Genomic DNA, 137,584 nt, shown 5'->3' with positions numbered 1-137,584 from the left:
CCAGAGGGTCGGCCAGGGAGCTGGGGCCACACTGGGGCCGAAGCTAGGTCAGCCGAGGTCTGCCAGGGTCCGAGCACCCAGGGAGCCTCCAGTGTCCTCTTTCTGCCCTCACCACCCCATCCCGAGACTCTGGCCTTGGGGGCCTTCACCCCTTAGGGAAATATTTGCATGCCCACCTCAATAGCAACACAACAGCCTTGGGAGTCACCAAGGCCTTTGGTAAATATGACTTGAGTGACTCTTCCAACACTCAAGTGAGTGAAGGATGTCCCCCATCTGGCCGACGAGGAGGCTGAAGTTTGCAGAGGACCCTAGACGTGCCAGGGCCGATTGCTGGTGGGCTGGGGCGTCCAATACCTCATTCTTCCAGAGGTTCCGGCTGCCCTGCCCGCACCTGGCATGCTGCGGGGCAGTCGGGCTGGACACAGGCCCTCTGGGAAGGAGGCCTGAAGCCCAGGCCCTGAGCTCCAGGGAAGGGGACAAAGCAGAATACGGTGCTGGAGTAGTGGCTAGCTCTGATGCCTTCTCCCAAGCCTGGAAGGCCCTGATGGTGGCCCTTGAGCTCAGCCTTGAGGGCTGATGGTGTGTCCTTAGGCAGGAAAGATGGTGTAACAATGGGCTCCACAAATCCACACTCAGTGCCTTATTTGGAGGTGGCCCGGCTTCTCCCAGCATCCCAGGAGGAAGGTGCTGTCTGCCGAGGCTGCAGGGTGTGCCCAGAGCAGGGACGGCGGCAACAGCCACCCACTGTGGAGGAGAAGCCGTGGTCTGAGTGTGCCTGGCCTTCCCTCTCCTGCCCCTGAGCCACCGGCTCTATGGATCCCAATGAAGCCCCAGCACCTGCCCGCCCACCCCCCTGTGTCTGTGCCTGATAATGACACCTGCATGGCTTCCTGCAGCTGCCTTGACAAATGACCACAGACTCACGGGCTTCAAACAGCCGACACATATTCTCTCCGAGTTCTAGAGGCAGAAGTTCAAAATCCAGCTGTTGGCAGGGCTGCTTCCCTCTGGAGCCTTCAGGGGAGAATCTGTTCCAGGCCTCTTCCAGCTCCTCGTGGTGACTGGCACCTCTTGGCATTGGCTGGCTTGTGACCCCATCACTCCAGTCGTTGTCTCCATCTTCACGTGGCCTTCTTGCCCGAGGTGTGTCTCCCTTCTCTTCTCTTCCAAGGACACTTGTCATTGGATTTAGGGCCCATCCTAATCCAGGATGATCTCATCTTAAGATCCTTCATTTAACTAACATCTGCAAAGACCCTTCTCCCATATAAGGTCACATCCACAGGTTCTAGGTAGGCATATCTTTTCTGGGGAGTGAGGGGTGACCATTCCACCCACTACACAGTGACAGGCTCGCCTGTAACCACCCTGGTGACCATACTTTGTATTAGGTGCCATGCAGATAAGCACTTTCCCACATCAGTTTTCACATTTCTGGGATATAGGTGTTATGATCCTAATTTTTTTTTTTTTTTGAGGAAGATTAGCCCTGAGCTAACATCTGCCTCCAATCCTCCTCTTTTTGCTGAGGAAGACTGGCCCTGAGCTAACATCCCTGCCCATCTTCCTCTACTTTATATGTGGGACGCCTGCCACAGCATGGCATGCCAAAGGGTTCCATGTCTGCACCCGGGATCCAAGCCGGTGAACCCTGGGCCACCAAACTGGAACATGTGAACTTAACTGCTGCACCACCGGGCCAGCCCCAATGATCCTACTTTATAGATGAGGAAAAGGAGACTCAGAGATGTTAGGCAGCCGCCCTGAGGTGGCACAGCTGGAAATAGTGCAGCTGATTCCAACAAGGCCTGAGCTCTTCCTACAGGACTCAACGTTGTGCCCTTTTATAGAATAAAGCCGGAAAAGTGACCATAGAGGCCTCTTTAAGAGCAGACGTTGAATAACAGGCATGAGAACACCCTGCGGGGAGGGGCAACGTTGCAGAGTGCCTCCACGAGCCTGCGTCTCATGTTTGCACCCGGACATAATTATTCCTCACACAGATTCCGTGTAGACTTGGTGGCCCAGAGAGAGGGCAGTGTGTCCCCAACACCACTCGGCTGGCGGTGGCAGAATTAGGCTCCGGCTCGCCTGCACGGCAGCAGCCCGGAGGCCGAGGTCAGCCCTGGACAGGTTTCCCGTGGCGTCGGCGGGACGAGAGAGAAGACATCAGGATAGAGGACAGGACGACACAGCCCCGAAACCAGGCAGAGAGGGTGGAGACAGCAACGCCCTCAGCCTGCAGCGACTCCTGCAACGGGTTCAGGAGGCTGTGGACGCGAGACCCGCAGGTGATCCCCAAACCTCATTTGTGCTGACATCTCACCCCCTCCCCCGTCCGTCCTTGAAAGAGAAGCAAAGTGGATGGAGTTGCTTTTCATCTCCCATGAAGCCGGGCCTGCCAGGCAGGGGAGCAGCCAAGGACGTGCACTGGGGACCCTGACCCTCAGGGGGGCGGGGCGGGGAGGCGAGTCCCCAGGGGGCCCTATGTACTTCTCCCTGCACCTCTTCCTTTTTTTAAATCATTTTTTTAAATTGTGGTAAAATACATATGACATAAAATTAGCTCTTTTAACCATATTTGAGCGCACAATTCAGTGGCTTTAAGTACATTCACAGTGTTGTGCAACTGTCACCACCATCGATTTTCAAAATTTTCACCATCCCGAGCAGACACTCTCGTCCTCATTAAGTCATAAGTCCCCATGCCTCTCCCCCAGCCCCTGGGAAGCTCCTATCTACCTTTTTTCTCTGTGAATTTGCCTGGTCTGGATATTTAATAAACATGGAATCAGACAATATTCGTCCTTTTAGTGTCTGGCTTCTTGCACTCAGCATAACGTCTTCAAGTTCATCCATGCTGTCGTGTGTGTCAGTGCCTCACTCCTTTTTTTAAGGCTGCATAAAACTCCATTGCATCCACGGGCCCCGTTTTGTTTATCCATCACCCGTGGATGGACACTGGGGCTGACCCCAGCTCTTGGCAATTGGCAACAATGATGCTGAAGACACGGTGCACAGGTTTCTGTTCAGGTCCCTGGTTCAGGCCTTTAGGTGTACGCACACCCAGAAGTGGAACTGCTGGGCCACGTGGTAATTCTGTGTTCAACTTTTTGAGGAACCACCGGACCTCCTCCCTTTATCAATCCAGATTTTCACCTTTAAAAAGGAAGAGATTTTGTTTCCATTCCCTCTCCTGGGCCAGAGGGGACTCTGTGAAGGTGAGAAATGCTGGAGAAGCTGCTGCAGGTGGCTGAGGTGGCCTCGAAGGCTGCAGGCCCAGGCCCCAGGCCAGCAAGGGCACCCCAAGCAGCCGGGGCCCTGCAGGCAGCCATGCTGGGGAGCTCTGACCTGCTCGGCTGGCTGGAGACTGGGCCAGGCCGCATCTGAGTCTCAGCTCTGACCCCCACTGATTGCGGGATCTGAGCTGGTGTCTCCATCACTCTGCGCCTCGGTTTCCTTGTCTGTCAAAGGCAGATTGAACAGCCCCTACCTCTCAGGAGGCTTAGTGTGGAAGGCCGGCCTGGAGCCCAGTGTTGGTGTGCCCTGGGCGCTCAGTGATGTCAGCCCTCGCTGCCCACAGCCTGGCTCTGGGGAGATGGGCCCAGATGGGCCAGTCCCAGCCCACCCTCACCAGCCTGGGTGTTTCAAGGACTCTGTCACCACTTTGTCTGGCTCATTTTCTCCCTCTAAACTGCTCCCAAGGCCCCCAGGGCGGAGCTGGGCAGGGCGGGCCCAGGGGACTGAGCTCACAGCCCCATGGGAAGAGGACCTGGTAGCCACCCAGAGGAGGGGCCCTGGGAGAAAGGAGGGAGCACAGAGTGCAGACGGCCCCATCCAGTCCCATGGCTGGGCCTGGAGCCTCAGCTCACTCACCTGCCCAGCAGAGGACGGGTTGCCGGCTTAGAGGGCTGGGGGGCCCGTCATGCGGCTCTCTCCAGCAGGGGGCACCCTCGCATTTCTCCCTCACCTTTGCTTTTCCCGAGGGGCTGCAGGGACCCTTCCTGGGTGGGTCCAGGGATGGACAGCTGGCTGCCTGGGCTGGGCTGGGGGCGCACGGGGCTCAGTACAGGCTGCTCACTGGCCATGCTGGGCTCTCCTTACTATGGAGTTCTCAGGGACTGAGGCCACTGGGGTCCACTGCCTCCCCTGCACGGGGCGGAGGAGGAGCTTGGAATGGGTGGGGGGGCTTGGAGATGAGGGGTGCAGCCGAGATGGGGTGAGTCCAGGGGAGGTGGGAGCAGGTGTGCTCGGGGTGCCCCCGGCCTTGTATCCTGTTCCCAGGGTGGCGGGGACCCCAGGCTGCCTGGAGAGGCTGCTTCTGGGGGTACGGGCCTGTGGAAGGTGGGGCAGGGGCTCCAGACTGGACTCCAGGCTGGGGCCTCCCTGCTCTGGGGCTGCGCCTCCACAGAGCCTCTTCCCAGCTGATCCCAGCGTCAGCCGGACCCCCTCTGCGCTCCGCCTTTCCAAGGGAGGGGCTGGCCTTCCCCCAGGCCAGGTGTGCCTGACATGAGCCACAGATGGCCTCGACAAACTTCTTAAAACGCATGATTTCTTTTAGCATGTATTAGAAGAAACAAAACCAACGCATCGAGCCTGCAATTTCACAGATATTAAGGCTTGGGACAAGATCAGGTACGAAAGAAGCCCTTGAGATCACAGAACCAGGTCGTAACCAGGTGTTACGGGGCCTGGGGATAGTGAAGCCTAGACTGACTCAGGTCTGGGAGGCCCCCTCTACTCACCACTCAGGGCCCTGGACCACTGACCCCGCTGGAGGAGGGAGGAAGTTGCTGGGCTAGGTGGGAGCTGCCCCCTGGGCCGCGAGGGAGTATGCCCCCAGGCCCAGAGAGGATGCTGCCAGCCTGGCCCCTTCCCGCTGGTTTTTCCCGTCTGTCAGGAGCCTGGCAGAGAGGCCGGCAGGCTGGGCGGTGACTCAGGGCTGGCTGGGGCCCATTTGCTCTGCCCCCTACCCCCGGGTGAAGTGAGAAACCTGACCGGGCTCCAGCACAGATGGGAAACCCCACCCCAGGGCCCGCGGCGGGACAGGTGTGGCTGGGCTGCGGGCTCCGTCCCACACCCACACAGGCCTCGGGCCAGGGCGTCTGAGCCCAGCTTGGCAACGTCCCGCACTGACACAGCAGCTGCCTCTCCCCAGGCCTGGAACCCAGGATCCAGGCCATCCTCCGGCTCTGTTGGGGGGGTTCTGCCCTCGGTGGGGAACACCTGCTTTGACGGCAGGGCTGAAGAATGGGGGTGCCCGCCCTGCTCGGCCTCTGCTCAGCTGTGGGGCCTCGAGCAAGTTGCTTTGGTTCTCTGGGCCTCAGTGTCTGTCTCTGGAAGGGTCATCTGCTCAACAAGCATTCTCAGGTGACCTCTCAGGCTCCTGAGACGTGCCCCCTTCTGTCCCCCACGCCCTGCTCTCACCTGGAACAGAGGGGCAGCGTTCCAGACCCTGGGGACAGGGATCAGGGTCAGTCACAGCTCTCCCGCATCCTTCCTGGTGGAAGGGGCCAGGGCCGCTCGGTAGTGGGGTGGCCTCCCTCCCAGGGGAGCCCTCCTGTGGGGGCTGCCTTGAAAGCCCAGCAGCAGTGCCCAGTCGTGGTGGCCACTGCGATTTCTCCCTGGTTCCTTTCTTTCTCCCTTCGTCCCAGGCACCACGCTGGCTCTGGAGACTCCCGGGGAGGAGTGGGGGGCAGTGTCCCAGCAGCAGCCAGGGAGGCCCGCCCCGGCAGTACAAGGACACCCAGTGCCTCTGGAGCTGGCCGAGGCCTCACAAAGGAGATGCTGTTGGAGGACAAGGAACGAATTCCTGGCAGAGCAAAGAGCAAAGGCTCTCGGGCAGGACTGCAGATTCGGGGGGCAACTTGGAAATAGGATGTGAGGGTTGTTGTGGGGGATGGGATGGGGTATGGATAGGCTGTGTCCAGTGCCAACCCGCCCTCCCCGGCTGGCGGCCCCCACTCCTATTCTTTGGGCTGCAGTGACACAGAGTTAGCCGTCCTGATGGGGGGAGGCAAGACACAGACGGTGGCAGTGGGCTTCGAGTCTCCCACTGCCGCAGCCTGGGTGCCGCTGACAGCCGGACTGAGAGGTTCCTACTGGCAGGAGCAGGTGGGGATCTGAATTTATAGCAAGTGTGCCGGGTTCCAGGGAAAGGGAACCCACATTTCATCAGAGAAATACAGGTTCTCGTCTCGAGCCTGCTGACCACTGTCGAGGGACACACAGACACAGGGGTGCCCACTGGGTTGAGGGGATTGAGCGGAGCCTGGTGCTGTGGGTGAGGCGTGTGCAGGAGAGGACACGAAGGGAGGGAGGAGAGGAGAGCCGTCCCGGCCAGGAAGAGGCCCAAGGAGGGGAGGCCAGTGCGGTCAGCCACAGCCACGTCCTCGGTTGTGCCTGGTGGAATCGAGGCCTGGGCAGCCACCGGCCTGGAGCTGGCCAGGGGCTGTGATGTGAGCTCTAGGGGGCAGGACTCCTGCTGTCACCTGCCCGTCCCGACCCTTTGCCCAGAGAAGGATGCTGGGAAGGCTTTCTGAGCTGTCCCCACACCCTTGCCTGGAGCTCCTGGACTGTGGGCAAAGCTGAGGCTGTGGACAGTGAATGAGCAAGGCCTGGAGGCAGGACCCATAGCCCCTCTCCTGTCCCTCCACCCCACCCTGACCCTCCCACAAACCCCCACGAGGTCTTTCTGCCATGCTGAGGTCTCATTCAAATTAAAGGAGAGGAAAATGCAAACCCCAGCCCACGTGAGCTGTGCCTCCTGGCCTCCGAGAGCCCTGGGGGGAGGCGGAGGGCGGCTCTGCAGGCTGATGGGGATCTTGGGGAGCAGGAGGGGCCCCCAGGCGTGACCACCGCAACAGCTCTCACAGGCAAGGGTGGCCGAGGCTCTGCCGTGCCCTCTGCCCTGTGAAAGAGGAGGCTCGGGAGGCGCCCACTTGGCAGCCGCCTGACGGTGCCCTCCTCACAGGAATGGGGACCCTTGTCCTCGGTGTCACATGGCCGCCTGTGACAGAGGAGCCTGCCCAAAGCCACAGAGCCCTGTGTGTGTGTGTGCAGTTCCAGGGGGATCTGCGTCAGCTGGACAAGCTGCTCTCTGCGGGCTCCTCATCTGGGTCTGCACTCTGCCAGCATGAGAGGCGGTCGTGGCGGTAAGGCACGGAGCCCGGCGTGGGGCCCAGCGTAAGCCCTCCACCACCGGCAGGAGCACCATCCAGCTCCCTGTCAGTGTGTGTGACCTTGTGGGTGGCATCGGGGTCTGAAGGGGCTGGCAAGTGGGAATGTGCTTGGGGTCGGGAGCGGGGGGAGCAGGCGGCTGGGGGCTGCCACCGGTGGGGCCTGGGCCAGCTCCCCACTCCTCAGCTGGGGCCCTTGAGCTCAGTGTTTAAACCCCTTACACCTCAACGTTCTCATCTGTGAAATGGGATCGTTCTAACACAGCTGTTCTCACGGTGCGTTGTGAGGGCCCGAAGGGGTGACGTGGGCGCAGTGTGCTCCAGGGCCCTGCGCCCAGTCAAGGTTGAGTCAGCTCGAGCCGCTGTGTCCCCGCCTCCTGCTGAGCTCCAGTCTATCACAGCCTCAGTTTCCTCATTTAAAAATGCTAACAACAGCAAACTGTCGGTGGCGTGGCGGGGGCGGGGATCAGGGAGTCAGTGTCTGAGACAGGGCTTCGTAACTGTGGTTTCCTCCTCAAGCACCTTCTGGGGAGCAGCAGGGACCTTTCAGTCTCTCGGGGTGGGGATGGGGCCCAAGGTGCTGGGAGCGCCCTTCAGGGGCAGTTGAGCAACAAGCCCGCCCACCCACTTCGTGAACATTGCACGGCCGGCCGTTTCTGCAGCGGGAACAAGAGCCGGCGCCTGGTTCACCTTTGTCTTCCGGGCATCTCCCGAGCGCCACGGGTGAGGTGGCTGTGGGACAGGATCACAAGGAAGCCGGGGTCTGGCCCCTCCAGGCCTCGGAGGACATCCTTTTTTGAAGTACATACAAATAAAATACCTTTGCATCTGCCGACTTTGTACCGAGCAGCTCTTTCTAAAAGCGTGCAGTCATGGGGCCCTCCTCTCCTTCATACAAAGTCACTGAACAATCTGGAGGCAGCTGCAGATACCGCGACACTTCACCCCTAAGGACTCGGCATTTGGCGTCCAAGGAGGGCCTTCTTACCTCATCACGCCCAGGGAACGTGGCTGGCACCGCCCGTCAGGTCCCGCATGCCCCTGTGCAAACTCCTCAGTTCCTCCGCAATCTCTCAGAGCCGACCCCACCCCAGCCCTGAGGGGTCCAGGGTCCTACTTACGGTCTTCCACTGTACCTAGTTGTCACCGCTCTCCAGCCTCCTTCCCTCTAGAACAGACATCCCATCCTTTTGTCTTTTTTAACAGGGGTCTCCTTGGAGCGTCCAGAGCGGCTGCTCTGCAGAGCCTCCTCCGAGTGGACTTCCTCTGTTCGTCCCTGTGGCTCGATTCAGGGTAAGCATTCTGGACAGGAGCACTGCACAGGTGACACTGTGAGCCCTGGGGGAAACTGAGGCTCGGGAGGTGGAGTGATGCAGTCGCCATGGCTGGCCTGGCTGAGGCTGACCTCAGGGTGCCTCTGGCCCCACCTGCTGCTGCGGGGGCTCTGATGGGGGCTGCCTGCTGCCCCCAGGCCTGGACCGCACGGCTCCCACTTGGAGCAGCAGCTGTCTGCTCACGGATCTGTCCCTTTCGTGGACTCGGTGTTCTCTGAGGTGGCACCTGCCTTTTGTCTCACCTCTGAGCCGGCCTAGGGGCCAGCAGGGAGCAGACAGGACCTTGGAGGGCTGGAAGAGAGGGCGGAGTGCCCAAGGAGCTCCTCAACAGATGCCCCAGGGCACCTGCTCCGCAGACCAAGGGGGTCGAGCTCAGGCCAGAGCTGTTTGGAGGGCTGGGTGCCAAGCAGCACCAGGGAACGTCCAGACAGGAATTGCCACATCCTTTACCTAAGAAGAGTCTCAAGGAAGATCCAGAGGGTCAGGGCCGAGGGCCCTGGGGCACAGGGTGGGCCTGCATCCAGCTGGGTCCAGGAAGAAGGTGGAACCGGCCTGCATTCCTCTCTCTGGGCTGCCAGTGCCCAGAAAGGAGGTGGGGGGATAGCGGAGGGAAGGTGTCAACCATTCCCCAAGATCTTCTCGTACAACCAGGGCGGAATCCAAAGGTGCTCTGGCTGGAAGAGGAGGCAGGCCTGCCAGCTGGGTGCGGGGGCTTGAAAGGCCTTTCTGTCGCTGTCTCTGGAGCAGTTTGAGGGTGTGTGGCTCACCGCTTCCAAGTAGGCTGCCGCCGTCGGGTCAGTGTGTGGTTTAGATCCGTCAGGGCCCGGCAGGCCCACCCAAAGGGGGACTCAGGGAGCGCTTGCCAGAGGCCCAAGGGCAGAGTGGTGGGCAGGGCGGTGAGGAGGGAAGGTGCTGCTGGAACCAGCAGGAGGGGGTGCAGAACGCACTGTGGCCCAGAGCCAGGGTGCTCGCCTCTCCACCCCACCCTCCTCCCTTGGCTCTCTGGCTTGTGCCTCCCCGGCTCCACGTGCTAGAAGCCTAGGAGCAAGAAGGCCACCTGTGATGTGCAGGCCACAGGAAGCAGCCCCCAGGGTCAGAGCAGGGCAGTGGGGGCCCAGCACTCCAGCCGGTCCAGCGTCAGCAAGCCACTCCCATCCGGCCCCTTAACTCAAATCGATAAACAAGCATAGAACAAATTCCATTTCGATGAAAGCATCACCAAACAGCAGATTCCCAAGCTCCAGGATAGGCGTCTGAGAGCAGAGGGCCCCGGCTGGGAGGCTCCCGCACCTGTTAGGATCCGCCCTGAGGGGAAGGGAAAGAGACACCTGCCTTCCACCAGCACCGCCCTTCTGAAAGTCCCACGGGGCTGCAGGGTGGGAACAGCCGTCCTGGGCTGGGATGCTGCAGGTAAGGCCAGGAAGGACTGAGGACTTGGGCCAGGAGCTTGGGAACGGTTTGTGTGGTGTCGAGGTTCTCTGGCTGCGTGTGGATCTAGGATGGACGAGGACTAACGGGGAGAAAGCCTGGGTCAGGAAGGCTGGGGGGGGGCAGTGACCTAGTGACATATAAGGGACCAGGCTGAGAAGGTGACCTTGCACTAGAGAACAGATAGCAAGATTCAGGATGGGCAGGACTCAGTGAAACCAGAGGTTAGGGTGGGCAGAGGGAGGCCCCCCAACTCCGGAGAGAGCCCGCACCCCTCTCTTCCATGCCTTTGCCCCCACCCCCATGGTGCTGGGTGTGCCCTCAGACCCCGGGGGCCACACCAGGATCGTTGCATTTGCAGAACACCCCTAAGTCCATGGACATTCTCCTAAGCTTTCCTGAGGCCAGGACACCATTGCCTGCAGTGACCGAATCAGGGGCCCAGCCCAGGTGCACTGAGGCCTCCAGTTGTAGGGGGTGAGAGAAGAGGGGACCAAAGCACGGACCGCCTCAGATCAGAGCCAAATGGCCCAGGCCAAAGTGTTGCTGCAAAACTTAGAAAGCAAACAACAGGTCTGATGTGACCTCGACCAGAAGCTGTAAGGCCAGTGTTAGAGTGTCTGTGTCCCCCGAGGGAATGAGGGAAAGGAAGCATTGAACCAGTGTGTCCTATGCCAACCTTGCCAGAGCACCCAGGCGGCTCCACAGGACGGAGAGCGGTCAGCGTGAAGAGTGCGAGGCGCTCCTGGAGGGGAGGCACCCCTTTCCTAGTGACGTCCTTGAGGAGGACCCCCCTGCCCCATGCCCCTGGCCCACTCCAGGCCCCGGAGCCGTGTGGTGAGGCTTGGGCCCCTCGCCCTCAGAAGCTGCCCGCCCCAGCCTGCCGAGCCCAAGCCCTGGAAGCCGGTCAGCTGTCTGGCTCCGGGCTGTGGGCAGGGTCCCAGGTGGGGGGAGGGACACATCAGGCGTCCTGCTGGCATGACAACTTTAATTAATCTGCAATGTGCTGTGTTTTGGACAAAGGCAGGCTTCTCAGTCAGACAGACCCGCTTCACATCCTGCTGTGTGGCCTAGGGCAAGCTACTGAATCTCTCTGTGTTTCTTGTCTTCATCTTTAATGTTATTTCCACAGCAGGGCCCCTGTGGGGACCCAGGGAGCTAATGCTGTAAATGTACCAAGTCCAGGCACCCGCTGAAGCCAGCTCCTTCCTCTTCCTCCTGCCCTCCCTTCCTACCCCGCGTTCCTGTGGCCTCGGGACAAAGCAGTCTGGCAGTCCCCATAGGGTGCCCAGGGCTGGCAGTATGGGCTAGCACAAGCCCACCCAGCCCAAGGAGGTATCACCCCTGCTCAGGGTGGACAGAGGATAGCCAAGCTGGACACAGGTGATCTCTGCACCTGCCAGGTAGGCAGAAAGGCCCAGTGCCGCTGTGGCTGTCAGCCGGGAGTCTATGCCATCAGGATGAGTGAAGCTTGCTCCCCTCACCGCCCCCAATCTCCCCCGTCCCCAGCTCCTCCAGCTTCATTTTGGTCACATTTCACCAGCATGGAGATGCTGAGGTGGCTGCCTCTTGGTCACTGCAGGGAAGAGGCCAGGAAGCCCTCTCACCCTTCCTGACCCCTATCTGTCTTTTCAAGTTTGCTCTGATGTCTGGTTCTGCAAGGAAAATTTCCAGGTGGAGACAATGAGGTCAGCTCTGCCACAAACAGGACCATAAAAGGGCCAAGGAAGCCATCTTTGTGCCTTGCAAAACCTCATCATCCATCCATCCATCATTCATTCAACATACACTTCCTGCATGAAGAGCTCCCCCTCCCCCAAATCCCAGTGCTGACCCTGTAGCCCATCCACGTCTTCTGGGTGGTGGTTGGACTGCCTGGGCAGAACCATCCGAGGTATTTGCTGATCACACCTCCCAGGCCACTCTCCAGGGTGGGGCCTGGGCGTCTGGGTTTTGGCCAGGGACCCTGAGAACCCCCCCACGGCTGCTCCTTTGGGGAAGGCACTGAGGGCGCTGAAGGCCCAGCCTAGGAGCCGGCAGAGCAGCAGACTGTGGAGAACCTCTGTTGGGGACCCGGCCATCAGGCGCTGTGCCCTCCTTGCTCCCGGGATGCAGAGACCAGAGCAGTGGGCTGCTTTGCCTGAGCGCTAATTCTCCACTCAACTCCAAAGGGACAAGGCCTGCCAGGCCCAGAGCTCTAGAATGACAGGATGGGGGCTGTGCCTCTTCATAGGACAGGGGAGTCCCGGGGGCAATGTCACCAAGAGCCAGGCACCCTCCGCCTCGGGTGGACCAGTGAGACCGTGGTCACTTGTCTCCAAAAGGAGAGCTCTAAAGGAAGGCAGGGGCCCCTGACCACCCCCCGGCCCTCCCTAGCCCCCACGGCCATCCCCTCCCTCCTCTCCTTTAGGGCTCCCAAGGACCCCTTTCCACCACAGCACAGAGGTCTCCGGACATTCAGCCAGGGCTTCCCCCTCCCCTTGCCTCTTGTGAGGGGCTTTCCTGGTGTAGGATACCCCGGCTGGAAGCACCTCAGAGGACCCCATTGGGCCCAGGTCACCCAGTGAGACATCCGTGGTCGGGGGTGTAGGGGTGGCTTGAACCCTTACAAACTGCCTTCAGCCCTGCGGTGGCTGCACCCAGGCCCTGGGGCTGCAGAGCTGCTAAATTGCATGAGGGACCCCAGCCCCCGGAAATTCCTGTTCATGCTAATGGCTTTTCAGGGGTCCTCGTGCACCCGGGCCTCGTCCTCCCAGCTGGCATGATTAGCAGTGAATGCAATGCCTGGAAAATTATTAATTTCCATCCGTCAAGTTTACTTCTGGGAAAGTTTGCCAATTAACTCTGCAAGATGAGGCACCCAGAATAAAAGGGTGAGGGAGCCAGAGGCCCGGGACAGTCCTGGTGGGGGGTGGGGGACAACAGGTGTAGACGTCATGATCCTCAGGAGCCTGGAGGGCAGCGGACAGAGGAATTAGGAGGCTGCTCCCAGCCCCCACCCAGCAAGGCAGCCAGCAAGTGGCAGGAGGGGGCAAGACCGCCTCAGTCCTGTCCTCCCCAGTCATGGCTGTATCTTGCTAAAACGTGTGTGTGTGTGTGTGTGTGTGTGTGTGCATTGTGGGGGGTGACAGGCCAGGCTAGGAACCCTGGCTCTGATAGTGTCCAAGTGTGGACAATGAAGCTGACAGTCTAACACTGGGTCTGAATGGCAGGAGCTGGTGGCCCGGGATCCTGTGACCACCACCGTGGAGTGTTTCAGGTTTCAGATGTCCTGCCTGACAGGCCCCAGTCCTGGTCCTTTACAGATTCTTTCCCTCACTTGCGCAAAGCCAAGTGCCTCCCCTTCAGTGCTGGGTTCTGAACTCTCCATAGGTCTCTCATCTCTTCTATGGCCCCACCTCTCCTGTAGCTGGGGTTGGACTGTTGCTGTTGTGACCCTCGCTTCTCTTCACGCGCCTTGGCCTGTGTGCGGGCTGGGGAGGGGGCAGAGGGGTGCAGAAGGAAACCCAGGAGACACATCCGCAGAGGCTGTCTGGCCCTCAGGCCTTGGCACTGCATATGGTGCCCTGCTTAGGCAGAGAGCGCCGGGAGGGGACAGCTGGACCCTCCAGAGGCTGCAGAAATGGGCTTCCGATCCACATGCAAGGCCAGTGCAGAGCTCCTGACACTGGGGGGGTCCCCACAGGTACCAGGCAGGCTGCTTTGGACTTGAGGAACCTGCCCGGCTGCCTGTGGGATGGGGTGGGGGGAGCCACTGTGCCCAAGGTCCCAGAGTGCTGGGGGACAATCCTGCCCAGCAGGCTTCCCCAGGCCCACCGCGCAGGAGCCAGGGACAGAAGGGCAAGGCCTCAGAGTGACTTCACTGCTGTTTAAAAGGCAGCCCGGAATATTCCACCCCTGCCAGCCTAAGCCCTCTGCCACTCCTTCAGCTCCCTCTGCGTTTCCTGCTACTCCAGGTCCCATTTCTTCTGGGTCATTCCCTGTCCCTCCAAATGGAGGGGCTGCGGCCCAACCCCCTCCAGCGACGCCCAAGCTGGCCCCCATCAAACCCCAGAAGTACTTAGAAACGTAAATTAAAATAAATTACATTTTTAAATCGCAAATAGGGACCATTTTATCGTTTTTATTGCATAACAACCATTAATGAAGTATAGTCCCTACCGCCTTGATGGCCTGGAGACTAAAGTTCATTCCGTCCTCCTCGCAGGCCGTGTGTCAAAGCCGTGCACCTGGTGAGACGAAGGTAAATCAACTCACGGCAGGACCAGGGCTTCTGGGGAAGGTCCTGGAGGCTACGTGGTGGATGGGTCAGGGGGTCCGGGGGAGAGAAGCCTCGGTGGGTGGGGCTGGGACCTGCCCCTCTCCCCTTCTTGACCAAGGAGGGCCCAGCAGAGAGGGCTGTGTAAGGGCCCCTGGCAGCCCCTCCACGTACACTCCCCCCACCCCCAGTGACAGAGAAGCTGAATGGGACTGACCCGGCGAGGCCGATACCAGGAGGCCCAGGCCAGCCTGCACACCGCAAGACCAGCCAGCCAGTCTGGCTTTCCCTGGCCCTTCCTCAGCAAGGCCACTTTTCTAGGCTTGCTGCAGCACTGGGGGAGGGGGCCAGGACGGCCAAAGTCCCCTCCTCTTTCCGCACTATGCACTGGGAGTCTGCAGGGGGCAAGCCGGAAGCCAGGTCACGTCTGGAACCAGAGCTCCCCAATTTCCTCCCTGGCGGGACAGGTGAGCAGCAACTGCTGCCTAGGTGAACCCACTATTCAGCCCTATGGATGGAGGGGGGAGTATCTGTGAGTGCAGAGGCCAGCCCGGGCCTGGCCGCAGGGGAGGGACCACAGACACCACCTGTGCCAGACTCCGTCCCCAGGCCCCCTCCTCCCATCCTCCAGGGCCCAGGCCCATTAATCTTTAACTACCTCGAGGCTAGCGCTGACCCCAAAAGCAAACACGGCTAGGTTTCCTGGAGAAGGGACACCCCAGCGAGGCGTAGCACCGAATGGGCTGGGGGTGGGGGCGGGGCCGGAAGGCTCCAGTCGTCCCCCAACCATGCTGGAGGAGACCACTAACTTCTCCCCGGTTCAGAAAGCTGTGACCTCTCCCAGAAGTGAGGGGGGCAGGAGCAGGACCCCAAGGCATTTGGGAGCCAGGTCTGAAGGGCCAGGAGGGGGCTGGGGCTGGAACAGTGGAGGAGGTCCCAGGAGCAGCCCGAGGGCAGAGGGGTCCCTGGAGAAAGGAGAGGAGGGGGCGCTTCCTCCAGAAAGGAGCTGGGCTATTGTTACACTTTCCGAGGCCAGGGAATTTCTCCAGGAGGTTGTGACAACCAAAAAATAATAATAATAACGCCCCTCCCCCAGCAGCAGGAATTCTGGAAAAAACAGCTGCTGCTGCTATCGGGCGGAGGAAAAAACAAGGTCAGGCGCTGCGAAGATTTAATTCAAGGCGCGCACCCGCAGCCCGCCGGATGCGCAGCGCGGGATTCGGGGTTCGTGGCCCGGCGAGAGCCAAGTGGAGCGCCCGGCGGTCCCTCCAGCCTCGGCCCCACGTCGCGGCCGGGGTCTCGGGCCGAAGCCCTGCCCGGCGTGGCGGTCGCAGTGGCTCTGGCTTCCGCGTGCCAGCCGGCCCGGAGACCGACCGGGGAGGGGTGGCCCGCGCTCGCTCGGGGCTGCCTTCTGCCCCGGATGCTCGGGGAGGGGAATGCTAAATCCATCTTCAACAAACCACCCAATAAATGGGGGCGGGGGGCAGAAAGGAAGAGGAGGACGCCGCTATCGGGAGAATGGAGCCCGACCTTAATCATAAGTGACAGGGGAATGGGCCGCGGGCGCTGGCGGGCCAGGCTCGGGCAGGGTCATCAAGACCCCATCCCCACCTCGGTCCTCCACTTGCCCAGCGGGCTGCGCCTTTCTCCGCTGGGGGAGGGAGCGTCAACCCGCCGGGCGGAGAGGGCGGGCTCTGGGGTCGGTCCGCTTAGAGGCGGGGGTTTGGCTGGGCCTGGAAAGTTCTGGGCGCTGACGCCCACTCCCCAGGGCCTCACTCGCCGTCTGGGCCCCCGAGGGGCTGCAGGTGGAGAACGCAGTGGGTCCGGGACGCGGTGGGTCTTGCTGGCACCCTGGGCGAGGCCTCGTCGTCGGCGCGGGCGCGGAGCAGGCCCTGCGGGAGCGCAGTCATTTTGCAGCGAGTAGCGCAGACGAGCCTGCTCCATTCCTGGTGTCCCGCCGAGGCCCGCGGCTCGGCCTGCGCAGGGCCCTGCCTGGGGAACGCGCGAGGGCTTTTAGAGGGGCGCCCTTCGGCATCCCACGCGCGCTTCCAGGGGCGGCTGTACCTGCGCCGCGGGGCGAGCAGACGCTTCGGCCCCCATGGGTGTTCCGAGGGCCCCGAGACTCCGGAGCCTGTGCCGGGGGTTTCGACGTTTCGAAGGAGCCCGAGAAGCGGGCCCCACGCCTTCGGGGGGAAACGGCACCGCGTGCGCGCCGCCGGCGAGGCCTGCGCGGCGTGGGAAGGGCGAGCGGCGGGGCCCAGGGGGAGGCCGCGGGAGAGGCGAGGCCCGCTGCCCCCGGCGCCCAGCCCCCGCCCGAGCGGCGCTTCCCGCCCGGCCCCTCCCGGGTGTGAGTTCCTGTCTCTGGCGGAAATCAACAAACAAATAATTCTCTGCATTCCCCAAACTGGGGAACCGGGGGTGAGGAGGACCAGGGGTGGAGAGGAGGGGACAGGGTCGAACCCGCTGGGTTTCTTTACTTTAAAAATTATATATTTTATGTCACAATCGCTTTTCGTTAAGACCACAAACATCCAATTTGGCTTGGCGTAATAAAATCAGCCGGAGCTCCCTTAAACGGAGCCATTCCGGTGAATTAAGTTGTGAAATCTAATCTATTATATCCATAAAGGAGAATGCTTTCATTGTAAATTCAGGTTATAAAGAAACTATACCTGGGCCGCCAGCCTCCCTTTCGGATTTGCTACTCGAAAGCTTATCAAATTACTTCAAAATGTTGGGCTACCCTCTGCATATCTCATGGCAACAAAAATTAAATGTGGCAACATTTCTCTTAATAGTAGGAAAAGGTCAGAAACAACCGCCACAACAAGGGGGTATAATTAAAAAAAGACTTCCCCTCTCAACCTCTTCTTTGCGTTGGGGAGCACAGTTACTATTTTCCCAATTAATTCGAGTTTTTAAAACAATCTAAACGGCCCAAGACTTCCTTCACGTTCTCTCCCGCTCCATGGCTGGTGGCGTCAGGGGCGCAGCTCCCGGGGCATCGCACGTGGGCCCCGAAGACCGCGTGGCTCAGCCGAACCTGCCGCCGAGGCCCCGCCCGCAGCCTGCACACCTGGGCTGGAGAAGGGGCCTTCGGACGGCCGGCGCGCTCCTCGGGCACTGGTGCCCAGTCCTCAGGCCGAGGGCGCCGCTCTGTCGTCTCAGCAGTGGCCGGGCCAGACAAAGGAGTCGCCACCGAGGGGTTAATCTGTCGCGCATCCTTCTCCGCAGCTTGGAGTAGGAAAATGCAGCCCCCTAAAAACATTTCTTTGGTTCGCAAATGGGGTAGGGTATTGGCTGCCCTTCCTTGGACAGGGTTCTTGGGCCCCAGTCACTCGCTAACCAGACCACCCCCTCCCGCTGCGACACCTTCATCCATTTCTGAGAATTAACTGACTCCAGGTTTGGGCCGGGGGCGCTGTGTTCTGGCCAGAAGTTGGGGGCCCTAAGGACTCTCCGCCGTTGCTCCCGAAGAGGGGTGTTCGGTGGACGGCCGGGAGGAGATCGATAAGTTCCGAAATCCCCAGGTAAGCGGAGGACACGGCTTTGTCAGGCCCCTGAAGATTTATGGGGCTCCGGCGGAGTGTTGGCCAGGCCTGGCCGAGGCTGCCAGCGCACCCCGTCTAATCTCTGATTTCCATCTAATTATTTTTTTCCTGCCACTTTCAACTGAGTGTCCGGAGAGACGAACAAAGAGAGGAGAATGGGGGATGGGGCCGCCAGGCAGCCGCGAGGGGTCGGCTGGGGGTCCCCCCGCAGGACCGTGGGGGCCCCACAACGCCCCAGCCCCCTGCCCTGCGCGGGCCCCCAGGAGGGCGAGGGATGAAGGATGACTAGAGTGGGACCACGGCGGGGCTCGCTCTCCGGCTTGGCTCTCCCGCAGCCGCTGGGCCAGGGTGGAGGCCGCGACCCCGAATGAGGCTCAGAACCCAGCGCTGTCGGCACCGCACCCAGCCCACCACCCGACAGGGGTTCTTGGGAGGAATCCCTGTGAACGCCCTTGGGTGCCGGGAGAAAGAAAAAACCTTTCCTTTAAATTGCAATGAAGGAGGTCGTGGAGGAAGGTCGACAGGCCGGGTGAGCCCAACCAGAGGCGGCCGAGAAGGCAGAGGGAGGCCCGATTTTTCTTCCCGCACGGAAGAAGGTCCGCCCAAGCGGGTAAGAAAGGAGCGGAGCTTGCATTTTTCACGTCTTAAAAAAAAAAAATTCCAAAGTGAAAAATGATTTTACTGGTCACCACCCATAAGTCAACTAAAAACAGGGATAATTAGAGTGTAGGGAATTCGGGGGACCATAAATCCTCGGCGCCTTTTCCACTGGAGTCGCGAGCCTTTATGGCTTGTTGAGTTTTATTTCGAGAGAAGTGAGGTCCGGGGCTTTGGTGGATGCGGGTCTGCGCCGGGAGCGCCACGCCGGGGCGAGACGCGCAGCGAGGGCGCCCAGAACCCCTCGCCTCGCCACCGGAGGGTGGAAACCGACAGTGCGCGCTCTGCCCCAGGGAAGGGCCTTTGCCGCCCCCGGGGCTCCTCTCTGCCCAGCCCAGAAACCGAGACTTGGGACGAGCGGGGTTCTCCGGGGCTGGGAATTGGTACAGAACCCAAGCGGGCGGGGGACTCCTTTTCTTTCCAGCCCAAATTCCAATGAGAATACTCGGGTGTGCGCGGGGACTGGGAAGTGAGGCGTTTTTTACTGCCTGCCCCATTCAGCCTCCCACCCCATTCGGCCCTTTGTTCTAACTTATGGGGGTGGGGGGGAGGACACAAAATCGCACCCTTCCCTTTAACCATCAAATCCCTCATTTTCAGTCTCCCGAACGGCAAGGAGTACGTTTCACTCCATGGGGGATTTTTCCCCACCGGGTGGAGACCAAATTTCCAATTTCTCACGTATTTAGGACTCTTCCTTTTCTGACACAGTCTTCAAACAAAACCACGCCAAATCCAAACGTGATCTAAAGTCCCATTAATCAGGTACGAAAGTGGAGAAAAAGTGAAGGTTCCTTCTCTCTTACAGTATCCCCAAATAAAAGCGCGCCCTTTCCGGCACTCTCTCTGGCCCACGCCTTTGTTATCAAGACCCACTCCCGTCCTAAGAACAGGCGGGGGGAACTACAGGTTCACACTCAGAAGAGTTCTCCCCCCAAAACGACTCTTCTCTGAGGATTTCTTTTGTTTGAAGTGGGCATGGGGGAGGGGAAAGATCAGGCCCCGGCCTGCCTACCGGACCTCTCCTAACCCCCCCAAGATAACAAAGCCCACGGGCCTCCCCTAACCGGCAAGTCCGGAGCTCCTGGGGCTAGGACGGGCTCACTACAGGACAAGGGGAGCTGCACGCCCAGCACGGGGCCAAGGTCGGGTTTCCCCATCCCCAGCTTCCTCCGACCTCCCCTCGAAGCTGAGCGTCCCCGCTCGACAAAGAATCCGGGTTTTGCATGGGATAGGGCTGGAGAGACAGCAGGGAACGAAGCCCCGTTGCCCCGGCTCCGGGCGGAGGCAAGGCGCATGGTCTCTGAAGCGAATTAAACGGAACCTAGAGAAAAACGACCAGCTTTGCCAAAGGGGCACTCGCTCCGAACACCGAGGTGGACGGAGGACGAGACTATCCCCGGCCGGCGTCCACCCGCGCTTGACCCACCCTCCCTGAGCCCCGCAGAAAGACACGTTTGCAGCGAAAGGCTCTTACACACCAACCGGGTTTTTATTCGTCCCTTACCCGGCGTGCGCTCTGGGAGCGCGGGAAACAAGGAAAACGCACATACCTGGCGGCGCTCCGAGGGCGGCCTCGCGGGCCCGCCGCTGGCGAGGGGGCCCCCAGAAGCCACTCCCCGCCCGGCTGGTCGCCCCACGGCCCGTCCCTCCCTCCCCGGCGACGCACCCCGCGGAGCCAACTCTCCAGGAAGCGCGAGGAGCTTCCTGTCTGGGCGCTGCGTCCATCTTCCAGCGCCAGGGCCCGCACCTCCTCCCCGTGCGCGGGCGCGCAGAGTCCCCGCGGCCGGTAGACCCAGAAGGGGACTCTGAAGCCGCGGAGCCGAGCGTCCCGCTGCTGGACTGCGGCTCCAGCTGCAGGTCCGGGCCCGGGGCGTCTTTCTCCGCCTGGGCTCCCGCCTTCCCACGTTTCCAGCCAAACTGCGGAGACGGACGCTGAGCCCTCGGGGAAGACCAGGCGGCGGCGGCGGCGGGAGCGGTAGGGGCAGGAGCCCCGGGGCGGGAGGGGTGCCGGGCCGAGGGGCGGGCGGAGGGGCGGGCAGGCGCCCCGCTCCCCGCGCTCCACGGCCGCCGTCCTCGAGGGGCGCCCGGGCTCCGCCCACGCGGAGGCGCCCCGCCCGCCGCCCCGCCCCCGGCCCGCGCCGGAGTTCTCCCGCTGCACACCCCCGCGCTCCCCCAACCTCGCGCCCCGCTGTCCTCCCCGCCGTCCCTCACCCGTCCCCTCCCTACACCCGCCCTCTCCCCTCGTTTCCTCTCCCCCCGCCCCCCTCCGCTGTCCCTCGCCCGCCTCGCTCCTCCCCGCTCCTCCTCCCTGCACCCTGCCCAATCGCCGCGCGCCGCCGCCGCTCCCTTTGTCTGGGCCGCGAGCGCGGGCCAATGGGATTGCGCGGAGAGGCGGGCGGCGCGCGTCTGGGCCAATGGGCGGGCCGGGCGGGCCTCGTGGGTAGGCGCCGCGGCCCGGGTGTCCGTGCGTGGCCGGGCGGCGTCGGGCAGGCCCGCACCCGCGGGCAGGACTGAGGCTCGGGAGGCGGGAGACTCACCGTCCCCAGTCCCCCGCGTTTTCTCCCCGCTCTGACTCTGTCCTCCGCTGTCCGGAAACGCGCCCCGGAAGGCGGGGTTGGGGAAGACCCCCGCGTGGCGGCTGCGCAGCAGGACGGCAGCAGGACCCCGGAGGCCCAGGAGGGGTTGGTTAAGAACAGCTCTGATCCGCGCCCCGCGCCTTGCGCATTTCCCCGAGGACTTGCAGAGAAGCGAAGCACTCCCGGGAGGGAAGGAGGGTGCCCTGAGAGCGAGGACGGGACAGCGCCCCGGAGTCCCGGAGGGAGGTGCTGCTTAGAAGCGTCTCTGCCCGCAACGAGGTCCCCTGGGGTGGGCCGGGGGGATGGCCGTGGGAGAGGGGCCCAGGAGCCTGTCCGGGTCTTACGCGCTGCCTGGCGTTGTCTCAGGGTCACCCCGAATGAGGAGCAGACTCCTGTTCCCCGGAGCTGGGTCATACTGAGGGAGAAATGTCAGGACCCCAAGAGCCAGGGCCCTGGGGCTCTCAGATCTGGAGTCTCCACGGCCAGGGCTGCATGCCTGCTGCTCTTTGAGCCCTCCTGGGAGGTGGGCCTCTGCCCAGCTCATCTGGAAGACAGGTCAAGGGAAGGGCCTGCCGCTGCCCTCAGCCCTGTGGGACGGCAGGAGGGGAGAAGTATTCTGTTGCTTCCCCACTGGGGGTGGGTGATGAGACCTGTTTGGGATGCTCATTTGCTAGTTCCAGGTCTTCTTTTCCCTAAGGAAACACAAAGCAGATTGGCTTGCTTCTAGATGACGACTTCTGTGGACTCTAGTCCTACACTTTTCTTCAAAGTAGCAGACACAATCTTAATTCCATGAGGAGGAGGAGCCACAACAGGGGCATGGGCTTTGGTGGTCCCCAGTGTCAGGAAGGGTGGCTTCCAATTTTCCTTGGTTTCCAAACCTCGCCTCAAAATGAAATCACAAATAAACCAAAATAAAACTCAAGTAAAGCATCTGTGGATGGTTCGGTTTGAAAGCAGTGGACAGAGAGATCAGGAAGGGCCCACCTGTAGGATCCAGTTCGTCCATCTAGGGTTGAGTTGAACCCAGGAGGTAAGTAAGGTGCTGCATGGCAGAGGGACCTGCCAGGTTTGGCCTAAGGAGGGTCAGGCCCCCACGTCACTGGAGCTGCTGTCGCCAAATTCACCGTCCAACACCTCATTACTAAAGCCACTAGACAATGACCTCTGAGGCTCCACCTCGGGGTTCCTCACTCCTGGGATCAGGGGAGTCCTGAGCGAGCCATGCAGCAGCCAGGGACAAGCAGCCCCTCCCAGTAGCCTGCCCTGGTCCGGGCCAGGTTGCAGCCCACAGACCCCATCAACGTGGCCTTGGAAATGCTGCTCCTGGGGATTAAGCATTCAAGGCTTGAGAACTCCTGCCCTCAGTGCCTGGAAATGACAGAAAAAAATTAAAATTCGTTAGAACCAGGAGAACAAGAAGGGCACCCTTAAACCGGAAATCCTGAGGAATCCTGGGGAGATGTGGAGGCCATTGCTCTGGCTGGAGGGAAGAAACCACAGCCAAAGGCACTGAGGCAGAAACCGCGGGCAGGTGACGGGGGCTCAGAGGCAGCAGCTGAGGGGGCCTGGGGCAACTTTCAGGGTGATGCACAGGGTGTCTGTGGAGCTCGGCCCCACCCCTCGCTATCCTAAGCAGCAGGCAGTGGACAAAGAAGTTCCCATTGGTGAACAACACCTGGAAGGAGCAGAGAGTCTCATGTCCCTGGACTTGCTGGGCCCTCCACACGGTCGCTTGAGGCCACTGACCGCTTGCTGATGGACAAACGGGGAACTTCACATACAAAGAGGAGCACAGATGCCGGCCCCACGGGAAGCACCAAACACCGCAAATGGACCGACTCATGAGCTGGCTGAGGCTGTAGCGGGCCATCTGGGTCAGGCTCTCCTTCCTCCGTGCATGGGCTAGACTCCATTTCCCCAATTCCCTAACAAGGAGGTGTGGCCATGTGACCAGCCCCTCTGCAGTGGAGTTGAGCAGACATGACAGGTGCCACTCCTGTGCCTGGCAGCACCTCCCTCCACACTCCTCCCCCTTCCCGTGGGCCCGAATGGCTATGACACCAGTGAGTCAGGAAGCTTCACTACCAGGATTTCAAATCCCCGTCAGCCGGGGGCCCTGAACCACTGCAGGAGTCGAGGCCACTGTTGACTTGGAAGCCTTGCCACAGGTTCTCAAGAGAGAGTAAGCTTGTCTTTTGTTTGGGCTGTTGGACAAGGGTCTGTACGTTGGAGCAGTTTAACTTCCTGCGCCAGGTGAAATAGCTAATCCCAGCTCTTTGGTCCCCTCTAGTGGGATTTCGTTTCCACCTCCATGCTGTGGCCCCTGGGGGGGTGGGATGCCTCACCCCAACTTGGGACTTGGCAGTGTGCCTTGCCTTGGCCAATGGCAGCTTGTTGGCAGATGTGGAGTGAGCAGAGGCTGAGTGACGATCAGCCTTGTCCACAGGAAGCCTGTGCCCCTGGAAGAGTGGCTCATGGGAAGCCACTGGTCCAAGGAGGATGAGGGAACCCTGGAGCAGACCTGAACCCGCCCTGCTTGGCCCTGAGAGCCCTGAGTGTGAGCATCAGTGACTGTTGTTTTAGCCCCGGGACTTGAGTGTGGTTTGTTATACAGCATTGCTGTGGCAACAGCTGACTAATACACCCACCCAAACTAATACAGAAATGGGTACCCGGGGAGCTGGGGTGACAAATCGCTGAAATATGTGGTGTTGCCTTAGTGGTTGGCTTGTGGATGGCAGGGAAACGGATGTGGTGAGCTGGAAATAATAACGCACTCTGCTTGTTATACCATGGCAAGACATTGAGGAAACTGGGGAGGTGACGGGAAAGAGCAGGGTGTGCGTGTGTGTTGGCCGATCCTGGCTGCTCGACCGTGGCCTTGCCGGAGGGTGAGTGCTGTCACACAGTAGACAGAGGCCAGGCATCCGGGACTCAGGTTGGAAGAGCCGAGTATTTATACCCCAAACAGTGGGAGAAAAGGTTGCCTCCATGAAGTTAGCTCAGTCAAAAGGAGGGCCGTACGGTGGCTGCAGCGAAGGTCAGATTAAGGATCGGATTGTGGGGAGGGGGCCAGACAGCGGATGACCTGCCTGACAGTGAGGACACGCGTCCGGACCCAGTGAGAGGCTGGGAGATTTGGGCTTTGGGCCAGGGTGTCTTCCTTGAGTCGGGCGGGATCTTTTTCCATGTGAGAAGAAGGCTGGGTGCTCGTGGATATCTGGCGCCAGAGGGCAGACTGCAGATGTCCAGCTGTCCCCCAAAAGCTGTTTCCCCTCGCCCCTGGACCCTTGGCTGCACCGCATTTACCAGGTTCCCTTGCAATAGGTGTGGCCACGTAACTTGTTCTGTCCAACATAGTGTGGCAGAAGCAACATTGGCCAATTTTAGGCTGGTGCGTAGACCTCCCGTGAGCCCTTTTCTGTGGTTCCTTTCCCGTGGCCGGAGAGGAGACAGTCAGAGCAACATGGAAGCCACATGTTGCAGGTGCGACTACAGCCCGGGGCTGGTTGGAGCACTTGCTTGCCCTGCGTAGGTACCAGACAAATAATCCAATTTGTGTGAACGGCTCTGTTTGGGTCTCCTTGTTACATCAGTGTGGCCCACACTAACACACGAGGAAGCCAGAGTTTTCAGAACACATGGAATGTTTAACAACTTTTTTTTTTCCTGAGGAAGATTTGCCCTGAGCTAACATCCGTGCCAATCTTCCTCTATTTCTTAGTATGTAGGCTGCCAGCACAGCATGGCTGCTAACAGAGTGGTGTATGTCCACGCCCAGAACTGAACCCAGGCCACTGAAGTGGAGCATGCTAAAAACAGCATCTTTTCAGAGAAGAAATAAAAGAGATTTTCATCCTTTAAAAACAGCATCTGGAGAGTTGAACTCTGAGTGACTTTTGTTTTCTTCTTTATAATCTTATGTTTCATATAAGTTTTTATAAGAATACAGTATATTATTTATATCTTCAGGAAAAAAACCAAAATCATGTTTGTTGTGACAAAATAAAAATAAGTTTAAAAATGTACTTTCCAAAAGTCAACTAGATATCTTGGGACTTAAAAAATTTGGACGTTGAAATGAAAAATACTCAATTGGTGGGCCAAGGATTGGAACAGACCCAGCAGGGCCGTGAACTAGCGAGCTGGAAGCTCAAACTCAAGAATTCTCTACAACACTCACTAGGAAGGAAAAGCTTAAGAAACATGGAAAATAAGCCCACAGTTTTCTCATCCAGTTATTGAGGAGGAATACCAAAGGATAGAGCCTTTGGGGAACAATACACCACCCTGGCTGAGGAAGATGCATGAAGATATTTTAGGACATGAAGGAGGGGCTGGCCCGGTGGCGCAGCGGTTAAGTGCTCATGTTCCGATTCTCAGTGGCCTAGAGTTCACCCATTCGGATCCCGGGTGTGGACATGGCGCTGCTTGGCAAAAGCCATGCTGTGGTAGGCGTCCCACGTATAAAGTAGAGGAAGATGGGCAGGGATGTTAGCTCAGGGCCAGTCTTCCTCAGCAAAAAGAGGAGGATTGGCCGCAGATTAGCTCAGCACTAATCTTCCTCAAAAAAAAAAAAGGAAAAGGACACGAAGGAGAAGATCAAAAGGGAACGCCCAGGGGAAGAAACATTACCGCCAAAAAGAGAAAGCAGAGGATGAGCTGACATCAGACCTCGGCAGCCTTGGATTCCAGACGATTGAGGGGCACCTTCAGTTTGGAGGGAAGATTATTGGGGCCTGTAATTCTCTGCCAGGCCTAACAGCCATTCGGTTGGGAGGAAAAACAAACACTTTTTTGGGTCATGCCAAGTGTTTAGAGAGTTTATTTCCAACAAATACTATCTGAAATAATTGCTAGATTATATACTCTAGCAAAACGAAACAATCCAAGAGGAAGGCATGGGCTACAGGAGCCAGTGAATCTATTTTTATCGGGGGACGCAGCCTGGAAAATACTCTCAACTGTCTGGAAGGGAACTCCGGATGATCTCATCCCAGGCAGGAGAGGCGAGAGGAGGAGGGAGATGAAGCCAAGAAGTGCCATGTCTTATTCGTGGGGACAGTCTGGGTACTTATTAGTTTCAGGTGGGTCGGGAAAGGTGAGTTCACACGTGCGTGTCAACTTTAAGTAACCACCAGGTGAACAGAAATTCGAGTAAACCTTCCAAACCTTTAGAAGAAAAATTGGAACAAAGACAGTTTGCCTTGCTTAACAAAAGCAGGAAGTGGATTGGGAGGATCCCCCCATAGGAACAGCTGGAAACGTGCGAATGAGAACCCACAATAGGTCACAGAAATAGGGTTAAGTGTATTGGTAACTCGCAATAAATGTCAGCAAGGCAAAGTCATGCATTAAAAGACAGAGACACTTGAGTTAGATAAAAATTCAACATCCGGACAGTGCTGTCAGTGAGGCTGACCCCAACTGGTGGCTGGTCAGGGCCAGGGGTCCCTGTCACGGGCTGATGGAAAGACCCCAGTTGGGAAGGTCACGGACAGAGTCAGGGAGTCCACGAGCCTGGAAGGGACAACGTTGTTAAACCTTTCTTTTCACTGATCTCTTACCACAATGTCTCATTTCCTTCAGATATGAATCTGTGACTTAACTGAAATGACGGTTATTTTCAAATCATGCTGCAGTTGTTACAGATATCTTGAAATCCTCTTTCTGTCCATCAGTACTTAAAAGTTTGGGGAGTTACTTATGTGCTAGTGAAGAAGCACAAATATCACATATCACACATCACAATTTTTGCGATATATTAATGTATATATGTGTGTACAAAATACATCTAAAAATCCTATCAAGACTGTGATGATTGCATTTCAATATAATTGGTTTCCTGTATAATCGTATCTGTTCCATGTATTTAAAAACCTTATTCTGAGAACGAATCCACAGACTTCACCAGGTGCCAAGAGGGGCCCAGGCCAATCATGGTGACTCCGCTGCTGAGGCCAGAGCCTGGTGGGTGGGTGTGGGGGCAGGTCTGCACCAGGCATGCAAGGCGATGCCTGCTGCGGGACTATGGGACACGCTGCTTATTCTTGCGAACGCTCCAGGAGGAGGAGCTCGGACCTTGCCCTGGATTCCATTGGATTGGATCTGGGTGGGAAAGCTGCAACTACCATCCACCTCGCCCAGCCTGAGGGTAGAAGGGACCCCTCCCACCTCCCTGAGTCTCGTGAAAGAGCTGGGGTCTGGGAGACGCTGTCGGACCTCTGAGGCGCTAACTCTGGTGCTTGCCCAGCTCTGTCCCGTGAATGTTAAACTTCATTATTGTTGAGGCCAGTTTAAGGCAGAATTTCTGACACCCGCACGCCCACCCAGAAGAAAACACCGCAGAAGCACAGGAAATAAAGGCAGGGGAAAAAGAGGCACCAGACAAAAGTTCCGTGTCTTCATCTGGGTGTTGGTTGCATGGTGCGCTCATTATGTGAGAATTCAAGGCCTGCACATTTAAGATAGGTACATTTTTATCTTTAGTACAAAGTTCTAAGATGCCGGATCAGTGGTGCCAGGTGCACAACATTGTGAATGTTCTTAGTGTCATTCAATTGTACACTTAAAAATGGTTAAATGGTAAATTTTGTTATGTATATTTTACTACGATAAAAACAAAACAAAATTCATAGGATGACAAAAAACATGCTATAACAGACAAATGATAGCAAAAAAGAGCATGTATAATCATATTAATAAAAGACAAAAAGAATTCAAGGCAAAAAGCATTTAAAGGACCCCCCCCCCAAAAAAAACCCCTATATTTCCATTACAGCCACCACAGTGATGTGCCAGTTGGATCAGATGTTTCTGTAACTGATCAGTGGCAAATAGCAGGAAGCTTAGCAGAGAGTGGGCTATACAAACACGGGGTTGGTTTGTTTCATGCAGAAGAAGGGCAGAAGTTGAAAGTCCAAGATTGATACAACTACCCGAGGAAATCACCAGAGGTACAGATTCTGTCTTTTGGTGGCTTCTGGCTTTTGTCCTCATGGCTGCAAGAAGGCTGCTGCACCTCCACCTCTATCGTGTCTCCAAAAATGAAGGGAGAAGGGCCACAAGACTTCTTTATTTTTAGAAGGAGAAGTTCTACATCTCCTTGGCCAGAACTAGGTCCCATGGACACCTCCGTCTCCAAGGGAGACCAGGAATCTAGGCATTTCCTTTTGATAGTGGAGAGGAACGCAAAAGAGAAGTGTTTGGAGTAGGTCATGAACCTCTTTCCACAGAGTCTGCCACACCAGTTGTGAACTGCTATGGACCAACCAACCTGTCTTTAGAATGCATGGAGCAAAAAATTCTAGAGTACGTGTAGTAACCAATCCACAGTTAGTAGATCTTAACACATCAGCCTCAGAAATTGAGAGACCAAGTGGACAAAAACTTAAGGATTTAGTAAGTTTGAAAAACACAGCTAACAGACTTGATCCAACAGATGTTTATAATAGAACTTTGTGAGAAATGAATAGAGACTCTACTATTTTCACACATACGGACCGGTCACAAAAAATTGACCATTGATTGGGCCACAAAAGAAATCTTGTAGATTAACAAAGCAGAAATCATACAGTTCACATTCCTTGACTACAATGAAATCATTTAGAAATTACAAGGAAGAAGATAACATAAACGTCAGTCACGTGGCCCTTTGCGGCCTCCCTTCTAAATAACTCTTGGCTAAAGGAGGAAATCAAAACAGAAATTGCAAACTATTTATAAATGAAGAAACAATGAGAACACTCTATCTCAAAACCCACGGGATATCCCAAAGGAAAAAATGGAAAGTGTATACCCTTAAGTACATTTTTTGGAAAACAGGAAAGATTGAAAAGGAACAAATTGAGCTCTCAGTTGGAGAAGTTTATAAAAACAACAAAGAAATCCCAACATTTTAGTCATTTTTTTGCATCTGTGTTCATAAAAGAAGTTAAAACATAGGTTTCTCTTGGTTTTTCCACTTTGCATTTGTGGAAGAGTCTAGATGAGTCCTAGCGTTTTCTGTACTTTGGCGGAGTTGACATAAATGGTAATTATCTGTTCCCTGAAGACTTGGTAGAACTTGCCTAAGACCATCTGGGCCTGGTGACACTTTTATGGATAAATTCTTGACCACCTTGCCAACTTCCAGAGGTTATTTCTACTTCTTGAGTCAATTTCAGCATTTTTTTCCTAGAAAATAATCTAATCTAGATTTCTTTTTATTTTGTGGGTGCAGAGATGTACCTAGCATTCTCGTAATTAAAACAAACTCTGCAATTGTACTTTTGGTCCCGTTTCTTATTCCGTGTGTGTGAATCTTCTCTCTTGATTCTTGCTGCTGCTCACTTGCGAGGTGGCCTCCCTCCGTCAGTTGTCTTCTCTGCTGTATCCTGTCATCTCTTTCTTTCTCCACTGGCTCTTCTTCTTGGCATGTAAACCTTCTCAGGTTTCCCTCATCCTAATGGCAGACGTCATCCTCATCATCAATTACAACCAACCGACCAAAAATACCCCCTTCGGCACTGACCGCCCTTCAGCTCGCGCTGTTCCCTCCCCCCTCAGTCTACGCCAGTGCTTCTGTTTTGTTTTGGTTTTGCCCGAATCCATTGCAGACTAATACTTTCGAAAAACGTAGTGAAATGAATTACTAGAAAAGTGAAATAGAAGTCCCAAAGACATCCAAAGTGTAGACCCCAAGTTGGTGTTACTGGATTCAACAGACATAAGTTACTCCGTCCAGCTGCTGTAAAAGTTGCTAAAGGCTCACTCTCGATTTCTGGACTTACCTTGATGTGGATGAGTGACAAGCAGCGCACCGCGGTGTGCCGCCACACGTGGAGGGTGCCGCCCTGTACGCTGCTCCCACTTTGGGGCCACCTACACGCCCTCCGGTCCCCCACCATCTGGCGTCTGCTGCCACCCCGCCTTGCTCCAGCAAAAGTCTCCAAAGACCTCCTGCCACTTTTCAGCCCGCGTCTCACTGGGCGACTCCCGAGACCCTTTCTGCTCCTTTCTTCGCTAATATTGCCCTCTCGTGGCCCCTCCCACCTCTCCTTTTCTTTCTGATCTCTTTTATAGATTTCTCTTTCTCCCCCCATCCTTTGAAATGTGGTGTCCTGGACCCATTTCTCCTCTCTCTGCGTACTTTCTCTGGATAATTGCATTGTGAGCTGGATTTTCAGTACAGCCAAATTTGTACTCCAAACACTTTCACTGCCTCCCTGTCCTTTGGTCACCTCTGCTTGGATGTCCACAGCACCTCATGGTCAGCATAACTGCAACAGGCAGGATTCTTGGGGCTAACGTGGAAGGACAGAAGTTGATTCACGGATTGGAGGGGAGAGCTGCACATCCAGGCGTCCAACGGGACAGAGGTGGGGGTGGTCCTGAAATGGAGGTGGCAGGAACCCTTGGGCATTCTGCTTGGGTTTCGCCACAGATGCATCTGCTGTGTTCCAGTTACTAATGCTACATAACAAACAGACCCAAAACCCAGTGGCTAAAACCACATGCGCACACATTCTGTGGGTCAGGGATCTGGACCAGGCACAGAAGGGATGCCTTGTCTTTGCTCCATGATGTCTGAGTAAAGACATTGTGGTTGGAAAGACAGCTGGGGGTGACTTGAATGGCCTGGGGCCTGGAATCATCTGGAAACACCTTCACTTGCACATCTGATGGTTGATACTAGCTGTTGACTGGGACCTCAGCTGGGCTGTCCTTGCACCTACCCATCCTCTCTCCTGTGGCTTGGGCTTCCTCACAATATGGTGGCCTTCGGGGTCTCAGACTTCTTACACGGTAGCTCAGGGCTCCAAAGGCTAGTATCCCATGAGAACCAGATAGAAGCAGCAGGGCTTTCTGAACGAGCCAAGCTGGTCACCCAAATCAGCCCTGATTTGAGGGGGTGGGGGAAACGTAGAACCGCCCCTTAAAGGAAGGAGGATTGAAGAATTGTGAACCTTTTTTTTTCCAACTACCACATGAAGAAAATGTCCAAATTTCTGTCACTCTGCTCAAGGGTTAAAATTCTAGGGAGCCAGAATCTGACTGCTCAAATTCCTGTCCATGCGCAGAAGAATCCCCAGGAGAGTTTGTTTTAAAGTCAGATTCCTGGCCAGGAAATTTGGCTTCTTTTTTTTTTGAGGAAGATAAGCCCTGAGCTGACATCCGCTGCCAATCCTCCTCTTTTTGCTGAGGAAGACTGACCCTGAGCTAACATCCATGTCCATCCTCCTCTACTTTATATGTGGGACGCCTACCACAGCGTGGCTTGCCAAGCGGTGCCATGTCCACACCCGGGATCCGAACCGGCAAACCCCGGGCCACCAAAGAGGAAGGTGCACATTTAACCGCTGCGCCACCGGGTGGGCCCCATGGCCACTTAATTTGGGAAGGGGCCCGAGAAGCTCCCATAATGGGCTCCCTTAGTGATTCTGAGGCAAGTTCCTGGGGCATCTCGCTTTGAGAGACAGCAGAGTAATTCTCTCCTGGTTTTTCCAACCCGCAGGTGTTCAGGATGGCCACCCCCACCCTCAGCCAGTGCTGGGCAGATGAGTGATTGAGGGGTGGACTCTGGGGCCTGGCTGGACAGGGGCTGATGAGCTGAGTGTGAACAGGGGTCCATGCGGGTAAAGGGCAGCCCCAGGGGTCCGTGAGAGGTGGGAGATGTGAGAGAGGGGAGCTAGGGCAGGAGGGGCTGGTCCCTGGCTACTGGCCTTGCTTCCTGACTGTCTTTGAGCATTAATGTCCACTAAGTCCCCTCCTGGTCTGTGAGCTGTATGTGGACAGGGTCCCCTCTTTGGTTTCTGTACCCCAGCACTGGCCCGGTGCCTGCTTACAGGACATCCTCAAATGTGAGTGGACTGGAAGGTGGGCTTGTGGCCTGGCGGAGGCTGAGGGCTTGAGGAGACCTTTCTCTTCTCTGCTGACCCTGGAAAGCTCGTGGTTCTCACCCTAAGCGGCCATCAGAATCCACTCGGGAACCTGCAGACACGTGGTCCTGACCATCAGCCAATCCGATTTAGAGGGTCTGGAGGAGACCCAGGAAGTGGCATTTTTTTCTAAGCACTTACAATTTTTCTTAAGTGTATGCAAATATCTGAAATAAACAGAGCAATATATATTTGGCAATTATATACAATCACATATATATGCACAAATAAGCTTTTTATTTTGGAATAATTATGGATTCTCATGCAGTTGTCAGAAAGAACACAGGAGAGCCCAGTTTCCTCCCATGGTGACATCCTGCAAAATTACACTACATCACAACCGGGATATTGGCATCAATACAGTCAAGATACAGAACATTCCGTCACCACAAGGATCTCTCTTGTTGCCTTTTTATAGCCACGCCCACTCTGCCCACCCCTACCTCAGCCCCTGACAACCAACATCCTCTTCTCCATTTCTATAATTTTGTCATTTCACAACTGTTATATAAATGCAGTATGTGACCTTTGGGACTGGCTTTTTTCACTCGGCATAATTCCCTGGAGACTCATCCAGGGTGTTGCTGTGTCAGGAGCTGTTCCTCTTTCCTGCTGAGTAGTATTCCACACGTAGAGTGGATAGACCACAGCTTGTTTAACCATCCACTCATTGAAGGTATTGGGGTTGTTTCTCGTTTTTGGCCATTACGAGCAAAGCTGCTATGTACGTCCATGTTCAGGATTTTGTGTGAACGTAAGCATTCATTTCTCTGAGATAAATGCCCAGGAATGCAATTGCAAGGTTTAAGGTGGTTGCATGTTTAGTTTTTAAAGAAACTGCCAAACCGTTTTCCAGCGAGGCTGCTGCACTTTACGTTCCCACCAACAATGCATGTGTGATGCAGCTTCTCTGCAGCCTCACCAGCATTTGCTTTTGTGACTGTTTTTATTTTTGCCATTCAGACAGGTGTGTTCTGATCTCTCACTGTGGCTTTGTTTTGTGTGTCCCTGTCGGGGGACAATGTTGAGCATCTTCTCTTGGACGCATTCACTGTCCTCATAGACTCTTCAGTGAGGTGGCTTTTATGTCTTTTGCTCATTTTCTAATTCACTTGTTCACTTTTTTCACTGCTAAGCTTTAAGAATTCTTTGTGGGGCAGGCCCCGTGGCCGAGTGGTTAAGTTCTCACCTTCTGCTTCGGCGGCGCAGAGTTCTCCGGTTCGGATCCCGGATGCAGACCGACACACCACTCATCAAGACATGCCCAGGCAGCATCCCACATAGGAGAGCTAGAAATGACCTACAACTAGGATATACAACTGTGTACTGAGCTTTGGGGAGAAAAAAAAAAAAAGAGGAAGATTGGCAACAGATTTTAGCTCAGGGCCGATCTTCCTCACCACGAACTCCGCATGTTTTCGACACTAGTCCTGGGCTGGGTTTGCGGCTGCGGGTCTCTTCTCCCGGCTCCAGCTTGTCTCTTCATCCTCTGGACAGGGTGTTTTGTTGGTTTTTTTTTTTTTTTTTTGCACTTTTTACTTTTGCATAATTTCCAACTGACAGGAAAGTTGTTAGAGTAGCACAAAGAGCTCCTGTATACTGCTCACCCAGATTCCCCGAGTATTACCATTTTATCACATTTTCTCATTCTATTTTTTTTTAAGTTTTTGAATCATTTGAGAGAAAGTTGCAGGCGATGCCCATTGTCCCTCAACACTTGAGTGTGTATTTCCTAAAACAAGGACAAGCTCCTATGTAACAGGGCATAATGGTCAGAATCAGGATGCTGATATGGACATGACACTGCCCTCCGCCTGTGGACCCCGGCAGAATTCCGCGGATTGGCCCTATAACGTCTTAGACAAGCGCAGACTCCAACCCCGGAGGCCACGCTGGGTTGCTGTCATCTTTCCTGAGTCTCCTTTCATGTGGAAGTCAGGTTTTTCTCTGTGGCTCCGTCCCTTAGGCTTGAGAAAGCTTGGGTTCCACACTTGGGTCTGACAGTCAAGGTCAGCGCCTTGGAATCCAGGGAGGAAGCAGGGCGAGCAAACTGTGTCTAGCAGATGGGTAAACTGAGGCCAGAAATTGTGGGGCTCGCTCAAGATCGCACAACCAGCCAACAGTAGGGTTTCGGGGCTCACTGGCCCCTTCCCTAAGACCACGTAGACTCTGAGGTGGGACTCTGGATGTCGCTGCTAACTGATAAGGCAACCCAGAAGGTCAGGGGGCAAGAGGGTCGCTTTGGAAAAATCTAATGTAAAATGTGATAAATAAATTGTTATTTTTCCAATTAGCCTTTCTTTATGTTTCGTGACTGAGATATTTCTGAAGCGTATAGGCCAGTGACTGGAGAACATCCCTGAGTCTGGGCTTGTCCCACGTTTCCTGCAGGCTGGATGGCGCGTCTGCACTTTTGGCAGGCACAGCTCAGTGGCAATGCTGCGTTCTCCTCCGTGCATCGTATCAGGAGGCACGCGACGTCTGTGTGTCCCAACACTGGTGACGTTAACGTTTATCACCTGGTTAAGATCATGTCTGCCGGGTTTCTCCACTGGAAAGTTAATTAATTAGTATTTTGAATTTACTAATTAATAAGTAATCATTAGCAAATACCTTGTGAGGAGCTACATTGAGTCTGTCAAGCACCCTGTTTCCCGTCCGCCTGTCACAGCAGTTGGAGCATTTGTTGTTGTTTCTTCCCTGAATCAATTATTAATACGCTCGTTGCCAAACGGAAGTTTTCTGATTCCATTTTTCCTTCTCCATTTCGGAGTCAGCGTTCTCCCCCATTCATGTATTCTTTCATTTATATCATGAATTATTTATATCATAAATAAAGAGAGCAATGGATTGCTCCCAGTTGGGCCAGTGGGAGCCCCTTCAAGCTATCCTGGCCTTGTGACCTCTCCATCACTCTTTGAACTCTTCCTTACTTTCTGGCACCACCAGATGCTCCGTGAGCTCCGGGCTCATCTGGAGTGCTCCCCGTCCCAGCCCTGGAATCAGCCATTGCTCCAAAAAGCGCTTGTTCTGTTCACTGGAGAATGGAATTTAGAAACCAAGAGCTGGGCACCAGGTGCCCACTGCAGCTGGGGCTTCGTTGTGTCTGGGCCCTTTGGGCAGGCGGAGCTAAGAAGCACACACACCCCAACATCCATTTCCATGCTGAAAAATGTGAGTTGGTGCCAACACCACAATTGTCATCCAGCTCCAGAGAGCCGGTCCTAGGCTTCCTCCTTCCCGTGTGTGACACTCCTGTCTCCAGCGGTGAGAATCTGGCCCCAGCACCCTGAAGACAGTTAGCAACTTCTCGACTGCCCTGCGTGTGACTCGCCGACTACTTGCCTGCCTCCTCCCGCGCTGCCTGGATGAGCCTGTTCCTTGGCCCCAACTAAAAGGAAGGGAAGAGGAGAGGAGGGAAAAGGAGGGGAGGGGAGGGAAGAGAGAAACTCAGAAGAGGAGTGTATGACTTTTCCAGGGCTGCTGTGACAGATCACCACAAACTGGGTGGCTGAGGACAGCAGGAATCTGTTCTCTTGCGGTTCTGGGGGCCGGAAGTCCAGAATCAAGGTGTCAGCACCACTGGTTCCTTATGGAGATTCTGGAGCAGAATCTAGCTGTTTCATAGCTGTTCTAGCTTCCCGTGGCTGCTGGCAATCCTCAGTGTCCCTTGGCTTGTGGCTGCGTCACTCCAACCCGCCTCCATCATCACATGGCCTCTCGTTTCTGTGTCTCTGTGCAAATTTCCCTCTTTATAAGGACACTAGCTGTTGGATTAGGGCCCTGGTCTATGACATTGAGTTCTTGTTCTAGTTCAGTTGCCAACATAACCACAGACAGGTTAGTCAACCTTAACTTGGTCACGTCTGCAAAGGCCCCGTTTCCAAACAAGGTCACCCTCACAGGTGTGGGGTTAAGACTTTCTTGGACACATCTTCTTGGGAACACAGTTCAGCCCACAACAGGGTGGAACCTGCGTTTGTCGTAAGCCCGGGGTCTCACTGCCTCACAGTCTTGCAGGACCCCTGGGCTTAGTGTCTGAGTTCAGCTGCGGGGCTGGGGGGCACCCAAGGGCAAAGGGGGCAGCCGCGGGGCAGGGCTGTGTGACAGCCGCGCCCACCTGGAGCGCTGGAGACGAAAGACGGGGCCAGTTGCCTGCAGGCTGTGAGGGCTTGTCCGGGGACCATGTCGTCTCACTCTACCTGCAGCCAGAGAAGTGCTGGCTTGGGGATCCTCTGCACTGCAGCCAGCCTTGAGCCCCAAGCCCCAGAAGGAACCCCTGACTCGAATCTTCCGGCCTTGGTGCTGCAGTAGCCTAAGGTCTCAGGTCTGGACAGGCCGGATGGTTCTTCCCGGGCTGGGGGAGTTGTGGGCAACGTGCTGGCCGAGGGGGTCTATACAAGGGGTTCTCTCGGTCCCCCTTCTGCCCCAAGTGTGAGAGCTGAGTGACCTCGAGCAGGAGCCAGCACCTCCCTGGCTCAGATTCTTCCCTGTAAGATGAGGGGGACCCCCGGCTTGGATTGATGCTACACCCCCGTCCCCTGACTATTCAGGATCTGCCGTGGCATCAGGGCCATTTTGAAATCCATCCTTGGCCTAAAATGTAAAAGACGGCCAGAGCCTGATGAGCACCAGCCCTGAGCAGAAAGGCACCGGCTGCTTGGGGCTGTTGGGGACGAGCGAGGGGCCCTGTGTTGGTGGGTCAGGCAGAGCGTGCTCCCCAGAGGCGCTGCTGAGCACTGGCCGCCGGAGAGAATGGGGCTCCAGAACTTGCTCTCGCGCAGGGGTCAGTGGGGATCCTGTTGGGGTGTTAGTAGCATCAGCCCAAGTCTGGGACTCGGAATTTAACAGAGAAATCAGATGATACTGAGCCGCTCACGGGCGTGGGGGTGGGGGAGCTCTCACCAGGGAGGGAGGGAAACCAAGGCCAGAGGGAGAGCACAGCTGCCGGCGTGGGCACTGGGCCCAGCCCCAGGCCCTGCCTCGGGCTCAGTTCTGTCTGGGGCATGGGCAGCAAGGGCCTGGAGCACGTGGAGGGGCCGAACAGGGCTGGAAGGCGCCCTGGTTCCCTGTTCCCGGAGCTGGAGAGGACCTTACTCCCAATGCCACGGAGCCTGGGGGCATGCTGCCCTCTGCCCGCAGGGCCGTGTTTGATGAGTGTGTCATACCCCGAAAGGCCCCGGTTAATGCGCTGACTTCCTGTTCCAGCTCCGTTGCCGACACAACCACAGGCAGGCTAACGGCGCGTCCAGCAGCGTGCCTGGGGCTGGGGGCAGCTGTGGTGGCACCCCGAAGCGTTTGTCCCTTGGCTCCGGAGGCCCCTCTCTGAAGCTCCCTGTGAGTGGTCCTGACAGGGGGCTGGAGGGGGCACCCTCAGGGTCTGCTGGGGACAGCGAGCGTTGGCACGGCCTTCCTGGCGGGTCCCTTAGCAGTGTCTATCCAAAGACGGGTGTGCCTTCGCTTCAGCTTCTACCTGCAGGGATTTTCCCAACAGCCAAGCTGGGGGGCTAGGATGTGAACAGGGACTTTCATACCCGGCATGGGGATGGGCTGGGGCTGAGGCTGGACCACTGGGGAAGATGGCAGAGTGAGAGCAGTGCGGGGGGGCGGGGAGGGGAGCGGGGAGCGGCGGTGTGTGTGTGTGTGTGTGTGGTGTCTGGTGTGTGTGGCGTGTGTGTGTAGTGTGTGGCCTGTGTGGTGTGTGGTGTCTGTCGGGTGTGTGGTTTGACGTGTGCAGTGTGTGGCATGTGTGGGGTGTGTGTGTGTCTGTGGTGTGGTGTGACTGTGTGGTGTGTGGCGTATGTGGCATGTGTGTTTGTGGCGTGTGTGTGCATATGTGGTGTGTATGCCTGTGTGGCCTGTGTTCCTGTGTGGTGTGTGACCTGTGTGCCTGTGTGGCATGTGTGTGTGACATGTGTGGTCTGTGGCGTGTGCGGTGTGTGGCGCGTGACTTGTGCAGTGTGTGCCTGTGTGGCAGGTGTGTTGTGCGGTGTGTGTGGTGTGTGGTTTGTTGACACAAAGCGGCTCCCCCTGCACGTGTCCCGTGTGGTTGAGGGGAGAGGGCCAGCGCCGGGAGCATCCTTGCACTTTATCGTTTTTCTACCTTTGCGATTTTTTTAAGTATTCCTCTGTTTTCCTAGACCTTCCATGACATTTCCACACATGTGGTGACTTGGAGCCCGGAACTTATTCCTGCCCAGTTTGCAGAGAGGCCAGCAGCCCTAAATCAAGGAGCCGCAGGCCGCCAGCCCTCCGACATCTCTGGGCATCCTGATCTGTGGCTGCACCACCGGGTCCCTCCTCCTGCACCCGTGGCTGCTCCCCGGGGGTCTGAGGCTCAGATTGCCCTCTGCTTTTCTCTCCCAGGGTGCCTGTCACGGGGTTTAGAACCCAACCCAAATCCAGGAAGCCCTCGGCTGGAAACAACGTACATCAGAACCAGGAGGGCCCAGGGCCCTGGAGCCCAGCCCCTCCTCTGGGGAGGGGTGCAGAGCCCTTCAGTGGGGCTGGCCCAGGCCAGTGCCCTCAGCCTCCGGGTACTTGGGCACCTGGATATGTGGGGACCGGGCTGCCCTCCCACCGTCCCTTTCAGGCCCAGGCCACCCTGGCTGGCCCCCAGGTCTAGGGTCACAGGAGGAAGAGGGGGATGAGGCAGGTGAGAAGGAAGATGCCAGAAAAAACACAATCAAACTGTGGATGTTTATTTGAGGCCAGCTCCCAGGTGCCTCAGAAACCAAGTGGAGCCAAGAGGGTGGGCGGCGCAGAGAGGGCTCGGCAGGCCCGGGGCAGCTGTGACCGACTGTCCTGGGCTGACGCTCCCGCCGGTGGCGCTTTGCCCAAACATGGCCTTGGAGCCAGCAGGGTGCCGTGCTTAGGGTCAGGCAGCCTGGACTCTGGCTGCAGCCGTTTAGCCTCAGCCGAGTGACTCTGTCCCTCACCTGTAGGCAGATGGAGGCCCTTCTCCATCAGGTGGCTGCTCCCAGGGCACCAGTTTCCCCCAGGATGGCCTTGGGAGGAAAGGCAGGCAGCCCGTCCTGCGCTCTGTGCTCCCCCAGCTCGGGAGGTGGCCGAGCCCCTGTGATACTCCTGATCTGTGAAGGTGTGGGGCCTGCGGGGCTGGAACAGAAGGGAAGCCCAGCGTCCCAAACCTGACCAAGGTTTCAGGCACTTTCCTCCATGTTGGAAGCTGGACCAGGCCCAGAGCTCCGTCAGGAAGACAGAGGGCCATGGATCCAAGCCTACTGGGGGCGGGCGATGCGGTGCTGAGAGGCCGGGGCCCCAGGGCACAGAGGCAGCTCTGTCCCTGCACCAGGCTGACCGGGCCAGCCTCAGATGGGGAAGGAGGGTACCTGTGGGAAGTAGGGGGGCAGACAGAAGGGGCCTGAGGCTCCCCAGGTGAGCCAGAGGACTCCCAGCTGCTGTTGGGACCTGCTGGACACGAGGCAGTACCCAGCTTCCCCAGAGCCCCAGCCGCCTGGCCTCCTGCTGCTGGGGCAGGCGTGGCTCACAGTGACGTCAACCATCAGGACTCGGGGCTGTTCTCTCCTGGAGGGAGCAGCCAGCTCACCCCATCCACGTGTTGCCCTCTTAGGCCCCAACTGCCTCGGCCCCTTCAATCCACCCAGTCCTTTTCCTCTAGGATGGGGTGAAGGACTGGGCAGCCCAGGGCTCCTGAGGGAAGCTGCTGGCCCTTTCTGGGCTCAGTTTCTGCATCCACAGAATGGGCATTGGAGCTCTTGGGGTCGGGACCTACGTTAACTGGGGCAACTGAGTAAGACGGTTCTAGTGAAAGGGGCTTATAGGCACCTCAAGTCTCCCCGAGGGGTCACCTTGGCAGGCTCAGTGAGGACAGGGGTAGGACAAGAGACTTGCTCGGGAGGTGCATCTGATGGTCCCCAACTTGGGCCTGGCAGAGCTGGCCCCCCTCCTCTGTGCCCAGGTGCAGGTGGGCTGGTTCGTCCTCACAGCGCCCTTGAGGGAGGCTAGTTAGTCTAATTCTCGGATGAGGCTCAGCAGGATCAGAGCCCCCAGGGTCACCTGCTAGCCCAGGTGGAAACAGAGGGGGAGGAGCAGATTCCAGGGGAGTCCCGGGGCCCTGGGCAGCCCCTGGGCTCAGGCAGAGCCAACCACCCTGCTCCTGCCCGGTGGGTGAGGGTGGCATTCTGCTATGGCTCTGGACAACCCAGGAAGTCACTTTGCTGTGCCCCAGCCTTCTGGCTCCCTGGGATGTGGGCCCACATGACGAAGGTGACGATTGACACCCATGTCTGCCCGGCCTCGGCTTTTCTCCAGACATTGGCTCAAACTGCTTGTCTTTCTTCTTTCCCTTGAGGCCCTCTCTTTTCAAATCTTCTCCTCCAGAGCAAGCCCTCACAAGGGCAGCCACAAAGCAGAGACCCTCGGGTCCCCAGGAACTGACTGGGAAAGCCACATCCGGGCAGAGTGCTTGCCAGGGCCTGCCAGGCTCGGGGAAAGCAGAAGCAGGGCCCATGCAGAGGTGGGGGCGCTGGGAGACAGGACTCAGCCAGCTTCCTGAGCTGGACCTCGGGTCCCAGTGTGCAGTGCCACATGGACATCTCTGCCTGGGGCAGCTCACAGGCGTCCTCCGCCTCATTCACTGCAGCCTCCCTTAGTGGGTTGAATTTTGTCCCCCAAAAGATATGTTGAAGTCCCGCCTGAGACGGTGACCTTATTTGGAAGCGGGGTCTCTGCAGACATGGTCAAGATGAGGTCACGCTGGAGTAGGGGGCACCCATATCCAGTTACTGGTGTCCTAAAAGCAAGGCGCTGGGAATGAGGGTGGAGATGCGTATACAACAATGTGAATGTACTTAATGCCACGGACTTACAAATGGTTAAAATGGTAAATGTTATGTACATTTTAACGCAATTTAAAAAAATGGATAAAAATTATAAGAAAAAAAAAGTGAGGCAGAGGGAGATTTGAGATACAGAGGCGTAGAAGGGAAGAAGGCCATGTGACAAGAGACACAGGTTGGAGCGATGCGGCCATGAGCCCGGGGAGATTGTCACAGCCACCAGAAGCCCCGAGCCTGGGGCCCATGTCCCTCGGAGCCTCTGACGGAACCAGCCCTGTCCGCACCTGATCTCAGACTTCTGGCCTCAGAGCTGCAAGAGAATAAGTTTCTAGGGGGCTGGCCCCGTGGCCGAGTGGTTAAGTTCGCGTGCTCCGCTGCAGGCGGCCCAGTGTTTCGTTGGTTTGAATCCTGGGCGCGGACATGGCACTGCTCATCAAACCATGCTGAGGCAGCGTCCCACCTGCCACAACTAGAAGGACCCACAACAAAGAATATACAACTATGTACCAGGGGGCTTTGGGGAGAAAAAGGAAAAAAATAAAATCTTTAAAAAAAAAAAAAAGAATAAGTTTCTGTTGTTCCAAGCTGCCTGGTTTGTGGCAATTTGTCACGGCAACCCCAGGACACCAACAGCAGGCTGCCACCAAGGGCTGGATGCTTGGGGAGGGGGGCCAGCAAGGTGGGGAGGGAACTAGAGGCTGCTGGGGTCACAGAGGAGTCAGACGGGAGGCGGAGGCCGTCCCCTCACCCAGTGTAAGTCCACGGGGACCTTCGCGAGCACAGCCTGCCAGGAGGGCTGGTCGTAACGAGGAGGCACCTGGACACTGCAGGGACATGGCATGGGTCACAGGGCGCCGAAAGGATGCACTGCAGGTCCGGGGCCTCCCTGCAGGGTCAGAAAGTTGAAGCCAGGAGGCCACTTCAGGGAGGGGAGCCGGGGTGGGGAGCACTTAGCTGAGCTGGGAGGGGGAGTGAAACAGGGGCCTGTCCCTGTGGCCAGTGGCCTCCGCTGCACCAGAGCCAAGGGCCAGTGCCCTTGGTTGACCCAGAGTCGATGCCCACCTGATGGGACCTTCCTTCTTCAGGCTTCTGGGACACACCAGGCTGGGTGGCCCCCTTGCCTCTCTGGTCTCCCCACCCTCTCAGGCTGCCCTCTCTCACCCTTGCGCTGACTTCACCCATGCCTCTGCTTTCCGTCCACACCACGCCTGGCCTCCCGAGTCCGAGCCTGCAAACGGCGGTGGCTCTCCCCATCCAGGTGGACCTGGTCGCTGACACCCCCCTCAGGCCGAGCAGACGTGCGCACCAGCCCCTGAGGCTCCCCGAAACCTGCCGGCCCGCGGCGCCCCATCTCAGCGAAGGGTCCCCATCCCTCTGGGCTCAGGCCCATGACTGCTGTCTGCTTGACTCCCTCCCCACCCCCACAGCAAATCCCCGTGGCTCCAGGTCTCCAAATTCATGCGAAATCGAGCTCCCACCTGCTCTGAGCCTGCCAGAGTGCCACCCTCTCTTCCCTGACCCAGAGCCTCCTCTCACTCGGCTGAGCTCCCTTCGGTTTTCTCCCAACAGCCACAGCTGTCCTGCCACGCTCAGAGCCTGCCACTGGCCTCCCCTGCCACGCTCCCAGTGGCCTGCAGGGACCTCTGGAATCCAGCTGCCAGCTTCCCCACCCTCTGCCTCTCCTCTCCTCCCTCCTGCCCCCACTGAAGCCCCACTGGCCTCCTTTCCTTCCTGGAAGACTCAGGGCCTTTGCACCTGCCAGTCCCTATGCCTGAAATGCTACCCCACTCCCTTCCTGATACCTGCATGACTTGCTCCCTCATCTCCTGCAGCACTTTGCTCAAATGTCATCTTGACCATCCTGTCTAAAATTGCAACACCCCTCCGTCCTCCCAGGCGCCGTGCACTTCCTTCAAACATCCTATATAATTGATCTATTTGTTCTGTCCATGCTCTGTCCCCACTCACGCCCCCACTACAGTGTAGGCTCCAGTGTCCAGCTCTACGAGGTCCCAGCTCCTGGTGTGCCTAGATGAGAGGATTGGCCGGGAGGACTGCTGCATGGCAGGCGAGCCTGACCTCGGAATGTCCCTTCCCTGAGAGCTGTCCCCACACTCATCCACAGGGTACCCTGAGAGGCGTGTTCAGCCTCAGCTACTGGCCTGAGAGGTTGGGCCCCTGCCTGGGAGCTGCAGCTGGGTCTCAGGGCCACTGGCCTGCTGCTGGCCTGGGAGTCTGTGCTCTGCTGCAGTGTGGTTAGGGTGGCTCTGAGAGGAGAACGCCACTGCACGGAGAGAAGCAAGCTGAGTGGACACTGAGGGGCCCGGGAGGCCAAGATAAGCTTTCCCTGCAGCTTCATCCTGGGGACCTCCTCTGCTCAAGCCTGTGGGTGGGCTCACAGAAGGCTGCAGATGATTGGCACAAAACTAGTCAGACAGACCAGTGGACAGGAGAGAGGATCCAGAAGGAGATGCCCCTCACCCTTCTCGAATCAACTGATTTATAACAAAGGCCACTGCAGTGCAGGGGGAAAGGATGGTCTTCTCATTCAAGGTGCCATGTCAGTTGGACATTGATGGGGAAAATGACCCTTGATCTCTACATCACACCAAATACAGAAATTAATTAAAAATGGACCACAGGACACAATGTGAAAAGTAAAACCAAAAATCTTCTAGAATAAAACATAAAAGAATCTCTTCAAGACATCGTCTTTGGCACAGGTTTCTTACATGAGACCCAAAAGGGACTCCCCATAAAAGACAAGACTGAACTTCATTAAAATTAAGACTGTCCGCTCATCAAGATGTCATCAAGAGAGCAAAAAGGCAAGCCACACACAGGGGACAAGATTGCCTCCAAACCTCTGTGCATCCTGAGAGATGGAGAGATCCAAGCAGAGCCTTGTGTCCAGAATATGCTATAAGGAACTCCGACAAATCGATAATTAAAAAAAAAATGCAAACAAACCAGTTTTTCTTAACGGGCAACAACACACTTGACCGGGCACTCTGCAGACCTCAAGATCTCCAAATGGCTGATACTCTGATGCAAAATTGGTCAACCTCCCTCATTAATCACCAGGGAAATAACATTTAAACCACAATGAGATGCTACTGCACACCCACCAGAAAGGCTAAAAGTGAAAAATCTGAGAGTGTTAAGTGCTGGTGAGGATGCGGAACAGCGGGAGCTCTCATATACCTCCGGTGGGGTCAAAGTTCAAAAACCCATTGCCAATTTCTGCTAATTCCTGTGCCTGAGCTATGACCCAGGAATCCCATTTCTAGGTGTCTCCCTGTGGTGGTTAATTTTACGTGGCAACATGACCGGGACACCGGGCGCCCAGACATTCAGTCGGCCATTATTCTGAGTGTGCCTGTGAGGATGATTGTAGGTGAGATTAACATTCACCGGAAGCAGACTGAGCTCCGAGGGTGGGTGGCCCGTCCAAGCAGTGAGAGGTCGGGCGAGAGCAAAAAGGCTGAGCCTCTGGAAAGTAGGAGGGGGCTTCCTCCCGCTCCACTGCCTCGAGCTGAGACATCGATTTTTTCCTGCCTTAGGACTCGAACTGAAACATCAGCTCTTCCTGGGTGTCCAGCCCACCGGCTGCAGATCTCGGGACCTGTCAGCCTCCACGATTGCGTGAGCCAATTCCTTATAGTAAATCTCTTTATCTCTTCATATATATATTTATTTATGTCTATTATAAAATATATATTCATATGCATATCAACAAGCTATACATACAAATATAAACAAACAAATAAGGGCTTATAGCACCAAAAGGCGGGACTAGGAACGTAACACACCAGCTCTCCTCATCAGAGCCCGCGGCTGCTGAAACAAAGGACTACAAACTGGTGGTTTAAAGCAACACAAATTTATACTCTCCCCATTCTGGAGGCCGACAGTCTGAAATCAAGGTGTTGGCAGGGTCGGCTCCTTCCGGAGGCCCTGAGGAGAGTCTATCCATGACTCTCCTGGCTCCTGCTGGTTGTGACAAACCTCGCCGTTCCTGGGCTTGTGGCCGCATCCCTCCCATCGCTGCTTCCATCGTCATGTGGCCTTCTCTGCAGGTCTCCTCTGCGTGTCTGTCTGATCCCCTCTGCTTCACTCTTATAAGGACATTTGTCATTGGATTTAGGGCCGATCCTAATCCAGAGTAATCTCATCTCGAGATTATTGACTAATTACATCACAAAGATCCTTTTTCCAAATAAGGCTGCACTCACAGGATCCGGGGGACACGTCTTTTTTTGGTGGGGGGATGGGCACCATCCAGCAAGCCCCAAACTGGAAACCACCCAAATGTCCATCAATAGGAGAACGGATAAACCAATTACGGTTTATTCCTACAATGTAAGGTAATTCAGCTACGAAAAGGAACCACTGACGCATGCAGCAAAACGGGTGACTCTCACAGAGGTGACTCGGAGGGAAAGAAGACAGACACGAAAGAAACAAAGCAAATCCGTGGGCTAGAAGTCAGAAGAGTGGTCCCCTGGTTGGGGTGGGGGGTGGGGGGTGGGTTTAAAGACGGGAAGGCCCCAAGGGCACCCCATGGGGGCGGGACACTTTCTGTCGTCACCTGGGGGTGTTGGTGCTCATGGGTAAAAACGTGTCGGGCTGCAGCTAAAGATGAGTGCATGTCACTGTCTGTATGTTCCGCCCTAATTGAAAAGGGAGCCGGGCCAGCCCAGTGGAGCAGCAGCTAAGTGTGCATGTTTCGCTTCGGCGGCCCGGAGTTCGCCGGTTCGGATCCCGGGTACAGACACGGCACCCCTTGACAAGCCACGCTGTGGTGGGCGTCCCACATATAAAGTAGAGGAAGATGGGCACGGATGTTAGCTCAGGGCCAGTCTTCCTCAGCAAAAAGAGGAGGATTGGCAGCAGATGTTAGCTCAGGGCTAATCTTCCTCAAAAAAAAAAGGAACCCAACCAAGACCTCAGGCTGAAGGGAAGCCTGGGGGCAGGGTTACCCACCTTTGGGTTTGGGGAATGGTAGAGAGGGGTGCTGGCGGAGCTTGGGGGGAGTCAGAGGCTCTGCTGTTTGAAGGTGGCCTCAGACACCTCACTCTACCTCTCTCAACATCAGTCTCTCCGTCTGTCAGATAGCGTGTGAGCCCTGCCCCCCACAGATGGCAACTTCCACAGGAGCCAAGGGGTATTCATCTTACATCATCCGCCCGGGGTGGGGGACTGCTCACTCCAGGGCGAGGGACCAGGGCCAGCTCAAGGCAAGAGGCCAAAACCAGCATCTGCAGGTGTGCATGCATGAGTGTGCACATACACATGCAACCATTCCACACACGTGTGTGCATATGTGCACATGCGTGAAGATATTACCTAGAAGTTAAGGTTGGGGAGGGGGAGGCTGAGGCCTGTGGCTACTAGAAATGTTTGAATTCCTCACGTGTGGCTCCCATGATATTTCTGTCGGACAGCTCTGCTCTGGAAGATGAATCAGGGAGGAGCTGGGCAGAGGGAGGACAGGACCAGGGCGTGACCGGGGCGGACCATCCAGAAGTCTCCCTCCCTGGGGCCTCCCCCAGGCTCTAGTGCAGGGCCTGCTGGATAGAACGCTCTCCATCTTGAAAACCGTTAATAACCTTTGAACCAGGGGCCCCACATTTTCATTCCACACGGACCCACACATTATGTCCAGGCAGGTGGTCTGGTTCAGGGGGTTCCAGGGGGCTCTGGGTTGGGCCTGGGCACTGGGCTGTGGCTGAGGGGAGGTGCCAGTCCCTGTCAACTGCCCGTACCATCCAGGGCAAGGGGGCAGCCTGTGGCCGGATGTGTGGAGGCTGCCCAGCATCGGACGTCCGGTGCTTGATCAACCACGTGGGGAGGTCTCACCCACGTTGTCTCAAGGCCGCCCAGCATCCCCCGGCCCCCTCTGGCCCCTCTGCAGGCTGCTGTTCAGCGGGAGAATCCTGCAGCCTGAGCCGCAGTGAGCGAGCTGGGGGCAGGGTGGGGGTGGCGTCGGAGAACCGAGGGCAGAAGCTGTGACAGCAGTGTCACCCTGCAGGGCTTAGCTTGGGGCTGCGAGGAAGCCCACTTCTGTGTAAGGTGACCCAGGTGTGGGAGCTCTTTCCACGTCGGAAAAAAGATTAATGTCAAGTGTCTAAGTTCAAGATGTATGTGGACCAACACTCACACTCACAGGTCTCCCTCAGCCGCTCTCACTCTGGGCCGAAATCCGTCCAAGCAGATGGGGGACAGTTGGGAGAGGCCTAGATCAGGGAGGGCCACCCCCTGCCCCCCTGCGCCTCATTAAGTCACAGCCGGGCCCCCCAGGACCCTTGGGGCTGCCAATTTCTCAGGAACCAGGGGCCGTCCCCCTCCCTGGTCCCCTCTCCCAGCTCAGAGAGCCCCTCTGAGGCATCTGCTATGCTGTCCTGCCCCTCCCCACAGCCTGGCACAGCCCTGACAGTTTGGAAAGTAGCCACAGGGCTGCCTGTCTGTCCACCTGTGCTTCTCTCTTGGTCAGCTTCATGGTGGCAATGCAGCCCTGGGCCCACGAGGTCTGGGACTGTGGTGTCTATGTCCTCCCAGGCCCTCTGTGTCCCGCCCTGCCCAAGTGTCCTCCTGCATTTCCCCGGAGGCTGGAAGCAGAGCAGTGGGGAGACAGGGGAGATGATCCAGAAAGAGGCTGGTCAGTGAAAGTGGCCTCCTGGGGCATTGGATGAGCTGGGGCCAGGCAATACAGACCTTAGGGAGACTCTGGGTAGAATTGGGAGCAGGCAGGAGGCGGGGGCCGAGGGCAGAGCAGAGCCCTGCTGAGGGAGCCAGAAGGGCCTGGGCGCAGGCAGCACAGGCCTCACCTCCTCCTTGGCCTGAGGACTTCCACGCTGGGATGGCAGGCAGGTGGGAGTGGGAGGTGGGCCACCAGAGCCTGCGGGAGCATCATCCACAGCTGATGTCCTAGGTCCCTCCTTCACCCAGTGATGGGTGCACTCACCCCAGACAGAACAGGGTGCCCCACTGGACCAGGCATGCACGCTGCTCCAGACGGCCAGGTAAAGGCCAGGCAGGCAGGAGGGGGCATCCTCGGCAGTGTGTGGCCAGGTGGGAAGCGTCTCAGGCTGCCCTTTGAGAACAGCGGATGGACTGGGACGTTCCCCTGGAATTCACAGCGAGCACCTGCTGTGCCACTGGCCCCGTGACTCTCTTAGGGGTGACAGCTGCGGTTACAGGAGATAGAACAGCCAGGGCAGACCAACCTGATTGTCCCTCACATGCTGTGGGCCCATGGCAAGTCACTCCACCTTTCTGTGCCCCAGTCGCCACATTTTCAGAGTAGGGGCAGTGTCTCTAGACCCGAAGGTGGCTGGGAGTCTAGGCCAGGCAGCAGGTCTGGAGAAGCTCTCAAGTGCCCCAGAAACATCTGGGAGCAAGGGAGCCCTCAGGGTCCTCAGTTTCCCACTGTCAGATCAGGTGGTCCTCAGTTGGAGGGGACCCTGAAAGTTGGTCATTCTGATCTCCCGTTTCCAGGAGCACAGTTGGAGTGCTTTTTCTCAAAAGAAGAAAGACAGACCAATGCCAAGTTCTCCCCATTCAGCCGGGGGTAAGAGTGGGGTGAGGAGGCAGCCAGGACACATGGAAAGGTAGTCATTTCAGACTGAGGGCTCCCCTGCAGAAGTTCCCGTCTTTATAACCTAGAACAATCCCGACCTCGTGGGGCAGCTGGGATGGTGATGTGAGATACCGGGGGGAGCCCCAGAAGCTCTGGACACAGGGTGCTCAGTTGAGGTGGGCCGTGAGCAGCCTTGTTAGAGGAGGGCAGGTTTCTGTGTGACCCCAACAAGGAGAACCAAAGAGACTCACAGAGCCTGTAGGAGCGAAGGCAGAAACCATGGTCCCTGAGCCCCGGCAGAGACTCCCTGCAGGCTGGCCGTCCTGCTGCCCCTTATCCAGATAGAAAATCCAGTGCTGCCAAAACCCAGTTTGAGCTGCCTGGAGTCCTCATTGGTGACTCCAAGTTCAACCAGGCGCCCCCAGGCCTCAGACCTCCCTCCTCAGCTGTCGGAGCAGGTTTGGGGATGGTCTTTCCCTGGGTGGCTGATGGCGCAATGCTCCCCTCTGCCCCACTTTGCCCTGGGAACGGAGAGGGAGAAAGGCGCCTCCCGCCGTCCTGTCTCTGTGTACTTTCTCCGGGAGAAACTCGAGAAACTCACACTCTCGCCTTCTGCCCAGGATGGGGAGAGCTGCCCCCGGGCCAGGCCAGCGTGGGGTTGGTGTCCTGTGGCTGCCATAACAAGTGACCACAAACGAGCTGGCTTACAACAGCAGGAATGTGCTATCTCATGTCTGGAGGCCGGAAGTCCACAATCTGGCTGTCAGCAGGGCCACACTCCCTCCAAAGGCTCCAAGGGAGCGTCCTGCCTGCCTCTCCTCTCCCAGCTCCCGGGGGCCCCACGCGGGCGTTGGCCTGCGGCCGACTCTCTCCAACCCCTGCCTCCCTCTTTGCGTGGCCTTTCCCTCCTTCCTCCCAGATTTCCCTCTGCCACGTATAAGGACACCTGTCATGGTGTTTAGGGCCCACTCTAATCCAGAATGATTTCATCAGGAGGTCCTCATCTCAGTTACATCTGCAAAGACTCTTTTTCCAGATAAGGTCCTGTTCACAGGATCCAGATGGACGTGTCTTTTGGGGGCCACCATTCAACTTCCTCCAGTGGGACTCCCAAGATATCACGGAATCAGGGACAGAGCTGCTCCTGGTCATGTGGTTACAATTGTGGGGCGTGGGGTCTGAGAGCTGTGGGCAAGTCACAGACTCCTTAACAGAAACACCAGACACAAACAAGCTGGCAGCGGGGGCTGGAGACTGGCTGAGGTCACAGGGGCAGGGCCTGGCCCAGAGGGCCCTCGGTGAACATGACTGCGATTGTGACCAAGAAGGAGAATGGCGAGAAGGAACGACCCTCGGCCTCAGACACTCGGCTCCAGGCTTCTCCGGGTCGGTCTGAGCCGGGGGTCCTGCTGCCTCCGGAGACCGAGGAGATATTTGACTCCTTGCCGGTGGGCGGCCCTGTAGCTCCTGCTGAGCATGTGCAGGTGCAGCTGGGCCAGAAACGGTTTGCAGAAAGTGAAGGGTCTCGTCTCAGGTCATCGGGGGGCTTGGTCCCTGTGGACACTGGGCAGTCCCTTAGAAACCAGAGGGGAGGGGCCGCAGGAGAGCCCCAGCAGGCCTGGTTCCTTGGGGTCCAGGTCACACAGAGGGCCTGTGGGTGTTTGGTGTGGTGTGGGTCCTAGATGTGCCCTTGCATGGTATGTGATGGGGGACGGGGCACAGGCGTGGGTGCAGGCTAGGGCCTCGGGTTGCCCAAGCAGCCCAAGACATGCGGGGTTTATGGGGTCGACCTCCTCTCCAGGGGGCGGAGGGCAGGCTTGGCTTGGGCCTGACACAGTCTCTCTCGTTGAGAGCGTGGGAGCGATGGAGCAGATGAGGCCTGGGGGCCAAGGGCCTTTCTGCCACCGGTATGCCGCTCAAACCTTTGAACTTTGGACCTCGGCTCTATTAATAACGTAAATCACCCAACAGGAGGGGGAAGCAGGGGCTGGGCCTGACCCGCCAGAGTGCCATCTGCCTCCGCCTTCCATGCCCGTCACCCTCCTAGGGCTGGACCCTACCCCTGTCTCTCCCAGGCACTCTGGCCTCTGGCCTCTGGTTGACTTTCCCCATGGCCCCCACTGCTCAGCCTCGGCCTCCCCACTCGAAGAGGCCTTCCTAGGAGAGGAAGGCTGTGGGCATCTGGAGCCCAGGTAGACCCGAAGAGCCCCCTCTGCCCCACCCTACCTCCATTTGAGGGCAGGGGGAGGGGTCTGCTTTGTGGCCGTAGGGGAGGATGCAAGGACTGGGCTCAGCCAAGGATGGGAGCAGTACCCCCAATACTCTGCAGAGCCCCCTTGGCCATTCAGATGTCTAGGTGAACTCTGGTTGTCCTAAACCCGAGGCCAGCAGTGGTCCCCTCTGCGTTTCTCCCATCAGAACCCAAATCCTACACTTCTCGGGGTTTGCAGGGCTGGGTGGTACAGCAGGTGGAGCTCAGGCTGGGTGGACGGCCAAATCCTAGCTCTCCTCCTTCCTGCTGCATGACCTTGACCTGGAGGGGGAGTCACCTGCTGTCTGAGGCTCAGTGCTCAGGAAACCTCAATTCTTCCTCTTGTCAGCGAGGGGAAGCAGCCAACCCAAGCAGGATGCTGGTGGCTGCTGTGCCCCAAGACCCAGCCTGTGGCCATGGCCATGTTTCTTCCTGTCCCCCTACCCCTACAGATTCCTTCTTTGACCCTGTGTTGGGGAATCTCTCCCGCCCCCTCCCCAGGGGTCTGAGGGTCCACGCAGGACTCCAGGCACCCCCTCATCCCCGAGTACCCAGAGCCAGCCTCTCAGCCAGCACCCTCTCCTGGAAACCTCCAGTACCCCCACAGCCAACACTCCCAGGGGTTTCCTGCTCATGGCCCTGGATCCTGGGGTGCAGGTGGAGCAGAGACAAACCCCAGCCCAGGGTGAGAGCTATGCTATGGTGAAAATTGGGCAGCCCAACCAAGGCAGGATTGGTGAGGGGATTTTGGCCCCACTGCCATCTGGGCCAGGAGCCCTGGGCAGAGGTGGGGCCGCAGCACGGCGCCACTGCAGGGGGTGCAGGGATCCACATAGGGATCCGAAAGGAAGTTGGCTCGGCCTTGTCTGGCCCCTGCCACATCAGGCAGCCCCTCACTTACATCAGGCCCTACACACTGGCTAACCGGTTTCACCCTGGACAGGGCTCTGACTCGCTGGTATGCCTGTCAGCAGTGGCCTCTGACCCCCCGGGTGAGCCTTTCCCGAGGCCCCTGACCCTGAGGACTGGGCCCCCTATACCCTGCCATTGCTAGGTACCTGGCCCCTCTACCTTGGCATGGCACATTCAGGGCCGTGGACCTCTCGTGGGCAGGGGTCTGACTGCCCGGGGCTCACCTTACTAGGGATGTTCAGGAAACAAGTGCTTTCGGGGGAGTGGGAAGGACTTCTGGGGGCTGGTCTGTGTTTGCCCTGGATGCAGTGGACTGAGGGACTAGAGCCAGAGCCGATGGCACCTGTCCTGGTGGCCTCTATAAGGCCTGGGAGAGGGTGTGGGGCAATCTGAGACCCCCCAGGGCCTACCACTCCTCAAAGGGTCTGTGGGGCGGGGATGGGGCCTCCGGGTCCTGGGGTGAACCATGAGCACTGAGCCAGGGCAGTGAATTCGCAAGCCCGCTGGAGAGGGGCCAGCATGCCTCAGGGCTCCCCAACAGCCTGAGACAGTATCTCTGGGCCTGGAGATTTGTTTAGGGGTAATGTTTATTGTTTCTGTTTTCTCTGATTACAAAATGAATGCATTTCAAAAGGGAAATTTGAGAAATACAGAAAATTGTAAAGAAGAGAATAAAACCGACTCATGCTGTTACCAGGTATACTTCCTTCGGCCCCAAGGCCGCCTGCCCAGGAGGAGGAGCGGGCTGGACAGGTCCCAGCTGGACCAGAGGTGCTATAGCCCCCGGGTCCTCTGGGGACCTCTCGTCGTCCTCTTGCTGCCCCTTTGCCACCGGCTCTGTTCACTAAGAGGGAACAATGCTGACTCACAAGGAACCCCACTTCCTGGCCCAGACCCACTGCAGCAATTCAAGCCATTAGACCTGTAAGTAACCCTCATGCGCCCCTCCCCACTTCCATCCGCCCTTCCCGCCTCCAGGAAGGCCTCCCCGACTGACCTCCACCCCAACTTGCTCTGAAGTCATTGCAAGGCCCTCCAGGTTCCAGCAGAGGGTCTCCAGGCTCTTCTCCCCTCTGTCGTTGGTCTCCTTGGTCTCCCCACTGGAGCTGAGATCCTGTCAGGCTGATGGATGCCCAGTGGGGGCCTGCTTCTCTGGATGACCAAGAATTCCCCGGAAGTGAGGTGCATGCCACAGCTAGACCAGGACTGGGGCGCTGTCAAGTTAGGCTTCTGTTCCCAGCTGGGCCTGGTGTGGGAGGGGGATTCTGTGAAGAAGGCCAAGTAATTCTCAGAGTTACCCCCTTCACCCAAGGCCACCCTCTCATCTCCCCCAATGGCTGCAGCCATTTGAATTAAAAAAAAAAAAAAATTGGTTTAACATTTTTTTGAAACTTGGGACTTGACACTGATTTTCACCCTTCTCCTGCCCACCCCCACCCCCAGGCGCAGAGCTGGAGAAGACTGTACATCCAACATCCACTCAAGGGTTAACTGAGGCCAAAAGCAGCCACTCTTGTTCTGAAGCGCCCCCAGCCCCAGGCATTGATCCCTGGTCCCGTGGCCACCACGGGCGTGTGGGTGCAGACAAAGCTGTGTTCATCCAGGCTGGGTTTGATGAGAGCAGCACAAGGACCCCATTCTCGGCCGTCCCCAGCTGCGTCCCCTCCCCCAGCAAGCATGACATCCCAGGAGGGCCCCGGAGGGCGCAGGCGCAGCTGCTGGGGCTCAGGGAAATTCACAAGGGGCCTGCGCTGGGGAGCGGTTCTGCCTGAACGGTACAGACAGCTGCAAGTCGGCTCGTCATGTCTTCCGTGGGAAGCTGCCTGCATTTTTACAACTGAATCTTGAACCTAAAAGTGGAGGTTCACGTCCAGCCCGTTAAATGTAATCTCGTTGGTTTCAGTCCAATGTGACCTTTTGGACTCTGGCTTCCAGATTCTTGCCATATATAAGCACTTCTTCCCAGCCGCAGAGATGGTGACCTGCCCGGCGGTGTCTTCATCCCAGTGACTCAGAAACACGCTGGGCCACTGGAGCCTGTGGAGGGGGCTTCCCAGGAAGAATGGGGCCCTGGTGGCATCCTTCTGTGGGTCCTGTGGCCCAAAGCACCCAACTGCGGTCATGAGGCCCATGTTTTTCTGCTCTCTGTCTACAAGGATAATGGGCTTGTGAAAGTCGGGACCTATCAAGTCTGCCCCATCCATGAGTCTTGGGGCTCTCTGGGACCCAAAGTCCAGCCAATCCATGTCTTGGTTTTGCGGAAGAATCCGGGGCCCAGGTACCTAGCCCCTGGGTGAGAACACGGGTAAGTTACACCGTCTCAGTCTCAGTTTGCTCATCTCTAAAATGGGCATGATCATCACTATCATCTGTGTCCCAGGCTGTCCAGAGGATTAAACGTGTACCTAGGACAGCATCTGGCACCCAGATGCCCATGTCATCTAGGCCAGAGAGGGGGACCAGTGGAGTTGCTCATAACTTTGCCCACTGGATCCGGGTCTGGGCCCCAAACCAGGGCTCTGTCCATTCCTTGCAGCTGCCCCTCACCTGTGGGTCGGGGCCCAGCACAGCCAGGTTGCCAGGTTGGTTGGCAGGGATGTGTTCTCTCTTGTGAGCAGGTGGCCCTTCCATTCTTCAAGCTGCTCCACTGGAGCTCCCTCATTCATTCTCTCTCTGAGAAGCACCCTCCTCACCCCCACTTGTTGAGGCTGGGTCCTCACGACCAAGCACCTTGTCCAAGCCTGGAGGTTTCAGGCAGCACACGGCGGGGTGGCTGCTGGGCCCTGGCCTCCTCCAAGCAGGGGGAGGCCACCGCAGAATTTTGCCCCGTGGAGATAGGATGGAGGAGGGGGTAGGGGGAAAAAGAGCCCTGCCGCTGCCCCCCCCCCACCCCCACCCACCCCACCTCCCTTGGTGTGACCCTTCCCTGAGGCGCGGACAAAGGCCGGCTGGGCGGGCGGCGCCTTTAAGGACGAGGCACGGCGGGGTCGGTGCCAGGAGGCGCCGGGCGCGCCCCGGGGGAGCCGCGCCGCAGGCAGAGGAGCGCGGGCGCTCGCAGCCAGCCACCCCGGGCGCGACCCGCGTGGTCACTTGCTTTCTTTTCCCACTTGCTCCGGGTGGGGGCTGGGCAGCTGGGGTCTTCCCATCGGCTGCTGGCGCAGGCTCCGCGCGGTGGGGGCAGGGAGCTCCAACGCGGGACTGGGGGGCCCCCGGAGTTGGGGAGCGGAGCGAAGGCCGGGGGCGCATCGCAGCCCCATCCGGGCCCGGGGCCCTCCGTGCGGGTGGGACTGGGGTACTTGGCTCTCTTCTCCGTCCGAGGCGCGTGGAAAGAGATTCTGCCCGAAATGCGGCGGAGAGTCGGCGAGCCGCGGAGGGTCGGGGCCCAGGGCCAGGGTCGCGGTCCCTCCCGCAGCCCGCCGGCCAGGAGCCCGAATTAGGGAGGAAGCATCCGGCGTGGGGCTCAGGAGCGCACCAACTCGAGGCGACCACTTTCTGCCTCCCGTCCCCCACCCCCCTCCCCGAAAAGCGAGAAGAGCTGGCGTGGAGGGAAGAGAGATTAGATTTCGCTCCTCTCTCATCAATTTTCTGTTTAATGTCACCAGGCCCCATTGTGGGAGAGGGAAGCACGTCACCCAGGCCATAAATTTGCGATTATGGCGCCTCCGGCCGCCTCCCCGTTCTAGGAGACCGGGCGGACTCCGGCGAGCAGGCCGGGACGGCCTCTGCCGGACACCCGGCCGCCCGGAGCCGGAGCCGGAGCCGGAGCGCAGCCGGAGCAGCCGCCGCGCGGTAGGTGCTGCGCCGCTTCTCCCGACGCGGGTCCGGGGGCGCTCGGCCGGCTCCATCCCCGCCGCCCGCCAGCCCCGCGGCTCAGTTTCCAAAGGGCTTTTGTTTCTGGCTGGGAAGCGGCGGCTTTAACTTTACTCCATCCGCCTGGGGAGGCTTTTTGCATCCAAAATGCCTGCTATTAAAAAATACAAATGCAAACCAAACAAAATCAGTTCTGGTGGAAAGAAAATCCCTCCATCTGCGTCTGCGCTTCCATCACGCAGAGCAGACAGCTGCTAGCTGGGCTTGGGGTTTGCATATTGAAAGGGACCTGGGCCCAGCGTGGGCCAGAGACCCGGCCCTTGGGCCCTTGGAATGTGCTGGAAGAGGTTCATGCAAGTCATGAGCCAGAGTTGGTGGCACCGCCTGGCCCCCTGGCCTCGGCGCTGGCCCCGGGCAGGCTGCTCTGGCTACCCTTGCTTGGGCTGTTGGAAGAGGGAGTCTTCCGGGGAGTGTCCCTTTGGGACACTTTCCTGGGCACCCCTCATTCCCACCTCCGCTGGGGACTTACAGACTGCAGCAGGTCTGATGTGTCATGAATTGGGTGCAATATGTGTTCGTGCAGATTGAGGGGAAAAAACGGATCTATTGAATGATTTTTAATTAAATGGATCGACTGTCCTGTTAACAAAAGAGGCGGTGGCCATGCTCAGGTCAGGCCGGAGGGGTGGTCGTGTGGCCGTGTCTGGCCAGCCCCAATGCCTGCCTCTGGGGACTGGGAGGAAAGGCTTTGCCGCAGGCTCAGGCTGCTCTGTGGGAATTTTGATGGGAATAATTTATTTTTGGTCTATATATGCCGCAAGTAACCAGGCCAAGGACTCAGTCCCCCCAGAAACAAGAGGGAGGAGAAGGAGGCGGGTCTGGCGCCTGCCCAGCCCTGATGCCCAGCCCTGGTGTCGTCCCAAAGGCAGCCCCAGAAGGGAGCCTCAAGCCTTGGTCATCGGACACCGGAAAAAAGTCCTAGGGGCTGCAGGAAGCAGGGGGAGTGTAGCTCAGCCCAGGGGCAGGAGGAGGTTTGTGGGGTTTGTGGGGTAGGCCCACCCTATAGAGCTGGGGCCAGGGTGTGAGTGGGGAGCTCTGCCAGCAACAGCTTTACAACAGGAAGAGCACAGGAGGGTCGCTGTGTGACCCTGGGTGATGAACGGCCCAGGTCTCCCGTTTTGTGTCGGAAGCAAGTCCAAACGGGCAGCGCCTTACCCTCTGGAGCCCTCTGCTGGGGCAAAAGTGGGAGGGGGAGTCTGGCCGGGCTGGGGCCTTTCCAAATCTGGGAATGTGAAGAAATCCAATGGGGAAGTGGGCTTCCAGGCTCCTGGCCACCCTGGGAGCCCCGGGTGTGCAGGGGCCGGTGCCTGTTGTGCTCGCCTGCGTCTCAGGGCCCTGCCCTCCCGCTGGCTGCCTGAGCTCCGGTGCTCTGAGAACTTGGTTGGACCCTGGACCCCAGTGGTGGAGGTAGGGGCTGATAAGCTGGGGCCCTGCAGAGCAAACGGGGTTGGTCAGTTCCAGTCCCCATACTTTGGGTTCTGTTCCTGGCCTTGCTTGCCCACTGCGGCTCTGCCTGGGCCGGCTGGGTTTTATCAGAGGAGACTGACACCCAGCCTGCATCCCTCTCCCAGGGTCCTCCCGCCAGGGTGAGACCAGGCCCTGAAGTCCACTCCGGCCCATCTAGACATACCCTGACAGCGACACGTGTAAACACACCCAAGTACGGCCCTGGGCCAGCGGCGCAGGGCTCCCTCTAGCTGGGTCATGCACACAGGCCTGTCTGCAGGGAGGCAGGTAGCCACCTGGGGAGGGCGTGCAGCCAGGGCCTGGTTGGGGGGCGGTCTGGAAGGACCACTTGACTGTCCCCTCATCAGGCTCTACCAGAGCTTTTGTCCCCGAGCAGGACAGTTCCAGCCACTGAGCCGGGTCTGGGCCTTGGTCATCAGTAGGGTTCTTCCTCAGGAGCAGGAAGGCAGAGGGCCCGGTTTGGGTCAGCCTCCTGCAAGGAGATCCCCAAAACACATCCCCCCCCTTTCAGCTTTAGAAGGTGAGTACAGATCCCCAGAGAACCTGCTTCCCCCTGCCTCCCTCCCTCCGCCTCCCCCCTCCGGCCCACTTGGCAGGGCCCACTTCCTACATGGAAGGAGCAGGGCTGCCTTTGGGGAGGGCGGCCTTGCACCGCACTATTGATTCCTTTCCGGGCTTCCCTGGGGGGCCACTGCCTTCCTCCAGCCTCCATGAGAAAGTGACCAGGAGGCTGGAAGGGGCAGGACGCAGGGAGTGGGGAGGGGATGGGAGGCCCCCTCTCCTGGGCCCTCCTTCCCCCTGGGCGTCCCAGATGGCTCCCCACTCCCATTATCCCCTTTAACAGTAACAGCAATCACTGTCACTAATAAAGTCAGGGAGGAGAAGCCTAGCAATGGGACACTCCTGCCCGTTTATGAAAACCACTTCAATTTAACCCAGATGGGTCTCCTGGTTGATAACCTCACACAACCAGCACCCTGAATTATACTTTCTGTGTGAACACACTGGGTTATATTTAGCCACAAATTGCAACCCTGTGTTTAACAAGCACCTTCCCTGAGCAGAGGGGGCTGGGCAGCCTCCTGACCTGGTTGGAAGAAACAACAACAGAATTAAAGCCCCCCAAGAGGGAGGGGCTGGGAACTGCTCATCTGACTTCAAAGTCTTTCTCGCTGGCTGCTCTGGTTGCCTTTTAAAACTTAGAGCCACGTCCCCAAGTCTGTCTTGCAGCCTGTCTGTGGCCTGTGCCTCTGCGAGGGGCCCAGGGGCTCCAAGTGATCAGGGCTTGGGCCTCGGTGTGCGGGCCCCTTGCTCAGGTCCCAGCGAGGCCTCCCGGGGGGAGACGGGACTAGAGGACCCTCAGGGCCTGGCCTGGCTCCTGACAACTCTTCCTCTGATGGCTGCTTCCCCCCAACCCTGGGCCTCTGAGCGGCCCCCTCCCCTGCTGCCTGGTCCTCTGGCCCCAGCAGATAATGAACAGGCTGTGACTGGAAGTTTTGTTTTCAGTAGGGGCAGACCCCTGCCCCTGGGGGGTGCAGGAGATCTATCGCCTTCCTCTCCCCTCCAAAACAGGCCTGCCCTAACAAAGCTTAAGCCCCCAAAGACAGAGGACGTGGCAGAGAGAAGGCCGCCCCAAGTGTAGGCATGAATTCCTGGTGCAGCACCTGGGGGAGGACCTCTGGGGGCCCCAGGGGGCGTCCTAACCCTGTCCACAGCCAGGGCACAAGGCTCCTGGGAAGGTAGGGGTCCAGGCTGCTCTGGGGAGTGCCTAGGGAGGGGCAGGGGCTTCTCAGACCTGGGCTGGGGCTGGCGCCTCTGACCTCCCCTCACGCCCCTGCCCCCTCCAGTGCACCAGCCAAAGGCTCTGATGAAAAGAAGCATCCCTTGTCTGGCTGGTGGCAGTAGACTTCCTTCAGGGGGTTGGGGTGGGAGCCGAGCCCTGCTTCCTGGAGGCTGGAGTGGTGCTGGGGGCGGAGCTCCTCCAGCTCAGGCGCTTGTGGGAATGTGTGTGATTTTTCTTTTTACCCCTCTTCCTTGAGAGGAAGGATGCAGACTCCTGACTCTCGCACTGTCCTTGGAAGCCCAGTGGGCTGTAGCAGGTGGGATTCTGAGTGGGGGTGGGGGTGGGGAACGCTGCCCTCCAATTGAGGGAGGGTTGGGGTGCTGTGAACCACTTCAGCCCCGGCCTGGGGCCCCAGCCCATCCCTCCTCCCCCTCCCCACATGCCCTGGATGCTGGGCAAGGGCAAACCCGTGGCACAGGCCCCCTCCAGATATGCCTGCCTGTGCCCGGCCCCGGCCTCTGAAACTGGCCCTCTGCGCCTCTGGTGGGAAGAATTAAGAGTCAATTTTTGTCAAGAAATTGTTTCTAATTTGCCCTTTGACTAATGGCCCAGGGAACAATGGAGAGACACCCGACACACAATTACCCAGGCGCACAGCTCTGCTGCTCTCTGGCCCAACAGGCATTTATTTGGAGCAGCGACTAATTCACAATTTTATGTAACTCACCCAACACCTCCACCCTCTTGTGTTAAAAAATTATTTATTTCATGATTTCAGACAGAGCAGGGATCATGGTCTTTTGGGAGCTGGAAGACCTAGATCTGTCGCCACTCTCGGGTAGCAATGTGTGGGTGAGTGCTGGGCGGCTCCGGGGCGGGGAGAGGTTCTGGGGCGCCAGGGGCCCCGAAGCTGTGGGTGGGAAGGCAGGTTCTCCAGAGGGCTGGTGTGGTGTGTGCTGTGGAAGTGCGTGCGTGCATGCATGTTTTGTGCACGTGTGCACGGGGGAGTGTGGTGTGCTTCGTGCTCAAGTGTGTGCCTGTGTGATGTGTTTGTGTACGTGTACGCAAGTGTGATGTGTGAGCCCACATGAATGTGTGTGCGCACATGTGAGACTACACATGAGTGTCGTATGTATGCATGACTGTAGTGTGCATGCCCAGGTGTCAAGGCTGCCCCGGGCATCTCTTTATCCTCTCCGAAGGCCAGAGGGCAAGCTGGGAGTGGTGTCTGCCAGGAGAGGGCAAGCTGGGAGTGGTGTCTACCAGGAGTGTGGAAGCCCTGTGCTCCTGCTAGGGAGGAAGCCCGCTGGGGGTTCAAGGACACCCCTGGCAGTGTTCCAGGCTGGGGCAGGGCATGTGATCTGGCGGGGGGTGTGTGGGCCTCTGGCCTCGCCTGACTGGGAGCCCATTCATTTGTGAAACTGCAGGCGACTGCAGAGACCTGGACATCCCAGCTCAGCCCTGACCTCACCTTATTACCCGGCCCCCTCTCTTCTCCCTCTGCTGTCTCCCTCCCCAGTGGAAGGCCAGTCTGCAGATCGCTACACGGTGTTCCTCTAAAATTAAAAACATTTGTTAACTCTGGACAGCAAGGAGAGTAAAAAAGGAAATGGGGAGGTTTCCTCAGAGCTGATAGCGCCCAGCCAAACACGCCCTGGCCGCCGGGAGCCTCACAGCGGGCGCGACACAGGGAGCTTATTTTGGTACTGCGGGAGCTGTGAGCGCTGGGCAGCTGCCAGCCCCTGCCGCATGCAGCAGGCCCGTCTGCAGCTATTTGCTGTAACAACTGTCTTGAAACAGTATTTTTTTTTTTAAAAAAAAAGCCCACTAGATTTGTTGTAAGTGATGCTGGGGGCAGAACAAGAAGGTGGAGGAAGCCAGGCCAGCAGGGAGCTGCTGGTGGCCTAGATGCACCCAAGTACACCAGGCCCTCCCAAGAGGGCAGCCGCTCTCTGCCAGACAGGAGGGGCAGGGTTCTGAAAGCCAGTTCTCGCTCCCTGAATTAGGAATCTGGCCCTGGCAAGCTGCAAGGACCAGAGCAAGTCTGCAGAGGGGAGGGAGGCCTGACGCATCCTGTCCTGTGCCATCCCATCTGCCCCACAGCCTGCATGTCTATGGCTGGGGTGGGGCCCATCAGCCAGGTTCCGGGACCCTCAGACAATCCTCTGCCTGAGGGAGCTGGGGACAGAGTTTGGGGGCCCTGGGGGCTTCCCAGCCTGCGGACACCCTGGAGGAGACTGGGGGCTCGGAGAGACTGGAGCCCCCCCACCCCTTCCCCACCCGGCAGTGCAAGGCGGGAGCCCTTTCCCAGACCAAGGGTCAGCGGGGCCGCCGCGGCGTGCGCTCCAGGAGCTCGGAGCAACTCCAGGGACACCGCCCGTTGCCAAAGTGTTCTCTGCCTGTTGGATGGAGGGCTTTTCTCATATATTTTTCTCTTTTTTATTTCAAATGGAGGTTTAAAACTGAGTCTTAAGTTAAAAAAAAAAAACTCTTGGGATGGAAAACAAGCTCATCGGAGAAAGTCAGTAATGGGGAACTCCGCTTCCAAAAGAGAGTAGGAAACCTGGCGTCAGCCAGGGCGCCCTGCCGGGGCCGGGACTCGGAGGGCGGCGGGAAGCTGGCGGGACCCCGCGGCGCGCGGACCAGGCAGCCTCGGCGCGCCAGGACACTGGAGCCGGGAGGCAGTGTGAGCCCGTGCGCTCGGGGACGGGAAAGCGAGCCGCTCCCAGCTCGTGCCTCGGCCCCGCCTGGCCCTTGCGCGGGACCCGGGAGCCGAGTCCGGCGGCCGCCCCCCCACCCCCGCCGCCGCGGGCGCGATTTCTCCGGAGCCGGGCGGGGCCGGGGCTGGCTTCCCTCGGTGTGCGTGGGAAGCGGGCGGCCTCCGCATGCGTCTGCGGGGTCGGGACCCGGAGGAACTCCTTCCCCCCAACACTCACACGCGGGGGCCGCCACTGCGACTTCATCCTCCGGAAGCCACGGCCGGAGACCGCAGGTTCGCGTCAGACACCCCCGCCTCGGAGGCCGCGCCGCCCGCTCCCCCCGGTCCGCACCAGGGGACCTAATTCAATCGCCCCCGGCTTAATGAATAGCCGCGCGCTAATCGGATCTCCGGGCGCTTTATGGATTTATGCATGCCGCCTCTCTTCCCGTGGCCGCCGCGCGCGGCCCGGGGTCGCTTCCGATGGCGCCGGCCTCGAGACTGGCCGGGGGCTCGGGCCGCCGGAGGGGTCCCCGCCGCCGGGGCGGGGCGTCGCCAGAATCGGGACTCGGGTTTACGCGCCGTGGACTGCATCCCCGGCCCGGGCCCACGGAGCCCCGGCGCTTACCTGCCAGCCCCGGGCTCTCCGGAGCTGCCCCACCGGCCGCGCCGGCCGAAGCGGGAGCCCAATCCCGGAGACCCACCCGCGGCCCGAGCCCCCACCCCTGGTCAGAGACGCCCGCGGGGGAAGGCCAGCCGGGGCCGTGCGCCTGCTTCCCCTTTCTCTCCGCATTCCTTTGATCCGCGGGCTCTCCGCCGCACCTCGGCTCCCGGGCTGCCCGGGTCGGCCCGCGGGGATCCTGGAAACGGTCCCCAGCTTATCTCCTTTCATCAAGCGGCCTTGGGCCGCCTTGAAACCGCGGAGCCAGTAATTGCTTTTTTCAGGAGGCCCTGTGCGGACTGGACAACAGCCAATCAGCGCCTTGTTTACACTCTGTGATTGACAGCCTGCTGGCGGAGTGCCAGCCAATCCCGGGGGTCCCGTGGGAGCGGGCGGGGGGGCGGGGAAAGGAAAGAGACAACAGACAGCCTCGGGTTTAACTCCTTCGTGTCCCCCCGGAAGGAGCCGGTGGAGAGTTTTTAACGCGTGTGAGTGCGTTGGTTGGCATATAGTTTAAATATCCTTTTTTTGTCCTTCAGAGGGGGAGGCAGAGATTCACAGGGAGAAAGGAATAAATATGATGTATCCATCACTACGAAGACATCACTTTAACTCGCCAAGAATAAATAGCATTTTGTTGGAAAACCAAATTCTAACAGAAATATTTATTTGGAGAATATTTTAAAAAGTGATTTGCATCTGATTACGATTATGATAATTGTTCAGTGGCTCTTTTTAATTGGGGCGAGGATTTAGCGGATATGCAGGAGAGCGGCATTGAGAAATATTATTACGCATGGTTTCGCACCATGCATATCAAGGAAATCATATTTTAAAAATCTAGTTGCAGATGAAGAAAGGGCAATCTCTGTGTTGACCGTACGTCTCTGATTTTCATGTTGATCGGTGCTCTGTTGCAAAGTAGAGCCGAGAGAGATAAAAAACTGAGGGTCCGCAGATAGATGGCCAGAGACGCAGGACCCTCTCCCCAGGGTCTGATCCCCGGGGCCAGGGGGAGGAGACGACTCTGGAGCTCTTGTTGCCCAGGACGCAGGCGTTCCCAACGTCAGTCGGAGCAGGCGGAGGCCTCGGAGTGGTGGAAGGGCCGGACAACACGAGGAGGCCTCCACTCTTAGAGCTCGGGCCTACCTGCGCCTGGTTCAGCCACCTGCCAGACAGATCCCAGGTATTAAAAAAAAAAAAAAAAAAAAGGCATCTGTTTTAACGGGTGTTGCTGTTTCTTCTCCTGGCCTCCGTGCACCAGAAACCAAACGTTAGACCTGGTGGATTAAATTTAAAAAAAAAAGCCTCCCCCTCCGCGTGGACACGCGCTCCCACTCGCCCCTACTCCCTCTCCCGCCCTGCGCCACCACATTCCCATTCAGCAGCAACGATCTGCGCAGAGGAGCTGCGCAGTCGCGGGGCTTGAATTAGGCGCCATCGGGCTCGGTAGTAGCCCTGCTGCTCCCTGATTGGCAGCTCCCTGGCCCGGCGCCAGCCTATTGGGAGGCCTGTTTACGCCGAATGAGTGGCACGAGCTCCCGGCCGCGGAGGGCCGCGCGACCAATCAGCGCGCGGGCTGCTCGGGACTGAGTGGCACGAGCTTATTAGTATGCAGGGCCCGTGGCTCGCCGCGCCGGCTGCAGGTTTGAGAGCCGCTCTGGATGGGCTCGCTAGAGTCGTTGTTGTGGAAGCGGTGCATTTACAGTGCAACAGTCAGCACATTGAAAATACCAATAGGAATACAAAACAAAGTCACATTTACTGGTTTAATTGTATTGCATTCAGTTGTATCCAGGAAACAGCCTCCAGTAAGTAACTGAAATTGCTTTCATTTTTTTGTTTTTGTATTTTTATTATTTTATTTTTTATTTTGGCTTTGGGGATTTACATTTTTTTTTTTAGCAAGAGAAATTCAGGGTTGCGATGTTAAGAAATATATATATTCCCTTTTTAAAAATCCGTTATAATGTGGAGCAGGCTTTTTTTTTTAAGATGGACTATATGTAAGGGCGATTTTTTTTTTCCTCTGAAAAATCTTATCGATCGGTTTAAAATGCCCCCCGTAATGCGTCCTTGCTTTGCTCTGAGCTCTTGTTGTCTCGATCGACACCCAGCATTAAAAATAAATAATCGCAACAGGACAGGGACAGCCAGGCTGCGTGCGGCGCGGACGGCTGGGCGGACAGTCGGCGAGGTCCCGGACGCCGCCAACGCGCGCTCGGCTCTGGCGGCAGCACCAACGAACCCCAATTGTTTGCCCCCCCACCCTGCTTCCCTCCCCCGAGCAGTCCCGGGTCGACCCCGCCCGGTCGCTCCGCGGCGGAGAACCGGCCGGCTTGTGGTGGCCGAGGCGGCCCGGGCCGCTGACAGAGGGGCTTTCTGGCCGCCGGCTGGGTGCGGGCGAGGGGCCCGGACCGGGAGGGGTAATGGCGAGTTTTTTTGGGTTTCGCTTTCCAGAGCCTAATTCATTTCAGAACATTTGAGATTTTTTTTTGCCTGGGGTGAGGGTGGAGGAGGGGGCCGAGCGAGGCCGGCGCAGCGGGGCGTTCTCACCGCGCGCGTTCCGGGCAGCGCACGGGGCTCGGGCCCCGGCCCGCGGGGTGGGGTCTGCGGGCCGGTGCGCCCTGGGACGCAGGGGTCCGGCGCGGCCCCGGCCCTCAGTCCTCTCCGAGGCGGGGTGGGGGGGGGGCGGGCGCGGCCGTTTCGCAGGGAGCGGGTTCTGCGGCGGCGCTTGAGCAGCCCGCGCGCCGGTGTGCGCCTGGTCCCAGCCTAGCCTGCAGCCTCCTCCCCCGCACCCGGCGCCCGCGGGCTCTGAGACGGCGCCGGGGGAGGCAGACGGGATGGGGTCCTCGTCCTGGGCGTGCAGCCGAAGGGAGAGCAGGTTTTTAGGTGCATGAGTTAAAACCAAAGCAAATGTGAAGGACCCCACATCCATGAGCGCGCGAGCCACGCGAGGAGGGGACCGCCTGCTCTGAGGACCGCGCCCCGCAACCCCGGGGAGGATCCCGGCGTTCCGAGGTTCGGTTCTTTCCAAAATGCCCTTGTCAGCGATTCTCGGGCGGCGCAGGGTCCCTGCCCACCTTCTCTTGCGCTCCGCTTCCTCCCTTTGACCAGCTGGACCCGGGCTGGGGCGCTGTCCTGTGCGGCGGCCTCTCCAGGAGCTGGCGGGAGGGGGCTCGGAGCCCTGGAACTCGCGGCTGGCAGCTCCCAGGCTCCGGGCCCAGGCCTCTGCGGCGGCCGCGCCTCCCCGGCCCGCTCCCTGCCCAGCTCGGGTTCCGCAGGCCCCGGGAGCCGCGCGCTGGCGGCCGAGGAGGCGCGGCGCGGCCTCTCCCCCGGAGCAAAGAACACAAAGAAAAGCCTCCCCCAATCCCGTAAGAATCGCAGCGGCACAGACGAGCGACAATAATCAATCCCCTGTTTCCGTAAAAAGTCTGGCGGGCTGGTGAAGAAGGCTCAGTCGAGCCAGCGATCCGCCCGCAGAAGGTGGAAAATTAAAATTCCTGCTGGTAGCCGAGCCCGCGTCCCGAGAATCTCGAGCAGCTCGCGTTTTCTCGGCAATTTTGAAATTTCTTACTGGAAAAAAGAAACCCCACAAAACAAAAGCTTAGCACACACGACTCCCCGGAGGCCGCCGGGAAGCCCCGCACCCCCGCGCACGCAGCCTCCGGCTCTCGGCGCCTTTGAAGCCGCAGGTTCTCGACCTCCCTCCCCTCCTTCTTTCCCTTTGTCCCGCCCCGCGCCCCCCAGCTCCCGCCTCGCTGCTGCCCCCAGGCCCCTATTCCGGCGCGGGCAGCTCCTCCTCTGACCCCAGCGCAGGCATCCCCGTCCACCGGCGCGCCCTCGGCCTTGGCGGCCTGGCGCTCGCTTTGCAGGCCCGAGCGGCGGCGAACTGAGTTATTTGTTAGACCCGGGGAGAGCGCTGGCGATCCCCAGAGGGGAGGGAGCCCCGAACCTCTTTGTATGAAGTTGAGACAAAGGGAACTCTTTGTGTAGGTCTCGTTTATTTACAATGCAAAAGCTCCCCGAATAAATATTAAAAAAGCTTATCAACTGAGCAAATATGTATTCACTTAATACATTATGTTTTCGGTTATAGATTAAATCTAACACAAAATAGTCTGCAAATAAGACGTTGTAGAACCTGTAGCATTAAATATAGCAGTTTAAAATGGTGTTCACGAAATGGAAAACATCTTAATCTCTTTGTTGTCACAGTGGGACGGCTTTAAAAAAATCAGGTTTTCTGCAAAGTTCACAATTAAGAATATCAGCCTATTCATCTCCCTTTTGTTGGAGGTGATATCAAACATTAAAACAATGCAGATGTCGGAAATGAGAAATATGCAAAACGAAAGAGGTCCTCGCGGGCGCACAGCCATGCAGTTCCTGTCCCTTCGTCCGCAGTCAGCGTCTGAAATTGTCCCCAATTTCGCCTCGGAGTTGACTCTCTGCGTTGGGTGGGGGTTGAAGAGAAGGGAGGTGGGGGTATTTTTATGTGGCCTTGCTGGGAGGTGGAGGTGGACAACGGAGGCCCGGGGTCTGCTGGGAGCTGGGAGGGGGGAGGCGAAGGTTGCGCTGGGCCCGGAGGGCAGAGCCAGGCGCCGCAGACCCCGGGTCCCCGGGCTGCCTGGTCGGGCAGAGACCAGCCTCGGCTGGGTGACCTGAGGCAGGCGCTGAAGGGAGAAATCCCGTGACCGATTTGGGGCGTTGAGAGAGAACAGTTTCTGACTCTCAAGGCGCCCCCCTCACCCCCACCCCCCACCCCGCCCCGCGCCAAAGCCCCCAATCGGCAGAGGAAGATCCTGGGCGAATTTGATTGGGGAGTAGGGTGATTGTTCCAGCCTCGCCAGGAAGCTCCCGATTCGGGGACGGCAGGCTGGGCACTGCGGCGTGGCGGCCCAGGTGACGCCGGCGGCAGACGCAGACGCCGGGGCTCCGGGGAGTTGGCCCAAGGGTCCTGGCTCGGTGCTGTGGGGTGGGGGTCTCGTCTTGTTGGGGCGGGGAGTGGGGGGGCGGGTTCAAAAGAATGGACCGAAAGACGCATGGGGGGATGGGAGAGGAGAGAAAAGGAAGGTTATAAAAAAAAAAACCTCTTGAGTTACAATCAATAAAATTACTCGCTTAATTAGCATGGTTATTCGGTTAAGCGGAATGCAGTAAAAGCTGGACCTCGGAATGAGGGGGGGAGAGGAAAAAAAGCGAAGCGTGGACCCCAGGCCTTTTCCTCTGAGACACCTTTGGGCAGCGGGGGAGGGGAGAGATTGTGCGCGTGAGTGTGTGTGTGTGTGCGTGCGTGATGGCTTCGCAGATTTGGGTTTTTATCACCCAGCGGAGCCAGCAGCCTTCCGCCGCGGCGCCCTCGCCGCAGGGACCCGCGGGTGCGCGAAGGGGAAGCGGCGAGCGGTGCGGCCGGGTTCCCCGGGGCTCCTCCGGCCCGAGCGTGGCCGGGACGGTGCGTGTGCGCTCGGGGACCAGGGCGGCCCGAGTAGTCTGGCGCGCGCGCGTGCAGCGGGGAGACGCGCTGAGCGTTTGAGGCCCCGCCGCGGCTCCAGCCGGGGTGGGCGTAGGGGCGGGCGGGGCGGGGACCCCTGGTCGAGCCGAGCCCCGGAGTCACCGAGTTTCTTCTGCTTGTCTTCTCAGACTATGGACCCGCACGGCGGCCGCCGGCTGAGCGCGCGGCCGCCCGCCAAGGAACCCAGCCTGCCGGCGTGTTGACCGGCCCAGCCAACACCGCCGGTGACCCCGGACGCCGCCTCCTCCGCGCCGCCCGCGCGCGCCGCCTGCGCGCGGAGCCGCCCCCGGGCCCCGGCCGCGCTGCTCCCGGGAGGCGGTGGCGGGCCGGGGCCGGGGCCCGGCATGGATGGCCGCGACTTCGCGCCGCCGCCGCATCTGCTGTCGGACCGCGGGAGCCTGGGCCACCGCAGCGCCGCTGCCGCTGCGCGCCTCGCCCCGGCCGGGCCCGCCGCGCAGCCCCCGGCACACTTCCAGCCCGGAAAGTACTTCCCGTCGCCGCTGCCCATGGCTTCGCACACAGGTCAGTGCCGCCCGGGGCGGGCGCGGGAGAGGAGGCCCAGCCGCGAGGTGGGCACAGTCGAGGGTCGAATGCGCGCCCGCCCTCCTCTCCTTGGAGCATTTGCGGAGAAGCCTTCGGTTTCATTTCCCCGCTCTGGCATCGGTGGCCGCCCGCGCGTGGAGCGGCTCCCCGCAGGCCCCCGAGCAGGATCATCTCGCTTTAGAGCGGCCTTCCCCGGGGTCCCCCCGGGGTCTCAGAGGGGCAGCCCCAGAGCCGGCTAAAAATAAAGCCTTTCCGATCCTGCCACCCTCCCCCACCCCTTCCTGCAGAAGAACTAAATTCCGCGGAAACCTCATTTCTGCATTCTGCATTCACATCCTTAAGACATTCCGGGGCTGGGACAACGAGGCACTTTCTGCGGGAACAAAACGGCTGTTGTGACTGGGGGTGGGGGGCGCGGGGCGCGCGGCGGCCTCGCGGATTAGGGCGGTGTGTGGATGGGGTAAGCGTTAATAGGGACTGCTGGTGTAAGACGAGCAAATCCTGTTTCTATATAAAGCCTTGAAGTGTCAGGGCGAGAATGGGTTTGCAGGGGATGCATTTGCTTTAACAAGTGCCTCTGGTATCCTGCTAAAGCCGGACAAAGCGTGGCCAGAGCGCGGCCCAGCCTCGCGGCCCGCAGCCCAGGGGGAGGGCAGCACCCGGCGCCGGCTCGGCTGGGGGCGGCGCGGGGGCCGTCTTGGGATTTCGGTGCAGGCGAGTGCGCCGCGAATTTGCTCCAGGAGGAGAGACCCGAGGGCCGCCCGGCGCTCCCGTCCTGTCGGATCCCCTCCTGGAGAGGAGAGGGTCAGTTTTTGGCAGAGATGACCCAGGCCTCCAGAGCAGTCCCCCACTCTGGTGGCTTCTATATTACTGTTGAGCCAAGTCAGAGGAGAAGGTAGGGCCAGGCGGATGGTGGCGAAGAGGCGGCTACCTCCACCTCCCCTAGATCCTGGAGGTCACTGGCCAGCACCCACCGAGGTTGCAGGAAGCTGGAGCGGCTGCGCGTGGGGACCCGATGGCCACCGTGGAAGGCTGGCTTGCTTTTGTTTACAGTTTGTTCTAAACATCAGAAATGTTGTTTGCCGCTTTTTTTGTTGTTGTTGTTAATTTGGCAGTAACAGTTATTATTGCTAGCTTGATGAACTGTGAATACTAATAAAATTATATCTGCTTTAATGGGATTACAATTAGTGTGTGGATTAAAACGGATGGCAGAGTCGGGCTAGAAGGGAGAATGTCAGGAGGGAGGGCCGTCAGAAAGAAAAATGTAAATTTTCTAAAAAGAAAAAATATGAGAAATTGCTTAATTACGAATGGCTTTTTAGCATTTACAACGCAAGGAGATTCAAAAAGTTCGAGGGAGTGGGAGCTGCGAGGCTGGGCTCCCGGCTCTCCGGGAATCAGCCCCGGCCCGCTGTGTTTCCTGTTGCTGTGCGAGCCTTCCGCACGCCTGCCCCTTCGCCTCTTCCTTGCTCTTCTTTCCTTTTCTTTCTTTTTTCTCCTTTAGATTTATAACTCCAGAGAGAAAAAGTACTTGCCTGGGCAATTGCTGACTTAAAAATATCAATCCTGCTATCCCTGCGGTTGTGTCTCTCCTGCCCCTCGTTGGAGATGCTGCCCGCCCAGCCCAGTCCACACTGGGGGGCTGTGAGTGGGGGCTCGTGGTGGCAACAGGGACACTGCCACAGCTTCCCTACCAGCCCCTGCTCCTGGCTGCAGGCTGGTGGCCCCTGAGGCGCGGGAGGCTGAGCTTGCAGGTTGGGGGATGGGGAGGGAGTGGCTGCATACCCCCCCAAATGCCGTGCCCTCCAGCCTGGCAGGGAACAGAACCATAGAAACAAGGGTCTGGGAGGACCCCTGACCCTGAGGCTTTCCTGGTGGTGCACAGGCAAGCTGGGGCCGTCACCTCTCCCGAGGCTCGGCCAGGCCGCATGCCCCATCGGTTCAGGTCACTGCCTCCTCTTCATCTCCTTCAGCAGCCCACAGCCTGGCCAGGTCCTGGTCAGCCGCCATTTCCCCTTTCTGCCATGTTTCCTGGTGCAGGCACCACCAAGTCAGGTGGGAACGTGGTCGGGTGGCCCGAACCATTGTCTTGCTCATTCCAAGTTTGACCACGTGGTTCTCAGAGTGTAGGCCCTGGGGGGTTTGGAGAAACTGGGCTGAGCCCTGTCTGGGTCTGTGTCCTTGACCAGACACTCCCAGCCTCCCCCAAGCGAAGGGGGCTCTAGAGGGCGCTGGAGGCCCCCAGGGCGCCCTCAGATGGGGGCTGGAGGGCCACGTGTCCCCTGCTCCTGGAGGTCGTTTCCACCCCCCTGGGGAACCGGGGAGACCTATTGTGCTCGGAGATGTTCAGCCCATTTGTGACGGGAAGGCTGGCCGCTGAGCGGGCGTCCAGCTAGAAACATCTGCTGCCGAAAGCCTTTTGAAATTGCTGAAAGCCAGAATATTGCATTGGTTTTAAAAATTTAGCTACATCAATTTTTTTAAAGGAATTATACACCAGATCATTTTGCTTTGGTTTGTTTCTATATACGATCTAGTTTAGGAAGAAAAAAGTATAATTAAGTGAGAAATTTTTTCGCATCTCGTGCGGATTTCCAAATGGCCAGTTTGGCGAACTTCCGTCCCCTTTCCACGGATGGCCTTGCGTCCGCAGGCCACACTGCAGCATCCCAGCCACCCCTCCCAGCACTGACTGCCCCACTGAAGGGAAAATTGCTCCGAGCTCCTTGCTATTTGTCTGGCTCCAACAGCGGAGGAGGATCCACCGTTGGAGATGGAGTCCCTGGCTTCTGAGGACTGCTCAGCCCTGGCACGGCCACCCGCACCAGGCTGAGGGTCTCCCTCCCCGCCCACTGCCCAGGCCGTCCTTGCTCATCCCCATCCAGTGCTTTCAAAGTGTCAGCTTGGGGGACCCTGATGGGACGCTGGGCTCCAGGGTTGCTCCTATTGTTTTTCTAAAAATGAAAGTGCCGGCAGCTTTATAATCGGGCTGTAGGGTTTTATGGCAAAGTGCTGTTCCAGTAACCTTGTCACTAAAAGGTGCAATTAAAATGTTTGGAATCATTATTTTTAGTGCAGTGTTAGATTTTGTCTCTAATACAGATGGTCCGGAGGCAAAGCTGTGAAATCTAGGGGGGAGAAAAGGAAAATCAACAACGCACCAACCCAAGATTTTTCATCAGCACTGCTGCCTGGAGCGATTGGGGAGCGCGTTGACTGAGGAGGCAGCCGGGCCTGGGAGGAGCCTGGCCGTGCCCCCTCTTCCGCCGGGTCAGCCCCCGTCCTCCGTCCTTCTGTCCTTCCGTGTGTGTCCCCCCGCAGGGCCGAGCCTTGGAGAATCCAGGTGTCCACCCAGGGGAGGCGGAGGTGCCCATTCAAGTCTTGGTCTCAGCGATCTGCTTGTGGGTTGCTGTGGGGTGCCTTCTCCCCTGACCCAACCCTGGTCTTCTTTGGGGTGCACGTGGCCCTGTCTGGAGGCCAGGTGCCCTGAGCCTGAGGGTGTTAGGAGTAAACAGGGCGGCAGGTGCCTTCCGGTGGGAGGACTGCAGGCTTCTTTCCTGCTAAAAGTGCTTCTGATCGACAATCTCAAAAAGAAAAAAAAGAAAAATGCAGTAGAGGGAAAAATAATTTCCTAGTGTGAAAAGACCCCATCAAAGGTTCCCCCTCCCTCGTTATGTGATATTTTTTTGTAAAGAAAAAAATACATTTTCGTAAATACCTCATTAACTCAATGACACGATGGAGTGTTTCTGCAACAGTTACCAACATTAAGTAGGTGTGAAAAGAGTTACTTTCTGAAGACTACCCGTCCTGCTCTGTAAGTGACAGAACCAGACATCAAAGCCGCCGCCGAGCCGAGGAGCCCCGGGAATCCGGCGGCTTTGCCGCGTAGACCCGCCAGGCTGCGGCCGCCTCTCCTGCCCCACCGAAGCCATTTTTGGAATGTGGGTTTTTTCTCAGTAGGGCTTGTGCTGCCCCCCATGTCTGATTATTCCTATAAGGACATTCCTATAGGAATATCCAGGTCACATGAATAATAAGGCAAATTAGCGAGCGAGGCAGGGAGTGGCCTGTGCAGATTGCACGTCTCCCCTGGAAAACACGGGCACCCCCGAACGCTCCCCGGTTATTCTTAGAAATCTCCCTCCTCTGCCGTGAGACTGGGTTCAGGAGCCGGCACAGACAGGACAAAACGCATAGGAGGCTGTTAGAATAACATGGATGAGGCTAAAAATACCCCTCAGAAACACACATAAAAAAGCCAAATCCAACAACAGAACGAGCTAAAAATATTCCAGGCTTTGGCAAAGAGCACAGAGTTAAATAAATTATACAAGAGCCATTCATGGGAGCAAGTTGACTTTCTCTCTTACGGGAACTTGGTTCAAGCTAATAAAAATAATAATTTACTAGCCACTGAGCTTCTCATGAGTTTAAATTTAATTGGTGGGGCTTCTGGCGTTTGTCACTTCTTGGCGATTAGTGGGCTTGCCCTGGCCTGGGGCGGGATGGGGAGGGGGCGCCAGGCCCGGGTCCCTGGAAGCAGAGGCAGTGTCTCCCGTGGAGCCAGGAGCAAGGAGTGGGGCCTGGGTGCAAGGGCGGGATGCCCAGGAGGCTGGAGATGGAGGGAGGCTGCAGGGGGTGGGCAGGCAAGGCGGGGCGCGCCTATTTTAATTTGATAAATGATGGTACACCTTTAAGAGTGTGTTTTAACAATCAAGATACACTCCAGCAAGTTGATAGGATGTTCGCTGTCAACTTACATATGTCATCAGAGCAGGCTGTGAGCATAAATAATGTGCAAGAGCATGCGGGATGCGCTGCAGCCTCTCCCGGAGCCCGGCAGGTAGCACCCCGTCCCCTGGCGGACACTTCTCTATCCTGATGTCTGGGGGCGGCAGCCAGAGGAAGACAGAAGTGGGGGCACTTTGGTTGGGGTCTTTCCTCTCTGGGGAGTTCCCAGATTTCCCCACCAAAATAAGAGCCCCAGACGGCTTGCTCAGGAAAACCATTGCAGTACCCTCTGAGACAGGAATTGCTTGGTGTCTTTTCAGACAGCAGACGTCTAGGTTCAGCCATTTCCCAGGAATGTTCAACTTCCACCCTGGGATTCGGGTCAGGGTGACCCTCTTTGCTCGCTCCTTTTCCTGGCTTGCTCTTAACCAAATGCCCCCGGAAATCCCAGCAGACCCGCCTAACTCCCAAAGCACTACACTTCCCAGAATGCCCCTGATCTAGCTCCAGGGTCCGAGCCTGGGACTAGCGTTCAGCCGGTGCCACTGGGAATGAGTGCTCTCCGGCAGGGGGCCCTGGTCACCACCCAGCACCCCCTGCCCTTCCTCCTGGAAGAGGCCTCGTGGCCGCCTGGCTTCCTCCCTACCATAAGTATCTGAATATAGGCCCCAGCGGATGGGAGCTGCCCCTCCACCCCCTGAACCCTGTGCAGTAGCTGCCTTGATTGGCATGGCCAGGGTCTCGGGGGGATTCCCACCAGACCCCCTGATCTCAGCCCACTGCATGTGCCCTCCTTCAGAGTGGCCTCTTCAGAGGGGCCTGGTCACGCTGGCGAGGGGCTGGCGTGGAAGGGGCGTGCGGGCCCTCCATCTGGGTGGTATATGCTGGTCTCTGCCTAGGGAGTCCAATGAGAAAATCCTGCACAGCCTTTGGGGCGGTGCCCCCTAGCCTCACATCCTCAGACAGCAGTAGCTCCCTGCCTTATTGATACCATATTGACCAGCATCCACCCTGAATGACTTCTTTTGGAGCATCCAAAAGAAACCATGCTCCCAGGACGGAGGCGGGCCTCAGGTCGTTGTGAAGGAGCCCCAGCTTGTCCTCACCTGTCCCGGGAAGAGTCTCAAACAGGCTGCTGGCAGCAACCTCCTGGAGGGGTGGCCACCCTGGGGTGCCCCCTGAAGAAGGCCCTCATAGAAGGTCTGTTTGGCCTTGAGTCACAATACTTTAGCCACACTCCGTGACTTTGGGGCTTCAGGATGCAAAGTACGTGGCTTGTTTTTTTGGTAGATAGCAACTGGTCTGCATGGCTCCCACCCACCTCGCCCAGCAGGGAGAGGCTCCCCAGGGTTCCCTGGTCCCAGTGAACCTCTGGAGCCTTCCCTCTCCCACCAAAGACTCAGTATTACAAGCCAACAGCAAAATCACAATTAGCGTGCAATGTCTAGCAAACACCCCCACCACCTGGGGTGCAGGCCTTGGAAGCCCGCGGGCGCGGGTCACCCTGCTGCCTCTGCTCTGACGCTCTGCCCGCTGACGTTTTTATGGGATAATATACCGTTTAGATCACGCAGGCCTATTTGTCAGTGGGCTGCTCCTGTTTGTTGTAATATATAATATTACTGCCTCCTGTGGCCCTGCAAGCAGCTGCCACCGGGGGATGGGGACGGTGGGTACTGGGCGTGGGCTCAGAGGAAGGGGTGGGGGGCACCTGGGCCCTGGTTCTGAGGTCGGCACTGGGTTTGCAGCAGGCCTCAGACCTGGTGGGGAGGGGCCCCGCGCCTGAGCTGGGAGCCAGCCCGGCTGGCATCTGAGGGCTGCTGCGGCTGTCCAGACGGTTAGGTTCCAGATCGGATCAGCCAGGAAGCGCTTTTTTTTTTTTTCATTCTGACCTGGGGTTGGGGGAGGAGGAGGAGGGAATAAACAGGTGGGTTGGGTTCCCTGCCCCCTCTCCCTCTCCCCCTCCCCCAGGTCCCCCACCAAAGAGTCTGGTATCTTTAGATGCAAAGACTTTTGAGGCTGGGGGGAACCCGCTGTGTGCTGGCAACTGGAAGGAAAGATGAAGCAGTGTCTCCCACTTCCTCAGTGTAGGGACTTGGTTTTGCGCTGGAAATTTCCAGAAGTGGAGGGGGGACAAGGATGGATGTGCTGCCCACAGAGGCCTCTGAGCAGCAGGCTGGGGTCCCCAAGGGCAAGCTGGGGGCAATGCCTTCTTGGGGCATGCCACCAAGAAAGAGAATCCTTAGCTCTGTGAAACTAGGACTGAGCCACCGTCTTCTTGGGAAAGGCAGGTCTTGGCTGGGCTCCTTTACCCGTCCTTCGAGAAAGTCAGGGGCTTCCTTGCTGTGCCTTTCTCAGGCGTCTCCAGGGGAGGGCACCATGGCCCCTCCATCACAGAGCCTGGCCAGGCCGGGGGACCCCCTTAGGCAGGCGTGCTGGGAGCAAAGCTGGACAGAGTGAGGAGAAGGCAGATTGGGGACAGCTGGACAAGAGAAGAAGGGAACCGAGCCTGGGGTGGGGCCAGGGTATTTGGGGCGGGGAAGGGGCTGCACTGCCCAGCCAGTGTCCACCCAGCATCTCACAGCAACACCGTGTGGCAGGCTCCATCTCACACATGGACAGGCATTACCACCCTGCAGACCTGGCCATCCCCACGGCCGGCCAGCCTATTAAACTGCCAAGCCCACATGTGCCCACAGCGTGTGGATGCACGTCACCTGCCCACATCGCTCACACTGCCGGGCAGGTCTTCACGCTTAACACTCACACATGCTCTCACTCACAACTGGCCATGAAGGAATCACCTTCCAGTGGCCCCTGGGAGAGCCAGCCTACCCAGTGGCCGGAATGTGCGTTCTGGTCCGCCTCCACTTCCCGCCACCTGCTCCATCCTTCAGCACTTGGCCACTTGCCAGGTGGAGCCCACAGGTCCCCAGTGACCCTCCATGGCACCCCCAGGAGCCCCTCCTGTGGGTTCAGCCCTCATGGGCAACCTGCCCTGCTGCAGCTCCTGCCTTGCCTCTGTGACTGTGGAGCCCTTTCTCCTTCCTTCCTGCTGTTCTTTTCCCAGCACCCTCACCAGGCTCCTGCTTTGCAGGAAGCTGCTGCCACTTGGAGTTTCTCCAGGAGAGCCTGTCCTCCAGGAGGTGCTGGTCCGCTCCCCCGCCCCTACCTGCAGGCCGGCCCCGAGCCTGTGCATGCCTTTGGCCGCTTTCCCTGGCCTTGGGGTGTCCCTAACCCAAGCCCTGCACCTCAGGTCAGCTCCCGCCTCTGCCCTTTTCATTCCACTGTCCCTGAGGGTTCCCACATGGCCAAAGGTTCCCATGCCCGGCCATCCACAGGCTCCGGCCACCTGTGTTCCTCTCTCGGCTCTGCTTCGCCTGCCCCTCCTGGAGCCTCCCCCCAGCTGGCCCTCCACCTGGGCAGCTTCTACAGGTGCCAATGTCCACCCCCTTGCCCCCGAGGTTCCTACCCACAGTTCATCCTGGAGAGTCCTGGCCTCACATCCTTTCAGAGCCACCGGGTGATTCTGACCTGCAGGCCAGGTGGAGAATGGGAGCTCTTCCCAGGCCTCCTCAGCCCTGAAAGTGTCCCCCCAGTTCTGCGCACATGCCCCCCTCTTTCCCAGGAGGACCTTCCTGGGCCTCTAGCCCACTTCCCATCCCCTGTGCTTGACTGCCCTCGGCACTCTGTCCCACCAGGCCTTGTAGCAGCCCGCGTCAGCTGCCCGACCAGCGCCTGTGGGGCTGGTGCCCCTCCCCACACTGGGCCACCTTCCCCACCAGACTGCAGGGTCCTGAGTCTGGAGGAGAGCTGCGGCTCCCCTCTGTGGTGGCAGCAGAGGCGGGGCCTTGGGGGGCAAAAACTAAAGAAGAACAATGGCACAGGAGAGATGGGGAGCAGGGAGAAGGCAGGGGCCGTGGTCTTACTCCTGCCCTCTCCTGGTCTCCTACCCAGGCAGGCTGGGCAGGCGCTGGAGGTCTGTGTCACCAGGTCGGGCTCTTCCTGCTGAGCTGCTTTGCTCTCTGGACGTGGGAGCGTGTTGCTGGTTCACCGGAGGAGTGCGTGGGGGTCCAGCGTTTGGCTGCCTGGACTTCTGGCCGCTGATGGCCCCTGCTCTGGCCCTTAGGAGCTCTGAGACTGGGCAGGCTGTGTCCCTCTCTGCGTCTTGGCCTCCTACCTCTAAAATGGGCCGTGCCTGGGCGCTGCTGGAGGGTTGAGTGGGACACCGATGCAGTCCTGGGGGGGTACTCTCTCCCCACCCCCTGGTCAGCTAGCCCACAGGAGCTGCTGGATGTACACACCCCTGCCCCAAGACCTGCGCAGAGACCTGGGTAGGAAGTGACTGGCCCTGGGCCTCGCAGGAGGAGCTGCTTCCCTGGGGACAGGCAGGGAGGCACCTGGGGGCCTCCTCGGGGCCCCACCTTGTGGGTCCTGGTCCGCCCAGCCCCTCTCCATGGTCTCCGTCTTGAGGTCCTGGGGTCTTGAGGCCTTAGTCAGCCCACAGAATTAGGAACCAGGGGCCCTGACTCCTGCACCCCGGCCCTGGGGTTTATACCTCTCTCACCCTCTGTCTGGGTGGGCTTTGGCTTCTGGGGGCTGTGGGTATGGAGGTGGAAGCTCACTGGGTTTGTCTGGGGCTTCTCATGGGGTTTGATGTCTTGGGGGTGGGGGTGGGCACCAGCCCTGCTCTGAGGCTCTGGGGCGGGATCCGCCCACAGGTTCTGGGGCCACTGGCAGTGCAGTTTGGGGAGCCCTGGACATGTAGATGGAGCTGAGGTGCTGGGGGGTCCTCCCAGCATCAGAGGCATGATGGCCCAGGGGGACCCTGGCAGGGACTGCAGGGCTGTCTCTGCCTGGGGTGAGGGGAGGCTCCGGGGTACCCCGTCCTGGTGATGCTGCCTGTAAACAAACACTGAAAGGTACCAGGGCTGCCAGGGCCAGGTCTCAGAGCCCCCTGGGGTGGGTTCCTTAGGAAGGTAGGCTTTGTGAGGGTCTCTTTCATCTTTATCTGTCTGAGTGTGAAGAGATGCTGCTGGGACTGGGGGCCAGGATCCCAGCTTTGGAGCTGTGAATGCCCCTTCCCCCACACCCAGGGGGAGGCCCAGGCTTCTCCTCTCTCTACCTCCTGTCCCAGGGCCACCCCTCCTGGTCCTCAGCTCCCAGCCCTCCCCCAGGGTGGGTGTACTCTGCAGGGCCTGGGGGCTCCTCCTCCCTGCACCCCCAAACCCTGACCCCAGGCAGGCACCAGTGCCCAAAGCCCACGGTCAATTCAGGCTGATGAGAGTGAGGTTCAGTGAGGACAGGTAGACGGGGGAGACCCCCAGAAGGAGGTAGAGTGGGGGGACCAGTGACTTGTTGATAGGGGTGGTCACCCACCCATGGCCTGGCTGGCTCTGTCTTCTGCCACTTAGATCCTGACCGAGCACAGGAGACCAGGGGACTATGAGGTCAGCTGCTGCTCCTCCCTCTCCCCCTCCCGTCCCTCCTCCCTTCATCCCTCCCTCCTCTCTCTCCCCGGGGTAGTCCCAGAGCCTTGCCTGGCTATCTCTTGACCCCGCCTGTCTGCTGAGAGGCACAGGTGGGCTGCTGGCTGCCCCATTGTGGGTACGGGGTGGCCCCTGGTGGCAGTGGGTTGGAGATGTGTGTCCTCTGCAGGCCTCTCAGACTTCAGGCCCTCCTGCTCCTCCCACCTGCCCACCCCAGAGCTTTGGCTGGCCTCTGGGCCTTCGCACATCCCCCTGCCTTGCAGACCCTCCACCCAGCCTGCACATCTCATCCAGGTCCGTTCCCACAAGTCCCTTGCCAGCCCTGCCCCTGCCTCTCTGGCCCCTGGTCACTCTTCTTTCCCAGCGCAGCCCTCACGTCCCTGTCCCTGCACCGTGGTGGCCTTTGTGTGTGTACTCAGGAGGGCACTTGGCACTCAGCGTTGCACGGGCCCAGATACCTCCTCCCCGTCACTCTCCACAGGGCCCTGGCGGCCAGCGGCTGGTGGGTTCAGGACCCAAGCATGGATGTGGACGTGGTGAGGGCAAGACTGGGGCTTCCACCTGCCTCCTGGCCTCAGTGGTGCCTTGCAGGAGGGTGACAGAAGATCCCTTTGTCCCTGGCCTGTGTGCAGGGCTCTCCTTGCCCTGCACAGGGTGGAAGGGTCGGAGCCGGACTCTGTGGTCCCCCAGGACACACTGGGTCTGCCCAGGAGGGCAGGTGCCCTGTCCAGTGCCACATGCCCAGGCCACCCCAGCCCCAGCTGGTCACTCGTGGACAGTTTGCCTGAAGCCAATCCCCTTTTTGAGACTTTTTGCATCCCTTTGGGTCTCCTAAAAATAAGCTTTTAATTTATTTTAAATTAATATTAAAATTAAATCTAAATTAAATTGTAATGCATCTTTAGGCTAACTCTTGAAAAGCCCTTAATGTGTGTGAATACAGAAAAAATCGAGAAAAATTGGAAAGGTGCACACGAGGCCACTCCAAGCCTCCGTCCCATCACAGATTTGATGGTAAATACTTAGCAAAGATCCAAAATTATTAAATCCAAAGGGCCCTTGGGTGGGAGATGGGTAAATGGTCCTTAAAATGCCAAACAAAAGAGGAGGGGAACAAGACACAGATTCCCCTGGGGGCTGCCCTGCTTCTTATGCGTGGAGTGGTCAAGGGCTGAATTGACCCTGGACCTGGTTCGAAGGGGAAGCTGGGGTGTGGAGGCTGGGGCTGCATCTATGTGTCTGTGTCCTGGGGGCGTTCAGGAGGCTGCCTTCTGGCCAGGATGGGGGTGAGGGGACCTCACACACAAACCTGGATTTCGGACTTTTCTGCAGAAGCAGCCTGCTCTCTGAGTTGCTGACTCCTCTCCTGGTCCTCCATTTGCCTTCCTGAAGGTTTCTTCTCTGCTCTGGGCTCCACCATAAATGCTGCAAACCACCCCCCCCAACCCCCCAACCGCCCTCTTGTTCTGTTGCTTCACTGTGTATTAGTTAGTATTATATTGCTGTGTAACAAATCACCCCAACTTAACACCATTAAAACAGCACAGTTTCCATGTGTCAGGAATCTGGGTCAAGGTGTTGGCCGGGGCTCCGAGAATCTTGGGGCTTGGCTGTGGGGGACCCTCTTTCAAGCTCACCCATAGGGCTGTCCCAGACCTCAGGACCCTTCCAGCTGCTGGCTGGAGACAGCAGTTCCTTCCTCGGGGGCCTCTCCATTGGGCGACCAGGGAGACAGCAGCCGCAGTGACTTTACAACCGAATCTCCGAAGGGATGTCCCCTCACTCTGCTTCTAGAGCGAGTCTAGTCCTGCCCACAGTCAGGGAAGAGGATTATAAAAGGGGTGAATACCGTGGGTCAGGAGTCATTGGGGGCCCGGGGCACCTGCTGACCCTGCTCAGGCAGGGACCATCTGGACCCTCCTGAGGCTGTAAGTGTCCCCATATGCCAACCACACCCAGGTCTCCTCTGCAGCCGGGCCCTCCCTGTCCTCCACTGCTGGCTAGCTGAGGGACCCTCAGCCTCCTTGCATGTGGCCTGGCCAAGCCACTAGAAGACTCCCTCCCTCTCAGCCTCTGTCCCCTCATGTCCAGCTCAGTCCCTGTCTTCTCTCAGGAGTCCCTTCATCCCTGCCTCATCGGCAACTCCTCTTGGCCTGTCCTCTCCAGAAGCTTGATCTCTGCTCAGAGGATGCCCCCAGACAAATGTGAGCCTGCCTCCTGCTGGCCGGGCATTGCTGCCTGTGGCGATGCAGTGTCATCTTGCCGCCTTGGGATGTCTGTTCCGAGACGTGCCACCAACAGGCCAACAAATTCACCCCAAAAGAGCTGTGAGGGCGGTGTGGGCCACAAAGAGATTGGAGGCTGACTGTTGGAGGCCAGGGTGCCCGGGCGGCCTGTGGCTTCCTCAGATTCCAGGCTGGGCCAGGGTGAGGGTGGGTGACCTGCACGTTGCAGGCATTCAGTCACTGTTTGTCTAACGAATGAGCCCGGTTAGAATTTCATTCTCTGGACGCAGCTCAGGGTTCCGTCTGTGGCTTGGGTGACAGGGACATCTGTGCTGTCTGGTCTGGGCAACACTTTCTCCTGCTGTGCTGCTCTAGCCGCCTGCCCTGGTGAGGTCAGCAGGCCCTGGGCTTACCTGGGCTCTGCCCCGGACTTGCCTGGAATCGAAGCAGGTCCGGGGCAGAGCCCGAGCAGCCCTACCAGGCCTGGGTCCCCTTGGGAGTGGGGACCTGACTACTAGGCCAAGTGGCCGGAGGGTCAGGGTACATCTGGCAGACTCTAGACCCTCTGAGGCTATGTCTGGGGTGCCCTTTGGGGACCTTGTCCTCCTTTCCTCCTGTGGCAGCAGAGCCTTTTCTGCACACAACACCTGCTTGGAGCCCAGGGTGTGAATCGGGGCTAGGGGTCAGTCCTCAAGCTCAGGGCCGAGTTCCTTGTCGCCCCTGCCCCGGGGCAGGTGGGGTCCAGGTGGCAGAGGCTCAGTGAGGCCGTTTGCTTGTGGTCACATGGAAAGTGACAGGCTGGAAGCCCAGGGCTGGTTCCCTGCTGTGCTCCGACCCCGGCCCCTGCCAACCTGTGGTGGGGGCTGGCCGAGCGGAGAGCTGGATGCAGGGTCTTCTCTCTGTTGGCAGCTCCTGCTAGGCCACCTGAGCTGGGTCCCCTGCTGGCTCCCCTGGGCTGGCCGTTGCTCCTGCCCCATTCTGGAGGCCACTGCCTCCTGCCCCAGGCCTGCCCCTTCTGTCCTGGGGGTCCCCAGATCAGTGGGGTGTGGCTTCCCCATGCCAGAAACTGCTCTCCTTGCCCCCTCACCTCTTGAGTTCCCAGAAACACTGTAGTTTTACCTTAGAGGACTGAGGTTTTCCTTCCACTTGCGCTCACCATCTTCAGAGAGTGAAATATTTTGTCTCTGTGCTTGAAAGGGGGTGACCAGTTTGTAGAGGTAGTGGTGCTGGTGGAAGAATCCGCAAAGATGCAGAGAGCCCCGGCCGTGCCCCACTGCCTTACCACCCGGGGCGGGGGGAGCACTGCCCCCAGGGGTCCACGGCGGGCATCGCCAGGCCTTTTCCTCCTGCCCGCCGTGGGGACTTAGAGTGGGGTGGCGAGGCCAGTTCTGCTGAGAGCCTTGGAAGGCGGGGTGGGGTGCGGAGGGGCCCGTCAGAAATTGGAGAATGTGGGCTCCCTGGAGCTCTCTCCTGGAGGGGCCGGGACCTGGTTCCCTCCGCACCCCCATCTGTGGGGAATGAGTTGGGAGCATTGGCTCTGGGTGCAGGCAGGCTGAGACGCAGGCTCCTCCCATGACCCCCTTGGGGGTTGGGTCCCACTCGGCATCTCTGGGCCGAGTCACACCCACTCTCTTAGGGGGTCAGGTCAGGCCTCGCAGGCCAGTGGGCTTGGCAGGCAGCCCCAGGGGCCCCTTGCCTGGCTCCCCCCGACATGGTGAGGCAACCTTGCTGAGAAATAACCAGCATCTTACATTAGTTGGGCCCCTGCCTTTTCTCCATCTCCCTGGTTCTGCTGTCGTTTCTCATGTCCCGTGAAGCATTGCTGCCTTTTTTGAGCTCACCACGACTTATTTTCTTCCCTGACTTCAGGCTCTTCTGTGTGGCCGTTGCCCCAGGCTTCTCTCTGGCTGCTCCCTCCTTTGAGAGGCCGCCCCATTGGGGGAAACCCCTGAGGCTCGGAGGTTGGTCCTGAGCACAGCCCCCTGGCCCCAGCTCAGGATTAGAATCAGGCGGCCGAGCCCTGGTGTCCCTCTGGCCGCCCCACCTTGCCCACGCCCCTCACTCTCTGGGGCATCTTCAGTCAACCTTCCTCTTCCTGTTTCTTTCCTGTCTGTCTTTCTTCTCCCATTTCCACGTTCCTTCACGGGGTTGAGTTCCTGGGACCAGGGTGCCAGACCATGTGGCAGGTGATAGATGGGGGCTCAGCCCCTTGGAGGCACGGCTGGGTGTAGAACCAAGGCCCTGAGGTGGTGGGAAGCTCTGAGGAGGGGAAGCTCTGTGAAGGGGGTCTGGCTGGGTTTCGTGGAGGAGGGTGGGTGTAAACTTGAGAAATAAAGAGTTGGGAAGAGCCATGTGTTCTCTTGGAAGAAACGGCACTGGAGTGTGAATTCTAGTGTGGCTGGAGCAAACTGCACCTGAAGCAGTTGACTGGGAAATAAGGACAGAAAGTTGGCACCAGCAGCAGGGGCCCACGAAACTTCTTGAGAAACGGAGTGCAGCAGGCTTGTCCTTGTAGTGACCTGTGGGGTCCCAGTGCCCCTCCCAGCCCCACTCCAGGATGCTGCAGTCCCAGCCAGCCCATTCTGGGAGCTGGGCCCTTGGGCCCTGGTTCCTCTCAGGCACAAAGTAGCAGGAGCTGGCCTGAGTCCTCACAGTGGCCAGGTGGAGCTCTGCCAGCCCAGTGTGGCGGCCGACCCCGTGGCCAGAGGTAGTGACTATGATGTACATGGCTGTCCCTGCCCACTGTCGTGACCCCTCAGCTCCGCTGGAGCTCAGTGACACAGACTAGTGTCTTTCCCGCCTGGGTGCAGGTGCGGGGTGCCTGGGTCAGCCTGTAGCCTTGTTAGGCATTGTTGGGATGGCTCTTCAGATCCCCCACACCCGCCCAAGCCAGCCCAGCCTCCGGGCCTTGTGGCTGGACCTGGGGCAGGAGGTGGGGGAGTCGTCCGGAGAACACTGCCAGCCCTTCCTCACTCTGGGCAGAAACTGGTGCCTGAACCTGCCAGCCCTGGGCAGGGTGAGAGTCCTGTGTTTACTTGTGACAGCAAAGGGGCTCATGAGCCCTGCCAGGAGTGAGAGGTCAGACTTAGTCATGCTTTAATCCAACTCCGAGTGCCCAGAGAACTGCCTCTGCAGGGCTGGGGTGACGGGGCAAGGAGGCCTGGGGCAGAGGAGCTGCAGCACAGATGGCCTCTGCTCCAGGGCCATTGCTCAGGTGGGCGCACAACAGGGTCGCCTCCACACAGGGGCGAGGCGTGGCAGGAGAGGGGCTAACTGTGCACCTTCAGTCTGGGAGCTGTGACTGCCTGCAGAACCATCATGGCTGTTCCACGGATGGTGGGAGGGAGGGAGGAACGCATGGATAAATGGATGGATGGATGGAGGGAGGGAGAGATGGATGGATAAGTGGATGGATGGATGGAGGGAGGGAGAGATGGATGGATGGAGGGGTAGATGGAGGGATGGAGGGAGAGATGGATGGATGGAGTGGTGGATGGAGGGAGGGAGGGATGAATGGAGGGGGAGATGGTTGGATGGAGTGGTGGATGGAGGGAGGGAAGGATGGATGGAGGGAGAGATGGATGGAAGGAGTGGTGGATGGAGGGAGGGAGGGATGGAGGGAGGGAGAGATGTATGGATGGAGGGAGGGAGGGATGAATGGAGGGGGAGATGGATGGATGGAGTGGTGGATGGAGGGAGGGAGGGATGGATGGAGGGATGGAGGGGGTGGATGGATAAACGGATGAGTCTGCAGGATGGGGGAGTGCACAGGGTGGTGGTAAGCCTGCCCCCAGGCTGCCCTCGGCCAGCACCTGCCTCCTCCTCCCTTAATTTCTCCTGTTGTGCTGGCCCTGGCGCTTCTGCCAGTGCTGTCAACAATGTCGTCCTCGTGGGGCTGGGGTGGGAGGAGGAAGATCACACTCTCCAGAGGCCAGTCTGCACCCAGCTCTGGGGGGGTCCACTTGGTGGATGGGGAAAGGCCAGCCAGCAGAGCGAACTCACCATCTACAGGCACGGGGCCTTCCTGTGAACCCAGTTCTGTCCTGTGCTGGTGTAGCCAGACCAGACCAAACCCTGTGAGCAGACCTGCCTCGGACAGAGGGACCCTACGTCCCTGTCCAGGTTGCCCTCTTCCTCTCCCTGCCCACAGCTGAGACATGGGTGTGTCCAGGGCTGGCTTGAGGGGCTGGGGGCCTGGGGCTGGGGATGGGGTGCAGGAGAGCAAGGTGGGTGCCCCTGACCCTGTCTGGATGGGCTCTCCCTCTGAGGGGACCAGTGGGGCTGGGGCGTGTGTGTGCCTGGTTGTGTGTGTGCCCCCATGTCTAGACCGGGGCCTTCATCTTCTTGCAGCTGGCTTCTTTCAAGATGGTGGTGAGGGAAATGCCTTGCCGTGGCCAAGGATGCTCCTCCAGCTGGGGGCTTAGCAGGGGTGGCGCTGACCTGCATGGTTGTCTCCCCACGCCCTGCTGCAGGGAGTGTGAGAGGGAAGGGAGGAGGAGACCTGGGAGGAGGTGTGGGGATGGAGAGGGCAGAGAGGGAGGCCGCCCCCGCCCCCGGGGCTCTCAGTTGCTCTCAGCCAGAGGCCGAGGGTGGCCCCAGTGGGGAGCGCTGGCTGCCCCCCTCCACCAGCCAAAGGGCTAAATTTACCCTTTTTAATAAGAACCAGGCTTGTATCCGATTTTCCTTTTCTTTTATTAGTTCTGGGCTGTTGGTGGTTGGGCCCCTCCCCTGTCATCATTGCCTCCACATTTGTGGGCTGGGTGGCTCAGCAACCACAGAGTTTTCCTATTTTGGCCTGAGAGACACTGCCTTTGGGCCAACCAGGGCTTCTGGAAGGTTCTCCGTGCCGGCCGAGAGGAACTTCCCGCATGATGTGCTCATGTTTCTAGGCGGGCGGCCCTCACTGCAGGCCACCCCTACACCTAGGGCTGGGCTGGCCGGGGGGCTTACCCACGGCTTCCACTTCCTGCCCCCCCCACGCCATCGATCTGGTCCCTTCCCACCTCCCACCTCTGCCCTCTCTCCCTGTGGCTGTCTCAGCCTCCTCTTCTGGTCCAGCCCCCTCCACAGGGCCGAGGACAGCAGCATGGGGGTCACTGTGTGGCGCCCCATGGTCCGTGGTAGCAGAGAGGGGCCTTGAAGTGGGGCAAGCCCCGTGTCCAGTGAGACTGAGTGGGTGTGCTGGCCATGCTGACCTCGGGGGGCTGCCTACTTGCGGCCAGAGGGGACTGCCCCAAATCTGGCAATCTGGTCCTGCCGGGCATTCCAAATCAGTGAGGGCATTGTGCCAGGCTGAGCTGTATCTCCACCGCAGAGTCTCAGAGCCAGGTGGCTGGGGGCTGAGCGGCTGGGCTGGGGTCGGGGCTGACTCCCTGGTAGCTGGGTCAGGGGTCAGGGGTCTTGGAGCTGTGGTTTGGTGCAGACTTGAGGTTAGGGTTCCCCTTCCACCGCGAGTCACCCCTGGGGGCAAAAGGAGGTGGCCTGCTGCCCTCACCCTGCCACCGCGGGGTCAGACAGAACCACAGGCCAGGAGCCTTTTCCAGGGTCCAGCCCAGTGAGGGCACCCATTGGCGGAGGCCTGACCCTGGGAAGCAGCATCTTTGGGGACCACCCAGCCTGTGTCACCCCCTCGTACACGTTCAGAGCCGTGCTTGCACACTCATATCCACAGTGCACACTCAGAGCTCACACCTCAGAGATCCGTGCACATCTCTAGCCCCTGTGTACACCCATAGCCACGTGTGCACACTCAGCCAAGTGTATGCCTCATGAGTGCCCACACACAGTCCCTTTGCTGCCTCTGTGCCCACAGGTACACACACCCCCCCTTACATCATCTCACGCCTGGGCCGCTGGTGGGTTCCAGCCTAGCGGGGATCGTCCCTGGGTGGTATCGGGGGGAGTCGAGCCTGCAAATCTGTGCACACCCAGAGTGAGTCTCGTGGGCGGCAGTGTGGCCTGGCCTCTACGGCCCTTGCTGCAGCTGCTTTGGATTTCCTGGAGGGGGCAGTCCCAGAGCGGCCCCTCCCACCAGGGCCAGGTCTCTTCATCCCTGTCGCCTTCACCCCCACCCTTCTCCTTGGCAGTCAGACAGATGGATGTCCACCTGCCTCCGAGCAGGCTGGACTGAGGCCTCTCCACGTCACTCCACACAGGACACCCAGTGTGGACACTTTCCCTCCACCCTCCCTCCCTCCGCTGGAATGAGAGGAATGTGGGCCAGGTCCATGTGGTGGGCTCTTGGTCCTTCCTGCCTCCTCCTCCTCTCTGCCCAGCTCCCTCTGGGGCCTGGCTCAGCGCAGGAGGGGCACTATGGCCCCCAGGCAGGCCACCCGTCACTCCAGTGTCTCAGCTGCCCCTGGTGTCCTGGGGGAGACCCAGGGATGGCTCAAGGGGAGCCGGGTGTCCCCAGTGCCCAGGCGGGCTCTGCAAGGGCCTGGGGGAAGCAGGGAGCCTGAGCAGGTGTGAGCGGGAGGGTGGGAGCTGGCGCGGGCGGCGGGTGCAGCCGCCAGACGCAGAGCCGGGGAGCCCGGTGCCAGCAGCCCGTCAGCTGGGCTTCCGGAAGCTCCGGGAGCGCCGGGAGCCTGGGAAGGGGCTTGCTTCTCACGAGCGGCCGCCAGCCATCTCAGCGAGGCCTTTTTTTTTTTACAACCCATTTCACAGTTTCCAGAAAAGGAGGATGCTGTCTCAGTGGCTCACTTCAGTCACAACAAATGCTCGCTCTGCCGCAGCTCTGAGCTCCGCTCGTTCTCCCCTGCTCTCCCAGGCCCTTCCATCTGTCCGTCCCTCTGTTTGTCCGTCACCTCCTTCTGCCCCCTTTGCCCTCAGCCTGGGGTCACAGTATAGAGCCTGGCTTCCCGGGGCCCCCACCCCAGGAGAGGCTGGAGGGGAGGTGGGGCTGAAGGGAGGGTGGGTGGACGGACGCCTGGAGGCTCCTGCACTCGTGGGCTCCGGGCAGGAGCGCCCTCGCTGCCCTCGGGCTGCCCGGGACCTGCTATCCGTTGGCCGCAGCAGCGGGCCTGGAGAACAGGTTGGTGGAAGAGGCCCCGTTCCCCTCAGTTTTGCCTGGGCGTCTAGGGCCGCCTCTGCCACGGCCATTGCAGCTTGAGACTACCTCCTTGGTGCCACCCGGTCCATACTGCGGCCCTGTGAGTAAAGGCTGGGCTCACTGGTCACTGGAGATTCTTGGGGTGTCAGGGCATTTCGGCCCAGCTCTGTCCAGCTGGGGCAGCTGGGAGGGAAGTGGCTGCTGAAGCCAGGGTCCAGGTACGTCCTGTCTCTCAGTCCAGGTTGTCCGGGCCTTGGTGCATGGAGACGGACAGGCCTCCGGGGGTGGGGGCTGTGCCTAAGGAGCCGGGCCGCCAGGGGGATGTCAACCAGCCCTCCCGGGCATGCTGGCTTCCGGAGCGGTTTTCTCAGCCAGCCCGGCGCCCAGGCCAGGCCTCCGTGGTGTACTCGGCAGGGCTGAGGCGGCACTGGAGCTGGGGCTGGAGCCCTGTGTCTGGGGCTGCAAACCCTGGCTTGGGCCAGCTGGGCCGTAGGGGTGGCTCGTGGGGGGCTGCTATGCTGTACCGAACGAGCTGCCTCAGAACCCAGGGGCGTGGCCACCTTGCCCATGCACACTGGAGGGGACAGGGCAGCCTTGGAGTGGACAGGCCTCCTTCAAACCCCAGCCTGGGCACGTGGGGCCCAGACTAACGATGCCCCGTTCTTTTATCAGCCCCGGGGCGGGCCTGCCACCTGGGATCGTGGGGATACAAGTTAGTATGAGGGTTTGTATAGCCACTGGTAAAAGGGGCTGGTGCAGATGGTACTGGAATGGGGGCTCCCAGCCCGGCAGGTCATTGCGCAGAGCCCCCCTGGCCCTCCACACTGCTGGGAGCTCCCACTGTCCTCTCCCAGGCGGGTAACCGCAGCACTCTGTGGGCAAGGACCCTGCCAAGAGGAAAGAAGCCTCCAGCCCAGTTCCCGGCCAGACTTGGCCGCACAGCTCCGGCCCTGGCCAGGGCCCAGGCTGCCTCTGCTCGGGCTCTGTCTGGGCCTGGCTGCTGGTCGGCGGGCGGGTGGGGGCTGGGGAGGTGGCAGCCAGGTCTGCCCATACCTCTGCTGGCTGGGCACAGTGCCATCGCCAAACTCCTCGGAGGTGGAGGTGACAGCGGGGTTGGGGACACTCTGTCCGCATGTCGGGAGCTGGCTGGGCGAGGGGAGGCTCCGGGAGCCAGCAGTCCCCTCCCCACATCCACCACGGCAGTGCCCGCCTGGCAAGGCCTGCAGGACCTTTGATTGCTTCCAAACTTCTAGCCCAGGACGGTGGGGGAGAGATGGAACCCTTCAGAGCAAGGGTCATGGAGCCTCATGGTGCAGGGCCCAGGCCAGGGGCGGATCAGGGCACTGGCTTTGCGTCTGCCCAGTGCCCATCCCCTCAGGGCTGGCCTGCCGGTCAGGGAGCATGAGAGCCCCTGGCAGGACCTGTGCCATGGGCTGGGGTTTTAGGAGGGAGAGGCCTCCTGGGTCCCCGCGTGGGTCTCCCACGGTGACCCCAGGGTGGAGGATGTCCACGCGTGGAGTTGGGGCGTGGTGAAGGACTCCTGTGGCTCTGTATCGGAGCGAGTACCCAGAAGGTGGTCTGTGGAACGGTTGTAGCCTGTGCTCTGAGGGCAGTAGGGTCACTGACGATCTCTGTTTCTTTCCTTTTCGATGCCGCCAGAACATTTTCTAAGGAAGATGTAAAAGATGTAAAGACATACTATTTGCATTACAAGGCTCTTCTGTTTTCAACATGAAAGGCAAAAGGAGTGGAGAAGCCCCCCAGCTGGATGGTCCAGCCTGAGTCTGGACACTGGGGGCCCACGAGCCACCCCCGAGGCCAGGAGAGGTGGCACAGCAGGGGCAGCTGGGTTAGCTCTGGTGGCCAGGGGTGGCCCTGAAGGCTGGCAGCAAAGCGGGGCCCTGGGGAGCCTAGGACTGAGGCCGGGGCAGGGGAGCTGGGCTGGAACGCTGTCCCACGCTCCTCATTTCCCACACTCTGGAGTAAGGGTCCCTTCCTCATGGACTCAGAGAAACCAGCTGTAAGGAGGCACCCCAAGAGGGACCCCCAAGTCGGGAGACAGGCAGGCGTGGAGCCAGGGGAGCCCCAGGCTTGGGAGCTCTGGCCGCAGCAGGAAGCACAGCCTGTCACTGGCGAGTCCACTGCCCTGTGGAGCCAGGACCGGGGCCTGGCTGAGCTGCAGCGCCACCCCTCAAAGCCAGTGCAGTGGGACCCCCGGCTTCTGGGATGGTATCAGAGCAGGGTACTTCCAAGACCGGGATCAGCCTCCCAGGGGGCGTGACAGCCAGTGGCCCAAGCCTCCCCACCCCAGGTTCCAGCTTAGGGGTCCAGTTGGGGCAGATGCCCCAACCGGCCTCAGGTTTGCTCCCCACCTGCCCAGCCCCAGGTGGCTGGTGCCTTGGGGCTTGGGTGGTGGGTCTTCAGAGGTTGCCTGCTGCCCTTGCAGGGACCCCCCCCCCCCCCCCCCCCCCGCGCCGTGGGACGCCCTGTGAGGGAGCTGCCTCCGCGCCTCGGTTTCCCTGATCCGAGGACCGGAAGGGCCTATGGGATGGGAGCTGTGCTTCCTGCCCAGCCCGGGGCCCTGCCGCCCCCGCCTGCCGTGGTGTGGGAGAGCTCAAGGTGCGGGGTTCCCAGGCCAAACTCCTGGAGAAATCCTTTATCCAGACCCGACTTTTGGACTCGGTTGCTTCCCACTGTCCCTGGGAGGAGCAGGGTGGGAGGGACTTCCCTGGGAGGGTGTGGGGGCGGGAAGGCCTGAGGGACTTGGGGCGGGCCTGGGTGAGGCAGGAAGAGGCCTCACTCATTCCACAGGCATGCCCCCCCCAGGGTCCCTGGAGCCCAGCAGAGGCCGCCCTCCCTCTCCCGCCCTGCTCCTCCTGCCTGCCCCAGCCCCAGGAGGGCAACGCTTCCCTTCCCAGCCCAGAGTCCCCTCCCCTGGCTGGACGCGCCTGTGGTCTGGCCATGGCCCATGGCAGTCCCAGCCCTGCGGTCCGGGAAGTCCCTGGCTCCTGGGCACCTTCACCCCCTGCCCCTGGGTCCTTTCAGGGTTTCCCTGCAGTCTGACACCCACCACAGAAGTCAGCTTGTGCCCCAATCCCCAGCCAGCGCTCACAGGCTGTTCCTCTGTGGCCCAGGCCCAGGAGAGGCCCCCTTTGTCCACATGTCCCATTCACACGCGGAGGGGAGGAGAGTACCAGGGTCCCGGCCAGCTGGGGCAGCCCCCCACCCCCCCTACTCCGGGCCTTGCCGCCTCTCTGCTGCTGAGTCACCCGTGTCTGGGAAGCTCCCAAGGCAGGGCCAGGCTGAATGAGGCATCACAAATTCACAAATTCCCCCTGCCTCCCGGGCAGGGAAACAGCAACCCTGACTCACCTTGGGCCGGGCCTGCAGCCTCCCCGGGCCCCCAGAACCCCTGCAAACCCCGCCAGGCCCCTCCACTCAGTCTGATGGGGTGGCGAGCCCCCAGGTCCCTGCTCTCCACTCCTGGGATGATCCAAGCCAGGCTCACTGCCCATGGAACTGTGGTGACAAGGTGCCAGGGCACCCTGCCGGGGTGGGGGCCAAGCAGTGCAGCCCCAGACCACCCACCAGGCGCCCAGCACTCTGTGTGCCCGTATATCCTTCCTGTGTAAGCCACTGGTCGCCATGGAAACCCAGGGAAGCTCCCTGGGGCTGGCCTTGGCCACTGGACTTGGGCAGAGAGGGGACCCCGTGGCGGAGGGTGCAGGTGGGCTGGCGGGCATGGAGAGCTGGGGTGGGCAGGCTGCACAGGCTGGCTGTCTGCATCTCCATGCCCGCCAGTCAGGGCCTGACCCTGAGAAAGCCTCGGGGGGATTTAAAAGCAGATCCATACACTTCATCCTCAGGCTCTGCCCATCCTTCCTTCTTCCTCTGCCTCAGTTTCTCCTCTTGCTCACCTAAGACAAGGCACCCAGTCTGATGAACCAGTTAATTAGACCAGGGGAGAAGGTTGAGGACCCCACTGTGGGGAAAGGCTAGCCCCCCCAAGTGCCGCCCAGCGGGTGGGGAGAAACAGCTGGCCTCTGTCAGGTCCGCTGGTGGCTGAGGCCGTGGAGCTGCCCACCGCCTGGGCCTAGGGGAGTCAGGGACTCTGCCCGCAAAGGGAAGACCCACCCACAGGGCCGTTTGCTCCCCTGGACCCTGAGTGTTTATTTAGTAGAGAACCTGGCCCCTGGTTGATGGGGTGGGAGTGGGCGCCATTCTTGGGGGTTTTGCAGTAACAGGAGGGCGTCAGGACCTCTGGACCCTGAGTGTGACCATCGGGGCTCGAGTGGGCAGCTTCTCCCACCTGGGCTGCTTGGGATTTGAAGACAAAAGCCCCAGGGAGCTTGGGACTGGAGAGTCGGCCCTGAGAGGGGCTCCTTGGTGGGGGTGCTGCCCAGACTCACTCTCACCCCCTGTGTCCACAGCCAGCAGCCGTCTGATGGGCAACTCTCCGGCCTCTTCTTTCATGGGCAGTTTCCTCACTGGCAGCCTGGGCTCGGCGGCCTCTGCGCACCCCAGCGGCCCCGCCCCCTCCCCCTCGGAGCAGGCCTACCGTGGGCCCCACCCCACCGCCTCCCAGATCTGGTTCTCCCACTCGCACGAAGGTAAGTCAGGGGCCTGGGCTCCCGGCAGCACCCGCGGCTGGAGCCACCGACGTGGTGTCCAGGGCCAGTGGCGAGGCAGAGGGCTCCCCGGCTGTGGCAGGCAAGAGCTGGCTGGCAGACACTGCCAAGCGCTCTGGCGAGGGGCTGCCTCCCAGCAGAGGAAGCCTCCATGGGGGAGGTGGTAATTGGTTGGAAAGAGGGGTGGGCCCCGCCAGGCAGTGGTCCTGGCCAGATGTGCACCACAGATGGGCAGAGAGGGAGAGAAGAGGGTGGAGCTGGGAGGGCTCTGAGAGCCAAGGAAACATGGAGCACAGCTGGGCCAGCCGGTCCGGGCTGCACCCACCTTCTCCGACTCAGGGAAGCATGGGCTCCAGATGTGCCAGCTGGGAGGGAGGGGCAGCGAGGAGAGAGCTGTCAACATTCTCAGCTGCCACCCTCGGGGCCTGGCCTAGAACAATGGAGTCCCTCCCAGGCCTGGCCTCCCCATGGGACGCAGCCCCTGTGTGCACAGTAGGTGCCCTGTGAATAAGCATCGATCTCAGGCCAGGTGGCTGGCAGGAGGGCCGCTGGAGGCCCTTCTAGGTCTCTGAGGCTCCCCTCGGCTTTCCCAGGGTGGGGCACCCCCCACCCAGCTCCTGCTGTCTGCTCAGCCCCTTGGCGCTGTGACGTGGGTGGTGGCCCTGGGCCCCAATGTCCCTGGCCCCTGGTTGCCAGTATCCGCTCGGCCGTCCAGTTCCCCGAGGCGTGGGAAGGGTTAAGCCTGGCAGCGGCTGGCACGCGGAGAGGTAATTGCAGTTGGCAGCGGGCACAGAGGGCTCTCCGCTCCTGGCACTGGCACCGCCGTAACTCAATGACTGCTGAGCGGCGGGCGTTGTGTTTGCAGAGCGCACGGACCCACACACCGCGACCGTCGCCGCCCATGTTCCAGGCTGGGAGATTAGCGCCCGGCGCTGCTGGAGAGCGAGAGAAATCTCTCTTTGTGCAATAAGAAAGGGGCTGTTTTCCAGACAGGACAGGTGACGAGTGAGGGACAGTTGTTAGAATAATCTGGGCTTTAAGCTCTGTGTGGAGCACACATGTTGGACAGGTGATAAGGAGCAGTTCTCTCCCCTGGCGGAGGGGAGGCCAGACTGGCTCTGAGGACCCAGGTGGGCAGAGCAGGGTCCCTGGCCCAGACCCACCTCCGCTTCCCACTGCTGCACTCTTAGCAGCCTCCCTGAGGGGCGACCTGGTGCAGATGAGTCCAGACCCTGGTTTGGGGCCTCCTGGACTGGCCGTGGGTGGGCCCCCTGCCCTCCTGGCACCACTCACCCCCCTGCCCCTTCCAGCCCTCCCGCCTTCTGTGTCTGCTGGGCACACTTGCAGCCCTGGCAGGAGCATCTGGCTCCCAGGATGTCTGCGGGAGGGAGGAGGGTGGCTGAGCCTGGGGGAGGGCTGCACCAGCCACGTGGGACTGCCTCAACCGAAGTAACCGCCACGGCCCGACGCTGGCCCAGCCACAGGTGCGTGGGTGCCCCCAGGCTGCCTGACTTGGTTTCCCCTTCTTGCAACGGTGGCCCCTGGTCGGCCCCAGGAGTGGCAGCAGCCCTGCATCAGGAGCCATGCATCCCCTTCCCCTCTCTCCTACCCTTAGGGATCTCGCCGGCAAGGAGGGCGGTTTGTGGGCAGCACCACCTGCCCTGGGGCCCCGGGGAGAAGGTGCCCCCGTCCCTCTGGGGGCTGCTGGGAGGCTGGGGTGGGAGGCGGCCTGCAGACAGAGTGCCCTCAACGGCCTCCAGTCACTCACTTCCCCTGAGCCAACGGCTGCCTGCCCCCATGCCCTCAGCCCTGGGCCCATGAGAGTCCACCTGTCTTGGTGGGAGGCCAGTGTGGGGGTGGCACTCTGGCCTGCGCTGGCCCCATCCTGCATCCTGGAGAGGCAGCTCCTTCGAGGCGTGGCTGGTCTGAGCAGGAAGAGGGGTCGAGGCTGGGCCTCTCCCTCTGAAGCCAGCCCTGAGGGCTAGTGGGCATCTGTCTGTCCACCCAGCCCCGAAACACCACCAGCACCTCCTTGAGCTGGCCATACTCACAGTCTAGTCGGGAAGACAGGTGTGTCAGGACTGTGGGCTTGGTGGGCAAGCACAGGTGGATGCAGAACAAGGAGAAGTGGGACGTGGCCTCTGGCCACTCACCCAGGCTCTGGAACACAGGGTGGGTGCGGAGCAGAGTACACCTCAGGTCTGAAGACGGGTGTGGGGGAGGCAGGAGGTGTCGAGGGGAGAACACCCCCCAACCCGACAGGTTCCGCCTGAGGGTAGCTAGTGTGTGTCTATCCAGGGGACCGTGCAACCACATGCACCTCCCAGGCCCATGCCTCAGTTTACCCCCTTGCCGTCTCCCGTTCTCTTCCTTCAGTTGAGCTGCCCCACCTCGGGATCCCCTTCCTGTGGGGCTTCCCCTGCCCTCCGCCCTCTGCCCGCCTGTCTGCTGCAGCCTCACTCCCCGACAGGCCACGTGGTGCGGCTGCCTCGCTGTGAGCTCGGAGCGTAAAGGCCAGCGGGCGGGCGGGGCTGGAGCGAGTGGCAGCGCTTGCTGGCTGGCTGCCCTGGCAGCGTGCCTGGCTGCTAGTTTGACTGGGTGCCAGCTGGCTCCCCGCGTGCCGGGGCCTGTTTCTCTGCCGTGTGTGTTCGGGGGGGGCGGTGTGGGGAAGGAGGCGGGCGGGGGGCACGCGACACGGCCGGAGGGTGGGGGCCGACAGGCACGGTGGGCTGCCTGGGCGGGCTGTTCAGAGGTCTGGCTCACACCCTCATCCCGCTTCCTTCCACAGCCTCCAGGATGGATGGGGAGGCAGGTGCCCTGAAAAGCCAGCTCACCGCTCCCTCCCGTGTCCGGGGCTGGCCAGGGCTGGGCCCCTGAAGGGTTTCTTATCTTAAGGGCAGGCAGGCCAGGGCCAGCAGCGAGTGGGGGCTGGGTGGGCCAGGTGCCCCCCACTGCAGGCAGGGCTCCCCCCTCCATTCGTGGACCCAGCCCACCATCTGGGGGGCAGCTGCCAGAGTGTGGGCTCGGGCTTCTTGCTTCCCTGGTGGAGCAGCTGGGGTGCAAGGGAGGCACCCCAGAGCTGGAGGAGCCACCCTGGAACATCTGGCCTGGGCCAGAGCCTGTCTGTCCAGTCCCCCAGCCTCTTGGCCCCCTAGGCTCACCCAAGTGAGGGATCCTGCCAGAGCCTGCATGTCCCCCTCTGGAGCTTAGGGTGCAAATGGGCGGTGGGACTGGCCCAGGGCAGGGGTGAGCCAGTGTCCAGCAAGCCTGCCCTGGGTGGGTTGAGGGGAGCGGGGGCGCAGCACAGCTGGTCCTATTGTCAGCGAGCCTGGCCCCCTCCCTCCCCACCCCAGCCCCCAGCTGCCTGGCTGGGACCACCCACAGGGCGGATGAAAGGGACTTCTGTTCCTGGGGGCTCAGCTGGGGAGGGGTGGGGGCCGGAGCTGCTGTGCTCTGCAGCCTAGGCTACTTGTGGTCTCTTGTGCCACCTGGAGGGGGAGCCTCAGGCGGCAGTGGGCACACGTGCCAGCCCTGGCCGTCAGCCTGGCTGGCCTCTTTGTCAGAGCCTTACCTATCCCTGCAGCCGCTTGTGCATCCAGGGCTGGGCAGGCCTCCAGTGAGGCAGGGGCTACACCAAAGAGTTATCCAGTGGTCCCTGCTGTTCCCGGCCCCCGAGCTTCCCCGCGTGCCGCCAGCTGCCCCTCACTCCCCCTCTGTCCCCTCTGAGATCTCAGGGCTTGCCGGGGCTTCTGGGAGCGAGTGGGAGCCAGGAGCATGTCTGTGTGAGGGACAGAGGTCCCACCCAGAGCCCACCACCTTCCTGTGACCTTGGAGGCCTCCTGGCTCCCACACCTCCACCTTCTGGAACTGTCTAGAGGGCCCTCCACCTGCCCCTCTCTGAGTCCCTTTCTCCCAGACCCTGTCAGCTCCTCCTCTCTCTCCTGGCCTCAGTTTCCCCAGTGGCTAAAATGGCCTCTGAATCTGCCCTCACAGGACCACTAGCGATCACCCGCTAGTGCTCTCCCCCCAGCCCGGTGGAGATGCCCCCATGTCTGAGTGGCACCCGTCGCCCTCCTTCCTGGCCCCCACCCATGCCCACCCGTGGCTACAGGAGGACACTGTAGGGGAGGGGCCTAAGCTCCCAGATCCCCACATGGGGGTCAGGGCTGCCACAGGCAAGGGAAGTCATCCTGTCTGGACCTCTCACCCCTGCAGAGCGTTCTCAGGGCTCTGCGTGGCCAGCCCTCCCTGAGTCCTCGGCCCCTGGCTGCATCTGGCCTCGGCCTGCCTCCCCATCAGGGCACCACCTTCCTGCCGACGGGCCCGAGTCTCACGCTCCGGCAGGTCTCTGTCGCAGCCAGAGCCCAGCTCACCACGATTTCCCTCGCATGCTTCTTTCCTTGTCCTGTCAGCTGCTGAGGGCGGGGGTCCTGCCCTGAGCACTGTGGGCGCCAGAGCCCTGCCCTGGTGTGCACGTGCGGGCCTGATTCCTGCAGCTGCAGGTGGCCCTGAGGCAGGGATCCCGGGACCAGTCCCTGGTTCTAGGTCCACCTGGTGGCATTCAGGATGATGGTGTTGTACCTGGCCCTGGCCCTGATGTGACGCTCACCTCATTTACTTTTCCCGGCGATACCCGCATCTGTGGGTGGCTGTTCACCCATTTCACAGGTAAGGAAATGGAGGCTCAAGAAGGTGTGTGACAGGATTTGAGTCCAGAGTCCAACCCGAAGCCTCACCTCTCCTTTCCCCCACCCCGGCTGCCTTCTGAACCAGGTCTCCCTCCGCCTACCCTGTGTCGGGACTGGGCAGCTCCTTCCCCAGCTCCCGCTGGTCCCTATGCCAGGACTCAGTGGGGCTCTTGGTGTGGAGGCAGCTATGGGGCCCAGGGCTAAGATGCCCACAGCCGGAGGGCGCTAGGGACTGTGTGCGACAAGGACCCAGGCACCTGCCTTTTGCAAAGGGTGTCTTTACAGCCTGAGAGCTGTATTAGCCTCACGTCCTTGGCACCTGGCGAGGAGGCTGGGAGAGCTGTGGCACCTCGGAGCCTCAGTTTCCCCAGCTGCACACCGCTCTTACCAGGACAGCCGTTCAGATCCGCATGTCCTCACGTGTCCCCTGTAGCAGCTGTCCCCTGCTGAGCTGGGGGCCTTGGCGCCGTCCTGGGTTGACATTTGCAGCAGGGACGTGTGTGTGGGAAGCCCTGGGTCTGACTGCGGGGGGAGAGACGCGCTGTTGCTGCCCAGGCAGGTGCACCTGTCCACTGCATGTCTGTCGGGGGCTGGCTCTGGGCATTCTGTGTCCCCAAGCATCTGGGACCCCCAAGCATGGCCTGTGAGTGTCCAGGACACCCCCCTGGGGGGTTTGGAGCCTATGGGAGGCCAGGGTGAGGAAGCCACGGACAGGAGGTCTGGGGGGCAGGGCAGGGTGGCAGTCGGAGCAGCTTTGGGGTGTTGGTGGAGGTTTTGGGGGTCCCGCCAGCTAGCTCCAAGCTCTGAGTTTCTTTTGTCTTTCCCAGCTCTCCCCAGCCCTCAGGCCCCGACTCCCTCAGGGGCCCTGGCCGAGCTCTGCGTTTCTGCTCTCTGCAGCCAGAGCTTTGCTGCCCCGGGCAGAGCACGTGCCAGGAGCCCGGGACCGTCCGCAGCCGCCCGTGTCCTGGGCAGGCTGCCCACTGCTTCTGGTCCAGAGGTGCCTGCGGGAGCCTGGCACCTCCCCGGCTCTCAGCCTGGGAACCGACGGAGGCTGCCAGGACCCTCCCTGGGGTGGCTGGGGGTCAGTGAGTGTGTGGAGCGCCTGAACCGGGGCCCCACAGGCCGGTGTGGTGGGCCGCCTTTGACGGGCTGGAATGCAGCAGAAGTCTACACGGGCCCCAGCCCCTGGCTACAGAAGGCTGAGGCTTGGACACACCCTGAGGGGCTGAGCTGCCAAAACCCACTCCAGCCCCAAGAAGGGGTCTCGCTCGGCTCCTCTCAACAAAGTCCAGGGTGATCAATCCTGGGAGCTGCACTTCGAACACACAACCTGGATGCCCAGGGGTTCTGACTGCGAGTGTGAGGGGCCTAGGGCTGGACGCAGGGGCGTTTGGTAGGAAGCAGGGAGGGCTTGGGGAGGGGGCTGTTCCAGGTGACTTACTTCAGATACTACAGCAGGGGTGGCAAATGTCCTGCCAACTCACTGCCAATGCCTCTCCTGTACTCAGGGCAGACATTATTAGTTGATGGCAGCACAGCACTTTTGCTGCTGCATGTGGTCGCAGCCTCAGAATCCTTCTTACCCAGCATTCTGAGTGGTTGCTCTGGTTTAGTAGACCTGTGCACCCCAGTTGAAACACATTGACACCCTGAGTGAAAGGGGTGTCACACAGGAGAGAGCTAGCACCCAGTTAGTGTTGGGTGTTGGGCCGGGGCCCCCACCCTGGCAGTGTGGCAGAATCCTGAGTATGCCAGGGCCCCAGGAGCCGGAGCTGTTTGCCAGGCCTGGTGTCTCCTGGGCGTCTCGGCGGGGGTCATGGTGGGTGGAGTAAGGGTGGCGTTCGTCAAGGCTGGCAGGACATGGACAGGGGTGGGGGCTCTGCTGGGCTTCATTGAGAGGGGCCTTCCCCACCGCTGAGGCCTGGAGGTAGCCTGACCCAGAGGAGATGTGGCCTCTGACAGGTCAGGGCAGTAGAGACAGCCCGACATGGGTTCCTCGGAGCCCGCCAGGTATGGCTGTGTAGGTACAGGTTCCCTGCCCCATTGGTCAAGGACTCAGCCAGGCATGGTGTGGGGAGCTGCAGCTCAAGGCTCGACGGTGGGGAGAACTTTCTAGCAATTTGAGCCTCAGGATCAGGGTGGGTGTTGCCCTCCAGGGAGGTGGCAATGCCATCTGTCAAGGTGGCACAGGGTCTTGTCTCGTGAGCGTGGAGGCAGTGGGCAGGGAACTGGGGCAGGACCCTGGGGAGAGGTGGTTGGAGCCTGTGCGTCAGGCCTCAAGAAGAGTTTGCTAAACCTGCCGTGTCTGTGCTGAGCTCGGTGGGCCTGGGAGTGGGGGCTCCCAGGTGACCCTGTGCTGGGGGGTTCCCTCACCCCCGGGGAATCCTCGTCCTCTGGATGGCTGACCACACCCTTCCCGGGCCTGGCCGGAGCACTCCCAGCGTCCAGCCTCCCAAGAGACGTCAGGAGGCTGGTCCCTGGGAGGGGGCGGTTGCCACCTCCCCGGCTTGGTGAGGAAGAAGGTGCTGGGCCTGGCTTGGGGCAGGTGGGGTCGCGGGCACCTTAGCTGCTGGGAAGGTGCTGTGACGAAACCTAGGAGAAGTGAGGTGCCAGATGGGTGGGGCTGAGGTCACCCCACCGAGGGAGGAAGGCAGATACGGAGGCGCCGGCCCGTGTGTGCCCTGGGGGGCCACCCTCCTGCCTCTTGGCCAAGAGGCTTGCAGCAGGCCTTGTGTCCTCCGGGGCCCCCGCCCCTTCACTCGGGGGCAGGAGAAGCCCCCCACCCCAGGGCCCCCACCTCCTCACGCATTTCCCCTGTGAAGTGCCCTGCCCACCCTCCCACCCCTCTGTCCTTCAGACCCTGCCCTCTGGAGGTTCCCACCGGGCAGGCTGCCTGCTGACCCCTCTCTTCCTATCCGCTCCGCACACTTCCCACCGGCATCCCTGACCTTCCGGACGTGGCCCAAGAAGGCCCAGGGGGTACCGGGGGGCTGAAGGGTGTGGTCACCTTGCCTCACGGCCCCAGAGACCTGATATATGCCATCCCTGCCCAGCCCTTGACCGCTTCCATTTCATTACACCTCATCAGGTTCTGATGGTGTTGACCCTTTGTCCCCCACTGTCACTTATAGGATTGGGTTGAGTTTTCTGGCAGCTCACAGCAGTGGGGGCAGGATGGGGGGGTGTCCTCAGTGAGACTCCACTGAGGCCCAGGGCCCCTCCCCAGGGCTCCAAGGGCAGGGGGACCCAGGGACAGCAGGTCTGGGGCCCAGCTCCTCACCGTGGGCACTTGCTTTACACAGGTTGGCCACTTGTCTGTTAGGGTGAGCCCAGCAACCCCAACCCCAAGGGATGTGTGGGTTTGGGAAGGGGGATCCTAGACCGTGCTGCCGCCTTAAGAATGTGAGTTTGAGGAGCTCTGGCCCTGGGTTCCACGGCGTCCAGCCCCCACCCTGCCGCCGAGCCGCCTTGGTGTGTCTGTAGCACGCCCTGCTCTGGTGTCCTGTGCCTGCCACCCTGCACCCCCCCTGATCCCCTAGCCCTCCCCAGAAACAGCCCCCACATTCTCTGCTGCAGCCCCTTCAAGGACCCAGCGTCACCTGAGCCGGCCACAGCAGCCCTGGCTTCTCGTCTCAGAACAGCTGCTCTGATTCATAAAAATCATTTTGTATTTTCGTCTTCAGTTCAGAGAGTACGGTCTTGTTGGGGCAGAGAAAGGGGCCTTTCTGTGGCCAGGCAGGGAGGACTTGACCCCTCCTCTTTTTGCCCCCTCATCCCCACCCGTCTGGGCCTCTTTCCCCACACTCACCAGGTCGCCCCACCCAGCCCCCTGGCCCAGGCTCTCTCCATTTCTTCTTCCGTCACCCCCATCTGCCCCCGCCTTCCTCCCCCAGCCTTAATTCCCCTTCTGGGGTCCCAGAAGGAGGGGCCTCGGGCAGGCTGAACACGGGGGAGGCAGGGGCTTGGGGCCCCTGGTAGATTTCTGCCCCTGCTCCACCAGCTCGGGGTCAGAAGTGGAGGGACACGAAGAGCCATTGCCCTCACACTGCCCCTGAAGGGCGCTGGGCATGAAGGAGCCCACCACTCAGCCGGCTGAAGGCCTGCTCCCCTCGGAGGATGGGTGGGCGGGACGCCCGGACCTCCCAGGGGTCACTGGGGGGTCTGCCTGGGAACCGGCGTCTGGGAGGGAGGAATTTACAGACTTCTGTTTACCAAAACGAGGCCCCGTAAAACATTTAACAGCAGCCAATTAAAGGGGGACAGCTGTGGGGTTTAGCCCCCTCCGTATAGCACACATGGGCCTCTGCCCCCTACCCCAGCCACCCCCACCCGCCTGGCTCTCAGCTTTTGTCAAGTCTTCCAGGAGCTGCGTTTAATCTAGGAAACAGCTGCTCCAGATGTGTCTCGGTACAGAAACCAGGCCAGTTGGCCAGGCTCTCCGGACTCAGCCCGTGCCCTCTGCAAGGGGGGCTGCAGGGGGACAGGCCAGGGTGGCAGCGGGCACCTTGCCCGAGTCCTCAGACGAGCCGGAGGTGTGAGCCCTGAGTGGGAGATATCCAGGGACTCCTCGGAGCCTTCACTATGTGTGCTTGTCACCAGCCTCCAAATGGGGCTGGTGTGGGTAGCCGTCCTCGAGCGTGTGGGATCCAGGATGCATTCTACATGGAGCATCTCTTGGGGATAGTGTTCCACAGCTTCACCTTGGACCCACTGGGCCAGAGAACATCAAACTGCAACTTTAGGGTCTGAATGGTAGCCTGCCACTGCCGAGGGGCCCCCCGGGATTGGGGTGCAGTGTGCCCCATTTGGACTGGGGACCTTGTTCCTGTGCGATCCTGGAGTAACCGCGTTTGCTGCCTGACCGTTTCTCACTCTGAGCTCTGCCCCCTGCCCCTTGTCCATCTTCACCTCTGAGCTGGGTTCCATAGCCTGACCCACACTGACATGGCTCCCCCTCGGCCTCGAGCCTGCCGAGGCGTCTCCTGGGATGCTCACGGCGGGCTCCAGGGCTGCCCCCACAGTGCACCCACAGCCACCCCCTGGTACCAAGATGGAGGCCAGGCTGCACCGGCCTCCACCCTCCATCTCAATAGCTTCAGCGTCCAGGCAGGCCAGCCTCAGGCCACGGGCAAATGTCCTGGGCTCTCTGGGGACATGTGGGCCTGGAGGTTTGTCCTGTGGTTCTGAGCCTGCCCCTTCTGGAAAGGGGTTACTCAGAGTGTGTTCCGTGGAATGCTTGGCCACTGAAACAGCAGAGGGGTTCTGTCATAAAAGGAGCTCAGAAAACAGTTAATGAGCAAGATGCATGGAGCTCTCTGCTTCGGGACTTGTCAGGGACTTCATTCTGACGCATTAAGAGGGGTTGCCAGCGGCCCTCTTCCCTAGGCTGTGGCTCACGGCTCCCTTTCATCAGGGCACATCTATGACGGGCACTCACACCCGCGCCTTGGTAGCCAGCCTGCCGCCCGCTCCTGGGGACTGCCGCCTGCAGGGCCCTGCACAGGCTCCTCCCTCGCTCTGTCCCCGCGGCCGCCACTCCCTGGGGAAACCCCAGGATTCCTGCTGCCTTATCACAGGCAAGGGAGCCCAGAAGTCGGATGGGAAGCCGCTCCCAGTAGCCAGTGGGTCTCGGGACAATGATGGGGTCCCCAAGAGGAGCTCCTCTGGGGCCTGTTTTCCATGGGGCGAACGTTCAGGGCATTAGCTCAAGGCATGAATTTTGGAGTAAGACAGCGTCCTGCCCACCCCAGCCCAGCGGTGACTTGGCCTCCCCAGCTGCAGGCCCTCTGCCCACCCTGCCCCTCCTTGCTGGACCTGGTGGGGAGCACCCAGTGGTGAGGCGCCCTGTTCCCAGTGGCTGGAGGCTCTGGATGTCCAGCAGACAAGTGTCCTGCCTGCTGTGCCTTGTCATGGGCCCCCGGGCCGTTGGTTAGTTCTGTCTGTCCTCATCCCTTCTGGGGGGCAGAGTGTGAGTCCAGGTGGCCAGAGCCCCCCAGAGTCCAAGGCCGACAAGTGGGGCCAGCTCCAGGGTGTGGCTAGCATTCCTGTGCTAGGCAGGGCCAGACTGGGAGACAGACTAGGCCCCTCAGAGGGACAGAGGGGGTCTTGCCTGGCATGACTGGGAGGCACCAGGGAGGGTCTCAGGGCTGAGGACCGACGCTGGGAACTCCTTTGGGGGCTATGCTGCCCCTGCTGGGAACTAGCTCCCTTTGCTGATGTCAGAGTTCAGAGGAGGCCTGGCCGCTGGAGAGCCTGGCGCCTGCTGCTTCCAGCAAGGTAGAAGGCCGCCACCCCAGGCCGCGCCATCCCTGCTCGTCCTGTCAGATGGCGCAGGCTGAGGCGGTGTCTGGCCCTGACTCTCCTGGCCAGGAACCTCCGTCCACCACGTCTCCCTCCTCTGAGACACCTCTCCAGAGCCCCTTTTGTTGCCCTGCCTTGCAGCTCCCTCACCGCTAAGTGCTGCTGGGAGAGACATCAAAGAGGCCCTCCTCCATCCTCCCCTCTCCCCAGCCCATCAGCAATTCAATTTGTGCCGCACCGGAGGGATGGTATTAGTCGAGTCAGAGTTAATATGATGTATTGATGGGTTGATTTCCCACCGGCGGGCTGCGAGCTGGGCTCCGTGGGGCGTCGCTCCTGGGCCGCCCGCCGGCTTCTCACTTCCCTGGGGTCAGGGGAGTGCGGGCCGGGGGGCCTGGAGGCGCTTCTGCAGCCAATCTCATTGCTTCCCTAGCTCCAGGGTACCCCAGATTTTCGGGGAGTCTGGCATCCACCTTCCTACCCATGAGCCACTTGGATCACCATGGAAACAGCAATGTTCTCTATGGGCAACATCGTTTCTATGGAACCCAAAAAGGCAAGTGCTGGCGTCAGACTATGAGGGGCCTGGGACCAAGGGATCTTGGAGGGGTGGAGGGCGGGACTGGGAGCTTCTGGGGTGTCAGGTAGAGGCGGCCAGCCTGGGTGAACCCTCCCCTCCGGGTCTTGGGCCATGGTGGGGTAGGGGCAGGAGTGGGGCGCGCCTGCTTCCCAGGCCCCTGGAAAATTTAAACTCCAAGTGGCAGGTTAAGTGCTGGGTCAGGTGAGCACTCTGAAGACACAGGCACGCTGTCTGGAGCTCTCGTGGCTCAGGTGGAAGCGTCTCAAGTAACCGTGACCCTGAGGGGGTGGTGTCCAGCTCCCTTAGCACCTGGCCCAGCCCTGCACCCTCTGCCCTGCCCCTGCAGCTCAGGGGTTCCAGGGGCAGTTCAGGGGAGGATGTCGTCAGGTGGGGGCAGAAGAGGCCCCCCAGAAGCCTGCACTTTCCGCCTCACTGGATGGCCTGAGGCCCAAGTCCCCCACCCCCACCCCAGGGCCTGAGGACAGACAGAGGCTACAGGCAGGTGGGCCACGTTGTGCCCAGTGGACAGGAGAGGGGCTCCCACCTCTTGGCAGGAGGAGGCCCCCAGGAGGTGTCCCTGGAGAAGGGAGGCTGAGGTTGGGGCTTCTCTGATAAGAAGGCAGGGCTGGTGGGGCAGTGGGAGGGGCATTCCCCCAGGAGAGCACGCACACATACCACATACACACATAGAGACACACACACACATATGTGCAAAAGTCCCAGTTTGAGGGCGTGGATCCCATCAAGGAGCCTGTGGGAGATGCAGTCGCCTGGAGATGGGACAGGTGTAGGGAGTGGCTGGAGGCCTTGGTGTCCATCTCCAGGATTTTTCCTGGGTGGGGTGACATCTCTTTTGCATTTTGGGAAGCGCTCCCTGGGGTGGTACCCAGGAAGCTGGGGCAGGGAGACCATTGGGTTAGTTACCATGTTTCAGATGACAAGTGATACGGCCTTGAACTGGGACGTGGGGTCCCATGAGGGCCCTGGAAGGAGCCTGAAGGATAGGGGGTCCTAGATGACCCCTGATTCATGGCCCCGGCTGCGGGAGGGGGTGCACCTAGGGGCCAGCAGTTCACAGGGGATGGGTAAGTTCAGCTTCTGTGCAGAGGGGCTGAGGGGCCTTCGTGGGGGTATCTAGGTGATGGCTAGACAGTGCCAGAGGTGTCTTGGGGGTCAGTGCCAGAGGGGTGGGTTGGGAGATTGACCAGGCTCAAGGAGAGGGGCTGCCCCGGGTGCGGAGGGTGGATGAAGAGAGGATGCTAGGGAGCCCCAAGGCCAGGGCTCTGAGTGGAGCAAAGAAGGGACCCACGGAGCACCCAGCAGAGCCCGGGAGGTCGACAGGGCACCTGGCAGGGCTTCAGGAGGCAGCAGTTAAACTGGAGAGTGTCGTGAAGGGGTCTCAGAGAAGGAAGGGGTCCCCAGCGAGGTGAGCCTGTGGTCAGCCCTCCTGCCTGCCCTGGCCATCCCCCATCCCCTTCTCTCTCCTGACCTCCCACTCCAGGCCCTCAGCATGTCCATGTCCTGGAGCCCATCTTGCACCTTAGGGCCTTGGCCTGGCCTAGAGCTGGCCCGCTGGGAGCGGTGCAGACAAGCTCCCCACCCCTAACCCGGGGATGGACAGACACCCAGGAAGTCCAAGCCTCCTCAGGGTTGGAGGCCAGGTGCTCTGCTGCCCCGAGGACAGCCCCTCACCGCCCGTGGGCTGGGGCCCCCAGACTCCCAGGGCAGCCCCGGCACATGCAGCTGTTGGGATGGTGTTTGTCAGGAGCAGGCAGGTGGTCCCAGCCCCAGAAACCCAACTCAGTGAACCAGAGCCAGGTCCCCATTGGAGTGCTGGTGGCCTCTCGGCTTTCACCACGTTGTGGTAGAGCCCCATCCAAGAATGCTTTGGTTTTGGAAAAAGAGCTAATTAGGTTTTGCCCAGGCGACCCTCTTCCCCTTGTTTTAATTAGCAGGAAATTGACAAGGAATTTACGTGACTTGAAGACAGTTTTACAAGTTCCAAACATTTCTTTTGTTCTGCCTTGTCTGCTGTCGCAGCTCCAGGATATCCGCGCTGCTTGTCAGCCACCTCAGCTCGGTGTAGAGGGGGGCTCCCAAGGTCCCCAGAGATGGTAACCGGCCTCAGCTTGGAGACCAGTGGGTGTCCCCAGGGCTGGCTGTACCCTGGCAGGAAGGGTTTCCCCCAGGCCACGGACCAGCGCAGGGAGCTGGGGGCACACCCATCCGCTCCCAGGCTGGGTGGGCTCGGAGCTGCAGGGGCATTGAAAGCTGATTGTGGGCTAGGGGTGGGGATGGCCAACTGGGACCCTTTTCCTTCCCCCCTTTTTTAAAGGGTCCACCCAGCCCCCCATCCTGAGATATAGCCATAGTTAAGATGCAGAGAGGCCGGGGGCCTCCTGGGGGATTCAGGAGGTAGGTGAGCAGGGGCCTTCACACCCAGCCCATTCTCAGACACACGTCTCCCCTGGGTCTCACTTCCTCCTGAGGGTCTGAGCAATGCCCTGGGGCCAGCGAGAGCCAGGCACTTAGCCGTCCACAGCGCATGGCCCCACTCGCAGTGGGCTCTTTCAGACGCCTCTCCATGTAGCTTGGCATCCTGGCACAGCACACTGTGCATTGGCCACATCACGCCACATGCCATGTGCACTGCCGTCCACTTAGCTGTTCACCAATGGTGAGGCAGCAGCCTCCTTCAGCTTTTGAGGTTCTAATGGCTGTTTGTAAAAACCCAACCAGGGAGCCGGCCCAGTGGCTCACGTTAAGTACGCACATTCTGCTTTGGTGGCCTGGGGTTTGCCGGTTCAGATCCCGGGTGCAGACATGGCACCGCTTGTCAAGCCATGCTGTGGCAGGCGTCCCACATATAAAGTAGAGGAAGATGGGCACGGATGTTAGCTCAGGGCCAGTCTTCCTCAGCAAAAAGAGGAGGATTGACAGCAGATGTTAGCTCAGGGCTAATCTTCCTCAAAAAAAAAACCAACTGGTTGTGCTTCCAGCATCATGTGGGGTGAGAGGAGATGCCTGTTGCCGTGGACCTCATCCCTCTGGCTTTGTCAGCACACACTGCCATCCACTCCTAACTGCCCGCCCTCCACTAACCCCCACGGGCACTGGGCCAGGCAGGGGGGACCGGGCCGTTTGCAGCTCCCATCTCCTGGGTGGCTGAACATCAGTCAGACCCTTCTAGGGGCTGGGGAGTTAGAGTTTCATGGGATCAGAGCTCCAGTCGGGACAATAAGGAAGTTCTGGAGATGGATGGTGGTGATGGTTGCACAGACAATGCGAATGTACTTAATGCAACTGAACATCACACTTAAAAATGGTTAAAGCAGTCAGTTTTATGTTATGTGCAGTTTACAATTTTAAACCTTCCTCAGACAGTAACCTTGGGTCAGTGCCAGCTGGCAGTGGGGAGCCACCTGGAGCCTGGGTCCTGGGGGAGTCTCTCTCCAGCCCCGGCCCTGCTCCCAGTTGACCTTGGTTCTCTCAACACGCAGATAACTTCTACCTGCGCAACCTGCCCCCCCAGCCCACGCTCCTCCCTGCCAACCACAACTTCCCCGGCGTGGCCCGGGCTGCCCCTGGCCACCCCATTGGCTCCTGCAGCCGAGACCGGGGCGAGGCCAGCCCCCTGCAGAAGGGCGCCAAGGAGTTTGACCACTTCGTCATGGGCAAAGAGCTGGGCAGAGAGAAGGCTGGCAAGGCAGCAGAGGGCAAGGAGCGGCCAGTCGCAGAGGACGACGGCGGCAAGGAGCGCCACAAGCTGGTGCTGCCCGTGCCGGCTGACGGGCACTGCAAAGAGGGCACTGCCGCACCCCGGGGCACCTGCGAGGGCCGCCCCAAGCACCTGGCCTCCTGCCTGCTCAACACCAAGGTGCTCAACGGCGACATGGGCAAGTCTGCCCTGGCCAGCTGTGCAGGGGGCGTGCTGGCGAGGTCCAGCATGGGCATGGCAGCCTCGGGCCGCTGCACCAAGGAGGCGGCGGGCCCCGCGGAGCCCGGGCCGGCCTTCAGCGAGTGCCTGGAGCGGCGGCAAATGCTGCACCACGCCGTATCCTACACTGTGCCGTCTGGCCTGCCCGCTGGGCCGCCCCCGCCCCTCAGCACAGCCACCGGCTCCTTCCCCTGCCTGCAGCTGCATGGCAGCCCAGATGGGCTCTGCCCACTGCAGGACAAAGTCCCCCGGGACCTGAAGGCCAGCGGGCCCACCTTCGTGCCTTCTGTGGGACACCTGGCCGACAAGAGCCGCCCCTTCCAGGCGGCCGAGGCCTGTGCCGTGGCAGGTGAGGGCAAAGATCGGCACCTTGATGGGGCCGTGGCCCCTGACCACACCACACCCTTTGGGGTCTCCTATGCCCACCTGAAGGCTGAGGGCAAGGGTGAGCGGCGGCCTGGGGGCTTCGAGGCAGCCCTCAACCCCCGGCTAAAGGGTCTGGAGTATCTCAACAGTGCAGGCCCCGAGGCCCCCTTCCCCGGGCTCCCCAAAGGCAGTCTGGACAAAGGCGGCTACTTCGAGTTGCCCGCCCCCTCACAGGACTGTGCCCGGCCGGTTCATCAGGACCCGCTGGGTGGGAAGGTCACTCAGGCCTGCTGCACTTTAGACAAGACTGCCAGCAAGGAGGCGCCCGTGGGTCCCCCTGGGGCCCAGAAGGTGGCCCGGATCCGGCATCAGCAGCACTTGGTGGCCCCTGAGGTGGAGCCGGGGGCCAGTGGGGTCGAGGCCAAGCGCAAGTCTCTGGAGCTGGCATCTCTGGGCTATGGTGGGCCCCACCTGCCCCCGTGGAGCGTCCAGTCAAGCCAGGGCACTGCCATGGCCATCAGCGAGGAGCGCAAGGGCGGCGCCTACCTGGACCCGTTCGGCGGCGGCCTGCAGCAGGCAGCTCTTCTGTCCCAGGACCTGCCCACCCCGCCCGACGAGGTCTCGGCCATGAAGAGCCTCCTCAAGTACAGCAGCCATGCGCTGGTCGTGGGCCAGAAGGTGCCCTTTGTGGGCCTGGGTGGCCTCAAGGCCAGCTGCGCCCAGCAGGACGTGAAGTTCCCGGCCTCCAAGGGCCCAGGCCAGGCCCCCGGTGAGGTGGAGAGGCCCGACTGTGCCCGAAGCCGGGAACACGACGCCCCACACGGCGATGGAGAGGTGCGCCAGCCGCCCGTAGGCATCGCAGTGGCCTTGGCCCGGCAGAAGGACACGGTGAGCCGACCTGAGACGGCCTATGGTGCCAGCACCGGGCGGCAGGGCCGGGCAGCCCCCACCTTCAAAGGTAGGCCCCTCCATGGGGAGGGAGACAGGGGACCTTTGTTCACCCTCCTGAGTTCCCTGGGAAGCACCCTGGGCACCCCCACCTGTCTCCTCCTCGTGTCTGCAGTCCTGTACCTCCTAGGGCGGACTGGCCTGCCCCTGCCCCGTGAACCCGCTGGCTCCCCTCACCTGCCCTCGGCAGACCCCTGAGGCCCACAGGGCAGGAGACCCACCCTGGCTGGAAGTGGGGTCCCTGCTTGCTTTAGCTGCTGGCTCCCCGCCATCCCAACCCTCGTCCCCTCTGCTGTCTCCCACCCATGCAGCTGGTGGAGGGCCCCGCGCCACCCACACGCTGGACCTGGAGGCCGAGGAGGAAAGGGCGCGCCTGTGTGAGGACCGTCTGGGGCTCTCGGGCCGTGAGCTGCTGCTGCAGTAAGAACCGGGACTTCGGCCTTTGGGGCAGGGGCCAGACTGCACCCCCGGCTTGCCCACTCAAGCCCACATGGGATAAATTGGATGGGATGTCAGGTTTAGCAGCCTGTTGCAGGCAGGGCTGTGCCTCCACCTCAGCATCTTTCTGGGGTGTCTGCCCACTTTGAGGGGAGCTCTGCTAACTCCCTTTCCACCAACGGGGCATTGCCGGGACGGAGGCCTCTGACACTAAGAGCTGCCTGAGCCTGGGGTCTCTCCTGATCCTCCAAGCAGCCACCAAACCCCCCCCCACCGCCCACGCTCCAAGGTTGATGGTCACAGGCTGGGGTGAGGAGCCAGGTGGGTGGCCTGGTGACTATCCTGAGCCCCCCCGACTGTGGTCCCTATGATACACAGGGACAACAAGGACCTCGTGGAATTCACCCGGATCCACCCGTCAGGCAGCTGCCCCGGAGATCTGGCCCCTCACCTCATGATCGGCAGCAGCTCCTCTCTGCAGAGCAGCCAGCTGGGCGGAGACCCAGCCCCCCACCCCCACCCTGCACACCCCCCCTGGCTGCCCCGCACCCGTAGCCCCTCCTTGTGGATGGGGGGACATTCTTACGGTCAGTGCTCCGAGGGCAGGTCTGGGGCAGCCGGTGAGGACGGGGCAGGACAAGTATCTGGGCCGGGCTTGGGGGTCAGGGCTGACTTGGGGCCAACCAGCCTGGTGTGGGAGGCCTGATGTGGCATGGGCCCCAGCTGGCCTGCGGTCCCTGCTCCCTGCCTCACACTGCCTGACCTCTGTGCCCTGTCTCTCTAGGCCTTGGGCACCCTGCCCTGCACCAGAACTTGCCCCCTGGCTTCCCTGCCTCTGTGCCCGGCTCCATGCCCTCCGTCTTCCCCCTCTCCCAGGATGCCCCTGCACAGCTAGTCATCCTACCCTCAGAGCCCACGCCCCACCCCGCCCCCCATGCACTTGGTAAGGGCCTTCCTGGCCAGGCTGTTTGCATGTGGGGGTGTGGGAAGCAGATCTGAGAGAGAGAGCAGCCCACGTGGGGGTAGGGGCGGGAAGCAAGGACCTGGCCAGGGCGAGGGAGGCAGGTGTGAGGTGGATGAGCCGGCGGTGAGGGATGGTGACGGGGCCGGCTCTGGTGGCTGGGGACATAGCCCACCCATCCCGGCTGGGGCTGATGGCTCCTTTGGCCCTGCCCACAGCTGATGTCATGGACCAGGCCTCGCTGTGGCCCCCCATGTACGGGAGCCGGGGTCCCGCCTCCCACATGCAGCACCCAGGTCAGCTCCCCGTCTACTCGCGGTCCCAGTTCCTGCGGCAGCAGGAGCTCTACGCCCTGCAGCAGCAGCAGCAGCAACAACAGCAGCAGCAGCAACAACAGCAGCAGCAGCAGCAGCAGCAGCAGCGGGCTGCCCAGGCCCTGGAGCTGCAGCGGGCCGCCCAGTTCCAGGTACCCACCCCCACGGCCACACCCAGCCGGGACCCAGGGCACCACCCGCTCCCTGTCTGCTCCAACCTGGCCTGGCCCAGGTGTCCCCACTGCACACCCCCACCCCCTACCCCCACCATGGTGTCCTGAGCAGGGGAGCCTAGCGGGCTGAGCCTCTCCCCAACCCCGACAGCGGAAGCCCGAGGACCACCACCTGGAGCTGGAGGAGCCCGCCCAGGAGAAGGCCCTGAAGTCCACTCACAAGCCAGTTGCCTTAACCCCCTCGGCCAAGGGCGCCCCCTCACCCGCCACTGCAGGCCCCGCCAAGCTGCCACCCTGCTGCCACTCGCCCGCCCCGCAGCCCCCTGCCAGCTGCCCCACACCGCCGCCGCGTCCCAGCGCCCCGTGCACTTTATCCCTCTGCCCCACTGGCAGCCCCGGGCCTGGCTCCAAGCTGTCCAGCACCGAGGACAAGAGTGGGGAGGCCCGGCGGCCCGGAGCCGACCTCAGCGCGTTGGAACCAGGTGAGAGTGGGCCGTGCTGGGCTGGCCACGGCCCGCCCCCTCCGCTCTGAGGCCTTTCCCCCCTCCTGGGCGGGCAGAGCTGAATGACCAGAGCTGAGGGGTCCCAGGCCCCCTGGTAGGGCCCGGGACAAGTTGACTGTCCCCTGCTCTTTCTCCTCTTCCCTCTCCACAATCCTTCTGGGTCACCCATGGGGAAGCACTCAGGGTCCCTGGCAGATGGGGCAAGATGAGGGTCAGTCCCAGTCGGCCGGCTCTGGGCCCTGTAAATGGTGAAGTACTGGCCTGCTGGGGACCGTGGCAGGACCCCGGGGCAGCAGCCGCAGGACCTGTCCCCAGCCATGAAGCTGGGCATGGGAACACATCCTCGGCCGTCAGGGCCAGAGATGCCACCCCGCTTGGGCCTGAAGCGAGAGAGGCGGCCCGCGGTGGAGGGGCCTGGCCGGCCTCAGGCTCTGCAGCCCGCCCACCGCCGCCTGCCAGCTCCCCCACAGCTGCTGGATTCTCTCTGAATTAGGCTGAGAGTTTACACTGGAAGCCCGTGTGGCGAACATAAAACCGTCCCAGTTCCACAACAAGGAGACCGAGCCAAGAGAGGTGGTTTTTTTTTTCTAGGCTTTTTTTTCCCCTTAGTTTTTTTTTCTTTTTTTTTTTTTATTGCAGTTAATGGGGCGTAATGCCTCTGACAGGCTGCCGCTCGTTCTGGTTCAGGGAAAGCCCTGATTCAAGTGTCTGGGTTTAAAGCGCCCCCCTTTTCTTATGAGCCATACCACACCATGCTGGAGATGGCCCCCAGGGGTCCCTGTGGCTGCGGCAGGGCCAGGGGCCTCACAGCTGTCCTGGCCAGAGAGAGGGTCCTGGGCCAGCCTGGAGGTCTGGCTCCCCCTCCACATAACCTGTCCCCATTCCTGCCCAACATGTTCCATAGGCACAGGGCTAGCTGGGGCCCTCCCTCCCAAATGGGGGACCGAGGGGTTTGAGGCCACCCTCCTCCTGCTGCTCTCCTAATGATGCTCCTCTTTTGCAGACCTGCCTCCCGGATGCACGTGCCCTGTGGCTGGCTCGGGCTGCTCTCTGCCCCCCAACGTGCACTCATCTGACCTCTCGGACCCCAAAACTATGCAAACCGCCACCCCTGGGGCCCAGCCTGAGCCAACGAGGACGTTCCCACCCAGGGAGCCACCCCCCCGCAGTCCCCCGAGCCTCGAGGAGCCTGGGCTGCCCTCAGGCGCCAGGGAGGCCACCCAGGACCTTGCCACCACCCCCTACCCTGCAGAGCAGGGACCCCCGGGGAAGGCAGCAGACCCCAGCCCACTGGAAGGGCTGCGGGAACTGCAATTCGGGCCCTTCCTCAGGGGAGGGGGCCCTGAGGCCAGGGGCCAGGCTAATTCTACTCAGGGAGGGGCCCGAGAGGAGAGGACCACGGAGGAGGGGAGGGAAGAAAGGGAGCAAGGGCCCTCGTCAGGGGCCGGCCCCCAGGCCCTGGAGCAGCAGGCGGGGAGCCCGGGTGCCCTGGACAAGGCAAAGCCAGGCGAGCGGCAGGCCCCTGGGGAGGCAGAGCCGGCGGCCAAGGCCGAGGCCAAGTTCCAGGAGGATGAGCTGGAGGAGGAGGAGGAGGACTGGGGATCGATTCCTGACAGCAGGCACCTGCCCAGGACACTGCTGGGCCTGGATGCCCTGGTGGCTGCCACCATCGACCTGGGGGATCTGCCCGCTGTTGGCCTGCTGGACCCTCAGCCCTGCACTGTCCCTGGGCCGCCCAGCACAGCCCCTCTGCCCCATAGCTCAGGAATTCACGGAATCGCCCTGCTCAGCGAGCTGGCTGACCTGGAGATCCAGCAGCGGAGGAGTGAGCCAGCCCTGCCAGGTGAGCCCCCAGCACCCTCACTCCTCTGGAGTACCTGGGGCTGGACCCGCAGGCACGGGCTCAGGGTCAACAAGCGATAGTGGTCTTCGGCCCTGCTCAGCTGTCTCCACAGTGTGGTCCCACAGTTGCCCCTCCACCCACCAGCCCCTTGACAGGAACCCAGAGGCAGTGTGCCCACACCATATCACCCCCAGCCCTGGCTGCTGACTGGTCCACTAGGGGCCAGGAGTGCACCGGACGGTGGTGTCAGAGGAGGGGCCTCCGGGCCGCACCTCCCTGCACTTGATGTTCCCGACACCCTCAGGGCCCACAATTGTCTCCATTTCCAACCTGAGGATTCCCAGGCCCCCGCAGGGTGGGGCTCAGGGGTCGAAGCTTCTGAACAGATGCCTCACAGCCAGGGAAGGGGGAAGAAAGATGGCATCCTCCTCTGCAAGCTTTCAACGCTCACCTTCCACCTTGGGCTATGAGGCTCCTGGCCCTGGGCCTGTGCGCGGCCCTGCTCAGGACACATTGGCGCTTGCCTCCCAGGCCCAGGGGAAGTGACGCAAGATTGCTCAGACGGGTCCCCAGGCCTCAGCACTCCCACCTCCCCTGCAGCCTCAGCAGGGCTGGGGGCTGGGGGCAGGGTGCAGGATGAGGTGCTCCTGGGCTCCCCACACCCCCCAGCAGCCCCGGGGCACAGGCGTAAAGCTGGTGCTGCCCCCCAGCGAGATGGGCCAGGTCTCTGCTTAGGCTGCTCTAGCCCTCCGCTGTGCCCCAAAGGGACCCCACACGGGCCCTCCTTGCTGCCCAGGTGTCCACTAGGAGAAGCCCATCTTCCATGTCCCACAGGGAGCCCCTACCTGGGGGAGCCCCTGGTCAGGCATCGTGCTCCATCGATATTTATAGGAAGAACCCAACACAGTCCTCAGACTTGCCCACTTGTTTTCCCAACACGTGAAGCTCTCTGCTGCCCGTTGCCAGCCTCTGGCGCCTGTTGTGCTGCGTGGAGATAAAGTGAATGTTCCTGTAAAGTTAATTTCCCTGAAGGCCTCTGTGTCCCTCCTCTCCTGTCTGCCTGCACAGGGTCCCCGCTGTGCCGAGGGGAGTAAGCCGGGGAGCCCCAGTAGGGCCTCGTTTGGGGCTTAGGGCTGTAGGGTGAGGCGGGGGTGCCCCGGGCAGGGCCTGTGCTGCTGGGACCCACGTGTGAGTGTCTCTGGCATGAGGCTGCTCCCAGCGGATGCCGGTGCCGTGTGTGTGGCCACCCGGTCTGTGCGTGTGAATGCCTGCTGGACCGGCGCCCATTCATTGAATGAATGCTCACGTGGAGACCACGTGTGTCCCGCTGTGGGGGTTGCAGCTGCCAGCCCAGGCCAGGCGCTGCCATCACCAGGGTGTGTGGACCAAGAGAGGGGCCACAGCCAGGTCTCCACCCCATGCTCCCCTCCTGTCACCCGCGGGCCCCCACCCTCCCTCTGTCCCAGTGAATTGTCTGGTCTGCACAGCCTCCCAGCTCCAGAGCTGTTCCATGCAAGTGCAGTGACCGCTTTGCCTGAAATTAATTAGATCGGCTCCTTTCTCCGAGCGAACAAACAGCAGGACTCAGAGGGAGAAATTGGGAGAACTCGGATCAGGGGCCGAGTGAGACAGGGAGCAGAGAGAGAGGTGTGAAGATCCCAGAAACAGCAGGGTTTCCTGTTGCTTCCTCCTCAGAGGGGACCCCCTAAAGTACTCCCCCAGGCTGGACAGAGCAACTGGTGAAAGGCCGGGTGGGGGTCCCAGAGAGGTGGGAGGAGGTAACTGGGTTCAGAGAGGCGATGTGGCCCTCGGCTCTGTGGCTCTTGGCTCCATGGCCGGGCCGTGGTTAGAGCCCCAGCCTGTTTGCTCTTGGGCTGGGGCCCGTCCCACGCTCACTGACCTGAGCACCCAGGGCCCCTCATAGCACCCCCTCCCCCTTCTGGGCAGGCCTCTGCCAAGGGACCCTTGACTTGCCCCCACCTGGGCTCAGAGCCAGGGAGCTCGGTGGGTGAGCTGCCCCCAAACCCCCATCCCAGCTGCAGGGACTCAGGCCCCAGACAGATGGAGCCCTGGGGTGGGGGTGAGTGGGACACTTCTGTTTGGCCTTGGATGGTGAGGCCCGAGGGCAGGGGCTGGGCCCTGAGCGCCCAGAAGGCCCTGCTTTGCTCTTGGAGGAGCTGCCTGGAGATGTGGTGCCCCTCGGCCTCCCATCCATCCTGGGATTTGGGGAAGCCCAAATTCCCTTGGCAGAGGCCTGCCTGGGGTGGGGAGCACTATGAGGGGCTCTGGGCACCCTCTCCCTCCCAGGTGTGGATGGCCCTTCTTTCCTGAGTGAGCCTAAAACCAGGATGGGCTGCCCCAAGATCCCACCCGGGATCAAAGCCCCCAGACCTCCCTGCTTTGAACTGCCCTGCCCCCCGCCCCCCAACCTTCCCCCCGGCCAACCCCCTGGCCTTCTCCCTGGCCCACTGGCCAGGCACGGCTGTGGGGAGGAAGCCTGCGTCTCGGCCATTGTCTCTGTCTGTGACGCCCGCTGCCTGCCTGGGCAGCCCTACAAGGTCCCACGTCTTTTCACGCAGCCCTGGGGATAGGGGTTTGAGACCCCTGGGGCTTGGGAGCGGGTCTATTATCGGCTCTCCCCACTGCCCCCCAGACTAGAGAGCCAGGCTGGGTGGTGTTTGGAGCCCAGAGCAGGGCCCTCCCCCAACCCCTCCATGCCCCCTCTCTGCCCTCTCCCTGCACCCACCCTCCTCCCAGGCTCACCCTCAGGACTGCACAATCTCAACAGGCTTCGCCTGAGGGAGGTGGGGCTTGGGGAGGACTGAGGGAGGCGAGGAGAGGGGCTTCTGAGTGCTCACAGTGACCCCAAGAGATGGGAAGACCGTGCAGAACTTCCTGCTGAAATGAGGCTAGCAGATAGCCCTGCCCTGGCTGCGGGTGGCAGGAGCAGCTCAGCTCGCCAGGAGGAGAGGGCCCCCTCAGCCCCCATTTTCAGGGCACCTTTGACCCAGCAGCCCATCTCTGGGCTGAGGGTCTCCTGTGGTCTTGGCCCAGAACCAGTGTCCAGAGCTTTGAGCTTCCAGCGTCCGCCCTGCGGCTTTGTGCCGTTGTGGAGGTGGTGCACCTCACAGCTCCATCCGTGGCATCGGCCAGGCACTTCCACCTTTGTGGGGAGGCGCTCTGAAACCACATGGTTCCCCTCCTCTGCATTCAATTCATTTGTTTATCTATATCAGTGTGACTCGTGAATTCTTATTCTCTTTAATCTGTTGTAATTTGTGGCTGTCACCATTTATTTTGATGACCGAATTGTCTCACATTTGCCCCATGGAGCCCCTTTGGCTGGCCCATGTGTGCCCATGTGTGCCTGTCTTTCTCTGAGCACTTCCTGTGTTCCGGGCTCACCCATACCTCCACTGCCCTGGAATCAGCCGTCTCCCCAAGGAGCCAGTTCTCTTCTTCAGGAGGCCAAGACCACGGCATTAGGTGTGCTCCTGGCTACTCGAGTGTCGTGCGCCCAGGCCCACTAGGAGGTCAGAGCTAGCTGTATGTTCTGGGAAACACGACTGCTCACTGGCACCTCCAGCTCCAGGTGCCCTGTCTAACCCCCAGGGCTCTTCCTGGTGGGCTCCCCTCCCTAGCTGTGGCTCCTCCAGGGATCAGCCTGTCCATGTGCACCAAGCGCCCCATCTCTGCTGCCACCGCATCCCCGTGGTTGCACTTGGGTCCCAAGTCTCCATTCCAGGACTCTCTCCTGAATGGATGCTGCCTCCGCTGCCCTTTGACCCTGCACTGGGCCATCCCTCCCCACCCCGCTAGGGCTGTGATGCTCCAGGTTTTCATGAAGCCAGGAGTGGGTGCACATGCATGGGCAGTGTCTGTTAGAAGTGTAACAAGCTGCGTGACTTTACTAGGTTTGAGGTCTGTCTGGAGGGGTTGTGCCATCCCAGCTGGCCTGGCCCACAGTAGCCAAAGGGGACTTCTCCCCAGGCAGAGGCCAGCCCCGGGCCCCATCTTGCTGTTCCTGGCCACCTCACCCTCATCCTTGGTCCTCACTTCTCAGGGAGCAGGGCAGCCCCAGGGGTCTGGGCCATGCTGAGATGCAGGCTGGCATCCAGAACCTCCTTAAGGAACAGTGCGTGTCCGCCACCCGCACACACTCTGATCTTCATGTCCCCCGCAGAGGAGGAGGATGTCCTGGCTTTCAACCTGCAGCGCCTGGCCACGCTGGCCTCAGCCTGGTCCCTGGTGGAGGCCGCTGGCCTGGACAGCCCTGCCTCCTCAGCCCAGCCCCTTGCTGCCGACCCCCGCAGGGCTCCCACGCTCACCCCCCGCATGCAGATCCTGCAGCGCAAGGACACCTGGACCCCCAAGACCAAGCCTGTGAGTGGGGGACCCTGGTTGCCCCCATAGCCCAGTGCCCTGAGCCCGGGGGGACCTTGAGCACCCAGGCCGGCCGCCCACTTGCCACGTCGTGAGGCCCTGACGGGGCTCATGAGCTCCTGTGCTCCTGCCCACCAGGTATGCCCACTGAAGGCCGCCATCGACCGGCTAGACACGCAGGAGGTGGAGATGCGCATGCAGCTGGCAGAGCTGCAGCGGCGCTACAAGGAGAAGCAGCGGGAGCTGGCCCGCCTGCAGCGCAGGCATGACCACGAGTACGCCTGGGGTCGGGGGGGCAGGCACGTGTGATTCAGGCTCCCGGACAGATGTGGGTACAGCCCAGCCCAGGGCACCTCCTTGTAGGCAGGGAGCACCCTGGTGGACCGGCTGAGCTGGTCAGAAGCTGGGGCCTGGGAGGGTCCGTTGAGGCAGCAGGATGATGAGCTGTTCACCCAGCAGAGAAACCAAGTCAGGGCGGGGGGTCCAGGTGGGAGAACTGCCAGCAGAGGCTGGTGCAGCCTCCCTGGGTCAAGTCTTGGGAGGGCCTGCCCCCCGCAGCTCCCCAAGGGCAGTGCCCTCTCCTGGATCCCCATCCGGGAGCCAGAGTGGGCATAAGTCTCAGACCGCCTCTCCTGTGGCCCCCAGGAGAGAGGAGAGCTCGAGGAGCCCTGCCAGGCGAGGGCCGGGCCGGCCAAGGAAGCGCAAATACTCCAGCTTGCTGCCTGCCCTGCGAGCCAGCGGCCCACTCCCCAGGGGCGACGGCAAGAAGGTCAAGTGAGTCCTGGGTGCGGGGCGGCCACGGGGTGCCTCAGGCCAGCGGGTACGTGGTGGGGCTGGCGCTGGGCTCCTCTCTGGCTCCCCAGCTGCCCCCACTTCACAGCTCCTCCTGAACACCCAGCATTCCCTCTCGGAACGCTGGGCCACAGTGACCACCCAGCAGACGGAGCCCAGGCCAGACGTCCCCTTCCCTCTGCCCACTGTCAGCACTCGACCCCACCTGGGCTCCTTTCCTCTTGGAAGTCACTGTGAGCCCGGAGGGCGGCCACACCACCTCCACACACCCGGCCGTGGCCAGGGCTGTGGCATGGCCCCACCCACGCCGCGGCCTGTGGCCCGGCGCCCTCGAGCGTGAGGCGGCGTTGCGTAAAAGCCTCTTTATCTGCGCTGTATAAAGTCGTTGGTCACGCTGCGGTGCTGCTCACGGCTGCCGAGCGATGTTATTATCCATTACCCGCCCGGCAGAGTCGTTGGCGCACTCCCGGGCCTGGTATAATTGTCCTTCTCGGCTACAAATTGCCTCTCCCGGCAGGCCCATTTGCATAAATCCTCCGAGCTCCTCCAAACACGATTGGCGCGCGCGTGTGCGCACTGCATCAATCCTGATGATTCGGTAATAATAGTTAAATCGGCACTAAATGGTTCCTTCAATTAAGACAGAGGCAAAAAATTAATCTCGGGGCTTTATGTCACAAAACATTAGCAAACGCAGAGAAGGGTACAGGGAGGGGTTTGCGTCGGCTGCGGGTGGTGGCGGGGAGGCGCCATATGGCCGGGGGGCCTCCCCGAGCTGTCCCTCCGCCCTGCCCAGGTGTTACCTGGCAGGGGGCTCCAGGGGTCCCCCTTTGAGAACCGGCCAGCGCAGTGGGGGCTGCTGGCTAGGGTGGTGACCACCGATGCCAGGGTCTGGCCAGGGGCCCTGTTGGGAAGCCCCTGGCGAGGCTGCCCCACACTGTGCTCTAGCCCACCTGGCATGAAGCCCCCAACCCTGGAAGCCCATCCTGCTGTTCACTTGCAGCCACTTTCTCCACTGACCCTAGAAGCCGGGCCGTGGCTGGAGGGCAGTGGCCTCAGGACAGGGAAGGAAACCAAGTCCAGGGAGTTTCCTTCCTAAGGATCAGGGCTCCCTCTCGCCACCTCCCCGTGTTGGGTTCCTACACTCCCCATCCCCCTGTGGGGCCCTGCCCTGCAGGGCTGCTGGCAGTTGGGCCCAGGCAGGAAGTGGGAGGGCTGGGGCCTGGGGGCCAAGCATGGCTGCAGGGCCCCGCTTCCTGCCCAGCCTCCTCCCTGGCTGGGAAGGGGAAGGGGAACTTCCGGCCACATGGGCCGGGGCCAGGCCAGGGCTCTCAGCTTCCATCTGTGACTCGTTTTCATTAACGCCGTGTTGGCGGAGGAGGGGGCAAGTGAGAGGTCAGCCCCCGTCTAGCATAGGACAGCAAATACAGGCATCTCCCCGCTCACACATGTGGGACATGGGGAAACTGAGGCTCAGTACTGGCAGCTTCCCGGATCCCGTCTGAGAGCTGGGCGGGGGGTACAGGGTTCCCTCCCTCAAGACGCTGAATTGAGGGCAGAGGATGGAGCTCTGAGGGGTCTGAGCCCAGCAGAGCATCCCCTGGGGACCCCCTGGGGACTGGGAGGCAGAGCTTCCCTGGTGGCTGCCGCCACCCTCTTCCTGGCAGTGGCTGTGATGATAGAGGCGGCCGCATTCTCAGGAGCCTTTCCCAGCGCCTTCTTCCTGATTTGGTAGCAGGTGGTTCCCTAGGGCCTCAGCCTAGCAGAGAGGCACAGTTGTTACTGTCTCAATCTTCCAGTGGAAAGACTGAGGCTACAGACCCGGTCACACAGTGGCCCAGCCAGCCACGGAGCCCTGGCTCCTGAGCCCAGGGCTGCGCCTCCAGTCAGAGAGCCGAGGGTCTGGCTGGGAGGCAGGTGCCCAGGGGGGCTGAGTACTGGCAGAGGGGGGTCTCCCAGACATGCAGCTGCACCATGTGACCCCCCCCCCGGGGTGCCCTGGCTGCCGCCACAGGAACCGTTTGGGGACAAGGCCCAGGGCGCCCAGGTGTGCCTGCGTCTGGCCTCACTCACCTGTGCCCCTGCGCCCCCAGAGCCATGCGGTCCAGCCTGAGCCTGCTGTGTGCTGAGCTGCGGGGCGGCAGCGATGAGCCCACGAAGAAGCGGAGCCGACTGGAAAAGGGCGTCCGTGTGAGCCTGCAGCCCGCCCCTGTGGTGAGTCCCAGGTCCGCCCTCGGGCTCAGGGTGCGGGATGTGGAAGAGACAGGGCCTGAGCCCACGGGGACACTGCCACCCTACTCTGCACCAGCACCCAGCTGGGCTGCCACTGTTCAGATGAGCAAACCAAGGCCCAGCATACTTCAGGACCTCAGCAGAGGCTGGCCTCTGACCCTGCGGGTGGGACAAGGAGCTGGTTATGCTCTGTGACCCCCTCAGCTCACAAAGGCAGAAGGAACAGGAAGGCAGAGGAACCCCAGGGTACAGAGAGGATCTCAGGAGTGGGTCCATGGAGTCCACGGGGCCTGGTGCACACCTGGTGTAGTGCAGGCTGATGGCAACTGCCCCTGCCCTGGGGTGGGCTGGCCCTCAGGTGCCAGCATGCATTCCTTCTCTGTGCAGGGGGCGCCTCCCGCCCCTTCTCTATCCCAGGGTCCGGGGAGGGACAGGTGAGGGGCGGGTCTGAGCATGATATCACTTTGCCCATCCCTCCCAGAGCACACACAGCCCCCTGGGCCCTTGGCCTCCCTCCCCCTAGCCTGAGTAGGGGAGGCGGGGGGTGGCTGTGGGGTGGGGGACGGGACAGGCACAATTGTAGGCTCCAATGGGCAGGCCCTGTGCCCCTGGGCCAGAAGCTGTCTTGGCCCTTTGGAGGGCAATGCCAAGGAAAGTGACACCTTCCGAGCATGGCTTGGGGTGAGGGCCCCAGTGAGTGCAGCTGCTGCCTGCCCATTTGCAGGAGAAGGTTCGGTGCAAGAAAAGCAGTAGTCAGGGCGAGCTGGTGTCCGCAGTGGCCCACAAGGTGGCCCAGCTGAAGCCGAAAGTCAAGAACAAGGGGCTGCCCACCACCCTCAGTCCCTTCCGGCGGAAAGAGGCTGCCCCAGGTGGGCGAATTCGGAAGAAGTTGTCTCGAGCCCAGAGCACTACAGTGTCTGGGGCAGCCCGGCACCCACAGCCCGACGGTGACGGCAGCAGGGAGACACCCAAGTTCCCTGCCCAGCCGGCAGAGGCCACGGCACTCGAGGCAGGCAAGTCATTGGTCTGAGCGTGGCAGCCAGGACCTCCGGGCCGTGGTCCCTTGGAGGCTGGGGGAGAAGGCGGGCAGAGGCTAGGACAGCCTCAGGAGCCAGGTCAGGGCTCATGGGGTTGCTGGACCCAGGGAGGACCTCCTGCTGGCACGGGCAGGGGAAGAAGACCTCGCCCCAGGGCAGAGCACAGAGGTCTCTCTGCCCTACCCCCACATCAGGGCAAAGAGGAGGAAAGAGGCCCCTGGATGCATCCTGGAAAGGGGGCTAAAAATAGCCCTTCTGCTGCCCAGCCTGCCTTCCTGCAGCGTCCGGCCATGCTGACCTGGAGGGGTTATCAGGCCCCCAGCAAACACACATGTCCAGAAACAGGAGCCTGGAAAAATAGACGCTTCCTCCCCTCGAGCCCCTGCCTCCCCAGGTCTCCCCTGAGAAGGAACAAAGGGAGGGAAAGAGGAAGCAGGAAGTGGGAGGCCATTTGACGGGAGGACTACAGAAAGGGGGAGGGGCTGCCCTGGGGAAAGCTCCCCAAGCTGGCAGGGAGGGCACCCCGCTGCCCAGGGTATAAGAAAGGAAAAGGGAGGCAGGGAGAAGGGCAGAGAGGTGCCTCCCCTTCCCATCCCCATCCCCCCTCCACAGGACGCCTGGCCAGGTGCCTGCCCCCAGAGCTGCCCCAGGGATGACAGTGACAGGGCCCCACTCAGCCCCCAGCATATCCACACAAGAACGGTCAGCTCCCCTGATTCCAGCCCAAAATGGTGCTGCTCTGACGCCAGGTCACCCGGACCCTCCACCTCCCCCCAGGCAGTGGCTATGACAGTGAGACCTGCGAGGGTCTCTTAGGGACAGAGGCACCCCCCAAGGAGCCTGGGCTGGCTCTGCATGCTGGGGCCAGTGTGGCTGCGCTGGGGCCCTCGCCCTCCTCCGTGGTCAAGATGGAAGCCAACCAGAAAGCCAAGAAGAAGAAAGAGCGACAGGGCTTGCTGGGTAAGCAGGCGCAAGGGCAGCTGGGGTCAGCCTGGCCAGCAGGACCCCACAGCTGGGACCCTTGCGATCGCCCCCCTCCCTCCTACAGGGGCCTGCCGCCTGTCCAGCCCAGAGAGCGAGGTCAAGATCAAGAGGCGGGCGGTGAAGGCCAAGGTGGGCACCAAGCTGGAGCGGGCCCCGGGGCGCAGGCCCCCAGGCGCGCCAGGCAAGAAGAAGGCCAAGGGTAAGGCCAAAGGTGGCCTGCGGGCAGAGCCGGGGTCCACCCCCAGCAGGGACGCCCTCTTCAGCCCCACCCGGGCCTTTACCTGCCGCGAGGAGGGCAGCAAGCTAGCCAGCGAGCGCCTCAAGAGAGCCACACGCAAGAGCACAATGCTGCAGCCAGGACTGCGGGTGAGGGCCAGCCGGCACCCCACAGTCAGTGGGCACCCTCCCAAGGGTTCTGGGCCCAGCAGGGTGGGTACCAGATGCAAAAGACCTTGGGGACCTCGCTTCACCCTCTCCTTGCTGAGTCACAGCCTGGGGCTCACACTCGGGGTCAGCACAAGTCATACCCTGGGCCGGCCACCAGCTGGGAGCTGGTGCCACCCTCACCTCAGTCCCTTCCCACCTGCCCCAACAGCGGAAGAACGGGGCCCTGTCCATCGCCCTGTCGCCCCGCAATGCCAAGGCCATCCTGGGGAGGGGCAGGAAGGTGGCCAAGGTGAAAAACAAGGCCAGCGGCAAGCAGGTAGCGTCCCCCACCCCTGGGGTCCGGCTGGGGCACAGACCTCTCCCACAGCCCCCAGAGGGAGCTGACCCCTCTGGCCCCCCAGGGCAAGGGCCGGGCGGTGAGCCGGCTACTGGAGAGCTTCGCAGTGGAGGACGACTTCGAGTTTGACGACAGCAGCAGCTTCTCGGAGGAGGAGGAGGAGGACGAGGAGGGGCCCAGTGGCCCCCTGAGCGCAGAGCAGAGCGCCGCCCTGGGTGAGTGGCGGGAGGAGCACTGAGGGGCGGGGAGAAGCGGGGGCGGGCAGAGGCCAGGTGCTGACACCACGGTCCCCCCAGCACGTTCGTGCACCATCCACAAGGAGGACCTGCAGGACGGGCTGGCTGTGCTTATCCCCAAGGAAGACAGTCTGCTGTATGCGGGCAGCGTCAGGACCCTGCAGCCCCCGGACATGTGAGGCCCGGGTGTAGCTGGGGAGAGGGACGCGGGCCGTGGCCTCCATGGGTGGCCGTGGATGCGCAGGCCCCTTCACACTCCCCCAACACCTCTCAGCTACAGCATCGTCATCGAGGGTGAGAGAGGCAACCGGCAAAGGATCTACTCACTGGAGCAGCTGCTGCAGGAGGCGGTAAGGGGACAGCCCCCGCTCGGCCTGCTGCCCAGGGGAGGTGGCCTGGCTGCACGAAGCCCGTCGTGGTGCCCTTGGCCCAGCCCTGCCCACTCAGGGCTTGCCGCCCCTGCTATTCCCGCAGGTTCTCGATGTCCGGCCGCAGTCCAGCCGGTACCTTCCCCCCGGTACGAGGGTCTGCGCCTACTGGAGCCAGAAGTCGCGTTGCCTGTACCCAGGCAACGTGGTCCGAGGTAAGCTGCAGCCAAGGCCCCCAGCCAGGCTGATCAGCTCCTCTCCTCAAGCAGAGCTGCAGATGAGGCCACCTTGAGGCCCCCAGAGAGCCGGGGGAGGGGCTCCTGCCTCTCGGGTGGGGGGCGCCTCCCACCAGCCCTGCTTCCCAGGCCGAGCCAAGGCAGGCAGAGCTGACAGTGGGGTCAGCTCCTCCGTCACCAGGAAAGGCCAGGGGGTACTTGGGGTAGAGACAGGGTGGGGAGCTCTGGCTCTCCAGAAGGCCTGGCAGGGAAGGGGACCCAGAGCCCCGGTCCTGGGGATCATGAACTGGTACATGGGCACCAGCTCCCCTGGGGTGAATCCTCCTGACCTGCCAGGCAGGGGATGTGGGGCCCCTGGGGTCTGATGGGCAGGTGGGCGGGCAGGAGGCCTCCAGGCAGGCCTCAGCCAGGGGTGTATTTGCACACATGCACGTGTGTGTTGGGGGAGGTTTGGGCTCCGAATCCTTGTGTGCATGCCCCAGGGTGGGGGTGATGGATGGCGGTAATATTGTCGCTCCAGCCACAGCGCAGGAGGCAGAGGGGAGGCCGTCTGCTTCCCGCTGTGGCACCTCCAAGGTGGAATGTGATCAGGGAGCAGAATCTGCCCAGCGTCATTTGTCAGGCGCCTGGGAGCCCATCCTGTCATCCTACCGTCCCGGCCACCTGGCCGCCAGGGAGAGCCCTGTGGGTCCTGAGCAGAGGGCCACATGCTCAGATGGGCCCCGTCCCCAGGCGCCTCCAGTGACGAGGAGGAGGACCTGGACTCAGTGGTGGTGGAGTTTGACGACGGGGACACCGGCCACATCGCCGTCTCCAACATCAGGCTGCTGCCTCCGGACTTCAAGATCCAGTGTGAGCCCTAGGGCCGCGGTGGGAGGCCTCTCACTGCCTGGTCAGCCCCACGCCGGGGTCGGGCTGGGCCTCCCCTGGGTCCAGACAGACTCCCGAGGAGGGTCGAGAGGAGGCCGTCACCCCACGGCACAGTGCTGAGGCCGCCCGTCCACTCTGCAGGCACAGAGCCCTCGCCGGCCCTGCTGGTGTCCAGCAGCTGCCGGAGGACTAAGAAAACTTCCTGCGAGGCCCCCCCACCCAGCGAGGCCACCGCCCCCAACCTGTCACCCAAGGCACATGACAGCCCTGAGGCCTCGAAGACCCCCGGGAAGAAATCCATCAGCAAAGACAAAGCTGGTACTCGAGGGGCTCCTGAGAACCCGGGTGGGGATGCACCCTCGGGGTGGGGCAGGGGGCCAGGAGCTGGGAGGGGTGGGCAGACGGTCCCTCTGACCCTACCTGGCCTCCCCCAGGCAAAGCAGAGCTGCTAACCTCAGGTGCCAAGCCCCCCTCAGGGGCCTCAGACCACTTCCTGGCCCGCCGGGGCAGCCCTCTGCTGAGCTGGTCGGCAGTGGCACAGACCAAGCGGAAGGCAGTGGCCGCAGCGACGGCGGGCGGCAAGGGGCCGGGCGTGCTGCAGAACCTCTTCCAGCTCAACGGCAGCGCCAAGAAGCTGCGGGCCCGCGAGGCGCTGTTCCCTGTGCACAGCGTGGCCACGCCCGTGTTCGGCAATGGTTTCCGTGCCGACTCCTTCAGCAGCCTGGCCAGCTCCTACGCGCCCTTCGTCGGCGCGGGCGGGCCGGGCCTGCCCGGGGGCGCCCACAAGCTGCTGCGGGCCAAGAAAGCCGAGCGGGCCGAGGCCGAGAAGGGCGGGCGGCGGCGGGCGGGCGGCGAGTTCCTGGTCAAGCTGGACCACGAGGGCGTGACCTCCCCCAAGAATAAGAACTGCAAAGCACTGCTCGTGGGCGACAAGGACCTCGGGCCCAAGCTGGGGCGGCCCCTGCCCAGCCCAGGCTACGCACACCCAGCCCTCGTGGGCAAGGACAGGAAGGGCCGGGCACCCGTCCACCCATTGCCCGTGGGGCTGGCGCTGCGCAAGTTCACGGGCCAGGCCGAGTACACGCTACCCTGCGACAGTGACTGCCACAGCTCCTACTCGGACGAGGAGGAGGACGAGCCCGGGCTGGCCCCCGGTGTGCCCTCCCGCTTCCTCGCCCGCCTATCCGTGTCCTCCTCCTCCTCGGGCTCGTCCACCTCCTCCTCCTCGGGCTCCCTGTCCACCTCCAGCCTCTGCTCCTCGGACGACGAGGGCTCCTCCTACAGCTCGGACGATGAGGACCCGGCCCTGCTGCTGCAGACCTGCCTCACCCACCCAGTGCCCGCCCTCCTGGCCCAGCCTGAGGCCCTGCGTGCCAAGGGCAGCGGCCCCCACGCGCATGCCCAGCGCTGCTTCCTGTCCCGGGCCGCGGTGGCCAGCGGGGGCGCGGGCCCCAGCGGCAGCAAATCCAAGCTCAAGCGCAAGGAGGCCATGAGCTTCTCCAAAGCCAAAGAGCTTTCCCGGAGGCAACGGCTGCCCTCCGTGGAGAACCGGCCAAAGATCTCAGCCTTCCTGCCCGCCCGGCAGCTCTGGAAGTGGTCGGGGAGCCCCACGCAGGTGGGTGGGCCATCTCCCTGTGGGCAGAGGCCCAGTGGGGAACCCTGGTGCCCTGCGAAGCTGGCACGTGTTCCTGCTCCTCAGCTCCCTCTCTCTCTCTCTCTCTCTCTCTCTCTCTCTCTCTCGTTTTGGGGTTTATTCTATTCAATTTCAACGGAAAAAATTAGGAAACTCAAGGGAAGAACAAACACCCACCCATGATCCAAGGAGGCAGATGACCACTGTCTCAATTTCACCTCCAAGTCCTTGCCTTTGCCTATATGATCATGTGAATAAAGTTTGCACTGGGGCACGTACCCTGTGTTTTGTCCTGCCTGTGGCAGTTGCGCTTGTCCACAGTCCACAGTGTTGCATTGAGCTTCTTTTCATGTTGATGAACAACACAGCCAGCTTTGGGAGGGCTTCAAAATACCACCGCACGGATGCAAACGTTGTCTTTGCCAACGTTCTATGGGTGAACATGTAGTTGTTCAAGGTTTTTGCCCTTGTAGACGACGCTGCAGGGAACAGCTCACGGTTTTGCCCTTGTAGATGACACTGTAGTGGACAGCTCATGTTTTTGCCCTTGTAGATGATGCTCCAGTGGACAGCTCATGTTTTTGCCCTTGTAGACGACGCTCCAGTGGACGGCTCATAGTTTTACCCTCTCTGCCTTCAGATCCCACGTTCCTTTAGTTGGTTCAGTCTTGATGTCATGACCTGGTGGGCAGGGTAGACCCAGGCATGGCTGACCTCATCCTGGACCCATGGCTTGGTGGCCTTCCTCTGGCAGTTGTCTTGCCCTCACAGGTGCCCACGCACACACAGTCACACACGAAACATGCCGTCTGTCCCTCCTGCTCTGTCTCTGTCATTCTGTCTCCTGCACCTCCCAGCCACCGCCGGTCCCCGAGGCTTGGGCCCCCGTCAGCCCTCTGCTTCTGGTTGTCTCCCCTGCAGAGGCGGGGCATGAAGGGGAAAGCCAGGAAGCTGTTCTACAAGGCCATCGTCCGGGGCAAGGAGACGCTGCGCGTCGGGGACTGCGCCGTCTTCCTGTCGGCCGGGCGGCCCCACCTGCCCTACGTCGGCCGCATCGAGAGCATGTGGGAGTCGTGGGGCAGCAACATGGTCGTGAGGGTCAAGTGGTTCTACCACCCGGAGGAGACCAAGCTGGGGAAGCGGCAGAGCGACGGGAAGGTGAGGCCCCTGGGGTGCTGTGGGCAGGTGGGGATTCTGGGGGATCCAGAGCCAAAACAAGGGGAGTGGTCAACTCGGAGGCCCCTCCCCACCCCCACCCCTCAAAGCCTCCCTGCCCAGGGTGGCCACAGGCCCCGGAGGAAGCAAGGCAGCTGAGGGCTCGTGCCCTGGAACCCCGGTCCCTCCCCAGCTGCACCTCCTCCCTGGCTCTCCGTGAAATGGGTGATGACTTCACCTCGTGGGGGGGCTATGCCCCACAGCAGCAAGTGGCACCAAGCAGGTCTCATCCGAGGCAGCGCCTCTCTGCCCCATGGCCCTCTGCTCCCTGCCTCCCAATGCCAGCCTGAGACAGAAACGTCCCCCGTGCCCTCTCTGCTCTGCCCTGAGGAGAGCTTGGGTCTGCAGACAGTGCAGGAACAAGTGTCCCTCCGACTCCGCCTGGCTGCCCAGCGAAGAGGCTGCTTAGTCTAGGGACCCTTCCACAGCCAAGGGATCGGGTGGGGTGCACTGGCCGAGGCCGGCCGCCGACCCCGAGTGCTCCTCGCCCTCCTGGCCCCCACAGAACGCGCTGTACCAGTCCTGCCACGAGGACGAGAATGACGTGCAGACCATCTCCCACAAGTGCCAGGTCGTGGGGCGTGAGCAGTACGAGCAGATGACGCGGAGCCGCAAGTACCAGGACCGGCGGGACCTCTACTACCTGGCGGGCACCTACGACCCCACCACGGGGCGCCTGGTGACGGCCGACGGCGTGCCCATCTTGTGCTGAGCCTGCGCCCGGCTGGCCCGCGGAGGCCCTGCCCGCCCAGCGGTGCCCGGGGCGCGGAGCCGCGAGGACGCAGACAGGCAGCAGCCAGCCCCGCACCCCAAGGGGCGAGTCTGAGCAAATATGCAAACCCACCAGGCGAGACCTAGGCTTTTTTACTATTTTCCCTGGAAAGAGAGCTCTGGGCCTCGGATCCAGTCCCACCCTGTCTGCTGCGGAGGGTCGGCTGTGGCCCACCGGCCGCCGCGCTCTCTTTTCCCGCCGGCAGTTCACGAGAGATTAGAATCCAAGCCATATTTTCCCTAGTACCTCCGACTGTCTCCCACCAGGGAAAGCAGAAATCAGGTGTGTTGTCTATTTATTTCTCTCTGTAAATATTGTATTTCTGCGGGGAAGTTTTACGGAAAAAAAAGTGGAAAAGGATTTTCCCCACACGTGATGAGAGTGTGTGCGTGCGTGTGCGTGTGTGTGTAGAGATTTTGTTCTGGGGGGTTTTCTTTGAAAATGCACTGTTTTCCTCAGCATAGCTGAGTTCCAACTGGGGCATCTGTGATGACAGAGGCAGCTGAGGGTGGGGGGCGGGGGGCTGGAGGCCATAGGAGGGGTTGAATGGGACCCCTGGTGACACCCGCTGATCTCTTCGGGGGACTGTATAAGACGAAAGTCACACAAGTTTATTTCCTTTTAACTCATCTCCTAGGAAAAAAAGTTCTGGGGGGAGATTCAATAATGAGGGTCCTTTGGGGAGAGAAGGGATCCCAGAAGCTAAAATGAAAGCCAGGATCAGCTGGGCCCCCAGCCCAGGAGTGTGACAGCAGCCATACGTATCTTACCTCTGTTTAAAAAAAAGCAAAAATGAACAAATATTTTGAAGTACCGATATGAAAAAGTGATGTTTTGATTTTATTTCCTGAGTATTCCAAGTTACTGTTGATTTCTTTTCCGATGGCCAGTTTGTCCAGTGTCCACTCAGAGCAGGGAAGGGACTGGCCCCCGCCAACACACGTGGAGGTTTCCTGCGGCCACTTGGCAGGGCGAATAGCTTGTTGGGCTAGTGTTGGGAGCAGGGAGCGAGGGCCCCTCCTGCTCGCCTGAGCCCACACCCTGACCCTGAGTGTAGGGAGCTCCCCTCCGCCCAGTGCCCTGGGCACCAGACCCTCAGCGCCACCCCAGGAACCCCAGAGAACATGTCACCCTTCACTTGTCCCATGGCCAAGAGGGACAGACAGGGCAAGCCGGACCTGTAGCCCCACAGACCTTGTCCCCAAAACTCACCAAGGGCCATGTGTTCCCATGTCTCACCTCCCCGGGGCTCCCCTGGCCCCACCAGGAGCCCCAGGAAAGCCCCCCAAGCTAGCCACTGCTCCTTAGGACGAGTTCTCATGTGACCCACAGCCCAGGTGCCCAGGAAACAAGGCGTGGCAGCAGGTGCCGGCACCGCAACCTGGGCCCTCAGCCCCCCTTTCTTTCTGACCAGGAGACCAGAAAACCGTCCCGGCCCCCCCGGAGGGCCCTCCTCCCACTCCCGGCGGCTCCATGGGAAGTGCAGGGATGGGGAGGGGCCCCTGGACCCCAGCTTGCCCTCCGCCCGACGCTCCCCTTTGTCTGGCCGAGTGCAATATTTCATTCCTGGTGGGGGCGTCCCGGTGGCATCCGCTGGCCGAGGGGCTGCCAGGGCCGGGGAAGCAGGAAGATGCGGAAGGGGAAGACGCGCCCTGCTCCGCGTGGGGACAGCCCAGCCGCGAAGCGCAGCCCAGGGCTGCTTTCACCCCGAGCACCCAGCAAAGGGAACACGCCCCCACCCCGGGTCTCCGCTATCCTGTCCTGTCCTCTCTCCTCCCCCATCTGTGTCTGTACGTGTGGATGGTGTGGCCCCTCCCCCAACCGTGGTTAAACCTGGCAGAAGCTCCCCTATTGTAAATGTGTAAACGAAGAGGATGGTTGGGTTTTTTTCAATGTAAACACTAAAAACAAACAAACAAAAAAAAAAACACAAAGGTTTTATGAACAGCAAACTCTATGTAAAGGCATTTTAGTATTAAATTTTCTATTGATAACTTGCTTAAGAATAAATATATGAACTATTGTACAGTTTTCGGTGGTCTGGAATCCTAATTGTGCCTCAGGGTCTGTGTGCATGTCGCACGGTGACTCCCTGGAGCCCCAGAGATTTGGGGGGTCTCAGCAGACACGCCCAAGCCCCGGGCCTGGGGCGTCTCAGCCAGGCCTGCCGCCTGTTGGGCGGAGCGGAGCCCCTCCAGGCACCGGCCTCAGGCCCGTGAGAGGGACGTCCATCCAGAATGGGTCTGGGGCGGCCGGGCCTCTGAAGGTCTGTATAGATCTCACCAGATGTCGGTCAGATGTCCAGCATGAACCAGTCCATGTGGCCAGGGCAGACGCCCCTGGAGGTGAGAAGGGGAGGGTCAGCCCGCAAAGGCACAAGCACAAGGAGGAAGGGTGGTCCCCAAAGTTCTGTGGCCTGCAGAGGGAATGGCGTGGGCCGACCAAACAGCAGACACCATCCTCAAGGAGAGCATGAATTTATTCATTCAACAAACATTTTGTTGACTGACAACTGCGCATGGGGTAATAAATAAACAACGCCCCTGATTGTCAGATGGAGAGTTGACACCCCAAGCTTGGGGGTTTCAGGAAGAGGGGTGCAAAAGGGGGCTGAGAAGCCAGGCCAATGCACCGCCCCCCCCAGCTAGAGAGAGCCCCATCCAGTGAGGCTGCAGGCCCTGAGGTCTTTCCGGGAAGCCTGCCACTCAGCCAGGCAGGGCCCGAGGGAGGGAGACCCCAGCTGGGAGTGGGGACCTTGGTAAGTGGACTCTGGGTCAGGGCAGGTATGCAGGGGCAAGGTCAGCGCAAGGAGTGGGGCTGTGACCCAGACACAGACCCACCCCCCCAGGTGCATAAGGAGCTGCTGGTCCGCCATCAAATTGAGAGCACTCCCTCTACAACCCAGGGCTCAGAGTTGGAGGAACCAGACTGGCACCTGGGGGAGGTGCTGGCACCCAGAGAAAGGCTCTAAGGGGTGGAGGGCAGGACCGTGGGTCGGGGGGCTGGCTGGACAACAAGGAGGACCGCCAATGGGCCCAGGAATGGGGGCCGGTGGGGTGAGCCAGGAGTCAGGTGACTGCTGGAACACAGAGGGTCGGACCTCGCCCTGAGGAACTCTGCAGGGGGCAGCAGTGGGCACTGAGGTAGGACACATAGCCTGGCCTCCACTGGCCCCTCCTCCCTGGGACACCCTGGCCCCACTGCGACCTGACCCACCTAGCCCTGCTCATTCCCCCAGCCCCACCCTCTCCTCCCCAACCCCCTCTGGTTGCCTCCTTTCCCCCCTTCCCTCTTCCCGCCTTAATTCAGACAGGGTGGCCCTTGCCTTCCAGAACCTCCTGCCCCCCAGAACAGCGCCTGGGCAAGGGACAAGGGTGGGCACGTGAGGCTGCAGAGCCCCAAGGGTTAAACATGCGGGACTGTGCTTTGATCAAGACAAACGAGCCATGATGTGAAACACTGAAGCAAGATGGATGATGGCACTGGGGGAGCGAGATCAATAAAAGTGATGTTTTATCAGGGAGAAATGACAACCTGGCCCATCGCAATTTGTTTTTAATACCACAAACCAATTGGGGACAAGAGGCTTTAATTGTTCGTGCCCTGGCCTGGGTGAGGTGGCCAGGGGGCTGGGCAGGGACGGGGGAGAGGTCGGCTCTGCCGCCCAGCCAGCAAGGGGTCACCTGGGCACTCAGCTGGCCAAAGGCAGGTGGTCGGTCGGGCCCCTGGCAGCCTCCTGAGTCTGTGCAGCTGCACGAGGCTGTGCCAGGTGAGGAGGGACCCACCTCCAGGGCCCCTGGGTGCCCACTGAGGAAGTGGACAGAGGAGGCACCAAGGAGAGTGACTCTGAAAGGCTCCCTTTCCTCCCACCAGGAACCCAGGGGTCTCGACCTCCATGCTCCATTCCCGCTGCCCCCTGCTGTCACCTCGTCCCATTCCCCAGGGGCCGCAGGGACAAGCCAGCACCCCTCCAAAGCCGTTTCTCCTCTAAAATTCAAGCCTTCTGCCCCCTTCCCCGGACACCTGCCTCAGGCCGCTAGCTCAGATATGGGCTGCTGGGTGGATGAGCTCCCCTAGACAACCAGGCTGGGGGGTCATTAAAGCCCACGCCCCCACTCAGTGCCCTCCCAGGGCCAGAGGCCCACCACGAGGAGCACCAAGAGGGTGGAGCGACTTGGCCTCCCTCAGAGAGAAGGCCAGGTGGAAGGGAGGCCTGCAGGGTGAGGCGGCGGTGGGTCTGCGGCGGCGGTCGGTCTGTGGCCTGGGGCGCCCCATCTCAGGCCTCAGAGTGCTTGTCTGTGAAATGGGTCCCCAACTTTTGCCTGCCGATGAGATGGGGGTGAGGTGCCCGGGAGGCAGCAGAAGGCATTTGCAGCCCCGCGGGCGGGCAGGCCCTTTCCCTGGTCCTCACACCACTGCCCCCGGGTAGGAAGGGCCAGCACTTTCTTGCTGCCCCAACACTGTCCTGGCTGTCAGTGACCAGGGCTCGCAGTGTGGGGACACACACAGGGCCCCGGGCTGGACACACTGGAGCCAGATTCCACGCCCCTGTCTGGCTCAGGGGCGCGGCTCTTCCCCACCTAGGGATTCCTCAGGGCCCAGGAAGCTGCCCCAGCAACTCCACCAAGGGTCACCGCAGCCTCCCTGGGGGCTCAGGCCAGGGATTCACGGGGGCTTCCCTAGGGGCGCACAAGGGGGACTGCCTGCCCTCCTCTGACAAGTTCGAGGAGTCATCGGCGTGTCAGGTCTGCATCCACCTGCCCTGCCCCCCATGTAAAGAAGGATCCCTGGTGGAGTCCCCAAAGCCGTGGACACACCTCCCTCCCTCACACTAGCCAGGGACCCCACAGGTCCGCAAGGGCCGTGGAGCCCCCGTGCAGCCCCCAGCCCAGCCCTGAGGATGGCAGGAGGGTGGGGGCTGCTGAGACAAAGAGCACCAGAGGAAGAGAAAGGAAAGGCAGCCCCAAGCTTCCAGGAGGGGTGAGAAGAGAAGCGGGGGCCAAGGAGGGGCTCTGAGCAGTGATGGGGGAGGGGTGCCAACACCCCTCCTTCCCTCCCACCCCTACTCCCTCCTCCCACCCCGGCTGCCCTGGAACTCAGAAGTTCAGACACACTACTCGTTTGTCAAGCTCTGCATGCCCCCAAGGTCCTGGGCCCCAGGGAGAGAGTCTCCGTCAGACTCACTAGGGACCAGACCCCTGGGAGGTGTGGGGATGAACAGGGTGGCTGTGGGCCATCATGGACAGCCCTGGGACCCCTTTTCTTCAGCCTCCTCACCAGGAGCCCAGACTAGCTCTAGTGGTACCAACGAGCCAGGTCGGTGTCTCAAGGCAGGGCGGATTCGTCACACCTGGCCAGCCAGGCCGGGACAGGGAGCGGCAGCTGCGGGACACGAGAATCATCAGGCTGTAAACCTGACAGTCGGGGAGGGGCAGGGACTCGCCTGTTCAGACTCCTGACTCAGTGTTCTGCAAGCTTGACCTCCCCTCTGCAGGGCCTCGGGTCCTCACCCCGCACCCTCAGGAGTGTTGCAGGAGCCCAGCTGAGGCAGAAAGAGGACAGGGCAGCTTCCAAACCCCCCGTCTGTGTCTGGTGCCCTATGGAGGGGATCAAGTCTGTCGCCAGAGCTCTCCAGGCATCAATTTTGAAGTTCGGAGCCCACTTGAATCCCGACGGCTGGGATTCCCCAAACAGGAAGCAGAGGCCATCCCTGAAGAGCGTCCAAAGAACTGTCGTAATCACCGCTTCGCTGCTGAGCCGACCAAGAGCAAGCCACTCGGAGCCCAGAGAAGGGCTAGGAAGGCGCACGACGCACAGCGAGGCACTCATTTGTTTTCTTAAGTTCAACGTCCCCCTGACAACATCCTTTGCCCCTTTCTTTCGCTTAGCTTGAGTTCTCAGGTGCTCTCCATCACATGCTGCCCCAAGTTCAGAGTTAGCGGGACCACTCGCATGGGTGTTTCCTGTCTGATTTTGCAGGGTTCCCGAGGCTGAGTGCATCTGTCTGCAGAAAGAAAAGGCAAGGGACTGAGCCAGCACACTAGGCTCGCGGGCCAATGCCTGCTGTTCAGGGGAACCTTCACTGGTCCTGTTTCCCTCAACGGAGAGGGACAGCGGGCTCCTGATGATACCCAGGGCTGGCGGGGAAGCTGCCAACACCTCCAGTCTACTCCAAACATCCAGGAACCAGTTATCCTGCCCATCAGAGAAAGGCACAGCCCACATCTTTCTCAACCCCTGCAGATGTGATCTGCTGCTGGCAGGAACACAACTTGCTTCTGTCTGTCCACCCATCCACCCATTGTCTGTCATTTCAACAAGTATGGACTGAAGACCTACTTTGTGCTGGGCCCTGTGCCAGGCACGGGGATGCAGTGCCAGGGGATTGCACAAAGTTCCCACCCTCCAGGAGCTCGGAGCCCAGCAGGGAAGAAGGCTGGTACAGAAGCCAAGGCATCCAGCAAGCCCAGAGCTCCATGGAGAAGCTGTGCTGGAGGGCACCGGGCAGGGCCCCTCCTTAGCACAGAGCGTCTGCGGGCCAAGAAATCCAGGTCAAGGACCCCGGGAGGGGAGCAATCCTGCTCCTCTCACAGGAAACTCAGCCCCCGGCAGAAAGCACTTCTGGGAGCAACTGCAGCTGCTTCTTTTAACTGGTTTAATCTGAAGAAAAAAGTTCCAGCTAAAGCAGCTTTCAGAGGAAGGGAGGACCAGGGGGTTTGCCAAGTGGGAACCATCTTCCATTGGCATCAACTCAGAAAATAGTGACACGGGAGAACAACCTCCAGGCCTGGGCCCTCTACCCTGGGGTAGGCTGACCCCGAGGCCAGTAGGAACTCGGCTGTGCTGAGCCTGGGGGTGGGGGCTGGGGCTCCACTGAGATCAAGCCTCCAGATGCCGGTGGGGTGGGTTCAACCCAAGGCCCCCCGCAGCCCCTCTCCCCTAAGGTTCCCAGCAGTGAGGAGCCCCGGGCTCCCGAGCCCTTCCTGCGGAGATGGAATGGTCTAGAGGCCTCCTCACAATTTGGTTTGCTGAGAGGGGAAAGTTAAAACCACCCTTTTTATTTGGGAGGCTTTGAACAAGTTTAAGATCTTGCCCCTTGTCAGGAAATCTGTTTTCACTTATAAGAAACAGACTCGGGCCGGCAGCAAGCAGGGCGAGCGCGGCCGCGCCGCACTGACAGGGTAATTACATTTTCACCACCGGCCCTGCCGCCACCCCCGGTCCCGGGCGGCGCACTCCGGCCCGGGGATCCCCACGGCCCCGCGACGGCCCCTCTCTTGGGGAGCCCGCTGGACGCGGGCTGGAAGCAGGTATGGAGGGACCCTGACAGGAAGGAGACGCGTGCCACTGCCAGGGACAGGCCAGCCGGGACGGCCTCCGCCCAGGCTTCCGGAGAATTCCGTGGGAGCAGCAGGGAAGCCACGCGGCCACAGCCCCCGGGCCCCCTGGGCTACTGGCGCCGCCTGCCGAGCAGCAAAGCCCGCGAGGGCCGCTTGAGGCCACTGTTACGGGGCCCAGAGACCCCTCCGTCCGAGAAACAGCCTCCTCTGAGGCCCGTGCCCAAGGATGGTCGCCCGAGACCCCTCCGCGAACACACAAGGCCCCGCGGGCGCCATGCCGCCCTCTGGTCACATGACCACGGCTGGGCCAATGGGGGGGGGGGGCGGCCTCTGCCCCGTTCGCCACAGCGATTGGCTTTGAGCTGGGCACGTGGCCCCGGCTAAGCCAATCAGGGTGTGCCCGTGGGTTCTCAGGCAGGCCCGAGGCGCGAGTGCAGTCTGCCTGGGTAGCCAGGTGTGATGCCAGCCCGAGCCGGTGGTGCCTGCGGTAAAGTGGGCCTGTGTCTCCTGGCTTGGTACTGGGCTCCAGCAGACGGAACCCCTGACCCTAATGGAGTCAGCAGATAAAATACAGCACGCCCTGTTTAATTTGACAGATAAACAATGAAGAACTTCTAGTATAACTATGGTCCAGGCAGTATTCGGGATATACTTATACTAAAAATTATTCGTTGTTCATCTGAAATTTAAATTTACCCCGACGTCCTATATTTATTTGCTACTGTGGGACAACGGGTTGACCTTGAAACCCAACTGTTCAAAATAAACTGGGTGCTCCCCAGCCCACCTGGCCATAAGCAGGTGCACCCAGCAGGTGTCCCTCATGGGGCAGGAAGGTGCACGCGGAAGAGGCCAAGCAGGCCCGTAGGCACAGGAGCCTCTGGAGCTCACTCCTGCCACAGGAGCCCAAACCCACCACCTCTGCGAAGCCACGTGATCTGCTGCCTAACAAAGAAGCAGCTGGGTTTATAGATGGCTCGGTAGGCGCCAGCCCAGCCCAGGTGGACCACAGTGCCATTACAACCCTGCCTTGCAGGACAGTCCCCCCAGGGGGCTGAACATTGAGCATCGGTCTGGATGTCCAAGGCTGGGGTCTACACAGGGTCCTGGGCAGTGCCTGGTCATGTGGCCAGACGTGAGGGACTTGGAAGAAGCAAACGACAGATGAGTCCAGGAGGTTCGAGGAGGAGGAGAGTGGACAGACACTGTGGACTATGCCCAGAGGCCAAGCATCTTCCCGCCCACGTAAAGGTCATCAGAGGCCCACTGCAGATGAGTTCTTAACGGTCAAGTGCGCACATGACCTACCCCAGAGCTGCCCGTCATCTCCTCTCCGCCCGGTCAGCCTCGGCCTTGCTCAGTGCGCTCACGCAAAGAGCACAGTGGGTGGGCGGGCAGGATATGCCCGGAGACTCCCCGTGAACCTTCCCTCCCGGTGGCTGACCTAGATCCCCACTGACGAACGCCCAGTTGTCAGCAGCAACAGACCTCACATCCCGGCCGTGGTACTGTGCCTCACGGGAACCAAGCAGCCGTGCAGTGGCAGGTTGATTACTTTGGGCCCCTCCACCAT

General features: G+C 60.5%; 1 protein-coding gene and 3 long non-coding RNA genes across 12 annotated transcripts; 2 read left to right on the top strand and 2 right to left on the bottom strand.

Moving 5' to 3' along the window:
- The first annotated feature begins 20,854 nt into the window (after positions 1-20,854).
- Positions 20,855-21,921, top strand: LOC139073793 (uncharacterized). Its single transcript, XR_011522798.1, has 2 exons — positions 20,855-21,093; positions 21,686-21,921. It is a non-coding gene; the product is annotated as an uncharacterized lncRNA (long non-coding RNA).
- A 30,122-nt stretch (positions 21,922-52,043) lies between these two features.
- On the bottom strand, positions 52,044-52,972 carry LOC139073991 (uncharacterized). The gene is made up of 2 exons (XR_011523249.1): positions 52,472-52,972; positions 52,044-52,318 (listed from the first exon to the last, which is right to left on the bottom strand). It is a non-coding gene; the product is annotated as an uncharacterized lncRNA (long non-coding RNA).
- A 668-nt stretch (positions 52,973-53,640) lies between these two features.
- BAHCC1 (BAH domain and coiled-coil containing 1) lies at positions 53,641-130,702 on the top strand. 9 transcript variants are annotated; one of them, XM_070561340.1, is made up of 30 exons: positions 55,131-55,263; positions 59,373-59,446; positions 67,597-67,990; positions 91,941-92,120; positions 103,560-103,682; positions 107,207-108,967; positions 109,269-109,377; positions 109,774-109,982; positions 110,180-110,338; positions 110,575-110,822; positions 110,995-111,325; positions 112,350-113,189; positions 116,621-116,722; positions 117,373-117,572; positions 117,711-117,847; positions 118,218-118,346; positions 120,458-120,578; positions 121,321-121,613; positions 122,415-122,593; positions 122,682-122,983; positions 123,213-123,320; positions 123,406-123,556; positions 123,638-123,752; positions 123,852-123,927; positions 124,052-124,160; positions 124,914-125,033; positions 125,193-125,369; positions 125,486-126,666; positions 127,606-127,842; positions 128,405-130,702. In XM_070561340.1, the coding sequence occupies exons 3-30, from the start codon at positions 67,813-67,815 to the stop codon at positions 128,609-128,611; spliced, it is 8,082 nt and encodes a 2,693-aa protein (XP_070417441.1). In that variant the 5' UTR covers positions 55,131-55,263; positions 59,373-59,446; positions 67,597-67,812; the 3' UTR covers positions 128,612-130,702. The 9 variants fall into 9 exon arrangements, with proteins under 9 accessions (XP_070417437.1, XP_070417441.1, XP_070417436.1 ...); XM_070561336.1 differs by lacking the exons at positions 55,131-55,263; positions 59,373-59,446 and adding an exon at positions 53,641-53,779; XM_070561335.1 differs by lacking the exons at positions 55,131-55,263; positions 59,373-59,446 and adding an exon at positions 63,569-63,764.
- Positions 119,020-120,573, bottom strand: LOC139073992 (uncharacterized). The gene is made up of 2 exons (XR_011523250.1): positions 120,438-120,573; positions 119,020-120,123 (listed from the first exon to the last, which is right to left on the bottom strand). It is a non-coding gene; the product is annotated as an uncharacterized lncRNA (long non-coding RNA).
- Positions 130,703-137,584: the final 6,882 nt, after the last annotated feature.

Source organism: Equus przewalskii, chromosome 10 (assembly GCF_037783145.1).
Source record: "Equus przewalskii isolate Varuska chromosome 10, EquPr2, whole genome shotgun sequence".
Classification (NCBI taxonomy): domain Eukaryota; kingdom Metazoa; phylum Chordata; class Mammalia; order Perissodactyla; family Equidae; genus Equus; species Equus przewalskii.
This window is presented reverse-complemented; position numbering and strand designations above follow the sequence as displayed.

Excerpts from the sequence above, each read along its gene's own strand:
- BAHCC1 (XM_070561336.1), top strand. The coding sequence starts at position 67,813 with ATGGATGGCCGCGACTTCGCGCCGCCGCCGCATCTGCTGTCGGACCGC. Across the intron at positions 116,723-117,372 it reads GCGCCCAGGCCCACTAGGAG|AGGAGGAGGATGTCCTGGCT; the intron begins GTCAGAGCTAGC and ends TGTCCCCCGCAG. Across the intron at positions 123,753-123,851 it reads ACCCTGCAGCCCCCGGACAT|CTACAGCATCGTCATCGAGG; the intron begins GTGAGGCCCGGG and ends AACACCTCTCAG.